Source organism: Polyergus mexicanus, unplaced genomic scaffold, assembly GCF_030449975.1.
Source record: "Polyergus mexicanus isolate NDT 795.1 unplaced genomic scaffold, iyPolMexi1.0 SCAF_2, whole genome shotgun sequence".
Taxonomy (NCBI): domain Eukaryota; kingdom Metazoa; phylum Arthropoda; class Insecta; order Hymenoptera; family Formicidae; genus Polyergus; species Polyergus mexicanus.
In genome coordinates, this window is record NW_027223322.1 from 6,324,870 (window position 1) to 6,448,026 (window position 123,157).

Genomic DNA, 123,157 nt, shown 5'->3' on the forward strand with positions numbered 1-123,157 from the left:
AAATTTCCTGAATTTTCAGGTATTTTTATTCAAAATTCCAGATAAAAAAAATATTTTAAAGATTTTTTGATGCAACTTTTTAAAATAAATTTTTTTATCGTATACATTTTCTAATGTTTTTCGCTCACACGAAAAAAAAAAACACAGAGCTTCTTGTTTCAAGTATTAGATTTGTAAATATACTGAAAAAAATCTGAATTACTTTCGTAAGATAAACATTTTTAATTACCGTATAAAAATTTTCATTTTTTATCACTAAAAATTACAATAAAGAATACATACTGCATATTTAATATTTTGTTAAAACATTGAATATGCAATATAAACAAATATAGATATATATTTATAATATATTTTAAACACATAATTTACTTGACTCGTCGATTGTTTACAATATAAGAGCAAAATTATCAAAAAAAGGATCATTTAAAAAAATTTCTTATATCTCAATAAAATTCTATGAGAGTTCCCTGATTTTTCCAAGTACACAAAAGATCTTGAGAAGTCCAGATTCTCCATGTTTTTTCAGGGAGTAAATACCCTGTTGCAGTAATATGCCATTATTATTAAACGCACTTTTCCTGTATTTATCGGTTCATCAGTTAATAAACAGTCATTTCTGTATACAAACCTAGCTACAGGTATATTGATTTATATACATATGTGCCTATATGTTTAATATGTATACATATATTGTATATATAAATATACATATATATATATATATATATATATATATATATATATATATATATATATACATACACATAAACTCTTTGTACATCTTATTTAAATGTGATAACAAGAATGTAGCGTATATTTTGTTATTTTTCACTATCGCATTACGCATGCTTCTTATACCAAAAGTATATAAATTCGTGTTTCACAATCATACAAATAATAATATATTTTATTAGACCTACGCATACAATGACTGCCTTTTGTGAACACTCCATAAAAAGATATTACACGCAGATAATTTATCTTTTTCTCCCTTCATATATGCATCAAATGATTTATATAATCCTCATTAGGATAGAATAAATAATTTTCATATTCTGCAGAGGAAAATAATCCACATCAATTTGACAAATACTTATAAATCTTACAAAGCAAAGTTTCATAATACACTCTACATTTAGCTGCTCATTAAACAAATCTGATTTTTTCATATTATTTCAAGCATTTAGTATAACTTGTATAATTATACGTTTTCGATTTTTATTATTTTGTTTGAAGATTTTAACATATGTGTTAATATAGAATATTCTAAGAAATTTCGATATACAATTTACTAATTGTTGCAGGCAAGACCAATGGACATCAATTATCTGGATTCTCCATTTATAATATTACAGAACACACATAGATATGAATGATTCTAGTTACGAAATATTATTACACTTATAATTCATATTGCAATACACAATGCTTCGCGATCAACATTAATAAAATCGTAATAAAATCGGATATAGATTGTGTAAAATTCAAATTTGTATATACATGATAATATCTCTACGATATAACGCTCCGTCATAAGAAAAATTTATTAAAAAAAAAAAAAAAAAAAAAAAAAAAAAAAAAAAAAAAAAAAAGTGAAAATTTCGTTATATTTCAAGGTGCAATGAACGGAACGTTTAAATTAATATCAAGGCGAAATATATTATTGTAATTTGCGTAATATATCAATGATTATTACATAACTATATATCAATTCCAATCATTGATCAAAAAGAGCTCTTAAGATGATCACTTGATTATTTTATAAATATTTGACAGTTATGTATAGTAATTTTTCAATTGTTATCTAGTTCAGCTATTCGATTGCCGCAATGCAATTAATATATATATCTAATGTATGTACATATCTCACTGAGAAACTATGTGCATTTGGTATATTTATCATCGTAATCGTAATACTTGTTTGTTAGCGATGACGTTAGCCGGCTTTAAGAGCGATCGAATTTTATATTATATTTAGGCAAATTGCGACACAATTATTCGAGTATTATTCATCGAACGCATTTAATGCTTCTTGTAATTTGTCGACTATTTTTTGATAGAAGGTGATTTGTTCCCTGAGATGTGTCTTTACAGCTTTATTTATATGTACCTCGCGTTCCGTTTGAAAATGCGTTTCCTCGGCGATCAGTGCGCGGGCTATCACGTCAGTTCGATGGGAAAGCTCACGTAATTGCTGTGGTTCCATCTTGTGCTCGCTAACCAGTCGATCGCAATCCTTTCGCTTTTGCACGGCGCTCTATAAAAGAATAAGACATCAATAATTAATCTATTCAAATTAAACTTTAATTGTACTGTGACATCGCGAGATACCTTATGAATGCTGATGACGTCTGGAAAATTGCTAATAATACCGCGATAGATATGAAACTTGTCAGCCAATGGCTCCCAATCGAACTTGGGCTGGTCGTCGTATAGCTTTCCGATATCATTATAAGCGTCGCCGGTAGCCTTTAACGCGCTCGTCAGTTTTCCGCGACCGTTATCGTCCGCCTCCAGAGCATGGCCGAGCGACGTGAACGATTGGCCAATCTTCTGGAATTCTCTTTTGTACAGTGTTTGATGTTTTCTCGCTTGATCGACTGCCATTGCCATAAAGTTCTTCACTATTGGATCCAGTGCGCTGATAAATTTACCGAAGGCATCCATCTGAATCTCCATCTTTATGATATCCAGCGGCGTATCCGGGCACTGGATGGCGTTGAAGTAATTAACGCCTAGCAGCTCGTCCTTCTCTGCCTGTCGTTTCCCCGCCTTCCATCGCTTTTCGTCCGTGCATGTGATAAAATGCTCCCAAACACGACTACGCGACAAGACGGGATGCCGACAGACGTAATCGACAAACTCTTGCAGCTGAGTACGTCGATGCTCGATAAACGCATTTTCATAGCGCCCAGATATCTGTTTGTCGGGGAGAGGTGGAATCGGAATGAAGCAATATTTTTCCTCTAAACGCTCGTGCAGCCAATCAAAGTGCTTGTATCTTCTCGAGACTTGTATATTGTTAAACTACAATTCGGATAAATGTTAATATTAGAGAGAAAAAGTTTTAAAATCCTAAAAGCAAGAAAGAAGACGCAACAATTTCTTTTACCGTAGGAGTTAGCTGGTAGACGATGAAACTCTTGAGACCCTTCAGCTTGGATTCCTTTTTGGGCGATGTGACAACACAATTGTAAGATTCCCCGGTTGGCACCCACGTACATCGACCAACTTCGTCCTCCTCTATAAAAATCTTTTCGCTCTCAGGCACGGTTACTATTCTAGTGCCCATCAAAAAGCTATCTTCTCCCGACTTGATCAATGTAGAAAACTTGTTATTTTTCTTTGGTACATTGGGTATAGGCCTGTCTGGTATCACAGAGTGTATAGTATGCATGGATACTTGATCGCCATATTCATTGGCATTATTCTGCTGTGGCAGTTGTATAATTTGCGGTGTTTGCTGCTGTTGCTGAGTAGATGGAACATAAGCCTGTGTTTGTCCAACTTCGGAATCATCATCCCAATCATCATCCCAATAATCCCCAGAGCTTTGTTGGGAAGATGTCATAGCATCTGTGTATGTAATTCATATTTAAACCAATATCAACACAATAATATATAATTTTCCAAAAATAAGTAACTTATCTCTATTACTCACTCATTCTTTTTCAGAGACATATTGTATATAATTGTACCATATTAACAAATGGTTAATAAAAATAACACATAATAAATATATTTAATTTTCATAAATAAAAATATTACGTACTGGAAGGAATTGCAGGCTGTTCGACCGTTTGAACATACGCCGCTGGAAACAAGCCTGATTGCCCACTCTGATTAAATCCCTCGCACCAACCATCTCCCACATTGTCTCGTATGACAGTTAGGATCTCACCAGCAGTGATAGACAATTCCGCCGTTCCTGACTCGCCCATGAAGTCATATAGCGCTCTCACCTGGAAAAGGAAAGGTGAAACCAAAGGAAATAGAAGAATATAAAATCAAATATTAAATCAAACGAATTTTCGCTCGAAACAATGGGAATAGAATTATTGCATTTGCTAATAGAATGAGTCATATAATCGAGTTGATCGAACTCGAAACAACGCGACTTTCATACACCGGATGCTGATTTACGAATTGGCTGAATTTACCTGATGGCCCTCCATCGCGTACGATTCACGATTTTTAGTGTAACGCGCGGAATTGAGTTTTTCTGCTAAGAAAATTCAAAAGCCGCCAAATTGCGCCCCGTCACATTCCTACTCTCGCCTTGCTGCCGTCATGAGCCATCTGACATTTGCGCGCTTTACTGCACTTCCAAGGGTTGCTTGCTGCTTGCGTACTCCTAATCCCGTGAGTGGCGAACTGGAGCAGACTGTACACCGAGAACTCGTTTCTTCCAATTGCACCTTTTATATATTCTACTTTGTAAATTATCTCTATTTCCTCTTTTCTCTCCCACCAAAACCAACGTATATATTTACAGATCCGATCGTATCAGCTGCATTCTCGTTAGTCTCGTTTCGCCTCTTCTCATCACAAAGCACGAATATACATACATCTATCTCATTTCGAACAGATGTTTCGTTTCAAGTACAGAAAGTGTAACGAGGTACAGCTAAAAGATACGGATCTCGACGTTGCTTTTTCCACCGCTATCACGAATTCAACTTTTTCGTTGACGGGATATGCGAGACTAACCGCGGCTGGTAAACAGATCGCAGCTGAATAAACATGATGACGATTGCACAATTGACGATGACGATGTCACTGATCGAGCAAATTTTTGCGAGAGATATTTGCACGACGACTTTCCGTCTTTCGTCCCGAATTCGAGAACCGGCTGATCTGCGTGCGGATCCACCTCTTCTCTGCCGCCAACGCGAGCTCAAAACTTTTCAAAACTCTTGATCGATACTATACACGGCGATCGGCGATACTGCCGTGGGTAATAAAAAATACAAGAAGTCTAACGAAGGAACATTTTGCAAATACTGAAATTCTCTAGCAGGTAGCCAATCCTTTCGTCGGGTCAATGCGATATCACCCTAAAGCTAACACCGAAACTTCCCTAAATTGCGTGATCTTCAAATTAAACGCGGGTTACATAACCTATTATGTTTCAAACAACAAGACATGGTATCGTGATCACAATATTTAAATTCGTACAACCAATTGTTGTATTTGAAAGTTTTATTAAAAAAATTTAACATGAATTCTCAACAAATAGTTCAACTTCCCCATCGACTCAGGGCAGCTTTTACGTCGAGATTTAATGAAATCGGCAATAAAATTAGAAACTATGAAATGCCCGAAAAAGTTAAAGGCACTTTTCTTGAACGCTGGGGTAAATAAGAATATTGAATGAAATGTTATATTGTGTTCATGTAACACGACAGTTTTTTCATTTTGCAGCAAAATACTGGCACAGTTTGTATATAGATTATAAGGATGTTGCAATCGATGTAATTAAAGATTGCAGAGAGCGTCCTGTACGTGCCACAATATATACCACATGTATGTATCATTCTTTCTGTGTATTTCTCGAATTTATAATTGATATAACTTTAAGATATAACATGTATAATTAAAAATAATTTGCTCATAAAAAATAATTATATAATATAGTTTTAGGAGGCTGTTTTTATTTTAGTCGACTCAATCCAGATGAAACTATGTTCAGAGAACAATTACTACAAAATAGTATGAAATTAATACTAGTGGGAGAACCTATACGCAATCCTGTTTCAGTCCAGCATATAAAATGGTTGGAGAAATGTTATAATGAAGGACTCATCAGGAGATTAAACTTGGGTATCTTGTCTCTGATCTGGATAGATAATTATGACAAAGATTGTTCGTTTTACAAGGCTGTCTGTCCTTATCTAAAACCACGATTTGTAACCTTTCATGAAAGGATAGCGGACGTAGGCTTTTTAGGCAAATGGTGGTTATTAGAAAGAAAAATGAAAGATTATGATATAAATGAGGCCGAATTTAGTATTATACAAATTGCAAACAATGTAGACACTACTTCAGCAACATAATAAATTTTAGGAGACTTTTTTGTCTTATTTATATGAAAAAAAAAAATATATATATATATTGCAAAATATTTGCCAACCAAGTATTTATATATATCCATAAATTAATTATTAGGATGCAGTCTATTTAAAAATCTAGTTCAAAAAGCAGATGTACTCCATTTTATAAAACATATTTTATAAAAATTTCATGTTTTAATGCAATTAATTTTCTTAGCTCTTGCACATTAAGTAAATTATATTTTATTCTATAAAATATATTTAATAAAATTATTAATATATTCTGTAAAATTAATAAAATATTTTTATATACAAAGCTTATATTCAAAATATGTTAATTCGGAAACTTAGAAAATAATTCTTGAAAAAACTAACTAAATCTATCAGTCTCTATTTCAATTAAAATCTGGAATTCTCAAGGAATTTTTTTGAGACTCAGGAAATTAAAAAAAATTCTCTTTAATTTTGTCCTTATGTTATAAGCGATCCATTGATGAACCAAATTGTGAATTATTTGTTTAAAAATATATTATAAATATATATCTCTGTTTATATATATATCCAACATCTTAACAAAATATTGAATATGCAGCATATATTTTGCTTCCTTATAGAGGAAGCTTTGTTTTTGTGACAAAATTTTTTTCGATTTTTTAATGCCAATGTGTTCAGAATGTTCGAAAAATCATATTCCTAAAAAATGTATATATGTATGTATGTATGCGTGTATGTGTGTCCATATGTACGCAATTTGTTGTGCAACCGCTAACTTTCACAATTTTTGAGTTATCTATAGTTAAATTTTTTTACATGGATATAATATTATTAAAAGATGATTGGTATTGAATTTGGTGAGAATAGGTTCATTTTTTATAAAATTTTGTATTTTTTAAGAAATGTCTATAGACGTAACTTTCGCAAATTTTGAAATATCGGATTAATTTTTTTACATAAATATTTATCAATGTTTATCAATGTTTCTCGTATTATCTTTTTTTTTATAATAAAGTTACTTAAGTGTTTCTTAAATAAGTTTTTATATATCTGAAAATGAATTTGGTGAGAATAGGTTCATTTTTTATAAAATTTTGTATTTTTTAAGAAATGTCTATAGACGTAACTTTCGCAAATTTTGAAATATCGGATTAATTTTTTTACATAAATATTTATCAATGTTTATCAATGTTTCTCGTATTATCTTTTTTTTTATAATAAAGTTACTTAAGTGTTTCTTAAATAAGTTTTTATATATCTGAAAATGTATAATCAATAACGTAAATGTATAATCTATAACGGTATAAAAATAAAAAAAGTATGTAAAAAATAGTATATTGCTCCTCTATCTTTCTATTTTGCTCAGAAAGCTTCTTTTATAAGGAAGCACAAATTAAAAAATTCGCTTAAAGGAGCTTAAACTTTGTGAGATAAAATGATGAGGAAGCAATGTGCAAGTTTCTAATTTGCACAATTTTTTATTTTAATTTTTAGTGATGAAAGAAAATTTTTATCTGCAAGTTATAAATGCTTATCTTATAAAAGTAATTCAGTTTTTTTCAGTACATTTACAAATCTAATACTTGAACCTTAAGAGGTTTTGTGTTTTTCTTTTATAGAATGAAAAACATTAGAAAATGTATACAATAAAAAAACTTATTTTAGGAAATTGCGCCCAAAAATCTTTAATCTCTCTATTTTTTTTATCGGGAATTTCGAACAAAAATACTTGAAGGATAAGAAAGTTTTTAAGAAATTTTTTTACAATTTGAGTAGACACTGCATATATATCTGCATATATTCTATAAAAAATATATATATACATATAAGATCTCTCATTCTTCATTTATATGTAATCTATTATTATACAATTTTTGGATAGAACTTCCATCTCTCTTCCTATGAAACGGTTTATGAATCTAAAAAAATTAATTTTTTATTAATGTTATTTGCTATACACAATATTAATACGAAATATGTTGCATTGATATACAATCCAATTACCAATTTGTGCGTAAACGACAGCCGTACGGCATGGAATGTAGACCATCATTTTGTGTTGATATGCAGAAAACGGTTCCGGTATTGTAAAATGTTGTACGTTTGTATCTACACGACGTTGCCCTCCAAATTGTTCATCGTCGCTGCATAAAACGACTTTGTACGTTCCTGGATTTTTTATACCGACTGGATAATCAGCGAACGATTTGATTGGATGAAAATTGAAGACAAACACTAGATCAGCTCGGTCAAATACAATCACTTTGTCATCTTCATGCTTCCAGCTTACGTATCCCTATAAAATTAATATTCTTAGTTTTCATAAGGACTAAACTTCTAACTAAATTTCTTTTAATCCTTCAGTATTTAATTTACACAAATAATGTAATGTAATGTAGTTTATGTTATGTAAAGCACAAAGCTGCTTACAGGATGAGCATGCAGCCATCCGTATTTCTCTTCTAGCGTGTTGACTGCGCGATCCCAATTATTCATATATTTGTACTTTAGTAAGTCATTATCCACTAAATTCCATTGACGCCTAGCATAATGATAACTATCTGCATTTCCGATCCTTGGAAAGTCTAGCCATTCGGGATGGCCAAACTCGTTGCCTGTAAAAGACACATTTATAGAGTATTTCTGTGAATGTATATTTTGACAATATAATCGTGAGCATGCACACACACACGCATACATAAGATTAACTAAATTATTACTTACCCATAAAGTTTAGATAAGCTTCGCCACCCAAACCATGTGTAATCAGCGTGATTAGATTATGGAGGGCAATGCCGCGAAAGATAATGTCGCTATGGTCACTAAGTGTACTCATGTGCGTATACATCTCCTTGTCCATGAGCCAGAACGCAATCGTCTTATCACCCACGAGGGCCTGATCATGAGACTCGGAATAAGCGACCGCCTTCTCCATCCATCTTCGATTGGACAATGTCCAACAAATCTCACCGATCTTCCAATCTTCATCTTTGATTTCTTTCAATAGCTTGATCCATTTATCGGGAATAGCCATGGCCAATCGATAGTCGAATCCTATTCCACCTTCGGCGATTGGTCTTGAATATTTTATCATTTGATTATAATATTATATTACATATTTTTATTTGTTTAACTTATGTAAATTGATATACGTTTCATACCTGCACATGCCCGGCATTCCACTAACATCTTCAGCTATCGTAACAATCTCGGGATATATTTCGTGCAACATATGGTTAGCAAGCATCAAGTAGACTATACCCTCCACATCAACATTCAGGTTGTAATATTCATCATAATGACCACTGAAACCTTGTCCTAAGCCTCTTGAATGATACAGCATTGATGAAACGCCATCAAATCTATCAAATATTCAAACATTTTAATAAAAAATTATGACAGAAATGTTATAAATTTTTTACAATATTATATAGATTTGTTCTCATAGATAATAAATACCTGAATCCATCAAAACCATATTCCTCAATGTACCAACGTAAATTGGACAGTAGAAATCGAACTACTTCATATTCTGCATAATTGAACAATCTGCTGTCCCATAAAGAATGCTCGCCGCGAGAGCCGGAATGGAAGAAACACGCGTCCGTACCATCAAACATGTTCAGTCCATCTAAAGTGTTCTTAGAAGCATGTGAATGTACCACATCTAGCAAAACATAGAGACCATGTTGATGCGCCACATCTAACAATTCTTTCAATTCTTCTGGAGTTCCATAGCGAGATGAAGCAGCATAGAAGGAAGTTACCTAAATTAATTTTAACAAGACATGTTATACAGAGAGAGCTGATGTTTGCAGATATTTTTATATAATTATTTAGAAATTTATTTTGTGTATACAAATATATGCAACCTGATATCCAAAACTAGCATAATAAGCATGCTCCATTATTGCCATTAATTGTATCGCGTTGTAATTTTGCTTTTTGATTCTTGGTATCACATTTTTAGCAAACTCCAAGTAAGTGCCAACCCGTCCCTCCTCTGTAGCAATTCCAACATGACATTCATAAATCCTTAAACTTTCCGGCTTGTTTGGTTTAGGATGTTTAAACTTGTATACCTGAAAAATAAATAATAAATACAAATATCCTTATTACATACCAAATATAGACATATTTATAACTGTAATTATATCTATATACATGTTCTGGACGCCATATACGTTGTTTAAATGTGGTTCCTTCTGATTTATTTGGTGGCTGTGTTACATAACTCGCCCAAGGGCTCAGCCTTTCAAGTAACTCATTATTATGATTTTTTATGATAATTTTTACTTCAGACAGATGCTTCAAAGGACAACTGCCATCTGTATTTGGAGGTAAATGCAGCTCCCATTTTCCATGTTCTAATCTTTTGTATGGTGTAGCAGTCTTATTCCAATTATCTATATAAAAGAGGGTTATATTAATTAAATCATAATCTTTTAATATAATGTATAAAATATATAAAAAATAATTAATAAATAATTAAATATATGATTGTATGCAAATATGGTTTTTTCTTACTGAAATCTCCGGTTAGAAATACTTCCTGTGCACCAGGTGCCCATTCTTTTGCAACGACACTATTATCATCTTGAATATGAATACCAAAGTTTTTGTACGCAGTTGTAAATTGCTTCAAGTCTCCATCTCCCGCCTCTAATTTTTCAACATAATCCTTAAACACGGCATATCTAAAGATAGGAAAATATTACTAAGAACAATCACGGATGTTTACATAAATTGCTTTAAAAATAAATACCTCCGGCGAATGTCGTTCTCATATAACTTTAAATAGGGATCTCTTTCCAACAGTTTGTTTATTTCTGGAACCTCGACTTGCGAGGGATCCATGCTAGACCATTTTCCACCCATATTTCTGTCAAACAACCTCTAAACACCGATTAACGAAATCGACTGCGTAAATGAAGCGAGAACCGGCTTAAATTTGAATGACATATCAAGGTGATCCCTTCCATGACTGTGATCCCCTCTCTGTCATGGATGACGCGCGACGAAATTCTTGATATAGGAAAAGGCGAAATGGATCCAAATAAGAAGCACACACGTGTTGAATGTGACAAGTTTAATGCTACCTAACTTGATAACTTGATCTAAACTTTGACTTTTGCTTTATCATGTTATTCCCTCGTTGTGGGGCTCGGTGCGTAAGAGAGTTTACAAACAAACAAGAAACATATATGCATAGGTAACTGTTCCGATATTCACTGTCAGTTGCTGTCAGTACTAAAAATCTATAGTTTATATCATCACGTGCATTATAGATTTTCAGTACTGTCAGTGGATAAGAATATCGGAACTTCGGAATCAGAACGCAACTGGAGGAAATTACGTAATATTGCGTTCTCTGAAACTCTCTCTCTCTCTCTCTCTCTCTCTTTATATCAAAGAGTAGAAATAAATGTCAATCGTTATCTCTCTCAAAGATTGATTAACGTATTACAAAATAATTACGGGCGTACAAGATTTTTTTCACTATATCGAAAGGAAGATTATTTCCCGAATTTAAAGAATTAATAGAAAATGATTACAGAGGGGGATATTGGAGTAATTATGGCAATGCAACATATGAATACTGGCTCTATAATGCACTTATTATATATTTAATATCTAATAGATAAATTCTTCTTGTCAATAGCGAATATTTCAACATATGCAATTTCACAATTTAAACATTTAACGCGATTGTTAGAATAGAGCGGGAAATATAGTAAAGTAAAATAGGAGAATTGAAGAGAGAAAATCGGCAAGGAAATTTTATTAGAGATATAGAGAGGACAACATTGCAATTGTATTATGTAAAAATAATAATACCAATGACTTGTATAAAGGCTCACATTGTAAGTACAATGTATAATTTACGTAATATTTATATGTTGATAAATGCAAAAGTTACAGGAGCCTAAAGCGATATATAAATATCGCAAAATACATAATAACATATACTTAAATTAAATTATCGCATTTTTTTTTTGTGGATTATGTACTAGTACACAAACGTATTGACCTTTATATAATCAGAGAAAGAGAGGTCCTTTTGAAATAGAGTGTGTATGTATATGTTAATGAAAATATGTGGAGAATGTATATGTGTAACTATAATTAAATTTATTATTGAATAATATATTTTTACTTATTGATTATTTTGACTGTTGTTCACAAAGTATATGAAAATAAATAAATACGTTTTTTAAAGTAGTAATATGATATTAGAAACTTGGAGACAATAAGTGAAGTTCAGACACTGAACATCTTGCAGCTTTGGTCCATTCTTATCTTAACTAAGCTTTAAAAATTCGTTTAAAGAATGTGTATATATAGATATATACTCTTAATTAATTTTTAAATAAAATAGACATATACATTTGCGATATGAATAATGGGGATTGCATTCCTTGTTATTTTCCTTTTTTCGTTGTCTTTTATATATAATATTTTCCTTAACGCAAACGTACGAAAATTGACAGAATTATAGGTAGATTTATAATAAAGTATTGAAGCTTTATGAAAAATATTATCAAAAAAGGGAATGAAAAGAAAAAATATATGTATTTTAATTATATAGGAGATTAAATACTATGTTAATGTTAACATCTTGAGCTATGAGATTAAAATTGTATATTGAAGAATTTTATTATACTTGTGAGAGAGTTAGCACCTGGCTAAAATGTCCGGATGAATTCTCTGCCTTGGAAATGGTTCATAAAATAACTCGTCTAGCATGCTGTTTGTTAGTGGGTTTTTGGTCTTGAATTCGTTTTGTTAATATAATTTGCTGTGTTGTTTATAGGAGTATTATTGACCGAAGTGTCAGATACTTCATCACTGCTATTACTGCGAATATCACCCTCCATCTGTAATATTTTTTTCAAAGAAAAAGAAGAAAAGATTAGCATATAAATGTACATTTATTCATCGATATTAAAAAAATGTCTCAATGAACGTGCACGCGACAATTTATATAACTCAACACCACGTACCTGACCAGCATTGAAAGAGTTATACGCGATTTTAAGGATTAAATAAGTCCAAATCAAGTGAAGAAGCAGTAGTAAAATTAATAAAGAGTTAAAGATATAATATGCAGGGAACATCGGTACTATCTTAGGCGCTTCTATAGATGTGCTGTAACACATAATAAGTTTGGGTCACTCTGTAATCTTGAAATGTTGTATTTAAATGAATTAAAAAAAGATATACTGATACATACCTATATATTATCCAAAATGGATACACACCCGTACGTGTCATAATCCACAGAATTGTAAACATGACGAATATACAATCACATACCTTTTGATAATTTGCATACTTGGCCATTTTTGCCGCCTGAAAGCATCAAGAAATAAATTATATTAATTAAAATATACAAAATCCCGCGGGCAATTTTAATCCTTTAAACTCTTACCTCCAAGAGTATATCTCCACAATCATGTACTAACAAGACCAAAGAACCAATCCTTGTTAGGTTTCCGACCCATGAGAAACACATGAGCAAAATTGTTGCTATGTGATGAATGAACATCTGCCAAAAATCTTTTCTCTTCACATCGAAAAATTGAGAGAAGCTTAATGCCCAATAAAATGCCATTGATATCATATAATACCACCATATATCACTAGTAACAGGATGGTAAGGATAATTATAATAACAATGCTTTATATCCCAAAGCCATGGTTTGTCCCATAGAATAACAAGGCCATAAGAAAATGAATATATATAATAGAAACATCTCCAACTAAAACAAAAGAAAAGATTATGTATATTATTTTTTTGGGTGTCATGCAATTTTTGCAAGATGTACAGTATAGACTGTTACTGAAGATAACTGACCTGTTTTCACAAAACTTTGTAAGAGTCGATGGCTTATCTTGAGAACGACGTAATCGTAGCCATCTCTCCACTTGCCTTTCAGACCAATCTAATTGTTTAGCCAAGCCTGAAATCTGGAAATACAATTCTGTGTTACATAATGCTAACATAACATGCAAATAATTTACATACAAATGCATCAGTCATTAATGTTTCAATTTGTATTTTAAAGCTATTAACAAGATAATATTTTATTGATATATTTATAGATATATTTTATTTATGTTATTTATGAAAATAACTTTCTATATCAATTAAAAATTTGATTTTGTTTGTTATAATTGCGTAATTAAATTTTCTTGTAGGATGAATTAGTCTCACTCACTTGCTTATATTTAATTTGCTTATTAAGATATGCCTTTTCTAATATTTCATTGGATACTGCTCGTTTGCTTCTGGTATTTTTTATACCAATTGACTTTCCAAAGGGAGCAAACCAATACCTGTATGAAAAATATAAATTATAAATATAAAAAATTATATAGATTAGCCTTCTTTCAAAATTCCATAAATTTTGCACATTAGATATTTTTCTCATTTATAATATATAATTTTTAATATTGTACATTTATTTGATATATATTCATAACTTTCTAGAAGTAAAACATGAACATATTTAAAGAGATAAAATATAAAGGCTATAAAATCACATGAAGGCACATGAAAGTTTACCTTTCAAGAGTATATCTTATCCCTAGTAGAACAAATGCCATAGGCAGAGGAAATATTAAGTGCTGATAATTAGCATACTTATTGTCTGCATTCGGACTGATATCCTCCCATGTTATATTAGGAGGCAACCAGACATCCGGCGACCAAAAGGTCGCCGAAATATTTCTCAAGATATTCATTCCTTTGTAGCCTAAATCATAAAGCATATATATTAGCATAATTATGATAACGTAAAGAAGAAACATATCTTTTAGTCATTCGCATTTGAGGAAATTGAAGTACGAATGTATAAAAAATGCTATTTTAAATTACATTGGTTGATTTATATCCAACTATAGTGATATAAAAGAAAGAAATTACAGAAGGAGTGAGAGAGAAAGAGAGATTAAGATTAGGATTAATTAATGTCAAAATGTGATGTTCTCTCTCATTTACCAGAAGAACACGATTGAAACACTATCTATTACCCTCGTGTAAATAAATACACCGCGAAGGAAAATTAATCGGATGCAATAAGCAGACACTTACTCGGAGCTGCCGCTTCGACATGTATCGCACGATCTGAAACGCGCCACTGGAGAGACGAGCGATGTGCGACAAGAGAGCGCGCGTGCTCTTATCACGCAGGCTGCGTCGTTTCCGTAAAGGGGGGGGGGGGAGGCGGGGAAAAAAAGAGGAAGAGCCCTGATAAGAATAATCCGAACGGATATCTTTGATCGAAGCCGGTTAAATTTCGTAAGACGCTGGTCAAAGTCTCGTTATCATTACTCTATTGTAGCCACTGCGACTTTATTACACTACACTCTATTATAGTCACCACTACCACCGGGAGCGGTTGTCATACGATCGAGATAACGAACCCATTCGGCCACGTAATAATGCCGTATCGCCGCTTTAATACTGATCGCACCAACGCTGTCAATCTCGGCGCGCCATTATAGAACGCGCGATACCTTTAATTAATTAATGATTACCGCACGAGAGACGAGACTAACCCCCTCGTGCGTGCCAGCGTTTCGACGTCCGGCAAGAGGCGCGCCCGGCAAGGACGAGCACGTCCGATCGCATCCGATCTACGCAACTGCAGTGGGAGTTCTCTCCCTCTCCCTCCCTCCCCCCCCTCTCTCTCTCTCCTTCCTTCTCTCTCTCTCTCTCTCTCTCTCTCCTCCCCCCTCTCTCGCTTGCTCTCTGTCTCGTTCACTCACTCACTCACTCACTCACTCACTCACTCACTCACTCATTCACTCACTCACTCACTCACTCTCTCTCTCTCTCTCTCTCTCTCTCTCTCTCTCTCTCTCTCTCTCTCTCTCTCTCTCTCTCTCTCTCTCTCTCTCTCTCTCTCTCTCTCTCTCTCTCTCTCTCTCTCACTCACTCACTCACTCACTCTCTCTCTCTCTCTCTCTCTCTCTCTCTTTCACTCACTCACTCACTCACTCACTCACTGTATTCTTTTTCTCTCTTTCCCATCGCTCGCTCTGTTTTTTTTTATATATATAGACGTTTCCATGGAATCGGCAACGAAAATGTTCCCCTTCGATACTTTGACCTTATTTGGTAATTCGATATTACTTTAGGCTATATTTACATTAATAAGCAGTTTTATCGCGATGTTTTTATGTGGAGGGGGTTATTACATATTATACAATATATACTAGGTGTCACGCGCGGTTTTTATCGCGCCGAGGATTAAAAAAATGTGGTTAAACGATTGAGTCATGGAAACGGCCGCGAGAGATAGAGATACGGCGAGAATGGCATTGATTTATTAATTTTTCAGCAATTTGATATCCGCAGATATTATTAGTTATCAGTGGCGTATGTTGAGTGAGTTTGACGATAATTTTATACGCGAGATTATCACATTTTTGTCCTTGAAATAAGAATACGATCTCTTTTTTTTCTTCTATCTACTCCGAATGCTAATTACACTTTGGAACGTTGGATCGTTATAAAAGTGTGTTCGTTCAAATGGCTTCTCGTGGTGTAGCGACCAATAGCGACTCACCTTGATGCGACTATTTCAAGATCCTAGTCTGCATAACTCTAGTTGTGCGTGTTTTGCGGTTTCGCACTTAATCCACATATGACGACGTGTCGATGTAGGTATATTTAAAAAATGTATAGTTGAAAAATATATGTTTAATCGGAAGAGGAATCGTATACGAAGGTGAATATTACCGTAAAATTTACTTCTTTCCGTATAAAAATCTTTATTTCCGCGATGGTATATTCGAAATACGATCGATATATATTCTTCTATAAGTCTATAATTAAAATTCACGATGTCGCCGAAAAATATTCTTCTATTGTGTTCGTATACGTCAGATATATCAGGCATCGCTTGCGCGTCGAGTGATTTCTCTTTATTTCTTCCTGTTTTTTGTTTTTTTCTTTCTTTCAGGGGAAGGAGATTACGTTGATATTTAAAAGTCTCATTGCGCGCATCTACGGTTAATCGGATATTGCTTGATTAGACGTTTCGTCACGCGTTGATAAATCCTGGCGTTTCGCCTCTCGTGCGGCCGGAAGAATTCCTGCGTGGCCGCAATGATCTTGTGCGTTTTCCGCTTGATTCCCGGAGTATGCACTAAAAAGGCACCATCGAGCACAACTAGACGATAATTCAGAAGACACATCTCGAACATCTGTATACAAAGTGAATAAGATAGAATTCCAATTATGTAAAGGCCAGAAAATGTCTAATGAGATATACGACATATAATTTATTATCTAAATTATATATATATATATATTATTGATATACAAGGTAAGGAAAAAATATGGAAACCCTGAAAAATTTCGAAAAATATAAGTTTTACAGAAAATTGTTTCCAATAAAAGTTGCGGAGTTTAAAAAGATCTACTTACTGATCTTATCAATTTGGATGGCGTCAAGGTCAGAACAAGGTTACTTTGAATTTTTTAAATGGAAACCCCTCTTTTTTTATTACATATTCTTGTAGCCTTTGTCGAGACCTTTTCAAAACATTATAATAAAGTATTTTTTCATCAAATATTTTTCGAATTATTTTATATCTTAATCTGACATATTTTGATATAAAAAATAAAATATTTAATTTTCGATAATCTTACCGTAATACTTTTGTGTACAGAATAATGAGACAAATCAATTAGTGTAAAATAGAAATTGTTCTTAAGAAAAAGTATGTAATTATTTACAATGTATTTTTTTAACAATTTGTTTTTTTTTTTACACTAATTGATTTCTCTCATTATTCTGTACATAAAAGTAAGTATTACGGTAAGATTATCAAAAACTAAATATTTTACGAGATATTTTATTTTTTATATCAAATTATATCAGATTAAGATATAAAATAATTCAAAGTATTTAATGAAAAAATACTTTATTATAGTGTTTTGAAAAGTTCTCGAGATAAGCTACAAGAATATGCAATGAAAAATGAGGAATTCCATTTAAGAAAACATCGATCACATTGACCTCACCTTGAAAAGATCACTCAAAGTCAAGTCTATATTTTTATCATGTGGCTCCTTTGGAACCCTACAACTTTCGTCTGAAACATTTTTTGATATCTCACTTCATTTTGGAAAAATATGCCCGCGTCACTATAAATGCCCCACCCTGTACATATATATATATATATATATACCTTTCAAATATATCTCCGTCGTAGCGACGGAGCATTCGCTACCAGGCACGCGGCTAAAAGTCGGAGCTGATTTGGCCAGATTTTACTCAATAATAACTCCTTTATTAAGCATTACAGAAAAAAAATAGTACAGGATTTTTCTGTTCAGTTTATTGTGCTCTATCTGTTCACGAGCGTTGTCAAAGATGTTTTGGGACACCTTGTATATATATATAATTATTATATATGTATAATTAATAATAATAATAATAATTTATATATATTGTATTTATTTGTATATAAATTTTATATATAAATTTATGTATTTTTTCAGATATATAATATATAATTATTCGCAAATTTTTTAAATATTTACCGTATCTGGAAGAGAGTCTGTATTTAAATAAGATACCTGGGCCATTTTATCCTGTTTTCCTTCCCAGGACATCTCTTCCGTATAGAGCGGATCCTCGCGCGTGCCGATGAAAACTGGCTCCCACCTGTGATGCGGATATTCCCTTTTGGTGATGATGAGCGGTCGAACCCTGCCTGGATCCGGCCTGATCATCCACCTGGCCAGTCCGGGAAATCGCTGGCAGTGCGGACAGAGGAATCTAGGACGGATCCATCTTGTCGTTATCGGCATCTTATTTGAACGTACATTAGTTTCGACACAGATGCTTCATTTTGAAAAATCTTACTCGAAAATAGGTATATCAGTATTTTTAAATTTAGAATTCCCGATGTTACTTAAATCTCCGTGTAAATCTACCTATGAAAATATACCGCTAAACCGGCTCGGCAGGCAGCGAGGAGTTCGCGCTTCGTCGCTGGCGGCGGTTCGTTGGACTCTATCTCGAAGACGGGTACGACGAAGATCACGCCAACCTTGGGCGACCTTTGATGTACCATGTCCATGAAACCGGAAGCCAGCCGCGCGCTTGGCAGCAGCTCAATGTCCGACACCAGCACGCGGGACGTGTTCGCCGCCGTTCTCGCTACATTCCGGGCGACATTGATCGGATACATCATGCTCATCTTTCGCCTTTCAGTATCAGCCTGTCGCCACTGAAGATCAGAGGCGGCGCAATCGCCTCGAGTACGACTGATCGCGCTCAAAGCGGGCGGTCGACCCGCCGGAAACATCAGGTGGACGGAAACCTGCGATTGTCGGATCCTTTCAATAAGCTGTGAATTCTATACTAAAGAATATATGAAGACAGAACGATAGAGCAAGGAGAAAGCATAAGTAGATAATACTATGTGTCCTAAGAGGGACAGGTGACTGTAAAAAACAAGAGAAAATTGCATCCATAATCGATCGCAATATGTATTATATCTTATCTTTTTATTAACATCGTTACAGCAGTTGCTATGGTAAGTGAACAGCTCGTAATGATTTGGATTTTTACTCGAAATATAGATTTTAAATTTTAGATTATTTTCAAGATATATATATTATTTATTTAAGATATGAATTTGATTCTTATCGAGATTTATATCTTAAATAAGAAATCTCATATTTTGATAAATTAATATATATCTAGTCTAATATTTTATCAGTTTTGGATTTCTTTTGTATTATTTACATTATGTTAAATGTTAGTTTGTTAGTCTGTAAGATTTTTGTGTAGTTTAGCTGTTGCATAAGACCTATAATACAAGCAATTATAGCAGTTCGGCACTTTTCTATAACTTTCATTTATGAATTGCATGCAGAGTTAAATATTCTTAATATAGAATCTTAATTAAAACTGTTGACATTCTATATAGATTAAAACAATTGTGCTAATCGCAAGTGTGCATATTGATATAACGGAATCCGCGTTTATCATGTTTTTATAGTAGACGTATTGATTCCGCTTCATTAACTAATGTATGCCATATGAACGATTCCATGTTGTGTGTCTAGAAAATTATTTCAACCGTAAAAAAAAACTAAACTCTGTCTGCGATATCAAATTATATATCAAATTATATTTACATAAGCAAACTGATGAAATAATTTTCATGAAAAGTAACGAAAGATATATCTATAAAAAATTGCTTGCATGTACGTGATAATATAAAGTAAAGTATCTTTTTTATATAGGATATTCTAGAAGCAGCATTTACGGACTCCCGGATATATCGACAAAAGTATAAAAACTTTGAGGGTCGACAAGTGTTGCATCACAGACGAGGTTCGTGACATAGAAGTTAAGGGAGACCTTGTACATGGCAGGCTCGCACCGACAGGCCCGATCAAGCTGAGCGACAGCGAGGCCGGCGTCGAGGCCTGGTGCGAACACCGCCAGGCTGAGCGGTCCCTCCCATCGTCTGGCTAACTCCACGATCCCGTAAACCTGATCGGCAGTGGCATGTGTAGACAGCGTGACCTGGGGCAACCCATCTGTCGCTTCGATGGCGCCGCGCAATACGAATGGTAGGACTCTGCACACGGAGAAAAAGAATTTCGCCATTACAGCAAAACCATCATCCATCGTTTATTATATTCAACGCGAAAACGAATCAAACTTTTTATTATCTCGTAACAAATTATTCGATATATTTTAAATAAGAATATTAACAATTTTTTTGTTAATACGATAATTGATGAACTTTGCCATACGACAGCATAAATTTGCCGTGCGAGCAAACTCTTTTTTTTCTCCGTGCTCCGTTTTCGATACCATTATATTTTCTAGCAAAATAAAAATATTAACAATCTTTTGTGCGGTTTTGTACCTGTAAGGGCTCTTCTCGCCGATTTCGGGGCTCCAAGTGAGCTTGGACGGTGGATAAGAAAGGACATCCGGTAGACCGTGGTACCACTTGCAAGCACTTCCGTTATGAGGTTGCCGACCTGTCATGTACATGCCTGCCGCATAAGCGGGCGGTCCCGGCGGACCAGAATCTTGCTGCGAATTCGTATGGCCGCCGCTCGGTATCGAAATGCTATCGTCATCATGAAAAACGATTGTCGTTGTCGGCAATCGAAAATCGCGGCCGAACAGCAAACGACCGGCCACCAGGAGAGACAATACGAATGCCGGCCATACTAATAGCCTGCGAGCAAGGCTACGCATCGCTTTCTTGTCTGAAGATAGATTTAGAATTTAATTAATTTCATTTAAATGTAGTTTTTGCATCTAGGAATTTTTACAAAATCAAGAAATTATATGTGTCATGTCAAGAGTATAATATCTAGGACAGTAATCTTGCAAAGAAAACGCTACAATATAATGTATCCTTTTTAGTATCGACTGCTAGATTTTTTTCGCGAACATTATTAGAGAATATATTAATAAAATAAAAAAATAAATCTTGCTTTTTTTTTTTAAATAAAACTATTTCCACAAAAGATAAAAATTATGGCAAAAAATACTTGAATTTTTATTTAATATCATGATAATATTATATTGTATCTAAAATTACATAATATTATATTGATATTTGCATCTATATTGTAAATATATATTTTTAATATTTATGTTTTCTATACATTTTATGTCGCTGAGCTTTGCCTTTGATGCAACATACTGCAATTATAAGTTTATTACAATTGTGGCAACTTCTCTATATTTTTTGCTATCACTTTTTCATTTTGCTTCTTTTTTATGGCACATTATTTTATGCAGATAAATATACTTGACACTCTTACTTTCTTAATATGTTTTATATGATAAAAATATCTATAGGATAAAATGTAAATTATATATTCCGTATTATCTATATTATTTAATCTTCAATTGCTGTTATATTTTTAGCAATGTGGAGAAGTGTTTAGGAATGATTTTAAGACACGATACGTTTGACACATGCAAGTAAAGCTGTTAATTGACAAATCAATAACGAATGATTGTTCGGGTTCTAAACTCACGCACCTCAAGAATTCCTCGATCTCGTCGTCGATCGAGAACAGTAGAAGAATGTTCCATATTATAAGCGCAAACGGCGGATCCTCCGAGGAACATCCGCCGTGTCAAACTGGCACGGGGTGACGTTCACTGAGGGGCGACACCGCGAAATATCGCAGATCGATGTCGCGCAAACGCTGTTGGCAAACCGCGAAGATGCGCAGCCGAGGAGTCATGATTGCGGGCAAAGGAAGAGAAGGCCGCTAATGACATGTAACTTTTAGAATTATCTCCATTAATAATCTGAGATAAATCTTAATGACGAATTTTTTAATTTGATTTTTACATTTTAACAGAGATTTATATAATTTTCTTTCTCTCTCATTTATTGTATCTTTTTAGTTTTTAATATGTGTCTTATATTTTTCGTTTGTCTATAGTCTATATATATATTATAAAATGTCAAAGTATTGTACCTATAAGTCATCGCGTATACAAAATCTACGGAATATTAAAGCACTGCACACGCGAGGACAATGTACGCAAGGAAACAAGGTCATATGATCGATAATTCAATAATGAGCGCGTATCGGAAAAATACATTACTTTGCGTAGAGAGAACGCGGAGAACATAATTTACATATTTTACATATTTATAAACGATGAAAATTGCATATAAGGAGGAAAAACTGTGAGACAAGTATACAATGTGACACAAATATGACACAATTAATGTTAGGAATAACAATATAATGTAAAATATAACAATTAAAGTTACGAATTATTACATTATTAATACCGTTGCTTGTTGCGTATTACAGAAGTCGACTGGAAATCGAGGTATTGCATGACGAAATAAAAAAATTACAGCCATGTGCCCTGATTGACTATAGTCGAATGAGTGCACTACACGTCGGATTCATCGTACGAGCACGTCTAATCGAAAATGGGAAACGTATGCAATTAGTTATAGACAAAATACTATGGATTATTTAAGAGTCGTCGTCATTGATTCTAAGAGCGTATTCTAAATTCTAATTTCAGCGCGATTCACATATACAGAAGAGTATTGTATACATATACCAGTACTCTCTTCCGGTTATGCGGTAGTGAAACGTGCCGAATGCATGAAAATTTCGTTCCACAAAACCAGTAGTTCCTCGACTCCTCGAGGTGTTGAATCGTCGGCGTGTTTGTAATTTTGCTTCTCTCTTTCCCTATCTTTGTTTTTTTTTATTAATAATTTTTGACGAAGTTTTGAAATATTATATTATCAATGCTTGGTCATAAGGTCAGATAAATATATTTATCGAATTATATCTACTTGAGAATGTTTATATTTAGCTGGCAAGTTATAGCTAAGTGAAAGATATGAAGGCACGTGTTGTATACATAATTTATTATCATCATAATTCATATAATGTATATTCAACAGCATACAGTATTATTATTAATAAAACATAAAGCATTGTTTCCATATAGAACTCTCCATCATCGATCGAACTCTTATGTACATGCTCTTACATGAATAAACAACAAAAAAGCCCTGTAAAAAATAGATAAATTAAAATTGCAATCGTGTTGATGGATCGAAATTTATTAGAATCGAAGTCTCTATAGCTATACAATTCCTTGGGAATACTGAAGAAGCGCGTCTAAGGAACGCTTTGCGAGATGAATCGATTCAACAAGCATGCGGAGACATCATCGTTGACCATCAGTTGAGACGAATCTCCTAAGAATCTCCGAAGAAAGAACTAAGAAAATGAGAAAGAAGCATGACGCGTAAAATATAGAAGATTATATAATCGATTGCAGAAGACCATGATTAGATTGTAGAGCGCGGTCACAATCTTGACCTTAACCGATGCATGTGCCACTTTTTCCACGACCACCGGCCGTTGGGAGCGTCGCGACGCCCATCAGTGACGTGCCGGACATAGCGACGTTACCACGCAGTCCGCCATCCGTCGTGGCCGTACCGCGCAAACGACATGCCGAGGACCCGCGGCTCTCTCTCATCTCCCGCACCAGAAAACAGCATCGTCGCCTCTGCAGAAATTTGGTTTATCCGCGGGTCAAGAATGCATCTATTCTCTTCAAGGATGCTGCTGCACGTCGTAGTATCACCGAATTTCGTGTGAAGATGATGGAACACCATGCAAAGGATGACGAGAGGGACGACGACGACGATGTCATCTGCGGCGTCGGTAGATGTTATTCGAACTATTACAAGTCAAATTTTAATTTATATATATGATATAAATAAAACACTGAAAAAATAATATTGAAAAAAAATTTATAATAATGCAAGAAAAGTTGAAGATATATTGCAAACAGGCTTGCAAAATATATTTTTGGATGATCAATAATTAATATCTTATAATGATGCGCGCGCGTTTAAAAAAGGCATTGAAAAAAAGTCTATCACGTAATAGTATTTCATATAGAGGAAACGCGGTATAACATTAATAAGAGGGGGGGACATGTGTAGGGTACCAAGTTTCAAATATACACAATCGATTACTAATGTAACTTTCATCGAGAATCTAAAGACAAATTGAGTTGACATACTCTTTGGCACAATCATTTTTCAATATATCCCGAACTTTTAACTTATAAAAAAAAAAGAACACTCGGAGACAATATGTTTATACACATATACATGAAAGATTGCCTCACATGTGTATATGTACCTTATAAATTTTGTTTCCTTTTTTACCGCATATACATATAAATAATAAATTAAATAATAAATTAAAAATAGATATTACAGATACACCAACTACGATATCCACGGATATCTCGCCTCGCTTGAAAAACGGTATAATACCAACGAATTGGACAAAATCCGTGGCTATTCAGACTATAGAAGGATTACCGCTACGATTGAGAGTATTACCATCTCTCAGAAATATCGAAGAAGATAACGGGAATTCCTCTTCCGATTCATCGAGATTCTGGAACTATTTAAAATTTTTGGGACGATTATCGTTCTCGCAATTTGGTACGTCCAGTTGATTCGAGTTTTATAATTTTAACATGGTAGTTAGCAATTTTTAACATAATTCGTCGCAGGTCTTTTATGGCTACTCGTTATATGGACGGTAGCAGGCGCGGCAGCGTTTTGTGCCGCGGAAGGACCACGTGAACGCGAGCAGGTCGTGTCGCTGAAGAACATGCAGAAAGATCTGGCGATTGGGCTGGCGACAGAGTTGCGACAATTGCGTACAGAACGGGATCAGGACGTGGAACCGTTATGGAGCGACAAAGTTCGTCAGTATGTAGTCAAACACGAGGAACTTCTCCTGGTCGCTGTTAATTCCGGTTACGGCGAAGGCGGCAATAGCGGACAGTTGTGGACATTTCCTGGATGCGTGCTGTTCGCTATATCGCTGATCACTACTCTAGGCATGTTAATTATATATAGAAATTAATTCTTAAATAACTAGCGTGAAAAATTGACTCTATATATAAATATAAGAGTACACGTCTCAATCTTTTTTTATATTCTACAAATTATCTCGTATCTTCTCAATTTATTCCTGCTATGTTCTTGAATTTTACAGGCTTCGGAGCGCCTGTTCCACGAACTAATACAGGTCGCACGATAGGAGTAATTTTCGCCGTTATTGGCATTCCCGCGCATTTTCTTCTTATACTAAATTTTGGCGTGATGGTGGCAGTTCGTCTACAAAGATTCGCATTTACCAGACGAGGTTTGCGACTTAACAACGTGGAATCCAGCTATTCCACGATGCCGATGCCAAAATGGGTCAAAGTTCTACCGTTCGTCTGTTCAGGTAAATAATTATTTCGACTGCATATATTAATTATTGTTACACGAAAATTTGTACAGAAATTACAGAATTTGATAGATCAAAATATAAAAATTATTTGGACAATATTAAGGTAAATATAATAATTAAAATAAAACACCTTTATTTCTATTGTAGTTGCTTACTACATTTTGGGAATACTGTGTTTTGGTATAGCGCGATCAAGGCCGATTGCAGCGAGTGTATTATTTCCGTTGGACTTCACCGCGGCGGGCGGTCTTTCCACCATTGTCGGTCACGTACGGATATTATATGGTCTGTATTTAGAAGGTGCTGTCACTATTGCGGCGATAGTGGTAGCTGTGTTACGAGTATCAGCGACGCAGAGTCTCACAAACATCGGACTGAAATATGGTTTGTTGATCGAAGCTTAAATTCTCATAGAATTTATTTATTAAATAGTCCATGTCATATGTTTTAATGCGTTCGATAATGAACTATCGAGCTATCAGTAATTAAACTACGCGAAAAAAGTATAGAACAATTAATTTTTTACTTCGCAAATGCGTTTCGTCATCAAACATATCGATTCAATTGTCAAAATAATTTTTTGTACAATTTATATCCATATAGATAAAAATTTCTAAATAAGAAAAAGAAACCAAATATGAAAGAATACATGCAGTTTCAAGTATATGCAAAAGGATGTAAATGGTGTTGTAAATGTGTGAATTTCTTATTTTACAAATATACATTGTCACACGATTAAAATGGATAGATTTGTATACTTGTATCTCCATGTACACTTTATTTAAATAAGATTTAACAAATAAAGACAAACTTGTGTGCTATGATATAACTGTACAGCTAGGATATCTAAGCGATATCAGGTTGCCCTCACTTATTCACGCTCGTAAGAATTTTATTCACATCATGCTTTTATTTAACTTGATTAAAAGTGTACACGACTGCAATATATGCCCTCTACGACTCCCATTTGTAATGATAATATTAATATTGTATATAATATTAATATATCCAATAGCATGTATGTAATATTTTTATATTTATTAGCGATGAACAGCATTTTCTAGATCTCTATAGACTTAGATGTTACGCGATTACATCTAAGACATTTTTTGCCGTTGCATTTCAGCAGCATTAGTGTCATTTTTGCTGCCAGCATCCGATGTGTCTTTGGTATGCACGGGCTTATTGTAGTGTTTATCTCCCGGATGTTCGGGCTCAGATGACAAAAACTGTTTTTTCTGATTAGGCATATTTCCCAATGCTATTCGTATAGACTCCACCAAGTGTAGCGGACCTGAGTAACTCTCTTTTGTACCTGTGGATAAACAATAAATTGTAACAATATATTTATATTCTTTCGTGTCAGTATGTTTACTATAGGATGTCCAAGATCTATCACAGAAACTTAGTTGATTGTAATGGGGAGAATTCCATAATAGTGATTTGAAAATCGTGATAAATAATTTTATCATGAAACTTTTGTGCCATAAAATAAGAAAGAATTTACAGCTTAAATATACTTTGGTTAATCTGGGCATAGAATTAGGAAATTGTATTAATAAAAATATCTACAATTTCACTTATAAAAGGAAAAAATATTTTAGATTATCAAAATAGTTTTGATCTATTAATTAAAAAGTATTATGCATTTAAACGATAAATGAATTGCAGAAATAAGTTATGCTCTTTTCAATAATTTACTTTTTACTTACTACTTACTCCTATCCAAATATAGCTTTTTTAATTTTTCCAAGTAGACCATCGTTTTGATTAGTTAGATTGTTTTGGATATCTTGTCTCGCTTGAGTTTGCACCTTTGGACCTGCTGTGCCTAGAAAAAACATTGAAGCTACTAATGAAAGAGACTCAAAGTAATACATGTATTTCATAAATGAATCAATCTTCGTTATTCTAACTTTTATTGTTATTACAAAAATTTTCATGTGAGAGGAGAACTCGTTTGTTTCATTTTGACAAATACCAATGAAATGCATTTTAATGTTTTATTTAATTAATAGTAGCAGGTACAATCGGGGAAAACTCAAGCGACTCGCAAGTATATATATCGTAATCGAGATGAATTATTATAATGTCAGATGTGGTAAGGATGTCAAAGATATATATCACGAATATATTCTAAATGACGATTTAGTTTTTTTTCATTGTTTGTCCTTACCGTCTGTTTTATATGTTATACCATATATATTGCCGGGGGTATCAGTTTCAAGTTCGGCGTACGCTTGTAATAACGCTCGCTGCTTATCAGTCAATTTTTTAGGCACTATGACTTTAATGGTCACGTAATGATCGCCGTAACCAACTCCGGCAACCTTCTTTAACCCTTTGCCACTCAAACGGATTCGCGTATGGGACGATGTGCCTGGCGTTATTTGGATAGTCTGATCCTCGTATACGCCCTCCACTCGTATCGTACCGCCTAATACCGCTTGCGCCAGCGAGATTTCAGCTTCGGTGTGCACATCGGGGCCATCGCGACGAAAATATCGGGACTTCTCCACACGGAATGTCACAAATATCTCTTTGTTGCCGATCGGCATACGAATCGTTTGACCGTCTTCCACTCCGGCGGGAACCGGTACCGTCACTTTCTTACGTTGTACCTATAAAAATACAGCGCGATTAAAACACATGATGGTAAATAAGAAAATGGAATGATTCTTATAATAATGACTGAACAAGAAGTATTCATACCGTTTGTCCTTTCGTGTGACACACTGTGCAAGGGAATTTGATGTGTATTCTTGTGCCTTGACAATATCGACAAGTCGAGCTCATTACAAAAGGGCCAGTGCTTATTGTTTCCATTCCTGTACCATTGCAGTAATGACATTTTGCCGGTTTCGTCCCGAGCTCGCAACGTGAGCCACGACATTTCGGACAAGCGTCTATTACATTTACCTCGATATCTTTATTCACACCTCTGGCAGCTTGGGAAAATGTTAAATTCATTATCACCTGTATAAGAAAAATATTAGATTTATGCTGCATTAATTAGAAAATAACTACAACACAGATATTTGTGTACCTCTTGAGCTGCTCCAAAACCGTACGTTGTCTCTGTAAAATCTTCAAAATCATTAAAGGCTCCACTTTGAAATCCAGCATCGCCAAATATTTTTCTAAACAATTCCTCCGCGTTAACAGATGATCTATACTGCCAGTGTTGATTGTAATTTTTAGTTCCCTGATTACCCATTCCCATCCCCATTTGCTCAGAGGTTGCACCCCATGTATCAAATTCCTTCCTCTTAGTATCATCACTCAATACTTCATAAGCCTCGGAAACCTCCTGGAACTTTTTACTAGCATCCGGATCTCTTTTATTTGTATCAGGATGATATTTTTTAGCTAATTGATAATATGCCTTTTTTATGTCTTTGGCTGAGGCATTCTTAGAGACACCCAGAATCTCATAATAGTTGCGTCTTAACAATCTATTTGTTAAATGTATGGCTCTATGTGACTGCACTATCCTTCCTAGAATATCTAAAATAGAAATTAGAAAAAATAATATTCAATATCATCAAACATCTAAAAATCTTGTCCTAGATTAAATCATAGATTTGAATTGTTCGAATATCTAGAGATATACAGTTCCATTGTAAATCAGCTGATTATGTAGTGACATTTTGAGAGAAGATATCTCAGCTGTCAGATTTTTCTGGAACAGTATCCTCTATTCGTCTATTCTATATAATATATATATATATATAAAGCTCGAAATTATAGGTTATGTTAACGTGTTAGAAAATCGGCGTATGTACCGCATGTATCAAACGATAGCAGAAATAAAGGATATAAGTACAAGCGATTGAAATACTGATGCGAAAAAGTCGTCGGCAAACTGACGAAGATATAAGCCTAACGTAATTCCATCCGACAATGATGTAATCCAAAAATTCGTAATATCGAAGGTATATACTTTACTTTTTTCTGTTTTGTTGCGATTCGGACAGCCGACAGTCGACGCAACGGTCATCAGGTGTCGCCGATATGTGTTGCCTTGCTGTAGAACGTTACATGAGAATTTTTTTAGCTTATTATTACCAATAAAGTTGATAGTTTTCGGAAGGAAAATCACAATCAAGCCTTTGCCGGTCGCCATGTTGCACGAAAAACGCATGGCGTATGGCCTGCAAACAGTAAGGTTACACCATAGACATAGGTTGCGGTCGAGAAGACACTAGAGAAGCTTCGAAACATCGCATTAACCAATTAGAATAAAGAAATCTTTACTCTCTTTGCCCTGATTGGTCAATCAAACGCTTCGACGTTCACAAGAGAGAGACAACTATGATTTTCTTTCTCCCTTCCTTCCGACATGTTCTTCTATCGGGAAACAAAGGCATTCCCCTTCCATTTATATATGTTCTAAGCTTGCGCCCTCTATATATATATTGGGTGGCCCATTTTAATCCATCCAGTCAAATATCTCAAAAACCAAGCCCGGAAGAGAAAAATGTTTTAAACAAAAGTTGTATGGCTTCAAGGGGGCCATAAGATGGTGACAATGATTTGACCTTGGAAAATCATTTGAAGATCATGTGAAGGTCAACTTTAAAATCTTAAATAGAAACCCCCACTTTTTATTTAGTATTCTTGTAGCTGATATCGAGAGCTTTCCAAAACACTATAATAAAGTATTTTTTTATTAAGTACTTTTTGAGTTATTTTATATTTTAATTTGACATATTTTGATATAAAAAATTAAATATCTCGTAAAATATTTAGTTTTTGATAATCTTACCGTAATACTTCTATGTACAGAATAATGAGACAAATCAATCAGTATAAAAAAAAAATTGTTTTTAAGAAAATTATTTACAATGTATTTTTTTAAACAATTATTTGTTTTTTTTGGCACTAATTAATTTGTCTTATTATTCTGTACATAGAAATATTACGGTAAAATTATCGAAAACTGAATATTTTACGAAATATTTTATTTTTTATATCAAAATATGTCAGATTAAAATATAAAATAACTCAAAAAGTACTTAATGAAAAAATACTTTATTACAGTGTTTTGGAAAGCTCTCGATGTCAGCTACAAGAATACTAAATAAAAAATGGATGTTTCCATTTAAGATTTTAAAGTTGACCTTCACATGACCTTCAAATGATTTTCCAAGGTCAAATCATTGTCACCATCTTATGGCCCCCTTGAAGCCACACAATTTTTGTTTGAAACATTTTTCTCTTCCGGGCTTGGTTTTTGAAATATTCGACTGGATGGATTAAAATGGGCCACCCAGTATATATGCGATAACGTACTCTTCAACGGTGAGCACACATTTTTACATAACGCATAATCACAAACATAAGAAAATTGATTGGTCCATTTTCTTATGCATAACGAAACTGACCAATCAATTTCCTTATGCTTATGATTATGCGCTTATGCAAAAGTGTGTGCTCCCCGCATTCCTCTCATATGCTATGCTGTGTTCCGATTCCTCACCCGGGTGCACCCGATATTATAGTATATGTTACGTATACTGTGGGTGCGGTCGGGAAAACACTAGAAATGCTTCGAAGCGTTTGATTGACTAATCAGGACAAAAAGAGTAGAGATTTATTTATTCTGATTGGTTAATGCAATGCTTCGAACCATCTCTAGCGTTTTCTCGGCCGCAGCCATAGGGCTCGTTCCACTTAACGACCACACGCTCACGGTATCATTTCATCTTTGTTGTTCATCGAAAGTTAAACAAAGACAGATAATGCTCGCGAGCGTTGCGGTCGTTAAGTGGAACGCGCCCATAGTTTCCTGTTAGAAATATTTCCCGCGTTGTTTGAAGCTCTTATCTCTAATAGCGTTTTCGAATGAACGGGTTAAAACTCAACCCGGTTCAATTAATTACTATATTTTACTATGAATTCAAACCTTTTATTGGCAGAGACGATACAATCATTAATCGTTTTGAGAGCGATTAAACCTGCTATATTCGAAAACGCTATAAGTAAACTCGAGCTGGCCAGATCAGAGCTCTTAAAACTTAAAATTTTTGGTATATAATTCTAAAGGTTTTTTTTTATATATATAAATGTATCATTTTATATATATATATATATAAAGTATTATATTGATTAATATTAATATTCAAATATGTAGAAGTCCCCATACAGCACAGAACATTGCAGCAACATTTGCAACATTGCCGCAATGTTGCTGCAATGTTGCAATATTGCTGCAATGTTGTTACAACGTTCTGTGCTGTATGGAGTCCTGTGTACATGAATATAATATTTGATGATGCATTTGAATGTAGCTTTGCTATATAAATATATACGATATTGTCAAGTGTAAATAATATACAGTAAAATTTTTTCTATTTATTTATAATAGGAACGAGATGTGAAAGCAAAAATTGTATATAAGAGAAGCCAATTTCTATATTTGAACAATGTGCATTTTATTATTCTACATTTTTATTTTTTTTTTAAATTTGCATAAATTATAATTTGAAGGCAAACGATTTTGCACACGAAGGGAACCGTAAACATTATTATTTCGCTCTCTGTTTCTAGAAATCTACATCGCACATCATAATATATAATATATTATGACTTTCACTTTGTTATGTGTTCACTTTGCCGTTAAAAAATAATTGAAGAAGTAGTAGAGAGAAAATTTTCGCAATGAAGGTGCAAGTTTCTTTTCACGAACACACAAGGATTTAAAATCCTTAAAACAAATAAATAATTTTACAAATTATTAATCTTAATTCTAATAGAGAATAAAGAATCAAATGCGATATATATTTTTCATTAAAAATTAATTATATTTTTAAACAGAAGAAATAATAGAAGAAATAGGATTAAGATAGAAATAATTCATCTATAGAAATAGTTTGCATATGAAATTATCAATGCACACAGTACTTCGAAGAAGAAAAATTTTTCGGATCAAAGAAGAAGTTTCGATTGGCACAGAAATTTGTCAGGGTCATATATTCTCCGGAATAGCTAATTGATTATGCGAAATTTGCATAACAAATAAAATATCGTTAGGTTAGGTTATCGTTACAAATTTCAATCTTTCTTTCACAGCGAGGAAACTTCGGCTTCTGATGTTTTTATCCATATTGAAATTTGCGTAGAAAAATCCTCATGTCACATGGGACATTAAACGTCAATCATCTATAAGGTTTCTTTCTTTTTACGCCATGATATTGCTATTCGTTTGTCACAAGAAGCGATTAAATAACAATATTCAGAATACGTAACGTGTCAATGCCGATGAATGCCTGTCAAAAACTGCTTACTTGCTGCGATCTGGGAGAGATCCCGGGCGAGGAACTACCTCCTCAGGTGAAATATCACGAGCGTAAATGTAAATTAATTTTTTGTTTTCGCAAAACTGACTTTGTTTCTTTTTTTTTTTCCAGCAGCGCGAGGTCATCTTTCTCTGCGCACGACACAGGACACTTCGCACGCGCGTAAGTACGCGAATAACAAAATATCCTTACGGCAACGATCTCGGTCGATTAACGCAAACATCGCCGGGGGCGATATCGAAGTGCCTTAGTTTAACGGGTGATCGCGTTAAAAGAAATTTTTTCTACATATCGGAAACGTGCCATTCGTCTCGCCGGATGTACGATTTTCTCTCGTGACCGAATTACAGGGAGCCTAACTAATTAGAGCGAAGGCTGTGTATCGAAACGAGCGAGCACTGCATTCTCTTGGCGATTCGCAGTCGCCATCCGCTCGCGAGATTTGGAACACTTCGATTTCACCGACGAGAGAAGCTGATGGCTTGGGTGTTTCCTTTAGAAAAGTCTTATTTACTTCTGATATAACGAAAAATACGACGTTATCTTCGCGCGGCTGATTAACATAGGGAAGTGATGAATTGTTCGTTATCGATACGCGAGATCGAGATAGATTGCCACGTGAATTTATCGAATTAGTCGCTTAAGTGTCTCGGTCGATTCGTCAACGATGGGCAACGGGAACTCGAAAGATAATCACCAAAACGGCCATCAAAACGGCAGGATGTAAGTCTTCCCGAGTCGAAACGTTTCTTTTACTTCCGCGATCTCAATTTTTAATTTAACATCATTGACACTTTAAGCTGTTACATCATTTTCTTTTGAAACTATTTAACGTATATTTTTGTCAAAAATTCATTTTTTAAATCTCTAAGTGAGAAACTGTTCGCATTTACTATTTATTTGAAACGAAGTATAAGAGTTTAATTTTGACAGAAATTAAATTTATCGAAATTCTCTAAAATCTATAAACGTAAGAAAATTGAGGTTGAAAACAGGAGCAAAATCGACACGGATTTCTTCTCGTTTGTATCTCTTTTTATTACGTATTCTCTTAAATAAAATTAATATATTATTATCACTGAAAAACAGCGAATAGTCACTGATGATTTCAGTTATAAGTATATACTACAAATCAGTGAAATCTCAATGAAAGAATCAATTATGATAGCGGCCGTTTTAATTAATAATGATTTAAAATACGTCTTATAAGATAAATTTAGCGATATATATTTTATTCAAAAAATATCTGATTTTGATCAAAAATTTTGTTTATTTTTCATCACGTCTTAAGAGTAAAAATATGAAATATATATATAATTCTAGATTTAAATACTAGTTATACGTTTATTCTATACACGTGTGTGTGGAAATTTAAAAAAAGAAAAAAAAAAAATTAGAAAACTTTAGAAACTACATTTTGCAAATATTTATTATTATTACATATTTTTAAGTGAAATTTTGTAATAATCAGTAGGACATAATATGAATGTTTTCATTAAAGGTCAAATATTCGCTGATGTTCGGTGAAATTTTATGGTTACTGCTTTAATCGATGACATTTCTTTTGATCCGATTTAAGGGGGGATCCCTAGACCGTCATGTTTTTACCGACCGAACGCAATTTTTTGAGTTTACCAGTTTTTGTAATGGCTATACAGAATTACAAATGCTTTTATATAAAAAAAAAGACAGCAATGGATTTATTTTCCTGATCATAAATATACGATTTTAACACACGTGTCAATAAAAGAAAGTACAAAGTCCTTTGTAAAAACAAATATTGGCACGTGTTGTAATATGGCATACACAATCTTGATGTAAACAACATCTTGATTATTATTGATTATTGATAAGTTATACAAATAAAACTTTCAGCATAAGAAATGACAAATATTTTTTTAACGCTCTCTCTCTCTCTCTCTCTAAATTACACAATCTTAATCAATAATCAGTTCCAATAACTCAGTAACTAATTTTCGAACGACTTGAAGAGAATTGCGTCATTTAGAATTATGTACACATAATATATTAGCATAATATATTCGGCTGCGATTTGATGGGCTTTCAAGGCCGCAGATCGGATAGTCTGCGTCACGTCATCCGGGATCGTGGACGTGAGTCTGAGATCTCACGTCATCAGCGTCACCTGTGCAACAGCATGAGGTAAAAGCATGGACATAGTATATCTAGAACGAGCGTTTGTCTTTATTTAAGGAGTGAGGGTAAAGATACACGTAGAAAAGGACATATTCTGTTTCGTGCCCCTTGCGTTCTCTCTCGCTCGCACATAGCACAGCGCTCTCTTTCGTCATGCTACGTGCGAGCGAGAGAGAACGCAAGGGGCACGAAACAGAGTATGTCCTTTTCTACGTGAAATACTTGCGTCATTCTCTTTTTCATCGAATTTCGCTCATTTCAAAGGTAATATTTTTTTCGTTAACCGCGAGCCGTACAATTTGACTCATCTGCAAACTTGATATTAGCGTAAATGTTCCGTATTCAAATGTCGCTTAAGTCAGCAAATTATGAATTAATTTTTGCATATGAATTTTATATATGAATGAAGAAAAACTTTTGCTTTTATTATGTAATATATTTTCTTATAAGCAGAATTATTTATATAGCTGTTTTTACGGTGTACACGGGTAAACACTTATTTATTAATTACTTATTAATTTTGGAAATATTATAAGCAATTCATATCAAGGTATATGAGAGAATATATTGCTTTCGTCATTATAAAATATCAAACAGATTTTAATTGATTTATAAATAAATAAATAAATAAATAAATAAATAAATATATAGACTCATATTATATATATATATTTAATATGGATAAATATCTCTTTATATTAATTTATGGGGATCTATAGTAATTTATGATGAATTCGTCATAGATATAATATCATTGAAAACCATTGCTTATTAACTACGCTTATAATTAATATAATTAGTTTCTACACACTCTTTTATTTATCTCATATATTTCGGGAAATTCCATATTTTTTGATTTTCCCAATATTTTCTAATTTTTCCTGTATATTTTTTAATCATTTTATTTTTTCTCAGTTTTCTTATTACATTTTTTATAATTACAAAAATATATACATATACAGGGTGTCCTAGATCACACGTACACCCCTTTTCTTTCGAAAACTAAGCATTTTAGAGAAAAACGTTTTCAACAAAAATTGTATAGTTTTGAGGGGAACATAAGATGGTGTCATTGGTTTGACCTTGGATGGCATCGTTAAGGTCAAGTCAAGGACACCTTTAATTTCTTAAATGAAATCCCCTATTTTTTATTACATATTCTTATAACTTATGTCGAGAGCTTTCCAAAACACTATAATAAAGGATTTTTTCATTAAGCACTTTTTGAATTATTTTGTATTTTAATCTGACATATTTTGATATAAAAAATTAAATATCTTGTAAAATATTTGGTTTTCGATAATCTTACCGTAATACTTTTATGTACAGAATAATGAGACAAATCAATTAGTATAAAAAATAATTGTTTTTAAGAAAATTATTTACAATGTATTTTTTTAAAACAATTATTTGCTTTTTTTTGCACCAATTGATTTGTCCCCTCAAAACCATATAATTTTTGTTCAAAACGGTTTTCTCTAAAATGCTTTTGAAAGAAAAGGGGTGTACGAGTGGTCTAGGACACCCTGTATATTATGTATGTACGCATATGTATGTATGACATAATGTTTCAATAATTCTGCAACTAATTTGAATAGTAATGCACAGTCATGAATTAATTCGATTAAACTTTAAACTTTGATCTAGCTAAGGCGAGAAAACAAAAATGTGATTTGATATATTCTGTTAAACTTTGTTCCAATGTATGATTTTCTACAATTGTAGAAAATTGAGTTTTGCGATTAATTGCATTTTTCATCATTGATTAAATATGACATTCGTCAGTCTCGAAAGATGCACAACACGCGCAATCGCGCGATAAACGCGCGTGCGCCGAATCGTTCCTCATTACAGGCACGTATTTTGTAGGCGCTTAACGCAATCATCACTGTTTATAACATAATCAATCGATAATTAAATAATACCTTTCAGACACGAATCTAAAAATTTTTCAAAATATTATTATAAAAATATAACTTTGCTATTTATATTAAATATAAATTAAATTGTATAATTATGTTATATACAATATTATATATACAGAGTATCCCAAAACACCCTTGACAACGTTCGTGAGCAGGTAAAGCACAGTAAATTGAACAGAAAAGTCTTGTATCATTTTTTTCTATAACGCTCAATAAAAGGAGTTATTATTGAATAAAGTCTGGTCAATCAGCGCCAATCTTTAGCCGGACGCACGTCAGTGAGCCGCCCGTCTGTTAGTGTGCGTCGCCGTAGCAACGTAGCGCTCGCGCACACTACCAGACGCACGGCTAAAGATCGACGCTGATTGGCCAGACTTTACTCAATAATAACTCCTTTATTAAGCGTTATAGAAAAAAATGTTACAAGACTTTTCTGTTCAGTTTACTGCGCTCTACTTGCTCATGAACATTGTCAAGGGTGCTATGGGACACCCTATACATAATGTTATATTATATTAAATGTAATTATGTTTATATTGTAACTAATATGCAATTACGCACATATTTTTATACATATGCACACATACACATATTATTTGCATACACTATTTTCCTTTTTTATTTTTTAACAATAAAAAATGTGTTTTATATATAAATAACATAATTATATTTAATATAATATAACATATTATATATATATTCACAAGATATTTTTTTGTCAGTTAAATAACTAAAAATAACTCATAATATCGAGATAATTATCAGCGTGATTTAAGTAAAAATGCGTAATAATAAAAGAAATAAATAATATGTTAAAAAAAAAGTCGCCACCTTTAGCAGGTACGGCGGCGCTTTTTATTTTCCCCCTACCCTTTGATCACGCCGACGCGCCACGCATCACGTCATTATCGCGTTTTATGTTCTATATCCTACCAACGACGGCACTGCATTACGTTACATGCGTCCGTCCGTACTCTCTCAGAGATATCTGGCATTCGTTCGCAGGATCCAAAGCAGTAGTCGGCCCGACTGCAACAAGAGCAAAACGTCAACCATGTCGAGCGTGGAGCGCGATCAGCTGGGCCAACGAGGAAGCGGCGACTCGCACTGCGCCGGTCTTCTGCGCGGCGTCGACCATATCAGGGACCCGCAGTTAAACAAGGTGTGTTAGATATATTGTAGCATATTAAATGCGTTTGCTACAGTCATCGCGAGATAATTGCTATTCGTGATATTTATTATTCGCATCATTACTATGTACGGGCAACCAAAGGAGTCATTCTAACTGAGGCTTGAATTAATATGGTGCGGAAATCGTTATTGCAAAAGCAAAGAATGTTTTTAGAAGAGAAGCAATGAATGTTTTTAATTTAATAAAAAAAAAGAAACATTTAGCAGGTCCCGGAGAGAAAGAGAAAGAGAAAAAAATTTCTTGATACCTTCATTATCATCGATAAGCGGATATATACTTCTCCATCTCTTGAATAGCAAAACATACGACATCACTGTTCGTATAAAATATTGATTCTTCATTCGTTAATTCATTCTCTCAGCTGATCACGTAAAAGAAAGTTAGAAGAGAAAATTAGATATATTTTTTTATGCTTTTTTAGCTAATATAAAATTAATTTTATACGATATCTCTCAGAGAGAATTCCGGGTCATTTTAAAGCATTAAATACATGGATATTGATGCAATCGTTGCGATATATTGCGAATAAACTGTCAACTGAACATTGCAAATCAAACATGGTAACGATGATACAATAAATAATTTATACCAAACGAATGTTGCGCGAATATTCCGGGTTAAACTTAAAAGGTTGCAACAATTACATATGATGCAAATGTGTGCGTTTCGACAATAAAATGCTACATGACTCTGCAAACTACTTGTGGTAATGTCTGACCACGCTTGCGCAATCTCGGAGCTCAATATATAGTTGAGTGTTCTTCGCAACTTGATACGTTCCTGAAGTTCCTCAACCTTAAGGTTACATTTACATGGCAGCATCGAGCGTTGAACGTCTACGTCTACACAGAAATCATTACGCAGTAATCTGAATAGATAGATTCCAGCTTCTTGCTGCTAACAGCATGATAAATGATATAAATTCGATCGAGATAAAAGAAATTATATGTTCTGATATACATTACTAATATTGAAAATTGATATTTATTTACATTATACACAATAGATATTATTATTAAACAAAATATATATAAAACGCTATCTCCTAGCAGAATATTAGAATCTAATCAAGGATTAAGGGATGTAATTTTCATTTTTTTTTTGTATGTTTATAACATACTGCTCCTTTAAATCATTTTCTATTTTTAATAATAGTTTTTCAAACTATGTCATTTCGTCATTTGTGAATCCCTTTTTGTGTCTTATTTATTTGAATATTTCAACCATCCAAAATCTCTTGCTGCATTTGTATTTTTATTTTATTTTAATTTACACTGCCAGAGAGTAGTAACATTTTATAATATATTTTTGATTAATAATAATAACATACTCACACATATTCATTATGTAATAAAATAAACGAAATAAATATAATTCTGGGCAATATTCTGCGCAGACGCTTAACACTCGATGCTCAACGCTTGACGCTGCCATGTAAAGGCGCCTTTATCTTTTTCTCTTCGTATTATTCAATTTTAAATCGCGGAATCTCATTTAATATTTATTTAGACAAAATCTAAATCTTGAAACTGACAATGAGTTTTTGTCGCTTTCAAATATTTTAGTAAAATTAAAATGGTAGAAACTTTGATCTCTTCGTCAAAACAGATAAATTTATTTATATTTATATTATTCTATTTAGAAGAAATTAATAACTCCAATTTTATAAAAGTATAATATTTTTAATTGTGTGTAGATTTCAAAAATTATGAGAATTATAATTATAATAATATTATAAATGAGAAATTAATATTTTTTTCACGAGACCATTCGCGTATGAAGGAACTTATATGTTATTTGCAAAATTAACTTAATTCTTTTCGCGCAACGAGATCGCGAGTAATGTAAAAGAGTCAAGAAAAATGAAATTTTGGCTGAGCTTAATAATATCTTTAGATCATATGGGCAACATTATTTGCAACATTGTTCATCAGCTACGATCGATCTCATTTCGACACGATCCTTGCGGTAGGTCATGGGGAGAGACTGACTTTATATTCAAGAAATCAAGAATAGGGTGCCGTATATCGATCCATGCGTAGGGTCGCCGTCACGGGAGTCAAGAACCCCGGCAACCGTTTCCACGGTCGGTTGTTTTGTCGCGGAATGCGAAAATCCCGCATGATTAGGGAAAAGTGACAGTGCGCACCGGAGATAAATGGAGACCGATTGGTGGATTCTCGTTCCGGATTGGAATCGCGCCTCGCGCATTCCTGAGCCTCTGCTCGCTCTGGACGGAAGGGTATTTCCGTATTATTACTTGCACCGCGAAACCACGATTTCGTGTTACGCCTTTCTTCTTCTCGAAATCTACGATTTTTTTTCTTTTTTTTTTGCGCGACGATTAATCTTAACTTCCTTTTTTGGACTGACGCATCTTGATGCGCACCAAAGATATATCAATCTTGTATTAATTTTTATAATTTTTTTTGTTTTTATTTATTATTATTTATTGCCTACTGTCGAAAAATGAGAGTTTCAATTTTAATTCTTGCGTAACTGATTCGATCAATGTTGGTTAATTTTAATTGTATAGAACTTGACTCGTATTCTGTCATCTTGTCTATTTTATAATTCCAAATTTGACTAATTACTAAATTTTGATAAAATTAATTACATAGCATATAACAGTAATTATTTTTAATTACTTGTTTTTTTACACTAATTGATTTGTCTCATTATTCTGTACATAAAAGTATTACGGTAAGATTATCGAAATTAAATATTTTACAAGATATTTAATTTTTTATATCAAAATATGTCAGATTAAAATATAAAATAACTCAAAAAGTACTTAATGAAAAAATACTTTATTATAGTATTTTGGAAAGCTCTCGGTGTCAGCTACAAGAATACTAAATAAAAAATGGATGTTTCCATTTAAGATTTTAAAGTTGATCTTCACATGACCTTCAAATGATTTTCCAAGGTCAAATCATTGTCACCATCTTATGGCCCCCTTGAAGCCACACAACTTTTGTTTGAAACATTTTTCTCTTCCGGGCTTGGTTTTTGAGATATTCGACTGGATGGATTAAAATGGGCCACCCAGTATATATATACATATATTTATATATACACATACAGAGTATCTCACAATTTCCATACAAAATTTCAATAGTGTATTCTAGAGATAAAATAGAGTGAAAAATTCTGATACAAAAATTTTGAGGCTGCAATAGTTTTTAAGTTATAAGCGATCAAAGTTTGCCAATGATATCGCGTAGATTTCGCACGCTCATTGTCAGATCCGTAACTACACGGATACTAATCTGTCATCTGTTATTGATTTTACAAATCAGATAATATTGAGTTTTACTCTGCACAGCTGATTTTATTGTTTCTTATGTGTATGAATACTATGTACGGCGGTCAGCTGATATTAACAAACTATAAATGTTGTACGTAAAATATTTAATTTTTTTCTTAAATAACAATTTAAATGATTGATTAATTATTATATTTAAGTAGAGATATAAATTTAATATTTCCACACATTTAAGAAACGAAGTTTATTTTTGTTTTGATCGCGCGGAGAATTTTTGTGAAAATCAATTTATTTTATCAGCAATAACAGATGACACATCACTATACGTGTATAAATGTAGTTATGAGCCTGAGAACGCGAACTCTACGCATTATTATTGGCAAACTTTGATCACTTATAACTCAAAAACTATTGTAGCTTCGATATTTCTGTATTAAGATTTTTTACTTCATTTTGCCTCTAGAATACGCTATTAAAATATTGCATGGAAGTTGCGAGACATCCTGTATATATTACTTAAAAGAAATGCATTTTTGTTTTCCTTTTGATTACATTGTTTACAGTTTTGACAGTTCAAAGATAATGCATATAATGATCTTTTTAAGTTTTTTATATTTTATAGGATTAAGCTATATTGTATATATTTTACTTCAATTGAAACTAAAAAGAATAGCACGAAGATAACCTTCTTTGTGAATAAAATAATAATAAAATCTCAGTAGATCTTCGTTTTAGGATACGTATTAATAGACAAAGAGAAAGAGAGAGAGAGAGAGAGAGAGAGAGAGAGAGAGAGAGAGAGAGAGAGAAAGAGACGAATCCACACACACACACACACCCAATGGAAAAGTACAACGCTCGATCGCGTGCGCTGACCTCTCTCCATCGAATTAGATTAATTCACTCTGGTGTTCGACCAGCGTCGTTTCGAAAAAAAGATTATTTTTCAAAAGGTGACAATTTAAAGAATTAAGATTCAGAGGATTTAATTTCCAGAAGATTTAAAGAATTAAAGGAAATTAAAGAATTAAATGCTTAATTTTTTTTCGCAAAGCTTTTCTAGAGATTTTATTCTTCCAAGGTCGATTTTATGTAATAAGAGAAAAACAAGAACAATGCTACATTTGCGATACGTTATCACACGGCACTTGAAGCTCACCTCATCCGTATGACAATATACATTGTTATCGACAAGATAATAACATAGTATAAATAGATTTGTGGAAAAAAGAATCGCAACATTTTTTTCTGAAACATTTTTGAAACATCGCGCCAAAATCGTCTTTTCCCCATTTTTTATGTATCTAAATAATTCACGCGCATAACATATATATTGTATTTATAGGGTGTATTTATAGGATATTTTGTATCTGTGAACTGGTTGCATTTTAACGATAAAAAATTTTAATTGTGAGAGAAAAGATATACAGGGTGTCCGACAAGTAACTGACCAAACGAAAGGTGGACGTAGATTGGGTCAAACTGAGTCGAAAAGTCCTGAGTCATTTTTTTTTTATAATGCTTAATAAAGGAATTATTATCGAGTAAAGTCTTGGCCAATCAGCGCCAACCTTGAGCCGCGCGCCATGAAGTGTGCCGCACCGCAATACTATCAAGCGCGTGGTTCACCGACATGCGCCCGGCTAAAAGTCGGCGCTGATTGACCAGACTTTACTCAATAATTACTCCTTTATTAAGGATTATAAAAAAAATGGCTCGGGATTTTTCGACTCAGTTTGACCCAATCTACCTCCACCTTTCGTTTGGTCACTTACTTGTCGGACACCCTATATATCTACATCGATTTTAGATGGTTTAAAGTTTAAAGAGTTCGAAAAGGATAGAAAGAGCGCGGAGAATATCTTTATCTCATTGTCAGTATATCTCTCTATTCTCTCTATATGAGATCAATTTTTTTATAACGATATATTTTATTAAAGAAATCTTTTGTCAAAGAAATATCTCATACCTTAAAATTGAAAAATAATCTAACTGAAAGGAAAAAGTTATAAACCAAGTTATCGATGCCAGAGCGAACCGGTTTGATTATCACTCCTTGCACGAATATAATACATAAACGTTGAACTTTTCCGGTAGTTGTAGGTAATGAAATCATTGCCAAGCAATGCGGATCATCAACCACAGTTAGATAAGATGGCTGGATAACGAGTTGCGTTGCGAATTACATTCCTTCACAATATCGATGTTTCACTAATGCCATTACATCATTGTGTGTTTTCTGCAAATTCACATCATTACTCTTATTATGCTTGCAATTACTAGTTTTGTAATTAAGGAGGAGCTGGACGGATCATCTACGTCAAAAATTAATAGATCTAATACATTTCGAGATTCATGAATTTGACACATGCCCTGCATAATGTCAAACTTTTAATTTTGCAGCTGTTATTTGTAATTCTTTTTTTAAAAAATTTATAAACAATTTTATGTAATATAATCCATCATTAGCAATGGAACTGACACAGTCAATGTTTGTACTAGAATCTCTCTACAAGATTGCGTTCGAAACGCGAGCATCTGTTAAATTTTAATGATGAAATAATTGTAACGCGTTGATGACGAACGTTTGATCGCGACCGATAGTTTAAAGATTACTTGGCACAGCTCAACGTTCATTTTAAAAAGCATTGAAGGAGGGGTGACCAGTATCCCTCTAAGATACAATTATATCAGCATATTGATAGTATGTATATACATATATTCAGGGTTGGGAAGTAACGCGTTACTTGTAACGTCGTTACCGTTACAGTTACTTTTTTTCGGTAACTGTAACGGTAATGGCGTTACAAATTTTATTTGTAACGGAAAAAGTAACTTCGTTACATTTTTCGGTAACGAGTAACGAATTTAACAGTTACTTTTTCGTTACTTTTTTCAAATTTTTTGATTTATTTAAGATATTATTCTTGCTATTGTGCGTGATAAAATTTTTATCTTAACCGTAAAGCCGTAAGCAAATCGACCAATTAGCATTCTTATTATGTTGTAAAAATGCTTGAATGTGATTGATCAACTTATGGCTCTTGCAGACCAGTACGATGACGCGACGCGCGTCCAATGAGAGCTTTATCTTTTCGGAAAAGCAGAGCTCTCATTTACTACCAGTTCTAAGTACCTTGCAACGAAAATTAGAAAATCTCAATAAATCTGACCTTATAGATTGCCATTCATTAGTTGAAGCTATTCAGCAAGGTTTAAATAAAAGGTAACTTATTAATTTGATTAATACATATGTTATTTAATTTTAAATAAGGATTTAATTGAAAAATATTATTTTATTTTAAACTATTGATTCAAAAGTATTAATTTCAATAAAACAAACAATGTCGCTTAATTTACTATATTTGATTTTAAATTTCTTACAATATTTGAAACAAAAGAATTAATAATAGCAGCATGTTTACATCCAAAATTTAAGTTAAACTGGTTAACCGGAGAAAAAAGAAAACGTGCTGAAAATTACTTGGAGGATTTATTGGGAATCCGATCAACTGAAAATTCTTCAAAAGCTGGAAAATCTGACGATCGCGATGATTTTTTCATTTTTGAGCAAAAAACGGTGCAAAATGAATCTGAACAAGAAGAATTGCAACGGTTTTTAAAATCAAATAATTGTAATATCGAAATGTTAAACGACTATCCAAAACTTAAAAAACTTTTTATTAAATATAATACAGCTCTACCAAGCAGTGCATCTGTAGAAAGAATGTTTAGCATCGGTGGCTCTGTATTAACACCACAAAGAGGGCATTTAAATGATGATACTATGGAGCAACAAATTTTATTAAAAATTAATAAAGAATTTCGATAAAATTTAATCATTTATTTTGTAATAAACCTTGAATGAAATCTTGCTTACAATTTTTTAAAAGTTTTTCTTATGCAAAATAATTTATTAGTTTGTATTGTAAAAAAGTAACGGAAATTGTAACGACTCGTTACTTTTTAGTGACTGTAACGGTAACGAGTTACTTTTTAAAATTAGTAACGAGTAACGGTAACGAGTTACTTTTTAGAAAAAATAACGGTAACGGTAACGAGTTACTTTTATAAAGTAACTTTCCCAACCCTGCATATATTATGTCCATATAATTCAAACGAAACTAAAAAATATACATATATATATATATATATATATATATATACACATGTTAATCACGATTCAATTATGCACGTATAATTAATTTTCTTCTTTAATTTTGCGAAACTTAATTTATTTTTGTATAATAATATTTATACCAGATTCAATTATATAACTACTGTTACCACAGGTATTATGGAGATTAATATCCTTGCAAGTGAATGTAGATCGTACAAGTCTTGAGGGTATATTCTCTCTCTCTCTCTTTCCTATACACATAGGTACCTAACCATTTTCATTTTCACTAGATTCTGTCGTGACACACGCATGCACATTGACCAATTTAGTTTATAAAAATCGAGATGGAAGGACGATCAGCAGATCACCTTTCATCCACGCTACGATTGCACAATCAACGCAATGTCAGTCTTTTTAATTGCGGTCAAAGTCGAAACTGCCGAGGCAAAGAAATTACAGTTAACGATATCGCGAAACAAATTTGCCTCTCTGGCTTGTATCGTAAAGAGTTCTTAATCTTTCTGATGCACGAGATATATTATGAGGAAAAGAGTTGGCGATAACGACACACATGTATGTCGCGTGTCGGTATTAAACGCTATCTCTCAAAAATATACTCGATACAATGATAGAAACACGAGATCGAACTGAAATATATATTTAACATGTCCATAGATACGAGAGATTCGATTAATTTTTTTCGATTCTTAGAGGCAGGAGATTAATATGAGTTAAAATATGTATGATATTCGCGATGTGAATTTCGATTTAATTTTTCTTTTCCACAACATAAGCGTAATTGCATATACAATTAAACAATTGTTTCGTTATAGGGTATGGCGTTTACCATCGAGGAAAGACAGATGCTTGGTATACACGGTCTTCTACCGGCGGCTGTGAAAACCCAAGACGAACAGCTAGAGCTCTGCCGTCTCAACCTGGAACGCTACACAGATGATCTTTCGAAATATATATATCTCATAGGCCTATTGGTACATATTGGTGAAACGCGACAATTGTATCGGAGATCCTCCTATTATGGGTCTTCCGGTTTCCGGTTTGATCAGGTCCTCTTTCCCGTTCTCTCACGTTGATTCTTACATAGAGTCTTGTTCCTCCTAGGATAGAAACGAGAAACTCTTCTACCGTTTGTTGGCAGACGACGTAGGTAAAATGATGCCGCTGGTGTATACGCCAACTGTAGGTCTGGCGTGTCAGAAGTTCGGTCTGGTCTATCGCAGGCCTCGCGGTCTCTTCGTGAGCATCCACGACCGAGAGCACGTCTACGATGTCCTGAAGAACTGGCCCGAGCACGACATACGAGCTATCGTAGTCACAGACGGGGAACGAATATTGGGACTGGGCGACCTAGGTGCGTACGGCATGGGTATTCCAATCGGGAAGCTGTCATTGTACACCGCATTGGCCGGCATCAAACCTCACCAGTGCCTGCCTATCACCCTGGATGTCGGTACCAATACTCAGGTGCGTGAAAACACGTCGCATTTTCGAATATCAGATGATTTGAGATATTCTCGCCTTGTCCTTCAATGAGCTATATGTGTGTTTGTGATTTTTAATTTAAAAAATTCATATACGTCGACTATCATATTTTCCCTCTCTTTTCTTGCAGTCATTATTGGACGATCCCCTGTATATTGGTCACAGACACAAGCGCGTAACTGGAAAGGACTACGACGACTTCCTGGACGAATTCATGAAGGCTGTCGTGAAGCGATATGGTCCGAACACGTTGATCCAATTCGAGGACTTCGGTAACGTTAACGCGTTCAGACTACTCCGAAAGTATCGCGACGAATATTGCACCTTCAACGATGATATTCAGGGCACTGCCTCCGTCGCCGTCGCCGGATTATTGGCATCGCTCCGCATCACACGAAAGAAACTCTCGGAGAACACGATCGTGTTTCAGGGCGCTGGAGAGGTGCGCCGAGAAACATTTACTTTAAAGCCAATATAAAAAGAAGCAGAGGTGTGATATGCATGAATCATAATCACAAACTATTTATAGGCATCATTAGGTATCGCGGCGTTGTGTGTGATGGCGATGAAGAAGGAAGGAGTGACCGAGGAGGAAGCTAAGAGTAAAATTTGGATGGTGGACTCAAAAGGATTATTGGTGAAAGATCGTCCAAAGGGCGGACTGACGGAACATAAATTGCATTTTGCTCGCGACGATAAACCAATCGATACCTTGCTGGACGTCGTTAAGACAGCCAAACCGTCGGTTATCATTGGCGCAGCCGCTGTCCGGGGTGCCTTCACAACCGAGATATTAAAGGAGATGGCGCAAAATAACGAAACTCCTGTCATCTTCGCTCTGAGCAATCCAACGAGCAAAGCGGAATGCACAGCTGAAGAAGCGTACACTGCTACGGAGGTCAGAAAGTGATATATTCTCTTCCAGCAAATTGTTTTCTAAATTTTTGATATACCATTCTGATTCAATATGGAATATGGTAAAATATACCAAAGACTCTTCATAGATCAAATGATTATAAATCGTGATTAATTATGTCACAAAATCTATTTTCGCCGAGGATAGACTCGTGCAGATTGAATTGTTTGATTCAGGAAAAATAGGGTTGCCGGCGTATTTTACTTACTTACGATCTATACTATTGCAAGTTTTGTGAGACATAATTTGAAAAAAGTAATTTATTTTGCAAGAAAAGAGATAAACACGATTTTTCATTTCCGACATCATAAATTAATAAGATTGCAAAAGGAGAGAAACAGGAGCTTTAAAATATATATGTAAATCTGAGAAGTATGTAATTTTTCATCAATAGGTATTCCTGGATATTTAATCAAGTATCGTTTTAATTATAGGGAAGGTGCATATTTGCGAGTGGTTCGCCTTTCCCACCGGTGACGTACAAGAATAAAACCTTTTATCCCGGTCAGGGTAACAATAGTTATATCTTCCCTGGAATCGCATTAGCCGTGATTTGCGCCGGTATGCGCACCATTCCCGAAGAGACCTTCCTCATTGCTGCGTCGGCTCTCGCCGACTTGGTAACGCAAACGGACTTGGACAGCGGAAATCTTTATCCGCCGTTACAGGACATACAGAAATGTTCGATGAATATAGCATGCGCACTCATGAAATATGCCTATGAGAACTGTTAGTAGAAATATGTTGTACAAACACTGGTATATACGCGTTATATGCAAATGCTTCTTTCTTCTTTTTTAGGCATCGCGACTATCTATCCAGAACCTAAAGATTGCGAGAGCTTCCTTAAGGCGCAGTTGTATGATACGAGCTATAAGTCGTCTATACCACCGATTTACCCGTGGCCTAAGCTATAATTACCTTTGTTAATTAGATCAAGATTTATTTCTTACACACAATTACTTTGGGTCCACGAAAAAAAAGACATTACATAAACGTTCAAGAGGAGACAAATTTTGCTTGTTTCCTTAAAGCCTGTTGATCGGGCTTATTTTATTTCAAACATCGCGTACTAGTAGAATATATAACTAATTTGTAAGAAAAAAAAGAAGAGAAGTTACGCAAAATGTCACGGCGATAAACGGATTCGAAGAAGCAAAGCAACATTATTTAAAGATATAAATATACAAGAAATGTGTAAAAGAATTGATTTGCTGGTTGAACACAAATAAATATCGACGCTGGTTTGAAAGAAATGTATTTATTGCTACTCGGAATAGCGCTCTTTTGCAGAAGTAGATTCCCCGTTTAACACGAGCAGCAGATATATAACATCCTTCATTTCGCAGATATAGTATAACTATGGTCAAACAAAACTTATACGGATGACACGAGTTGTGTAAATCAAATATGACAAAAAAAAAAATGGGAACGGGATGGTTCTCGCGTGCGCAATACACACCAATATTTCTGTAATATTCACAATATACGTTTTTCGATTTAAATTAATCTTCGTGAAATATATAATATTTATAGAATATAAAATACGAAATTTTTTGTTTTATTAGGCCGGAAACTTAAAGATGATTAGAGCATGATAAATCGTTATAAATATGTCGCGAAGAAGAATTCTCTTTTACGCATCAGAAACTTCAAATGGGCTCCATATTCAATACGAAAAAAAAAGAAAAAAAGAAGAATCGTTGAGAGAACATTCTCTAAGATATAATTATGTATTCTTATGTTTTAAGATGTATATAATTCACAACGATGAAATTGGTGATTGTTACTCATACACTCCCTCTCTCTCGCCCGCTCGCTCGCTCGTCCGTTTTCTCTCGATTCTAATCAACTTTACTGTCATTTAAAACTATATCGCTATAGGATACCGTTACTCACGGCTAGAACACATCCGTGGTCGTCAATTTATAATGAATAGTATATTATAAATTGCAGACCCAAAGGTGATCTTTATACTCCAAACTTTGCGTTTTTTTGTCGCATATTAACATGGTAATAAATTTAAGAGACACAAATGTACAGAAGAGCATTTAAAAAATTGCTTAAGATTGAGGGACTCTGTTATGCTACACTGAGCAGACACACTGGCCTATCCGCGCCAGTAACGAGGACCATATGTCGCCATTTCGATGATCAACAATCGCGATAGAAATAGACAGACGTAATCATCAGTGACAAGAAGTAATCTTCGCTGAAGTAATCGTTTGTCGTTGAATGCACTCGAATTAAGTCCAAGTTCCACGGCACTACCGCGCATTACAGTCTTTCCTACGTATAGATTCAAGTTACATTGAGTGCAGGGATCAAAAGTTGTGAGAAAATCCAATGATCGATATCTATACACGCGCACGCCTGCGCGCATACACATATACTTATACACATACGTGCCATCTCTTAGCACGTATTCAATGGTCAAAATTCATTTCACGTCATCGAGTTTCGTTGCTACGAAAGAGACATGTTTTCATGAAAATTAATGATATCAGAACAAAGACGTAGGGCAGTAGTGTCGTTGAAAGCGGAGTGTCTGTCCAGCATGGAGGTCGGTCCCTTTCCTAGCTTCATCGAGAGAGTGAATGTGATCTTTCGTGGGGCTGTTGAGAGTCACCAGCTGCACGTGGATCGGGCAATCTCTGTGACGCCGGCAGAGCATCGAAAAATTGATGCGTCAATGCATCCTTCAGGGTGATGCGCTGCGAGGGTTCGTATTCGAGCATTCTCTGAATGAGATCGAATAACTGACGATGCTCTTCATCGTCGGATAGCATATAACGCTATAACAAAGAAACATAATCATTTTACGATATTATTCAAAGCCTGTATTGAATTACACATGGATGTAATATTTGAATTAATGCGTTATGATTGAAGATTTATTCGATCGCTAATTGGATAAATTTTAATCTATTGTATATTCTCAAAATCTCTTCACATTCCCTTTTATGAAATTTTGATCTTTAATACGCAAATTCAATTTAATGCTTAATTCAAATCCAATAAAAATACTAACGTGCAGCGGTTTGCAGTTATCTCGGACGTATCTACCGGCCGAGCTCTTGTCGTCCCAATCTAGTTTGCCATGATAAAAGTACTTGGTTTTAGTCTTGCGGGCCATACGATGTGGTATCGTGCCAAGTATGCGTTCCATCATTGCTAGGTGTTCGCGATTATCATGCGTCTGGAATAATGTGATGCCCAGATATAACTCGAACAGGATGCAGCCGATAGACCAGACATCGCATGGTTGAGACCAACCTAATTCTATAAAGTACAGAAAGATTGAATTATGTATAATAATATTATATAATGTATATCCAAGATAATAAAAATCTTAAAAGAAAGATACACTTACCTAAAATTACTTCAGGCGCTCTATAATGTCTAGTGCTTACGATTGTACTGTGATGTTCATGATCGAAAGTGGCGCTACCGAAATCGATGAGTCTGATATCGGTTCGTTTCACGCGTCTCGTGTCCCTCCGCTTAAAAAGAAAGATCTTTTTTTGAAACACTTTAGAATGAAAGTTTACTCTAAACGCCGAATTTTCGGTTTTGACCGTCTAATAATAATCTTAATATCCCGTTATCGACAATAACATACCTTTTTATTATTATATGTACTATCGTAATCCGAATCAACGAATAGGATGTTCTCCGGCTTGAGATCCGTGTGCGTGAGTTTGTTGTCGTGCAAAAATTTGACAGCATAACAGAGTTGATAACCCATATGCCTGACGTGCTCCAACGGATACGGCTGATAACAGTTGTCCCTCTGTAACCAAAATAACTTTGTCAAGAATCTCGGATTCGTTCATAAATTTCAGAATCAGTGTTCGTAAATGAATGCTTACCAAAAAATCAAAAACGCTCAGACCCAGCATCTCGAACGCGATACACATGTGCCCGTGGTAATTGAACCAATCGAGCATCTTCACGCACAAGCTAAAAACGATCGATAATTAGTCATCTGCCGATAATTGATCATCTTACTTATAAAATTTAGATTATAAAAAGATATCCTCTCGCTTGCGTAGATTTGGGCAGACAAATTAAAAAGAAAATAGCACTGCGTAACTTTCTGTCGCCAAAAACTACCCAAAGACGAGTGAAAATAGATAAAGATACCAACTGTTGGCCTTCCGGATCCTTGACGGCGATCTTCTCGAGAGCGTTTATCTCCAATTTTGCCGCTTCTCTGTACTTCTCCACGTTCTTAATGATTTTTAGAGCCATCACGTGATCCCTACAATATTTATCGCACAATGATCATGATATCTGAATATATATGTATGTCGTCATCGTTTCAAATCCAGCGTCCCATGAGGATAAAGCGTGGGAATAAAATATTTGCAACGATCTAGGCATCTCGCCCGTAATTTTACATATTCCGCTAAAGAGAGGAGATCTAATTCGCGGCTTGTCGTGAAACGCGCTCGGCCCGTAAAACAAAGTGCAAGGCCATCCTATTATTGCGACCACTCGCGCGTCATTTTGTGTGACAGTGCGGGATAGCTATTTCTGCTCTTGCCGCCGACGACACTCGCGACGAATCGTCGCAACGCGCGTATTTGAAGGATTTTTCCCTCAATGCAAAATGACGAGATGACGCGTAGAAGAAGAGAGACAGAATAAATAGACGGTCAGATAGACATAGAAATCAAACAGAGAGAAAGCTGTGCAGACGCGCGCGAAATAGACTATATCTTACGTACTTGAACTGGCACTTACATTTGCAAGTCCTTAACCTTGACAACTTTTCCAAAAGTACCCTCTCCTAGGGTGGCCAGTACTTTATCTGCAATGCAAAAACAAGGGTAAATGTCCGGCGGATACAGGCCTCGCGCGACTGTCGCGGAGAGTGCTCGTCCGGCGTTGATCGGGCAAGGGGTACCTTCTCGCTCGCCGAAAAGGTACCCTGTGTCCGTCGCTCTTTAGGGGGAAACAAGGCTTTCCCCGCTCCGGGGAAAACCGTCGTAAAAAAAAAAAAAGAAAAAAAAGAGAAAAAAAAAGAGAAGGAAAAGAAACGCGGGTGAGACTCCTCCGCGCGGACGCTCGGCCAATCGGTGCGCTATATTTATTAATCGTGTACGTATCGCGATTTACGGTGATAAACGGAATAATGAATAAACGAAGAGTCGTAGAGTTTTAAACGATCGGAATGCTGCTCGCCTAAAAGATCCCCGTGAACGGGGGTAGATAGCAGCTTGACAGTTTCGACGAACGCGCGGAGACACGGCATTCACTGTCGATCGAGATAGTAAGGGAACTTTTTCCTCTTCTTTCATTTTCATTGTTTATAATGCGTGTTGCACAGATATTGATTAATTAATTAAGGTGGTCTCGCGGAGAGAGAGAGAGAGAGAGAGACCTCGTTTCGGAGCGCGAAAAAGTGAATGCCGGCTGTCGTCGCGCGCACGTGGGTATCGTTAGAGCGAGAAACACGTCATCCCGAAGAGGACGTAGATCGAGGAGATAGCGCAAGCGATTAGTTCTTTTTTCTTTTCTATTTTTAAATTATCTCTGTTCCCTTTCTCCGACTCTCTGTCCCCAAATCATCCTCACGCTTAAAAGAACCGCGAGATATTACAATTCGTCAGCGAAAGGAACGAGAAGGAATCTTTTGCGGCTATTTCCCGATGATCGTCGTCGAGCTGACGAGCTTCCCATCGTGCTATCGAGAGACGTGGTGGTTATATATGCATGTTGCTTATCTTTCTGAAATAAATCGTACGTACAAGTAGGCAGGCAGACAGACAAAAAGAAAGACTATTATTTCTCTTGTTGCTCTTCGCGTGTCCCGCGTTAGCGGAAAAGTGATCGACGGGGTAGAATCTTTTCGATATAGTCAGAGAAAATCGCGCTAACCGTGTCTATACAAACGGTATATATTAATACGCGAGTGAATGTTCTCCATTATACGTAGCATATATCTATATATGCGCGTATATGCATATGTTGAACAGCGAGAACATTGACATAATGTCATCAACGCGTAAACTGTGTTACTTTTGTTATAGTGTTGATATTGTTTCATATAATATATAATGCCTATATAGATTAGGCGGGGAAAAGTGAAAGAGAAAGAAAGTGAAAAGAGAGAGAGAGAGAGAGAGAGAGAGAGAGAGAGAGAGAGAGAGAGAGAGAGAGAGAGAGAGAGAGAGAGAGAGAGAGAGAGAGAGAGAGAGAGAGAGAGAGAGAGAGAGAGAGAGAGAGAGAGAGTAGGGGCAGATACCGTAGATACCGATCGATCGATTATAATCGATCTGAGACTTGCTTAAATCTACTACAATGAGTGTATTTATATAATCACGAACATCTATTTGCCAGGATGTCGCCGGATTGGTATACAAGGTGGCCGTCTTCGTCGTCCTCGACGGAAGGCGCTCGTGGGCTCTATTCAGGCCGGCGGTATCGGTATCGGCGCGTGCCAAGTGAGTGGACCCAATTCGGGAACCCCCGTGTTCGCGTCGGCCCGATTCGGTAAGGTGGTGCGAGACGTGGTCGCGCCGGAAGTGGAGTAGTGTATCCGGGAGCGTTGAGCGATCGTCGATGGTCCGCCGATGGTCGCATCATCCGTCCAATGTCCAGGCAAGGGGGAGGGGGGGAGGGCCGAAGATGTATCCAACCCGATGTGTGTCGTCAATCGATCACATCGCCGTGTTTGTGTCCATCCACCGCCACCACCACCCACCACCGCGGAATCCCGGCGACGAGACCCGGCATAACACGCGGCAGATAAACACACGTGTGTAAGCACGGGACGAACGTACGAGTGTGTCGGTGGGGGTAGAGGAGGGTAGGATAACACCGTTCGCGCAGTCATCGCCCATCGTCATTGTGTGAGAGAGAAAGACAGAGGAGACGCCACCCGAGTCCGAGACCGTGACCGATCATCATCCGTCGTGTGCGCCATCATATCCATTCCGTGTGTTTCCATTCCCGCGTTCCATTCCATTCCATTACAACGGAGATGGTAACCCAACAATCAGAGAGAAAGGGGAGAGGGCAAAATGGTTTGCCAAGTCAGAAAGTTGCGGTTACGAATTTACCATCGGCACAAAGCGCATATAATTATGTATTCTTTTTTTCGTTATTTTTTTTTTTTTTTACGTTTTTCAGTATTTTATTCGTTTTTTTTTTTTGGCATTAGTTTTTCACGGGGTAGTCGGGCTTTCCTATTTTAATTACTTATCCGGGTTTTTTTTTTTTTTTTTAATCTCGCTCACCTATACTCGTTATACTCGTGTTAGACCTGGTATAGCGTGCCTTTTGAAGGAGCCGTCTCAACACACGCTCTACAGGTCAGAGCACTTCGTATGATCACGAATGCACATTCTTAAATATGTAGACAGATTAGAGAAAAGCAGAAGAGGGAATCATGTGCGTTATGTACAATTCGCGATAAAATACACAAATCGAAGGATAAATAAATATGACGAAAAAAGAAAAACGAAAAAAAAAAAAAAAAGAAAAAGGAAAAAGACAAATTTACACGAACGAGACCGGACAGCTTCTTCGAAGTGCTCGTGACACGTTACCTTTCATCTAACACGTTCAGAGATGGTATATTAGCTTTATTAAATTTGTTAATTGCTTGATAGAGAAAGACAGAAACTCCGTCAATCAAGTACTTACGTGCTCGTTCAGGCGAACGGTTGCTCCACGATGATCGATTAAATTTATCTTTAGATTGTTTCTCGATCTTCATGGGGCGCGACCGTTGCCGCAGACCGTTGGCGATCGGCGTTTCGATCCTACCTTATCGAAAGCACAAATACGCGCGAAACGGATCGCTAGTCACTTCTACGTACGGTAGAATAAAACCAAAGATATCCGAAGAAGAGAAGTAGAACCGTGTACTCTCTCGTAGTCTTCGACACGTCATCGATAATCATCAAAGTAAATGGATAATTTGGAATACTGAAATCCAATTTTCCAATTGGTATGAACGCGGGCATCGGTATCAGTCTTGGACATGGGAAACGTTGTCCGATCCATTAAATCATCAGATAAGAGAATTGAATCTTGGCATAAATATTGCGAATATACTTATCTTATTCGTGGAAAGTGATCTCTAAATCGACAGCAAAGAGCCGATTGTATCGCGCTAGGAATCGTATCGTTGATAAGATAGATCGGGCAAGTGTCCCAGAAATTTCGAGGTACTCTCACGGCAAACATTGACGAACGTGCAGTGTTTCTTAGCTCTTTGGAGAGGCATATTGCTATATGGTTAATATACTTTTCAACGCAGACAAGTGAGAGGAAGGAAGAAATTTGTATTTTTGCATATTCATACAGACATAAACACACACACACACACACACACACAAAAGCGCGCGCACATATGGACGAGGGAGGCAAGACAACAGCGGCAACTGACACGCTCTGTTTAAAACGAGACGCCGCTTTCGCGAAAACCTGGGCCACGCGTGGTTCGACAACTTACGATCGCGCCGTGGATCGCATCCACCTCGCTAATCGTGTTCGACGCTACCGTGCTCTTGGACGTGTTGTCCTTCTGATTGTTACAATGATTGCTCCTTCTGTACTTGCTGGCGATAAGGTCCGTCGTACTAGGACGTACGTTCGTCGCTTGTCCGGCGGACGCCAATTGGCTGTAAGTATCCTCCATGGCGGCGTACTTCAGGATCAAACTTTGGATCTCCTTCCGTTTGACCGCTCTGTTCGAGATGGCCGGATCCTCCGCCGTCAACGCGATATTTTTGGCGACGCTCTCATTGTCCGTGTTATTGTTGGCGATTGGCGTTTTGTCCGGATCCACCGCAATTTCCTGGTCGTCCTCGAATGGCTCGATTTTGATCGGTCGAGACAATCTTAGAGACGTCGAGTGAGCTTCCAACTGCTCGCTCTTACCCTTTCGATGCGGTCTAACTTTCCGACTGCGCGTTTCCGCGTGTCCGGACTTATGTCTGCCGTAGTGATGATAAGCTTCTGAGTTTAGCAGGATATGCGTACGATTCATACGGCCATAGGCAGGTGTTTTCTCCCGCCTGGGTTCCCTGCTCTTCGCAGAACTCACGTAGGGATAAGCCTTCTCGCTAAGAAACACGCTGGTGGGACTCTTGATGATGCTACGGCTCATCGAGGATTCCAGGGTCTTGTCGTCGCGTACAAACGGACTGTCATCCCGATGATAATAGCTGTGATCACGCTCCTTTCGCGAATAACTGCGAACGTTCTGCTCCGAATCGTCGGCTGGTCTCTTGCCGGAATACTTGTCCAGAATCGTATTGTACTTGTCCTCCAAACGGGTCCGCGTGCTTCGCAATCGGCCAATGTTGGGCGATCTACCGCGATCGTTGAGCGCAGACGTGCCACGCACTCGCGTGGTCAATTTCTGGAGAAGATTCGTGCAGGAGTCACTCAGCAGCTGGGTCACGCTCGTCGTAGTGGACGAGCGTCCGTAGCGACTTCGCCGCGGGGCCGAGCCCTGTCGGGAGGTCGACATGGTATCGCGCGGTGCGAATATGAACATCTATAACAGCTCCTTTGCGGTCGAATCGATTTCGCGGATTATGAAAATCGATAATCGGATACTCGAAAGATCGTCTCTGACGGATCTCAACGAGGCGAGCTCAGCCCAAACTTTGGCGACTGAGTCGTATGAGAGGAGCGGCTGCGACAGCCGCTCGAGAACACCACCGAGGCTGACGAAACAATTCTCTACACAAGTACATCACTCTACGAGAAGGCGGGAATACGCCGATTCGCGCGAGAGAACGATACGCCGAGGAGGGCGATCAAACTGCGACCACGACAACGGTCAGGGAGACGACGACGACGACGACGACGACGAAGAAAAGGAGAAGGAGACGAAACACTCGCTGCGCCCCGCCAAATACTCTCTCATCGCACTAAAAATACCAGGGAGCAATGGTGAGCCCGCTCTGGCGAGAACGATTCATCCTCCTCTCTCGAGAAGCGAGAGCGATCAGAAAACGGAGCGACGAAGAGAGGCGCGATTAGCGTAACTCGCACGCGCGATCGCAAAGGAAAGAGAGACGGATGAAACAGAAATAGAGAAAGACCAAGCGAGATATACAGGTGGGAAAAAGAAGAAAAGAGGCGAAACAGAAGAGAAGGGATCACTACTGGTAGCATTATATAAATTCTCTCGCACTTATTCGGAACGCGCCAAAGTTTCGATTGAGCCACGACGTTGTTTCCTGATGCACGATGAAGTGGCAGGACTCGTCCGTCCACGAAAAGCATTTTTACAGGAAAACGTGCGCCGCGTTTTCCACGCGGTGGAACGCGTCGCTTGTTCTCGTACCTTGACACACATAGAAATTGCGAAACGCGCTGATGTAGGTCTGCTCGAGATATCGGTCTAATATTGGCCGCATTCAATAGTTGGTATTTTTTTAAATATAGACGCTATATATATTAGAATGCCAGTCTCTTCCGCGAAGAATGATGAGAAATAACATGAAAAATATGTACTTTAGTTATACAAGAGATAAAAATGAGAAACTGAATAATCATCTATATGGATTTATTTAGTCGTTTCAAAGATTTTTTTTTTTTTTTTTTTTTTTTTACAAAATTTCGCTCTCGTTCACTTCGATCACGAACAACGAAAGATGCAACTAAACTTTCAGAGATAATCTAAAAAGATTCTGCGTAGAACTAGTGTCTCCATCAGGTTTGAATTAAAAAAAATTTCTAGATTTTTTTAAAAACAAAATAGCATAAGAGATAAACCTTATATAAAAATCATGTAAGGCCAATAAAAATTAAACCATGTACGATATGAAGATAACTATTAATATCTATCATCAAAAATAGTTAAATAAAAATAAGATTATATAAAATAAGTAAAACATGATCTTAAAAAAATGTAAATTAAAGATAAATAGGATAAGGTATAGTCATCGAGATAAATATCATGAATTTAGAATTTCTAGCTAAAATTAAAAGGGCTTGATCAATAGTTTGGTAGACAAGTTCGTGGACTCTAATACTATTAATAAAACTCGAGTTGTCTCCAAGGTCACGATGTCGAAGATATTACCCTATCATGTATCGCGTAGATTTTGAAGAGTATCGATATAAATACACGCAATTTATTCGCACGGACTGCTCGCCCACATCAGTTTCTCAGAGATCATCTCCAAATTATTTTCTAGCGAAGCGACTCTGATTAATTTGGCTCGAGTTAGAAATCAGACTATTTAAAAATACAGACATGTTATTTAAAAGAGAATAAAGAAGAAAAAAAAATAGGTATTAAATTTTTGTTAAAATACCATAGTACATAAATAATTCTGAGGATGAAGCAAAATTGAATGTCCGTGCGACTGCAAAACGCAAGAGGAATACAAAGCATAGATCGTATCATTATCGCTGCGTTCTTATGTTATGTATTACTCAGTGAATCATATAGTGCCGAACGATGACAAGTTTTCCTCCATTAGGTTGCTCGCGTTGCGATAACGGAAGCAACGATCGACATCGTAACGGAAAGTTACGCGTGTATTTCTTCCGCTCTCTACCCCACTAGAAAATATTAACCAAGGTTAGGCCATACTATCGGGTTAAAAACGGGTTAGGAGGGGTAAATAGGGGGAAAGAGAGAAGAAGAGGGGAGAAGAGAGCCGTCCTGCTCTGGAGCATTAGCTTCGTTCTCCGAGTTTCATCGTCATCCTCGCGAGAACGAGCTATGCCAAATATAAATCGGCAGTCCGAAACGCGTGCGCCACGATCGTCACGCGTAGAGAAGATGAGAATCTGCCGTCAGAGTACGCCGTGTTTAAATGTTAAAGTCCTGGTTGGCTGCGGTTAATCAGTCCGAAGTTCGCATCGTGTCACCGCTGTTGCCTGCATGGCGGATGGCCAACAGAAACGTACGTTCTGTAAATGTTAACCTTTTCACCGAGGAAGATACGAGTCTAATTCACCAAGTTATCCGCGCATCAAACATTCCACATTTATTAAGCTGTTGAAAAGGTATCAATGAAACTATAATCTTTAATGTCGAAATTGATGAAAAATAGTATTTTAATATTTCATAATTGAAAGAGAAAATTTAAAAAATCCTGCCAACTTCATTGCTAATTTCTTTCTTCCTATTCAATTATTTCTTTATTAATAAAAGTACTAGATTTCTAGAGAGATAATGCTAAATCATCTAAATTCAACAGGGAAAGGGATTAGAAGAGAGGTCTGAAGCGATAATAATTGCGATCGTAAAGACACCGAGTATAGACAATGCGCACACACATTCTAGCGAGTAAATAACATCGAAGATCGTGGAGCCATACAAAGGTCTCTAGTATCGATGCTACCTCGGAAGTCGATGTGTCGTTAGTTTCGGGCGTGACGTCAAGTTTCGCGTCAAATTCTCTCGTAGTCTCGATGACATTGCGCTGCAACCATACGTCCCAATCGTGACGCGGCCACCAGGATACGCTTCCGCAAGGCATTAGCAAACTTAATTCCTGATTTGCCACTGTCTGGAAGGACGACGACGACGATGACGCGGCCGATGATAGACTACCATGGTCGGCCAGGCCGCCGCCGTCGCCATCGAGCGCGATCCAACTTCCAGAATCCAGGTTGACGATATGCGCGAGAAGAGAGGGAGAGAGATATGGTCCACCCGGGTACCTCGCGTGATGTTTCACAAGCACATCTTGTGCCAACTGCAACGCGCGTATTTCTAAATTCAGGTTGAACAATTCTGGGTCGCCGGATAGGCTCTTCAATCACAGCGATGATACGGAATCGACACGATTCTACTTCAACATATTCTAGTATTCAACAAAATCAATTTTCCATAGTTCGTTACTCTTGAAGCACTTTTTAGATCCAAAAGAATAGATCCTAGAACTTTCTCTCATTAAGATACAAAGATGTTTTCGATATCAATGACTTCCCATCGAAACGTTGCGTTCAGATTGAAACTCAAAGATGAAACCTTCGCCTTCATCGTGATACTATACTTCTTAGCGAGTCGTCGTCGTCCTCGTGATCGCTTTGAACCGGTTTATCTGCCGGTACAATGTTTCTCGACGACGACGGCGGCGGCGGCGGCGATGATGTTGCGTTGGCCATCTGGCGCAAACTCGCACTAAAACTGAAGCGAAACCGCGTGACGAGTCCGCCTCGAAAATAGTCGCCGGTCAAAAATAGCCGGCGTCAAGTAAGAAAGAAGAATCATCGGCATTCGCTTTGGATATACACGCGGCGTGCCCGTTGCACCGCAAGAATTTCCAGGGACTGTTCTTACTTGGTGGAACGCTAACTCGATGCCGCTAACTCCACTCGCTGCATGTCTTCACATCAGAGGATCTCTGCTATGCATCGAAGCTCGATAAATAGACTATCAAAAATTAATTCGAACGTTCAATATCGTCGAGAAGAGTTGGACTCTCCATTATTAGAAGACAGCTTAAAAACTGATCGATTCAACTCTTCGCAGATTGTTCTCGTTCACGATTCATCATTGTACAATATATTCACGCTCATACATAAACTATTATCATTTACTCGAGGCTTAATAAATAGTATGAGTATTCAAAATACCTAGATGAATCGTCATCATGTCCGCACATGCGTAGAGAATAAGTTTATACTATGAAATTTTACAACAATAACATTCGCAGTGATAAAATCCACTTTGAAGGCTTCATAAAGAGTCTGCATTGATAAACGGTATGAAAATCTGATACACAACGGAAGTTTGAACAAAGCATATATACAAAGTAATGCTTATATTAACTGGAAAAATAAATCCGTCCAACTATTATTAAAGCTTGCCGTGAGAGTTTCCAGATCATTCGAAGAAAATATGTCCTGTGTACGTGCATATAAAAAAATGGTTTCCAAAATCATTTTATATACGTATTTCAAAAAAAAAAAAAAAAAAAAAAAAAAAAAAAAAAAAAAAAAAAATTGCGTGACAAAACTATGGAAAGAATATACTGTATTATAACGCATAATCGCCATTTTTTTTAAAGACATGAATTCAAGATACAAACTTTTCGTATATAATATCTACTAAATGAGACTTTTCCCGATAACGAGTCGTCGATAAGAATACGACAGAGTACAAGAGCGTCTTCTGCTATTGTGTGTTTTCGTAGGGTTATGGGTATGATCGAATCTCGAACTGGTCGTTGTATAACGCGGCGCGCAGTACATTATACAGTGGCAAGAAGAAACGCGTAATATTGATGCCAATATTGTCGTATTGTCCCTCGGACTCACCTGACTCCTGGTGGACGGGGATCGATGACGGTGACGCTCCTGGCTAGCCGACGACGAGCCATGATGACGATGAAGGCGCGTACGTCGGGATGATGTGGGATGTGCTAGGTGGGCACGATCTCGATCACGATCACGATGACCATGTTGCCTACCGCTGCTGGGTGATCGACGATGGCTGCGCTTGTACCGACGTTCCTGGCTGGTGCCACGCTCGTGCTGGCGAGACCTCAACACTCGTTCACCGCTGAAATATACAAATAAAAAAAATTAATATATAAAATACAAGAATAAACGAAATATATGATATATAAAAATATAAGTGAATATCTCAACTTCATTCTGCGTCGCCGAGAGTACGATATTAATACACTATAAGAAACCGAATATATTTTATCGCCTGGAACTCAGCTTCTTTAAGACTAAAACGAACATTGTAATATTTAACAAAAGCTAATTTAAAAATACGTATGTGTGTGTTGAACGATAATGCGTGGTGAATTGAGGTAGAAGTTGAACGTTTGTCACGATCTGGAGCGAGACTAAGCGGGAATCAAGGTTGTTTAGTGTCACATATAACGTGTTTCTATCCGAGTATATAACCGTGCGAGACGACCTAATTAAATTGCTTTCCTCAAATAAACTATCCAGTTCGCTTAATATAATGGGGGAGAGAAAGAGAACATTTCTTTTTAAATGTTACAAGATACTCTCTATTTTTAAATAAAACATTACAATATAAACTATTACAGGCATTCTAGTTGAATAAAAATAAATAGCATATTGAATATTATCATGCAACGGTTTTATCATCAATAGATAGTAATTTATCTCTTCAGTATCTTATATGATGTATCAATTACTTACGCAATATTACTCGCGAAAAAACAAATTGCACATGAATCGCTTCAATTATATAAATATTCATTAGTCCTCTCACGGAACTTAAAAATATACAGAGTATTAGCTCATTAAAGCACGACTAGAAAGCGCACAAAAATTCGTTCGTGATGATTCACAAACGGAACAAAGGCCGCCTAGAGCTCTAATTAAGACAAGCCTTCGACGACGTTAAATTTCAATCGGTTTACCGACCGATTTGAAATCTTATACGGAGAGAGCAATTCGCTTAATCTATCGAATAAGTATGCGTGCACAAGGAGAAGAAACTTTCAATTGTTTCAATCTAAATATATATCGCTAGCAGCTGCTATTATATATCGAAGCACGCAAAAGGAATCGAGAACTTGTCTCGAGTGACACGTCAGACGATCATTGTGTTTCGCACTTCTTTTTTTCTACGCAGTGCATCAACCGTACAATAGGTTCACGGTCTCAAGCGACGAGTCGAATCTCAGTCGCTGAGCTTGCCTCAAGATTTACGCTCGTGAGAATTTTTTCAACGAGCGCTACCGAATGTTAATTTTTCCGAGACGATCGGCAAACATAAATTTCCAATCGGAGACATCATTCTTCAACAATGACGCTACTTTATCTCTCAGTATTTCTTCAATCGATAGAAATCGACGAAGAAACTTCCTCTGGGATAAAGAGCAGTGGAAAACGCGTCGCATCAAAGAATCCGTCCAATTCGTCTCTCTTGAAGCTTGTCCAAATCGAAAATTTCCAAGTCAAAGATACGGGATAACTGAATAGGACACGAAAGAGAGATAGAATAGTATGTCACCCTTAACATTATCACGACTTGGCAAATATCGTCAACGTATGACCCTTGCGCGTATAAAAGGAGTGAAAATACTACCCCTATCGAGCTAGCCCCCCCACCTTGCAAAAATAAAAAAACAAATAGCGTACAATTATGAGCTATTTATGAGCTTTCATATCCCGCAAATTAAAAATTTTGAGCTCGTTGCACTACACAGGAATTTAATATTTATGGTGGGGGGGCTGAGTCGATATCGACTCAGCTCCCCCACCACTTAAAAATAAAAATATTCAATCAATCTTTGCGGCAGAATTAGGAGCTATTTATGAGCTTTTAAGCTAATATAGTTTTAATTTTTGAGCTCATCCCCTTAACCCATAAAATCACCCTACGTCTTCCCGGCACAAGAGAGAACTATACTCAAAATCAAAGAAATTAATTATTTTCCAACTAAATATTGTTTATCGATTTATGAGCTCGTAAAATACACAAATTTCGATTATTGAGCAGCTTGAGCAGTCGATATCGACTCAGCCCCCCCCCCCCACCATAAATATTAAATTCCTGTGTAGTGCAACGAGCTCAAAATTTTTAATTTGCGGGATATGAAAGCTCATAAATAGCTCATAATTGTACGCTATTTGTTTTTTTATTTTTGCAAGGTGGGGGGGCTAGCTCGATAGGGGTGAAAATACTTTCCAAACGAAAACAGTTATACATTTTTCATATATTTACTACAGATGCAGGTCAATAAATTCACGAAGAATGATCTTTTTATCTTTATAAATCGTTACGACAGTGCATTATATCGCGATGCAAAAAAATATTTTATATGATACCTAGGTAAAATTATATCATTTTAGAGAAACATGTTAAAAATAACCGATCGCTCACACATTCATCCAGACACATTCGCTATTTCTTTTGGTAAATTAAATTCAAGAATTAATTCCATTTCGTCCGATAAAAAAAATGTATGTAATAAATAAAGAGTTTTTTATATATTTAAAATAATTAATTATTTATACATGGATATTATTTCGTCTTTGGAAAAAAAAAAAATAGCACAAGTCTGTTTATACTATACCTTCCAGGAATCCAGGAAGCAAAAGCAGCATACAGGATCGGCATTTTTTAATTTTTACCCGTCTCGCGACCTGGATTGCAATTAAAGGAGATTCATGATGCTCGGCTCGGTTTTACTTTATTGATTGCGACTTTTGCGTGATTTTAATTTTTAAAAAGTGATAGAAAAATCATCGATTTTTCAAACAGATATCTTCAATGAATAGTAAAGTTAATTATATTTATTATATGCTTGTACATCGTATTTTAATTTTTCTATTTAGATAACGACATTGTCAACAAAGATGCTTTACTTGTTTTAAGTAGGATCATCGTTATCAGCTTAATAATATTTTATTACTAATACTTCAGAGTATTAATAATTAAAAGTATAGAGAAAGAATATAGTATAAAGTAATATACAGGGTGTCCCCAATCTAAATGGCAAAACTTCAAGAGCGTATAGGGGACCGAAAAACAAAAACAAGAAGTCCTTTAGAGGTTTGCTCGTTTTTTGCTCCATTTTAGAGAAAATCGTAAAAATTCAATCTCTCATCGTCAGTTGCTCTCTTGAGTTCATTGGCACCGAATAAACTTTCTGCTTCAAGGTTCCTTACATATGTAAACATTCGATGTTATCCTTTACGGTGCCAATCGATTCAAGAGAGCGATTAAGAGACCGAATCATAGATGCAGTGCACCAAATATCACTAGAACAATGTCTAGTTGCAATTAATGAGGTCGGTGCTAGATGTAATGCTTGCATTGCTGCAAAAGGGCAACATTTTGAACAATATCTGCGTTAAATAGATGATAACATAAATAAAATGTAAATAAATAAGTAAAAAAATGAAAACTTGTATTGTTTCTTTTTTTGTGATTTTCTCTAAAATGGAGCAAAAACGAGCAAATTAGCTTCTCGGTCCCCTACACGCTCCTGAAGTTTTGCCATTTAAATTAGGGACAGCCTGTATATTAAATCTTCACTTATATGAAGATCATAATGTGTCTTATTTAATACTCTTTTTTAATATAATTAATATTTTTTTTATTTAATATAAATTTTTGTTTAAAATAAAGTGTTTTTATTAATGCATAACCATAAATTATCTAAGAATATTCGCTTTGTCCTACTTATACGTATATCCATATACCACGTATCTTTTTTTGTATCTCATATTTTGTATACAAATTTGATAAATTATCTAATTTGTGCAATTTTGCTTATATTGTGTAATTGTTATATCTTTATATTGTATATAACCATTTTTATATTGATAATAATTTCCCCTTACAGAATCTGTAATATGTTTCGTTTTGCCGTAATGCGATTGGAAAGTTACAGGCATAATTATAATTGCAACGATGGAAATCTATGCGAATATCGACATCGTTAGCAGTTTACGCACAATAGTGCAACCTGTAATTACGGCTTTCAAGCGCATTTCTTAATCTCGGAAAACCTGACTGATGTAAAAAATACTTTCACTACGCACAAAGGACAACAAACTAATCTAATCAAAGAAAACTAACGATTTTCTAAAGAGAAGTTTCTCAGCTGATCGTGAAGAGAAAACACAATTCGAAGGATAGGAGCCACGAAGGTCAACTCGTAACTCTTCTTTCTTTCGCTTGCATTCGATGATGATTTCAATTGATATATCGAGACTCTGCTCGAGACTCAACCTTGACTTCGTCGAAGCTTGCGTGACCCTCAGAACGAGCGCGATCTCATCGGAAGAAATTGTAGCTGATGAATAGCTCGTTTATACTCTTACAATAATGATACATCTTAGCGAGAAGTCACGGGATTATGAAATGTTACAGCGCTACAGAAAGCGATTGTTTAAAATAGAGAACGATTGATCTCGAAGCTTGGATATTAGCCAGTTTAAAAGCACGATCAGATTCTCTCTCCAAAGAATTCCGATGATTCGTCCATCGAGATTTTTTTTTTTCTTATTTTTTTATTGAACTTTTGTATTCGACAGTAGAAGCAATTCTAAATTCTTCTAACTCAAATCTCTATAGTATGTCAACTGCGCTTAGCTTGATTCTAAAATGGCGCCATAAAATAACGGTTTCATGATTATTAAAATACAATCTCTGTTTCACAGAAGAAATGCAATTTCCTCTATAAAGTAGATGCAAGTATTTAGATTACTGGTTAGCCTGAAGGCCATGTTGATTCTCTAACCACGATTTTCATCGATGAGTAAGACAGAGGGGGATCGATTTAAGGAAGGAACTAGGGGAGAGAGATTGGGTGGTGCAAAGGCAAGCAGAGGAAGGTAAAATTAGAGAGGCCAGATACAACAAGAAATATAAGGAATTGGAAACAGGAGATGAAGGACCAAGTTATCTGAGGAAAGATAGTGTAGACGAAGGCAACATAGGAGATATGATAAGGGCATTGTTAAGGGTAAGGTGCGGAAATATGGAAGAGGGGAATAAATATTGGTTGGAGGAAGAGGAGACATTGTGTGTATTTTGCGGCAATGGGAAAGATTGTATGAGTCACTATGTAAAAGAATGCGAACGGATAAAAGATTGGTTTAAAGACTTAGGGAAAAATTGTAAGGAAATAGAAGATAGTATTTGGAGTGATGAGTTAAATAATAAGAAAGGTAGGATACTGCGGAAATTGTGGCTGGAAAAGGAATTAATAATAAAAAATAGAAAAGGAAAGTAGAGATGTAGAGATGTGAAAAGAAAAGGAGATAAGATAAAATAATATGAAATGGAATAAATAAGCTAGTCCTAACTAGTCTTAGAATTGTAAAAGGTATGAATGTGTATGCGTGAGGTATGTGCGGATAAGGAGAATTTGTAAACCAAGTCCACTTCTTGGCTATATGGCTGAAGTTAAATAAATATTATTATTGATTTTCATCGATGAGAAAATCGCGCGCGAGACTCTATCATAATGGACTTTCTTCGAGCAGTTTACCAAGCATGAAGAGACCTTCGTCAATTACCGTTTACCGTTTGCACAAACAGATGCATCAGCGTTCAACCTGCGTTCATTAATTGGCGCAATTAGCATAAGAAAAGCTTCAATCGGAGACACTTTCTTTAAAGAGGGATCTCGAGGCACGAAAAAAACTGAAGAGACCAAACGATTTCGCCGAGAGTTTGGATTTGAATCCAGGACGAGTGCGGTAACGATCCTTATAATTTATTCGCGATTAAACGAAACTCGGCGATTGACACGAGATCTCTTCTCTTTATGCAGCAAGCCATTTAGTGAAATTATACCGGTCTTCGTCTTTGAATGTATACTTGGAAGAAAAGATAGAGTGGAAACAAATCATCTTTTACATTGCCTTCAACCTGAGCTATTCTCGCGACAAATATAATCACAATACACCGTATATTATTACATATCATCATGACGCAATTCTGTACCTGCCAATCTACCATCTAATTTTAAAACTCTCTACAAGTCGGCTACAAAATAAAAGATTCGTTACATCGTCTAACCAAAAACGTCCGAAAGCGCGCGCTCGCCAAATATTACGCTTATTGTTAGCATTGAGATCACAATCGTCCTTGTGTCATTGATCTCCTCGATTCTATATGATCGATGGCGTTTCTTTTTTTTTTTTTTTTTTTAGCAGGAAGCGAATTCACGCGAACAGCGAGTCGCTATTGAATATTACGGCGCGAAAGGAACGATAATTTCGTACGCGTATTGAAGATTTTGCTTCGATACAGCGGTCGTAGTCACTGACCTAAAACATCAGGAAGTAATGCGGGAAGAAACTGCCATTATCTCTCATCATTACGCTATAATTTCACTCATTCATTACACAGCTTTATAGTAGTGTTATTAAAGAAGAGAAAAGTCTAAAGAGCGTTTTAATTAATCGGTTAATTTTTAATTAATTTGTACCGGCATACCTCGTAGTTGAATAAATACTCGCGAGATACATAATGAATGAAGCACGATGCGAATATATGACTCTAATTGGTGCCAATTTTCACGATCGAATTACTGAAAAAAAAAAAGCACATGAAAAGTTGTTATCTTATCTATACAATATGCATACAGCTATTAGCTTCGATTTAACGTTCGTGATGTTCACGTTTTGCACACTTGCATCTTTTTTCTTTTGTAATAACCGATAGACTCGGAAAATTCGAGTTAGAAAAATATATTATTTAAAATATTCTTGTATCTTTTTTTCCGCGACTCTCGCATGATTCATAGATTTGTTATCCGCAATAATAAAATTCGCTCGGACAAAACGCGACGCAACAGATTACGATCCTATAAATGTTTTCATGGTGTGATTCATCGCGGAATACTTTGCGTAATGGTACGTCTGTGATATTTTCGACGAGACTTTTTCTTACGTCAAGCAGAAAATGCTAGCGAAAATTCTAATCTTTCTCGAGGAGAAGAATACAACCAGAAGAACGTCAATTTGAAAAGGCTGCAGATACTGATTCAGTATTTGCGAGTTTAAAAATATCGCTATTAGCGGCATCTCCCGAGATGCGATAACTGCAAATTTTAACATAATTGCTATTAGAAATTTTTACACTCTGAAATGACGCAGGATCTCCTTTAAACTCTCAATGTAGATCACGCGGTTTGATTTCCCAGCAAACGCGATATCGCCGACAACATTCCCATCGGCACTCACGTATATCTTCGCGAACTGTTCTAAATAACGAGGACCGGTCTGCTGGACGGACTGGTTGAAGCTCGAACGTACGGATCACGACTGATAGCCATCAATACCTCATGGAGAAGCTCTATTGCCGGTTAGAACAACGTGGGAACGGGAGAGGGAGAGATCGTTCGCGCGTCTCTGGCCTGGTTGCAGCTACTGGTTCCCTCTCTCGCGCATTCTCCCCCTTTTCCTTGCAACTTTCTTTCTTTGACAATGAGCGACAGGGAGCAAGAGAGGGGTATACGCATTCTATCTAAAAATATAGTCTCAGAAAAAAATCTTATAAGGAAAAATTTTATTTGCATTCAGCATACATTTTTTTTTTTTCAAGTACATTTTAAAGATCCTTTACGAATGTGTTAGTCTTTTATTTTGCCGAAATTTTTTTTTTTTTTTTGTCAGATATTATTGATAAATATTTCTTTATATCTTCATAGAACTTGTCTCAGTGATATAGAATCGCGCGCAATTTAATTATTTTGAAAATAGGATTGTGTAAATTTTTGTCGTGTAACCTCTCTCTTGAGTATTGGAAAAGAATATATTGCATCATATACGCATTGTCGATTATAATGAAAGGGGAATCTCTCTCTCTGTTCGAAGGTCAACGTGGCGACTTACCTATAGGTTCCTTTGCTCTGTGGACTCTCATAATCGATACGTCTGCGTTTATGCTCGTATTGCGGGGAACCCACAGAATGTGACCGTGTTCTCGAATGGCTACGAGAGCGGTGACGCCTCCTACTTCGCGGCATCTGTAACAAACAAGATATTTTTATGTATAACTTGTATAAATATATATTGTACGTTCTATTTTTACCGTATAAAGTGTTTTAAAAATTCAGACTTGTTGGTAAATATTTTTGGCATTCATTTTACCTTAACATTAAGATTTTTGATGGACAATCTAATTGTGCCCGTATTCAATCGATTAATCAGCTTTATCCGGAAGAGTTTCAATCATGTAAATGAATAATAATATTAATCCTTTATCGAATAGACGTGTTCTCATTATTATCCTTTATATGGAATCATTGAAAACGACGTTATTTTACAGAGTTGGGTAGACAGACATTTAAACGTTGGATGAATTCGACAGAATTTTTTCTACCTACTTTACATCGAGGTCCCTCGATGAAGGGAGAGATAGATCAATGCGCACAAACCAGACGAGGATAGGAAGAATATATTTAGCATAAGCAAGATTTTTTAATGCTACTGCTTGTTGCAAAGTTTGTTTTGTATCGCTTCTACAATACTTTTTATATTTTCTTAATGTTTTTTCTACATTCATTTCATTTCAAGTGCAAGAAATATAAAAAACGATGCGAAGAAATCCGTGGAAATGAAAGAATCGATATCTCTCCAATTATAATTAGAGAAATATTTGTACGAATTTAATATCAATTATCCTCTAGTTTATTAAATTGACATTTTCTACCTACGCATGTTGTAAAGATAGAAAAAATATATACAATTTAGAAAAAAGGAACGAGAATCTTTAAACGAAATTAATTAACTCAGACATATAGTGCGATTCAATTGATACGAGATTATACAGGGTGTCCTAGACCACCCGTACACCCCTTTCCTTTCAAAAACTAAACATTTTAGAGAAAAACGTTTTCAACAAAAATTGTATGGTTTTGAGGGGGCCATAAGATGGTGACAATGATTTGACCTTGGAAAATCATTTGAAGGTCATGTGAAGATCAACTTTAAAATCTTAAATGAAACCCCCTATTTTTTATTGCATATTCTTATAGCTTACCTCGAGAGCTTTCCAAAACACTATAATAAAGTATTTTTTCATTAAGTACTTTTTGAGTTATTTTATATTTTAATCTGACATATTTTGATATAAAAAATAAAATATTTCGTAAAATATTCAGTTTTCGATAATTTTACCGTAATACAATATTCTATGTACAGAATAATAAGACAAATTAATTAGTGCCAAAAAAAAAGAAAAAAAAAATTGCTTAAAAAAATACATTGTAAATAATTTTCTTAAAAACAATTATTTTTTATACTAATTGATTTGTCTCATTATTCTGTACATAAAAGTATTACGGTAAGATTATCGAAAACTAAATATTTTACAAGATATTTAATTTTTTATATCAAAATATATCAGATTAAAATACAAAATAACTCAAAAAGTACTTAATGAAAAAATAATTTATTATAGTGTTTTGGAAAGCTCTCGACATAAGTTATAAGAGTATGTGATAAAAAATAGGGGATTCCATTTAAGAAATTAATGGTGCCCTTGACTTGACCTTAACGATGCCATCCAAGGTCAAACTAATGACACCATCTTATGTTCCCCTCAAAATTATACAATTTTTGTTGAAAACATTTTTCTTTAAAATGTTTAGTTTTTGAAAGAAAAGGGGTGTACGTGTGGCCTAGGACACCTTGTATATTTAATGTTGCAGCGCATTAATCATTATCGATTCAGATTTCTTGCTCCGTCAATTTCGCCGCTATTACATTATCGTATAATGTGTCAGTCTTAATCGTTAATAAGCGATTATTTTTTTTATCAGAAATAAAGTAACAATAAAAGAGATATGTACAAAAGCATGCAAAATGTAAAGAGAACTAAAATAGAAAGATTAATAGGATCATATTATATATAAATCTCTAAATGAGATAATCTCTCTTCTTCTTTTTTTTTTTTTACCAAACATTTTGCCATATTTTTCACAGTTGATGGAACAATCACACATTAACATCGTACGTTATCTAAAGATACAGTATGTTATTATTAGAATCTAGAAAGAAATCTAAAAAGGATTAATTAAATACCACACTGTTGACGTGTAACTGACATGAGTCTTCTAACAATGGCTGCGATCGGAATGACGCTAGAAATCCTTCGAAGCGTTTCATCGACCAATCAGGGCAAAGTGAGTAAAGATTTCTTTATTCTAATTGATTAATGCAATGCTTCGAAGCATCTCGTAGTGTCCTCTCGATCGCAGCCTATATATATAAGTTTTATGTGTGTTCATGCGATTGCAGTTTATGAGCATGAGCTGTGTGCGACAAGATGAAGGTTACTCGATAAAGTCGACAAGAGCGCGAGCCTCGGAGTAATGCGAGAGATAACGCGATTTTTGTTCGAATTAATAACGGTATAACGAGACGCGAGATAGTAGACGTAAAACATGGAACAGACAGTATAAGGGGTGTGTATGTAGAGAAGGATCCGCTCCCCCCCCCACCCCACCCCCCCCCGCAAGAGCGAGGAATTTTAACGGAGCCCGCGTACGGGAGCGTGTACTTACTTTAGGAAGGCGAAACAGGCTCACTTGATCCCAAATGAAATCGAAGACGGACGATATCCAGGAGCGTGAGGATGATGCTTGCTGTACGACACTGTTTTTCGACAACGACGTGGACATCGGCTCATAAAATTCTGCAAAACGTGGGCAGTCGCATTCGTGAAAGCGTCATGGACACCACCGTACAGATCGCAGCCCACTCTACGCGCGCGCGCGCGCGATGGGAGGGAGAGAGGGAAGGAGAGAGGGAGGGAGAGAGGGAAGGAGAGAGGGAGGGAGAGAGGGAGGGAAGGGCGAGGGGGCAAGGGACGAAAACGTCTACGCGAGATATGCTCTTTAAAAACGCGAGAACGTGTAACGAGAAAAAAGAAGAGAAAGAGAAAAGGACGGCGTTTCTCTCTAAAACTCTAGGAATACGGTTGCACGTTTGGCGTTGCGTGTCACGCCGTGTCACGTTGATCGAGACGCGCGTTATATTCGCCTATATTCAGACGAGCCCGCCAAAATTGCTCGGGCGGACGCGATCGGAAGTTGGCGCGGAAGAGACGCTCGTGTGTGACGAGACGACGACACGATGCTCGTGGGGGGCGGGGGGGGGGAGGGAGGTTATGCGTGATACCGGGCCGTATGGCGTGAAAATTGGATTAGCATCTTGGCGTGGAATGCGACCTCGTCTTTGGGATCGATGACGGCACGTCGACGTGTTCCGCGAGAAACGACGACGACTACTCGGAGAGGCCGTCGAGGGGAGGCCCCCTCCCCCCGTTTCCCATCGAACGGGATTACTCGAATGAGTCGATCTCCCTTTCGACGGGATTGAGCAAGCGGGGGAAAGCGTGCGAGGAATTGCGAGTGTTAGGGCACAGAGAATTCACCATAAGGGGCCTTTCGGAGCCTCTCTATCGGCGGCCATCTTGGAATTACAGAGAGGTGCAGCAAATAGAGGAAACGAAATGCACAACAACCACGCACAGATCCTAGTCCGGGTATCGCGCGATGGATAGATTTGTTACCCACGTTATGTAATGAACTGATGCGGATTAACAGTGTGGAGTTTACGGACTTACGTCTTTAGAGGCAGAATAGGCTCGCTTGGTCCCCAAAATTGAACCTACGAAAATGCCCGAGAGCGCGACTGTGCGCGACGTACAACAGTGTTGCGACAACGACGTGGTACTTGGGACTTTGGATCAATGCGATTGGCTCGAGGTCTCTTCGGCTTGACTTCGGCGACCCTCGGCAAGCCAGGGACGTGTCTACACGTGGCCCTCTACTGGTCCTTATATACAATATTGCGCATATTGACTAAATTCAATAAATATCAATAATCGTTCATTTATGATAACGCGACACTTGCCACAAATTTCACGCGTGTTACGTAATAAATAATTCACATCGTCAAACTAGTAAAATTAAGACGTATATAATTTCTGAAGAAAATTTGTTTATGAAAAACACGAAATATATTAATAATCAAGTGTATACGTATCTAAATAATATACTAGTATACTTTAAAAATTAAACATAAATATTTAGAATTATTCAAATTAAATATATTAGTATAATATTTACAGTTGTTAAATATATAAATATTATTAATTAGTATAAATCAAGTAAAAATAAATACAAAAAAATAAAAAATGAATTAAGTATATTGGAATACTTAAATATGCTCATTTCGAAATATACTAATAATCTTTAATTCTTTCTCGTAGCTCTCTCTCTCTCTCTCTCTCTCTCTCTATATTCAATATGTTAATCATTATCGTTCATGCGGATGAGTCGCCCCTGGGAATGGCCGATAATGCACGAAGCGAGACGAGTGCACACGAACTCAAGTTGGTACTTCAAAATACTAGGGAAATTTCGATTGATATGGGAATGATGTGTTCGGGAAACGCGCTTTTAGTACTATGAGCGTGTTCTGTCTTTGTTCAACTTTCAGTAAACAACAAAGATAGAACGACGCTTTTAGCGCATAAGCGTGCTTCCCGAACGCAACCGAAATATCATCTACATGTAATAAACTCCACTTATATACTATATTATATTAATATAATGAATTATTTTGATTGATTTTCGATGTTGTTTCATTGAAGAATCGTTGATGATTAATAAATGCGACTTTAATTTTTATACTACTTCTATATATAGGGTGGAACACATTTATATTGAGATACCTAAATATCTAAAAAATAAAGCAAGATAGAAAGAAATGTTTCAGACAAAAGTTGTTCGGTTCTAAGGGGGTCATAAGATGGTGCCATTAGTTTGACCTTGGGTGGAGGCGCTTCGGTGATTTCAATCTTATTTTATTTTCTTTACGCCAATTGATGTCTCTCATTTTTTGTGCTTAAAATATTAAGGTAACATTATTACAAAATAGATAATTTTATGAGATATTTCATAGTTTATGTAAAATTATGTCAAAGTAAAGTAATAAAATAAAGTATAAAATATCTCGTAAACTATTAAACTTTTGGCCATCATACCCCTATAACTTTTCATACAGAATATCGCAAGGAATCGATTTATGTAAAAAAATTGGGGTGTTTCCATTTAAAAAAGCAAGATTGACATTGAAATCTCCGAAATGCCTCCACCCAAGGTCAAACTAATGGCACCATCTTATGACCCCCTTTTAGAACCAAACAATTTTGGTTTGAAACATTTCTTTCTATCTTGATTTATTTTTTAGACAGTTAGGTGTCTTATATATATATATATATATATAAGTATATATGCATAGATATAAGCTATATACTTTAAATTTTTTTTTATAATTATTTGAAAAATTCAGGCATCTATGAAACGCATTCGTGATAAAGCCGTATTTTATTTGATTCAAAAGCTTAAGTTTATAGAATTATATAATTTTATGTGTTGTCTACTGCAGAGATAACGAGTTAGTTACAACGATAAAGTATGATACGCGGCGCGTGATTAGGAGACGAATAAATACTCGAAAGTTTAAAAAGTATTTTACATACATATAGAGACATGTGTACATATACATATTTATAAAAGCATACACATTCCATTCGTTTAATGTAAAACTTTTTAAAATAATTGATTCTTTTGTTCTTTGCGCGAAATCATTTCTATAAAGAATTAATAGTGTCGAGGAAACAATATATGTGTGTTACACTCGACTAAATAACATTTTACATCAATTATAAAAAGATCTGGCGTACCTGTTTCCAAATGCATTTCTTAGCTATCCATGTAATGCCTTCCCTCAACAGATGTTCTATCGTACGCCAAATCATAATAGATATTAGCAGCAGAATTGCAATGAACAGGCGATATTTGTCAAGATCAGCATGTAAATATACGATATTTAGCAAAACACACACGAAAATATGTAAGCCAGACTGATGACTGACAAAGTGACCCACGTAGGTGGCACCACATTGCGAGCGTTGATTGGACGAGAGAATTGTATTGTTATCAATTTCCAGCATGTATTAGCCAGCAACGGTCAGTATAAGGTATCATGAATTACTGTGTAAGATTAGATAGTGAAAAAATATACAGAAAGAACATTCTTCGAGAGTAGACGCATAATGTTAATGGAGCTTTTATAATTGGATTATATTATTGTAATTTCGCGAAAAAAGGGATGTAGATTGTAATTTTTTAATTTATTATTTTATTTTTTAATTAATTGTTTTATTTTTAAAATTTTATTGAAATATGAAATAGTAAAAAATCGTATATCCAAACTTTCTTAAACATTTTCATCGTTTTATCGCGGTTTTTGTAATGCGCGTTGCTTTCAACTAAAAAATTACATATGACTAATATAATAAACATCTATTTTCTCTTAAATAGGGATGAAATAATATAGTTTAGAGAACTGAAAAGGAGAAAAATTGGAGAACAATATTTCGTTTAAGAAAATTATTTTTTATATTCGAGCGCATTTTTCTCACAACGCGTTACTATTTTTACTTTAAAAATTGAGCGAGCCATTTATAATATTATATATTACATTATATGTTTACCTGAGTTACTACGCCAAATGAAATGTATTTTGATCGGTCATGGGAGAAGTAGTTTGTCGTCGTCGTCGTCGTCGCTATCGCACCTTCCGGAATTGTCCATAATTCTCTGCAGGTATGCTGAAACAAGATCAAATCATGTTAAATTCCTGATATTTTGATTGACATCCGTGATTAAAATTTGTTTTGCGGAGAGAATAATATATATATGTATAAAGTCAATCACAAAATTATAACTTGTTCGCTATTATGGCGGTTACCCTACCAAAAAAGAGTAAGTACAAATTTGATTTAAAAATTGGATATTTAGTATTATCTATACATATATAGTTTAATATTCTCTTGATTTTATTAGATTATATTCACGAATAATAGATAGATATCAAGAAAGGACATATTTTCGAAAAAATGCACAAAGTGCGTTTGATGTAAAGATACACAATTCGCTATTTTTATAAAATAAATCCGCGATTATGACAAAATTAATCTTCGCTTGGTTGACAGAACGTCAATAATACGATGCTAGCTCGATCATTTTGCGCACGAAACCACGTGACTTGCACGAGCTTGCGCCAATGGCGAACTCACGAATAAAGGAAAAAGACCGCGACCCAATTGCATGAACAATGTGAACAAATTGAATCCTCGATTAATTCCTCTAGCTATCTCGCTTTTCACGTTACAGGAGAAGCGATAGAAAAGCTCCTTAAAAGTTAACCTGGAATATTTGGAAAAGATGACATAATGACGTCGGAAGTCATTTGTTAGGTATGTAACCGGGAAGGGGTAATATCGAGACTACCTGCATGGCGAGACACAGTCGATCATAATTATCCGAAGCTATCGAGTAGCCGCAGCTCACGCCGCGGACACCCCTCGGGGACAATCTAAAGAGGGAACGCAGCGCGGTACTTGCACACATCTTAATCGCGCGGGTGGCACTCACCAGAAGCAGCCGTTGTAGGTAGTGAACCTTATCGTTCGACGCCTGCGCTGTGACGGTGGAATTCACCCCGAACACAGCATGCGGACGTTTCGACATCGGGTGAAGGTCGACGGATGGCCTGTCGGGGATTTTGGTGTCCATCATACGTTACCCGTCTCAGATCCTAAAACATGACCTTTATATATACAATATTACATGGTTTAAAGTTGATCCGTAATTTTTATATTTTCTATTGGAAATTATTTTAAAAATTTGGAATCAAATCTTGAATTACCTATGTATATCGGAGAATTTCTCATATCCAAGTCGAAAATTTTCTACTTTCGATCTTCAATCTATTTTATTTTATTCTATTTTATTTTTTTCTTATTTTATTATTTATTCTATTAATGGATGAGTGTATTATTGAAGAATAGTCTGTAAATAGTCTGTTGATCTGAGTTATAGCATTGCAAATCAGTGAAATCTCACTGAAAAAATCAGTTCGTAGCACAGTGGCTATTAAAATTAGTGATATTTTAGAAAATGTATCTCATATTATATAATATTATATATGAAATAAATTTATAGCGTTATATTATTATATTATGGTTAAAAAGGATCTGAGTTTTTCTTCTCTTTTTTGTGAATTTATCACATTTTAAGCATTTTAAGAATAAAGAGATACAATATATGTATCTAATTTTGAATTTGAATACTAATTATATGTGTTTTATTATATTATATATGTACGTATGTGTATGTATAGATACTTTTTGCAAAAAATATAATAATTTTAAATAAATAGAAAAAGTCTTCAAAGCTACATCTTGCGAATATTACTGACTTTTTAGTGAGATCTTTTACTAGTACGATCAATGGGATATAAGACGGACAAGCAAAATATAAATGTTCTTGCTAAAGATCTTTGAGATTCTCATTAATCTTCAATATTAACTATGTTACTTTAAACAATTATTTAATCCTTTTTTATATTTCCTCTTTTAAATTTCTAAGAACTGAAAAACTTCTCGTTTACTGTCTACTCGAAGTTCGAAATGGAAGCTCGCTTCCTATATAAATTAAATCCTATCGAAATCCTTCAGAATCCATAAACATGAGAAAATTGAGAGTGGAAGGAAATCGAAAGTGGAAGGAAAATCTTGATTCGGATTTGCAACGCTCGATAAATATCTCGCTTTCCGAGGATCGAAAAATCATTCGAGCTTACAGATTGGAAGACATTTGTGGACCAGAAAGACTGTCCTCGACGGCAGCGGCACTCCGCGAAGCCTCCGAAAGGTCGCCGACGAAAAGAAAGGTCTAGGTCGTGTCCTCGTTCTTCTTTGAAATTTTGAGTGACTGACGTTTGTTAGTACGATGCGAAAACAAGCTACGGTCAATCTATCGCTTTCGCGTTATTTTATTTTAACAGATGCGATTAATTTATCGATATACGTATATATTAAAGACACATTTCATATATATATATATATATATATATATATATATATATACAGGGTGTCTGGCGTCAATCACCGGTCGTGTGCAGGTAGAGCAGATGAAATCGAAAAGAAAAGTCCTTTACCATTTTTTTCTATAACACTTAATAAAGGAGTTATTATTGAGTAAAGTCTGGCCAATCAACGCCGATCTTTACCCGCGCGCTGTGAAGTGTGCAGTGGCGCCACTATCAGGCTCACCGACGTACGCCCGGCTAAGGATCGGCGCTGATTGGCCAGACTTTACTCAATAATAACTCCTTTATTAAGTGTTATAGAAAAAAATGGTAAAGGACTTTTCTTCTCGATTTCATCTGCTCTACCTGTACACGACCGGTGATGCGATTGACGCCGGATACCCTATATATATCTGCATTGTTATACGATATGTTTTTGTATTTCGATCACATACTTCTATATATTATATAGAAGTCTGTGATTCCAATAAAATAGCGCACGATTGTCGTTAATGCGGCTCAACTGCATCAGTACGTAGTCGATGAGAAGCTCTCGAAATAGTATGCATCTTGTATAATGCAGAACGCAAGTGGTGGGGATAGAGAATGGCATTCGATATATCGCGTATTAGTTAAAAAACATCCGACCCGAAATTGTGTCGATGGGTCACGCGTGGAGGAGGATCTTTAGAACATTCAAGGGAGATTTATATTTGTGTGAGAGTTTTATTTATAATTCCAATCCTGTTTAAGATGCAGTTACGTCCATCTTCCAAATTTTTATCAATATTCATTGTTACTGTAAAATGTGACATAAATCGATATTGTGCTATTTTCGGAGCAAAGAGAGAGAAAGTATCTAACTTTTCCGTCACCAAAGTATCTAACTTTTCGATTCGTAATTATATGTATATCGCATATGTTTCGTGATTAAAATCGCGATGCATAATTAATTAATTAGGAATCCCGCGGCACCGCGAGATCGCGCGATGGAGAGCGATTTGCCTTTTAGCTTTGGCCGAGTGATGGGATCGATGCGGTTACCGTGACGACGGGACCGTCAGAGAGGCCGAATCGCGTGCGGATGACGGCTGCTGCCACCGAGCGCGTGTGCGGTTGGCGCTTTGCGTTGGCGCCGCGATGCAGTGACGTGACGACGTCGTCGCCGTTGAGAGCTCTCGGAGCTCGGAGCGCGCAACCTCGGAGGCGATCTCGTATCTTGGTCGCGTACGGGGCATCAGCGTCTCGCCACCGTCACCCACTGGACGGGCGGATAATCCTCTCTTCTTCTTCCGGGGACGTTGTTGGATCCTCGCGCGTTGCACGACGCCGTTTCGGGCCGACGAGCAACCGCGCCATGCGGTGCCGGCCCGGCCGCACCAGGACACCGACACGGACGGGCCGCAGCGTCAGCAGGACGACGACGGGGCGAGCATGCACGGCGGCACCGAGGCCGTCGTGCATCGGGAGGAAACGCCGGCCAAGCTCCTGCTGCTGCGACGATGGAGCGACATGCCGCGTCATCTCCAATTCAATCCGCACATCCACACCGGTTACAGGCCGCTCATGACTATCCGCCAATGCCTCGGTAGCCTCTTCTACATCCACAACGAGACCGTTAACATCCTGACGCACGGTGAGAGAATGGAGCTCGAGTTCTTAAGAATGTTCATTGCGATTAAATGGATTCGTTTATCGTTTTAATTCTGTTCTTTAAGCTTCTTTAATATGTTATGATCTTCTTCTAGGGTAGTCCTTTAAAATCTCTCCAAGATCTCACGCGCGATTGATTATTAGATTATCCGCGTGCCAAAAGCATGGATTCCTAAAAAATCTGATTTTCGAGCCATTAATTGCTCGAAATAATTATAATATAAAGAATCTTATGACATTTGCACGATACTTTTATCTTTCGAACATTTTGAATCAGTTCTAGAATAATATTAATTTAATATTTTGTTTATTGAAAAAGCAGATAGATAAAGATTATTTATTATTTCGAAGTCATTTTATATTTGTAATCAAATTTTTATTTTAAAACTAGAATATATTATCTATGCGTTAAAAATTCGATTACATAAATATATATATATATATATATATATATGAAATTTCTAAAATATCTATTAAAAAAAAAGTTATCAGAGCTTAGGAAAATATATAGAAAAATTATATAAAAATTATATCAAGCAGATGAAATAAAATGTATCGGTCTGCAAATGAATTTGATCGCACGCGCAAGATAATAGCTATTAGTACTCTTTTTCTACTTTCTGTATAAAGTAATAACGTAATGCAACGTTATATCATCCACGAGATTTGCCGTTCTCATAGCTATATTAAGGGAGAAAAGTGGATTGGGTCCCTTAATGGCTTTAAAGTCAAGGTGGAAAAATGAATCAAGGCCAAACTTCCGTGAAAACCTGGCACTCGACGAAGACGCATTGCAGGCTAACGGACGCGATCGATGAGAACGAAACCATATAATATTCCCGCCAAAGCCGATTGATGAATTTCTAACAATACCGCGATATATTAGCCAAATAAAATAGATTTAAAACGATTTTCGCGTGTACATATATCCGATAAAGTTCGAGAAAAAGCGACGTGATTGTCTCATGCGACATTGCATCGTTCATGCATAAAGTAGACCATAATAACGCGGACATGAGGGTGAATTTTCGAAATTTTTGAAATTTCTTCTATAGAGAGAACAGAGAGAAAATTCCTTAATCTGTCTCTTGAAATGCTACGAATTATCCGCCAACATTCTACCATATCTTCCGGGTCTTATACCGGTGTTCTGTGGTTTCTCTAATGGACCAACCTGTATATAAATCTCACGTCTCACGTATCGACCGGCGCACATGTGCGTGAAATAAAATCTTACAAGTAGGTCAGAGCTTCTTACTGTGTATGAGAGGCTAGTTAATATAGACTGTTTAAAAGAAAATTGAAGATTTTCGTGAATGTTCGAATTTTTTTCTTAGAATCTCTTTTTCACTTATTATTATTCGATTTTGCATTATCATTGTGATAGTATTGTCAATCCTGATAATCATTAGTGAGACAGAAAATAATGTTATTTAAAGATTAGAAAGCTTATTCTTATATTGCATAATTTGTTTAATGGAAATTTTCTCTCTTTTTCTCCCTCCCTCTCTCTCTCTCTCTAATATTAATTAAAATCTCTAATATTAATATTAATTTTCAAATAATATGATTATTCTTTGTGAAAAATTTGTAAAAAGCGGATTATCGCAATGTAACACAATATGCAGACGTAGCATATTTTTAAATAATATTAGAAGCTTCGTTTTAAAATATATATGTTATTTAAAAGAACCCATAGTGAGTGAGCGATCGCGTGTGATTTCAGGATTCGCTATCCTTTACATGTTACTGACGGTACCGCATTTACTTCCATGGAACACAAAAGGAACGCTCGTAGGAATTCTGTCCTGGTGCCACTTGATTGGCGCCGTTAGCCCGTGGGTCGGCTCCTTCCTGTACCATCTCTTCATGAATGTCAACTATGACGAAGTCTTCTACAGAACACTGCTAAAAGTCGATATGATCGGCATATGGCTATGCCAGAGTTTCGGTGCGTGATGCATTTGCAGATGAAAGCCTCTCCGAATGAAGACAAAAACGAATGAGAGAACAGATATACGATTAATTCGTAATTTATGTAAGATTTACTTTCCGTATACGAGATTTCGTATCTCGAGTGGATCGGTTTTTCAAACGAAGAGCGCTACTAAATTTCTGCTTAAACGTAGAATGTCTTATTAGATAGCTTAAGTGTAGCGATAGATGCATTTCTATTTTACGCACGATTTATTTCTTCAGGAGCTATACCGATGATGGCAGCCGCAGTTCATTGCCTCGCCGATAACATCTGGTATTGCTGCATTCTTCTTTACTGCACCCTCAGTATTTGGGGACTTTTAAAGGTGATATTTTTTAGCTTACACAGCTAATATTAGTTGACATTTCGTTACAATGACGATTTTAAATGTTCGCATAGGCGATGACTGCGGCATCACCGTGGGAAAGACGTTTATGTTTCGCTCCTCCTTTCCTAATGAGGATGTTGGTTATGACATTGAGGTGTTTCGGCATCGGTGGCGGATCACCCGACGCTCTTATTCATATAATATTACAGGTTCATTTTTTTATATTTTCATTTTTCGGATATAGTCGCGCAAACGAATGCCAATATTAATAATAAGGATTAATTTGCAGGATCTCGTAGCTGTGATAGGTGCATCCATCGGCGCTCTTCGCATTCCAGAGAAGTGGATTCCCGGCAGATTGGATATAGTACTAAATTCCCATAATGTGATGCACGTAATGGTCGTCCTCGCTGTATGCTCTATGCATACCGCCACTTTGAAGGATCTTGCCTGGATATCCGATCCGTCTACGTGCAATAGAGCAAGCTATTCTCCTTCGGATCGCGAAGAACTGTGATTAAAATGAGAAACGCGACGGTTTGCTGCAGTCTGTGATAAACCGAGCCTATAACAACTGGCGATTAGTCGAGCGCTTCGACACTTGGAGACCAGAAAGTGTGCTTAATTCTACATATAATATAATAGATAAATCTATAAATATTAAAGAGAAATATTATATATATATATATATATTATATAATTATAATATATATAATATGTTATATATTATATATATTATATGTATATGACAGAGAGTTTATAATACAGAGTTATTTAATTTATTATGTGATCATCGCAGAACGGCTTGAGTACAATCATGAGTACAAAGTACATACGGTTACTTATATCATATCAAATGTCGTATGATAATTGGAAATTTATCTATATCTAATTTATCTATAGTTTCTCTACTTCGAACAATAGATAAATTAATAAAAGTGATAAACTGGCGAATTTGATGCGAATGAGAGAGAAGTAAGCCTATATTGAATGAATAAGTAATTTATTTTAAAATATCTCTGCTATGGACGATAAATAATTGGAAAGAAATTGTATTGTTAATATATCTTTCAGTTTTTGTGAAGCAGACTCATTTATATCTTAAATGCATACAAAATTTTTGTCAGACAGTGAGAACATATTATATTGCATCAAGACTTCTTCTGAAATTAAATTCAAAATCTCAAAATCAGTTTGCATTGGACGTGTTTTAGATTTCTTTCTACGCCAGCATTTTAGCACAATCTCGTGCATTTAAATGCAATTTTATTGTTATTGAGAGAAATTAAATCATATTTTAACTATACACAAAAATAATAATTATATAAAAATAATAGATATATCTTTATATAGTATATATATATAAAAGGAGGAAAAGAGAGAAAAAATGCAAAGAGATATTAAAACTCGAAGTATTAGAAATGAATTTTACGCAAAATAAATATTTATCAGTCATATTCTCTTACAATTCGCTTATTCTTTACATAGTTGATTCCTTCAGAACAAGAGTCTATTAAAAGAAATTAGAAATTCAATAGTGAATTGTATGTACTTTATCAATACATAGGGGGAGAAAGTATATACTAGCAGTTATATCTGGAAAGCAATATAAACACGTATAATAAAAAATATGTTTGTTGTTATAACGTAATAATTCCAGAGTCTGCATCTCCTTGCGTCCAAATAAGGCAAGATCGAATTTAGCGTAGGTGGTACACGAGAGTTCAGGTTTGAAATATTTGAAAAAAAGAACACTGGATATTATCGTAATTTTTTAAAAATACGTTTACATGAACACACAAATAATCTACCTGACATAATTTAATCGTTAAAGATTAATAAATAAGAGTTGCAAATCAATGCTTCGCACATTATTATAATTTTGCCGCGTGAGAATGTTACCAACACGGATTGTGTCATAATTTTACCTAACGTGTTTAAGTGAGTAAAATGAAGAAATAAAGCATGAAGATCATGAATTATATAGAACTACTATATGAAATACAGTCTCTTACATGCTTCTAAAAAATTATATATGTGCGCATGTGTATTATATATTTATCAAAATTAATCAACACATATAAATATTAAGCAAATTTTAATATAACAGTGCATTAAATCGCAACAATCTTATATAAATGTAACAAATTTTTTCTTTTTTTTTTAATTTTATTTAAATAACGTGGACTAGAGTACATTATCAGACGCAATGCTATCGCGCAACCGGTTGCCTATCTCATAGCGGCCCATAAACAAGGATCACTCTCTGAAATTTATTCTACGAGTCCTGAAATACTGTCCTACATACTGTATTTCGGAGAAATTTTTGAACTCTCGTGCCGAATTGGAACAAGCAACAGATATTTGTGTGGGTTGGTAAAAAAAAGTAAAATAAAATTACAAATTTTCGGATTAGAGATATCTCTATCAAAGTTATCCAACAATATACATCCTTGTTCTAGACGTCCATTTTTTAAATTTAGTTATACGTTATAATATATATATGTTATAGACTTTTTGTGAAATCAGCCTTTTTTATGAAAAAAATTGAATTTGCAAAGAATCTATAATATATATCTAAAAGCAAGTAAAACTTTTCAAAATACAATAGTGAACGTTGGTTGAATTCCAGCATAGTATAATTTATTTTGCATTTGTAACAGAACTGTTCTATAAACATTAGTTAGCTTCTACTTCATTCCAGAAAGATAGAGATGTAAATTTCAATTAATAGACGATTATCATAAAATAACTGATCAAGACATAAACTTAATGAAGCCAAAGTTTTTAGATTTATGACTTTAGAAGATTATCTGGTAGTAAAAGAGCAATATAATAACGCAAAGTACGAACATGTACTTCGTATTTCCAATGTCGAATTAACATACATCTTGTATTTTACACTACAGGTGGATGTATATCGTTATATTTTGATTATGTAAACAAAATATTAATTTTAATAACTTGCAATATTTGTGCCCGAAAGATTTATTATATGTATAATTTTACAAGTTTGTTATACGTGATTTTATTTAATTAACACGCGCTGTCAAACTTAACCATATTAAAAATAAGCAATAATTAGTAAAGTATTAATAGAAAACCTATATAATTGCATTCATGAATATTACATATTTTTTTAGATTCTCAAACATATAACTCATTGTATAATCATATAAATAATTATTATATGCTTAATAATTATATATCAGATATATAAATAATTTTTATTTACACCTCCATATGATTGAGAATACGTTGTTATCGACATAACTAACATATTTAAAAAAGTAGTTGTGATTTACAGGTTGTATAATGTACTAATAGAAATCGTTGTAAAAAATACAACGCGATACAAGACAAATAAAATATCCTCGAAAATATATACTACATATAATTAATTATTCACTAGTATGTGCAAACGAATACATATTTAATTGAAATTAGATTTCTGCATGTTTATACCATTTGCTGCAATTCACTATTTCTTTCCTGCAAGAATATTTTATGGTTGTACTCTTATATATGGTTCGCACAATTTATTTGTTGCCGCTCTCATTATTGCAATGGAGCTTCGCTTTCCTGAGTGTAACTCTTTACTCTGCTGAATTTAAGTGGTGGATATCTGCCGCCGATAGGCGATGCTCTAAATTCTCTTACAGATGGTTCCTTCAAACAAATTTTGGCTTCTTGTCCGTTTTTATATTTCGTGAAAATACTATAACTAATCCACTTTAATTGCGAATTTATTCTTCTGTAATGATTCTGTATCTCGAATTCCTAGAGTGATATGCATATCAAAACATAGTGAAATAATTCTTGTACACATAAATCTTTCAATTTTAGATATATTCAGTCTTTAATACTCACAATATGAAACGTTTGTTCGCCACTATCATGTATTGGCTCTCTTTTTTTTCGTTTATAGGAGAAATTAATTCCTTTAGTCTCTTGCCTTTTCAGCATCAATGTAACATAATTATTATGTAATCTATAATGACCAATCAGAACTGATGTATTGCGCGGTATGCGATTTCGCAAGGAATTTACGCAAATTTGAGCATCATCAGTCGATGTCAACATCAAAACTTTTCCTTCAGGAAAAAATCTAAATGCATTGATGAAGAATGGAATTAAATTATAGTTTAAAGATATAGGAAAAAAGTTTGATTTCTTTGGATTTTTTACTTTGTAATATGGCTGCACGCAAAAAATAGAAGATTTAATAATATTATACTAAGAAGCAGTTATATACCTCAGGTACCGGAAATACTCAACGAGATGCCATGGTCTATAAAAACGATCTTGAAAATTATTTTCTCCATCACGAATATAACTTGTTTTATTAATGTAACATCCGTTGTATCTTAATCTAGGCCGTTGCAAGTACATATCTCTCCATGACTGATATTTCGACTCACAAGTACCGCACTTCACCCCCCATACTCTATCAATAGTGATTCCAAAATTCGATTATATTAACCATCAATATTAATATTTATTGATATTTACCTAACACAGGCCAATCGCCAGATTTCCGCATCTCGCGCAGATATGTAAAATCCACGACATACTCTCGAAAACATTTCTAACGACCGAAAATCTAGATCAGAAGACACAACCCATCGTAGAATGTAAAGCACTATCTCCATTGGCAAAGCAGATATATGTGTTGTCTGAAACATATATTTAGAATCAAATGCAATTATATAACAAAAAGATTAGCCCATATAAAATATCGCATACTTAAAATTATATTATAGATTGAAACAAAATACTTACACTTTGTTCAAATTTTGGAAAACATACACATTGATTGCAATTTACAATTTTAGACAATTTCAAAAATAAGTCAGTTTCTTCTTCATCAGCTCCGTTATAATTTTCGCTGTCATTGCTAGTTGAGAAATCATTGTTTAGTGTATCAAGACTATCATCAGCGTCAAATCTATCTCTTGTTTTCGCTTTAGTTGATTCATACAAACGGACTTCGATATCAGGAACCAGTTGTACCGCACGTTTATAAAACTGGATTGCCTCGTAAAATTTTCTACTTTGTTCATGTTCAATACCTTTAAGAAATAAATTCTTTGCCTAAAATAAACAATGACATACAATGAAAATGTTAAGCTCTTTATTTTCAGACAATAATTCACACACCCTGTTTTCAATAGAAGCTTCGTCGTTTGCGACCTCGATGCTGGGTAGTTTTGGTGAATATGTCCTCGATACATCACGCTTGGGTGATATTGTCAACTCTCGCTGCCACTGTTCCCTGAAAGACGTTAAGGCATCCTCAATGTTTGTTCCATCTTGCAAAGAAGACGCCTCCTCATCGCCTTCATCCATGTCATTGCTAGATTCACTGCAGTGGTTCTGCCAATGCATGAAGCAAGAAATAGTTTAGTGGCTAAAATGTGAGATAGTATTAATTATGTAAATTTAATAAAAATATCGTATGATATGTACGCGCATCATGTGATTGTTTATCACAGTATTAAATTAAAAAAAATATATATATGTATATGTGTGTGTACGTGTGTCTATTAAATACAATAAAAATATAAACGTTCGCTGTTTACCTAACGCCGGTATTTTTCGTAATACATAACTAGTATATAGTATGAAAACATATGAGCAGACTTTAATATCTGTCATTATAATAGATTTGAAAAGATTTACATAGTATTAATAATACTACAAACTCATGAGAGATACTAGAATATTAGATTTTACAGAGCAGAATACATGACAATACACGACAGTGTCTGATGCAACTATAAATAGTGCAAAAATATATGATGTAACACGCATATTGTGGCGACGATACTTAAATCCGACGAGGTTAGGTTGCCACCAAACATTTCAGCATTCAATGACGTGCTTATTTAGCGACGACAGTTACGGCTGATTGCATTTTCACGTACCATTTTTCTCGCCGTTCAATTCCCGTCAATTTATTCCCTTCAGCGCATGTACTCTCGGTCAGAAAAGCGTATGACACAGCGGAAACACAACTTTGCCAATATTACCGCCGCCATGGTTTTAGCCTTTCTGCGCGTTTTTCGCGATAGGCGAAGGTTGTTCGGCAAGCAATAGATCGTTTGACCCTGCTGATGCAATGTAAACACATTGTTTTCTCTCTCTCTCTCTCTCTCTTTCTGTTACGATGGCCTATTATCGTAATTAATTATTACCGAAAAAAGCATTCGGAAGTTTTTATTTCTACGAGTATAATATAAATTATATAAAATAAAAACATAATTTCAGGAGAAATAATGGTAAACCTGCGTAAAAGGGGAACCTCCTCGTATGACCTTGACCTTGACATATGGTCGAGGTCATCGTCTTGAATCACCTTGATCTTGAAATAAGTTACGGTCACGATCCGTTAAAAGTTATTAAAAAATAAGTATTATAGATATAATTTACATCTTTGACACCTTATATATAAAATTGCAAGTATATATATGAACAGCCATAATAATACCGCGCGCACGTACACACACACACACACACGCGCGCGCGCGCGTGCGCGCGGGGGGAGGGTGCAAGGGAGGCCTTTGGCCCCCCCTCCCGCACCTACCCCGCCGGTAGGCAGGGTGGACCTTGCTTTTTTGTTAATAACTTTTTAATTAATAATGACCGACGGCTAAAATCTTTTGTATATTGTTCAATCATGACCTTGATAACATATGTCAAGATCAAGGTCATACGAGGGGAATCCCCTTTTATTTAGGTTTACCTTTCCAATTTTTTCCATCATATATTTTTGTAAATTAAAATTCTCTCTCTCGATTAAAGTAAACTCTATTTGAAATTGATTAAAGAATGTATTAATTTTAATTCTTTCCCAGACAGCACAAGAATTTCGTAACATTGCTGTAACATTGCTAAAGTTATATTGTAAAATAATGTCTTTGCAATATTTCTGCAACATTAAACTACAATATGCAATATTACAATGTTGCAGCAATGTTGTTGCAAGCTTCAGTGCTGTATAGGTTATAAGATTTAACAAGAACTTCTTGATTTGTTATTAGATAACTTGTTAACAATATCTGATTATTGTATGTCAGTAAATTGCGTGTTTAGTATATTTATATTTCTTTTTTTTAATATAATACATATTATATTTGCGCACAATAACAATAAAAAATATTCCGTAAAAGTAATAAAAAAAAATTTGTTTTAGAATAATACAAAATTTTTAATAGTTTATCTTTTTATATCTTTAGACAATGTATACATATATGGAAGTAGATATACATACATAACATACAAGTATATTAATAGTTGAATTAATGCATAAAATATAAATATCAATTGAAATTGTAATAAATAAAATCTTCGTCACTATTGTAAATTGTAACCCATTTTTTGATCCTTTTGGGATATTAATCCAATGATCGTACTATAACATAATAAATACACATAAATTCAGATGCTCATAACAATCATAATTATTAATGCTTATTTTCACAAAATAATGTAAATATGCAGATTTACTTTAACATTTGTCCTTCAAATGTTGACCAAACTACTGTTGCTGGATGTGTCATCTTATATGTTAATAAAGAGTTTAGAGCGCGATGAAGTTCCTGAGTTACGAGAAATTATATTAAAATTTTCTTTTTCTAAGAACATATGTATATCTACATACCTGTATCATTTCCGCAGTTTGTGGTTTACAAGTAATATATGCAGAAAAATTAGGATTACTAATTACACATTTTCCTTTTTCTCGTCCTGAAATATAAGTAAATACTATCAAATATAAATGATTATATAATATATTAATGATTAACATCCAAATAGAGATGGGCATACTTATCGATATATTTGGTCCAGTAAATAATAAAATTGGAACACTTATACAAGTAGTATCATGTAAATATATAAAGGTAGAACGTTGCTTTGTAAAATATGTTAAATATTGACTAGCAAAGTTGGAAGCTTTCCAATTTACACTCAACGGATGCACACGTACTGGTCCATCTTCTGGTGTCCGGACAACAATAGTTTCATATTTAGTAATATTACTAAAAATATAAATATAATTTCTTTGTAGAAATGTCTCTACATTAAGAGCTCAATAAGTTAATATTTTTTGTTGTATATGATTTCAATAAATAGCGGTTATAATTAGAATCAGGGCGTAGTGATGCAGATTCTCAGATTGTTTCAAACAGATCAAGAATTGAAACAAATCTTTACCTTATAATAGCAATGTTAGGATATAATCCCGCATAAACAATGGCTTTTATCAATGCTATGTTATGTGAATTTCTATTAGCGTTTCTATCGTCCGGATTATTGTTACTCAGAAATTTCATCTCGTATAAACACTGTGCAAATTGAGTTTTCATTTCGGAGAGAAGTTTTAATGTGTTGTAAGAGAGAAAGTATTCTTCGCAGAATTTTCCAGCGTTTCCTCTTTGGCGTGCAACTTCGAATCTTCTTAGAGCTTCCGCAAAAGCAATATGATCACTATTCTCTCCCATACTGAGTTCTAACTTTTTTTGACGAGCTTCTTTCTCTTTTCCCAGCGGACAATAGAAAGCATCTTTAAAAGAGAGACTAGCAGCAATAGCAAATATTGGTTTGACGCAAGAGAACAGTGCCGCCCAGAGGATCATTTTTCCTAATAAATGTTTTTTTTTTATTATATATATATACGTATATGTATTACAGTAACAAGAATAACCTTTGTAGCAAAAATAAGAGCAAAAATAAAATTACCTGTTCTAGGATCAAGCGGCAGATGTGCCAAATGATAACCCAAAGAAGTCAAATGCTCTTCTTTGTCTAGAGCGTCAAGTGTTCTAAGTAAATCCAGAGACAGATCGATGGCTTTTAAATCTGGCGGGTCCATGACGCTAGCTAGGAACTCTTTGGCTTTTCCTAATTGCAGGATTTTTATTTTCAAAATCACCTCTTCTAAGCGCGTTCTCAACATCTCTGGCAATGGATATTGATCAAACGCCATTTCTCGAACTTTGTAATACAAGTGATAACATTCCCCACTTTTAACCCTATGAAGAGCACATGTTTAATTTTACAAATATAGAAATTCGATAAAATACGTATTATTTCTGTTTCAGTTTAAAACTAATATATAGAAAATAAAACATATCGCACCTGCCGGCTCTACCGCGTCTTTGTTTGGCAGTAGCTAAAGATACCCATTCAGGTTCTAAAGTCTGAATATTATCTTTTATATCGAATCTTCCGAGCTTTGTTTTCCCACAATCTATTACATACACTACATCTTCTATAGTTATTGATGTCTCAGCAATGGAAGTTGCAATGATTATTTTACGAATATCATCAGGTGATTTTTCAAATATAAGTTTCTGATCAATCGTCGGCAAGCGTGAATGGAGCGGATAGATGATATATTTGTCTATAAGGAGAATTTTTATATTATATACACACATACAAAGTATATATGCGTTACTTTTATATTGTATACGTATACTGTAATCTTCAATTAAAATATTACATTTGATATTATGGTACTGTTTAAAATATATATTAGATAATATCGAACTGTGTGTAAATGGCTAAAAATCAGATAGCGACATAATTAATTATTAAAGTAGAAAAATCTGATTTAATTCAATTCCAAAAATCAGTTAAATCTATAATTTGATTAATTAAGTGTTAAATTAAAGCAGCTTAATCCGTGAATTCAGTATACATCATAATATACATGTAAAACAGATGCTAAATGTATTTAGTGTTAAATTACATAATATAAATACTTACCGGATGGATAATATATAGGATCTAACATCATTTTATTTAATTCTGATATATCCATTATGCCAGGTAGAAAAATAAGAATAGCTCCAGGACCTTTTGTATTACAGATATACCTAACTAACACTTCTATAAGTTTCAATGACAAATTTTCACTATTTGGATTCCGTAATTGATTAAAAACATGTTCTCCATATTTCATCTAATTACATGTAAACCACATTAACATATAAATAATTTTAATTATTATCACAGTTTTAAATAATTTTAATTATTATCATATTTTTGAGAGATATCTATATATACAAAATATATATCCTGTTTTAGATACACACATATGTATATACACAAAAATAGAACAAAATATTATTCATATATTATTTACCTCAGTTCTAAGTTGTTCAATGTAAGGTTGCATTATATTTAAAAATTCGTCTTTCTTATGTTTGTATCTTGTATCCTTTAGACATTTTCTATAATCTGTAGGTTCTTCTTCGGGGAATTTGAATCTATAAATTAAAGAAATATTTAATATTATGTACATTTTAAAAAAAAATTCTCCGATATATATAAGTTTTCAAAAATTAATTAAAAATTTAATAGACAATTATCGCAAACATGTTAGATAACATCAATACCTACTCTGTAAGTGACAAAACATCCTCTAAATAAAATTCTTGAACTGGATAGGTGAATCCTGGTATATGTATCATTGGACATTCGTTATAATATTTTGAAAAACGTTCAGAATTTAATGTTGCACTCATCAAAAGAATTTTTAAATCTGTTCTCTGAAAGAAATATATTTTTGTTAATTTTTATTAAATATTTCTAATATTTGTATATAGTAAATATTCACACGATTCATGCTAGATATATGTGCAGAATCTTTTCATAGTTTGATAATATTCGAATAAATTTATATAGAATAAAATAAAAAATTATCTTGCTCACAAATTATATAATATTAAATAATTTTCAAAAAAGTTACAAGAATTGTGTATATCTAAAATTTTTGAATAAAATAACTATAATGTAGGACACAATAAAATACAGTCCAAGTATAAGTCCATATTAACATTATGTAATAGCGACATGGAAATACTCAAACTTACTTTTGGAATAATTTTTGTTAATAATGTAATAATAAAATCACTTTCCGTGGTACGTTCATGAATTTCATCTAATATCACATGAGAGAAGCTTTTTAATGTTGGATCAGTCCTCATAATTTGCAGTAATATACCAGTTGTGCAAAACAATATACTTCCTTGCTCCCGCATTGGAATTCTATAGATAAAAAAAATCATCATGATTTAGGAATCTTATATTTTTTTTTTTATAAAATATCATATAGTATACGTTGTTGAGTCTCATATAAATATACTTTTCGAGTCGTATCTGATAGCCCACGGATTTCCCAAGCTGTTCCACTCTTTCCGCAGCTACACGTTCAGCAATGGAAATAGCTGAAATCCTTCTAGGCTGCGTGCAAACTACTCGAGTAATACTACCGTTTCCAGCTTCTAACTGATCATCCAATATAAATTGCGCTACCTGTGTGGTTTTGCCACATCCTAAAATTTGTCCAAATAATAGTTGTTCAAAGAATAACCATTATTAACAATTTAATTATTAATCAGAATAGAAAATTTAAACAAGTTTGTAACAAATGTATAATGTCCAAAAATCAAAAGTTCTCAAATTTTTATTTCCACATTGCATTCATTCAAATGCAGATAAAAATTCACAAAAATATTTTATTTTACGTTAGTAAATAACTTTGGCAACTTACCAGTTTCTCCGCTAATGACAACAACTTGATTATCTTTAATCAATTGTAATATTTCTGATTTCTTATGATACGCTGGTAACTTTAATCGAAATTTTAACATATTTAGATAATCATTTTGAACTTGCTTATCTTTATATTCATTTAGTAATATTCTGTCAACATTACTATTCCTCTGCAATTTTGATTTCATACTTGTAGCCTTGGTAAAATTGTGCTCTATATCACCATTTAAAATTTCTAAAAACTTTCTTTTAAATCGGGAATCATGAATATGATGATACTTATCGTCATATTCAAAGCTAGACCTTTCGTCAGAAATTGGACTGCAAAAGGTCTTAGAATTATTTAAAATAGTTTTAATTCTTTGTTCTAGATGAGGTAATAATCTGAAAACTTGAAATTCAGGGGGAAGTCTTCGTGTTTGTGAGTAAGGTCCTCCAGATCCAGATGCAGATAACTGCATTTGTTGTTCTAAAAAGTTTATAAATTATGTTTCAGAAATATTTTATTTTCTTTTAAAAATATCAATATTCTAAAGGAAAAACAATAACAGTTGTTATATAATTAAAACATAATCGGTATTCTCAGCAAAAGTATTTAAAAGTAAAAAGATATAAAAATTAAAAAATTAAATTTAAGGATGTACTGACGCGGGGGAGGCTCAGGATTTATCCCCTCCAATTTCAATAAGCTTGATATATGTATGTTATAGTACTGCCCACTGATTAATTACACAATTACAGGTAAAGCCACTCGATGCAACTCTCAAGCATTTATGAGAAAAATTAGTTTATACTTTCCGCGTTAATTATGTATCGATTCGTAACAATGGATTGTTATCCAGCAATTGTAGTTGCGATCGTAAGGCAACCGACTACTATGGTGGACCATTGCATGTTTGCAGGTTCAAATTTTTTTTTCTTTTGTTTCTTTCTTCTTTTTTTGTTTTAATAATCTGTATTAACATGGATGATTATGCGATATATTTTGAACAAGAAAATTATTATTTAATTTTCTTTTTGAAAATATGTTACACAATCACATTCATGTGAATGCAGATTGTTAAAAAAGATTTAACTTTAAATTATTATTTAATTATGGAAGTATTATGGAATTATTATTATAATAATTATATTATTATATTAATAATAATTATGTAATCCGATGGATGTCCTTTGGACGTCTTTTCTTTGAACATGTATATATTATTAAGGATATATTAAGCTTATTGAAATCGGAGAGGACAGATCCTGAGCCTTGCCGTAAAATTTGTACTATAAACAATATAATATTTTTGGAGATTTAATTAACACAAAATATTCAAAACCTAAAAACTAAAAACCAGAAATTTAAATTCTATAGATAAGCAAATAAAGTATTACAGGATACAATTTCGGATATAATAAAGAGAGTTAGATACTTTGTTAACTAACATAATAATCAGATAAAAAATATCAATCAAAGTTATAATTACTAACAGGAAAATATCTCTTTTATCCAAAATATTATATATATATTTATATATCCACAAAAACCGAGCTTTCTCGCTGTTTATAGTTATACGTATATTATTTCTCCAAAACATGCACTACTAAAAAAAAAAATAGGGAACACTTTTCATACTCTAAAAATTGAGCTGTTTTCAAACCGCTGAAACTCGACGAAGAATCATCGTAGACAAAAAATTAAAAAATTTTGAAGCTTGGAGTTTCAAGCTTAATGCATTATCGGTAGATTCAAAAAAAAATTTTTATCTTCCTTATTCTGTGCTTTAAAAAAGAACTCATTGTTTTGTTTCTTAAAATTATGAATTTTTGACACTCCGCGACGCGATGAAAAGATTTTTCTCGAAAAATTCAACTCAAGTTCCATAAACTACATTTTACCTACAAAATGCTTTTTTAAATTTCCTACAATTTTTTTGACCAAATTACACGATTTTAAAACTAAACCTATATTTTTAGAAATAATGTTAGTACTCGGCGAAAAATCATCGCAGATAAAAAATTGAAAAAGTATCTTGAAGCTTGAAGTTTCAGCTGTAACGCGATATCAATAGTTTAAAAAAATTCTTTTGTTTTCTGATTTTTAGAAAATATAGGTTTAGTTTCAAAATCGTGTAATTCGGTCAAAAAAATCGTAGGAAATTTAAAAAAACATTTTGTAGATAAAATGTTGTAGTTTATGGAACTCGAGTTAAATTTTTCGAGAAAAATCTTTTCATCGCGTCGCGGAGTGTCAAAAATTCTTGATTTTAAGAAACAAAACAATGGGTTCTTTTTTAAAGCACAGAACAAGGAAGATAAAAAATTTTTTTAAACGATAGGGCATTAAAGTTGAAATAACTGAAACTTCAAGTTTCAAAATGCTTTCTTAATTTTTTGTCTAAGATGATTTTTTGAAGTTTCAGCGGTTTGAAAATAGCCCAATTTTTAGAGTATGAAAATGTGTTCTCTATGTTTTTTTGAGTAGTATATATTCATGTACATTAAAAATTAGAAAAAATAGCATATTCGTGTAAAGAAATAAACAAAATGTATAAAAATGATGTTCATTAAAATAACAATTTTACCTTTTCTATTGTGTTGTGCAGAGAAATTTGACATTCCATTAGGAAAAAATCGGTGTGACATTTTTGCGAGTATAAAAAATTTCTCAATTCTAATATGTCCGATCAATCATATTTTTTTCATATATTATCGATTCACATTTGTTCGCTCTATAATAATAATAATTCTAGATAATCCGATGCTATAGAGTTTATAGACAACACACGATATAGTACCAACGAGAAATCTGAGAGCAGCGCTGCTAGATCAAAATGGGAAATGGGAATCCCCACCACGTGCGTGCCGCACGACATATAAAGCGGGGAGCACACACTTTTGCATAAGCGCATAATCATAAGCATAAGGAATTTGATTGGTCAATTTCGTTATGCATAAGAAAATGGACCAATCAATTTTCTTATGCTTGTGGTTATGCGTTTATGTAAAAGTATGTGCTCCCCGCTTAAGCCTATACACACAAATTGGCATAGCTGCATATGCATAGCATAAGACCATCTGGACCAATAAGCATCGAAATAAAATCGCCATATTCACATATTCATAGCATGCTCATTGGTTCAGACGGTCTTATTCTATGCATATGCAGCCAAATTTGTGTATGATAGGCTTTATGCTACACATATATAAGACATAACGGCTACGTCTGTTTAATAAGTTTCGTGGTAAGTGGTGAGAGTTGAATGTTCCCATTTCCCACAATTTGGCAACTCTGCATCCTCAGCAGTGGTCTAGTTTCTATCGAAGCATTAATTTGCGATGTAAAGTCAAATTTAAATCGATGGAAATACAACTAATTGCTCATTTCACTCCTACTTCGATCTATAAGCTTTGTCGGAGTGGCAGCGAATTGATACAAAATTTAGTCGATGGAAAAGATTGAAAGTAGATAGTGCTAACCTTTATTTTTCATTATTTCGTGACCATCAATATATAATCGATATATAGTTTATATGTCGATGTAACAATTACCGTTCGTTCGTATTAATTATCAAAATGGAAAATAAGTGAGAAATTTGGTCAGAGATTATGTTGATTTACATTCATCTGAAATATCAATCGTCCTCGTTTCTATTCTATTTCCAATGGAAATAATACGTTAAATTCAATGCGCACCGAAACAGAATCAGATTGATGACTTCAGTGGAAATTGGAATCTCATTTATCTTATCGGTAAGTAAGCGAGCGAGTTGTATCGTTTTACATGGACGAAAGAAGTTTTGATATCTTATAATATAAAATATCATTTACATTCCACTAGAGATAGAAGCTTACTGAGTTTCAAAAGCTTCTTAATAAGACCTTATTTATTCAGCTTATATAATTCTTATAATTAATATTTTTAAATTAATATTACAAGGTAAATTATTAAATACAAGGTGAAGTATTGTAATGTAAAATAATATTATAAATTAAATTAATATTATAAATTTTTTCTTCAATCTTGCTCTGCCTTATACAAATCTTTTCATCTGATTACCATTAAGCCCGGATCTACAATAGGTGTAGTAAAAACCGCGTGCCATAAGAAATTAATCAATTACAGTCAAATGTGAGAAGAATAATCAATTATTATTGGTAAGTTTTTTACGGCTTAAGACTTATTACATCTATTGTAGATCCGGCCTAAAAATTTGTTAAAGAAAGAAAAGAAAAATGATGTTGATTTTATGACATCATAAAATTCCATAAGACCATCGGTCTCGTCGGCCTTTAATTTAACTTCATTTAATATTTTTTTTTTCTGGTACAATCGTAGACAGTTTTTTTTTATTATGTAAGGAATAATTATTTGAGTAATTTTTATTATACAGGATGTCCGACAAGTAAGTGGCCAAACAAAAGGTGGACGTAGATTGGGTCAAACTGAATCAAAAAGTCCTGAACTATTTTTATTTATAATGCTTAATAAAGGAATTATTATTGAGTAAAGTCTGGCCAATCAGTGCCAACCTTTAGCCGCGCGCATGTCGGTGAGCTGCGTGTCGTGAAATGTGCACCACCGCAACTACCAGGCACGCGGCTCACCGACATATGTCCGGCTAAAGGTCGGCGCTGATTGGCCAGACTTTACTCAATAATAACTCCTTTATTAAGTGTAATAAAAAAAATTAGCAAGTTAACTTATTAGTTCACACCGGCTGAAAGATTAGATATTTGTAGGCAAAATGAGAAGAGTATCGAGTATAGAATATACTCTGAATACTGAGTGTCTGAATACAGCTCATCATCAATGAGAAAATAAGAACAATTGCCCGGCAAACGAAAGATTTGGATTCGATTCCCGATTCAGCGATTTCATCTCGATATACATATTAGGTTATCTATGTCAATTGGCTGTCTGATAGAGAACTTCTAGGACTTTCGAAAGTTTCTTGCAATAGCAGCCAATCAGCACACGTTCAATACAAAGTTTATATCGTAGAAAATATGAAATATTCTCAACTTGTAAAATGAGAAAGAACATAACATAAGAAATACCTGGACGAAACAAATTGCCACGGTGTTGAAGATAAAGGGGAAAGAGAATTGAAAGTTCTAATGTAACGGATATGAACAACCAAGATGCAAAGAGCAGCAATTAATTGCACGGACTTTGGTCTATTGTAATATCTTAGGCCCGGTTCCACAATTTACTTTAACCAGAGTTTAACTCGTTAATGGAAGATTCATATTGTATCCGATGTTCGATGTACGATATTCGATTGGATACATTGGACATCAGACGTAATGCGAATTCTCCATTAATGAGTTAAACTTTGGTTAAAGTAAGTTGTGGAACTGGGCCTTAGCAGCATGAAGGAAGAGTGAGGTGAGTTATCTGCCTAGATTGGAAATGGTCACGAAAAAGTTCCGTATGTAGCCAGGTTTGCCAAATGGAATAACTTGGACCAATTCGTCGCCATCTTGAGTATTCGTACAGATATAGTGTTATGTTTAGTTGTATTAGTGATCAGTAAGTGTGTTGGATGACACACTACTTACTAATTACTACCACAATTAAATGTAACACTATACATATACGAATATTCAAGATGGCGATAAAATGATCTAAATTTCTAAATTATTCCATTTGGCAAACCTGGCCATATAGGGAACATTTTTCGTGACCAACTTTTTTCCTTTCTACACTATCGAGATAACTCTCCTTACTCTTCTTTCATGCTTAGCAGTTAAAATCATGTAAAATATTATACAATCAAGATGGCCACATCAAGATTTCCCCTTACTCCTCAGTCTTTATAACCCGCGCCCGAAAATGTATTTTGTGCTCTATCCAAATATTTCTTACATCCATAGGCGCGTCCATCTTAGAGGCCTCAGATTAAAGGCCATTGCACACAAAATTCCGTAAGGACATAATACGTAAGCGTAAGAAAATTGACCAATTCCAATCGAAGGCTTTCCATCAAAGTGGAAGGGGTACAGAGAGCCAAATTCTTAATTGGGATTGGTCGATTTGCTTACGCTTACATCTTATGTTCTTACGGAATTTTGTGTGTGATGGCGTTTAGGGCCGAAGCACAGACTTTGGCCCTTATAACCATAACTATAAGGAAATTAATTGGTCCATTTCTTTATGCATATGCTTATGGACCAATCAATTCCCTTATACTTATTGTTATGCGCTTATGCAAAAGTCTGTGATCCGGTCCTTAAGGTCTTCACACACAAAATTCCGTAAGGACGTAAGACATAAGCATAAGAAAATGGACCAATCCCAATCGAGTATTTGGCTCTCCGTAACCCTTCCACTTTTACGGAAAGCCCAATACTTGATTGGGATTGGTTAATTTTCTTATGCTTACGTTTTATGTCCTTTTGTGTGTGATGGCCTTAATGCGGCGTCTACAATAGAGATTTTAAGCCATAAGCCTTAAGAAATTGACCAATTACAGTCAAGTATAAGAAGAATACTCGACTGTGATTAGTCAATTTCTTAAGACTTAGGGCTTAAAATCTCTATTGTAGACGCCGCTTTAGCGTCTACTTCTACTTTCACGTCGCACGATATTACTTGACGTTAATCGAGACATTGCAACGATCACATTCCGTGAAATTATCCGCTGCCATCATCCGCTATCAACATGTTTACGAATATTTTCGTTGCACAAAAAAATAACGTGTGATTAATAGTAATTAATATAGTCTTTATTAGTATAGTGAGTAATATAGTATACATAACAAAAGCTTTTTTTGTTTCAAGACGTTCAAATAGATCATAATCCGTGAAATTATCCATTGCGATCATCTTAAAGGCTTCATCCTTTCAATAAACATTTCATTCCTCTCACTTTTTGTGCTTCAACCCCGCAGGGTTGCTCTCCGTCCAGGTATTTTTATCTTTGTTTTGTTTCTAAGCAATCTTAATGATCTTTAATCGACAGCATATATTTCTGCGATACGAAAGTGCAATTCGAAACGCGAATAAATTTTGCAAATTTTATAAACTATTCAATGTTTTTAGAATTTACTTTAAAAAATATCGACGAAAGTCCTCTTAGAAAGAATGCTAAGAATCCATTTTCATTAAAGAGAAAAGATAATAATTTGCTGCAGTTGTGCGACATTATTCTGCGGTATTATTATTGCAGCGGTAGACTAAATAAAGAAAAAAGCGACGTATATAAAATTTATAGCACTAATATACGAATAGTGTGCAATCTTTAATATCATAAAATAACTTCAGAATTATGACGCACGTTAAATATTTTTATAGAATATATTTTAATCGCACAATACAGAATATCATATGATCGAAATGTATCTTTACGCTCATATTTCCATTTCCCCTGGATGAAACCGAGTTGTAGCACAGTACGTTTTACATTCATGAATGACAAAGCGGTACAAAGCAGAGAACAAGTATTTTATCGATGATCGCGTAAAGCATAAACGAGTCAAAAGTTCGGACATTGTGTACTGTAATATTACATTGTTGTCAGCTTCTCCTCTAAACAATCTTCGTTGATTTAATCTAAATCATCACTTTATATATCTAAGAAAAAAAGAGTAGTAATTGTAATTTATTTACGTTATTTATGTATAAAAAACCCATATCTAATCGACATTTATATTTTTCCGAGATCTATATTTTCGAGTTTGTATTTCTCCAATATCGAATATTTTTCTATCTATGCGTCAAAACAAAATCAAACAGTGCGCGTATTCTACTTCAAATCTTTTTTGTGATTTTTATAGTTATTTATGTAATTTTATAATTTAACTATTTAACTATTTAACATATGGTATATATATAGGGGAAAGTAGGGTAAAACCGGGTATTTTTTTGGATTTTCTTTTAAAAAATGTGAGAGCAAAAAAAATTTTGCCAATCGTTAGTAATCTTTGATCAACCTTAAACTATCAGAAAATAAGGCTAGTTGTTGAAAAAAAAATTTTTGGTTACCAAGAATAACAAGATTTTGTGGAGAAGTCAAAATACTCGATTTTATCCTATTGATAGGGTCAAACCGGGTACCCATTTGAAAATATGCAAAACACCGTGTAATTATAAAATCTAGATTTATTTTAATCAAAATATAATATATAAAGATGTATTCTATTGACAAAAATCACAAATAAAGATATCCTCTTGTTCGCGATATTGCTGCAGGACTTCCTTATTTAACTTTTTAACTTTAGCAGTCTCAAAAAGCTTTTTTTTCAGTGGTTTCTTTTTCTGATCGTTAGTTTTTGTTTCCAACTGCTTTTTATAAAGACACGAAGTCAGAATAACAGTTCCTCCTCTTTTCATTATATGAGATGTGTAAATACCCGGTTTTGCCCCAACACAAGTAAAGTAACAAATACGGCGGTTGTATATTCCGGCGTACGAAGTGTCGATCAAAACTAATATGATATACTATCTAATATGTATAGAATGCAACTTACCGAAACAGATGTTCTATATAGAAAAAGTGCAGATGACTCAATTCTTGTCTTGATATCGATCTTTTTTTGACTTGTCAAATTTGGAACTTCTATTAAAAACGTAATATCGTGTGCACAGGAGCATAGTTTGTTTTAAAATAATAATGGCGCTATAGACATGGTATATCTAGACCGAGCGTTTGCCTTTATTTAAGGAGTGGGGGTAAAGATGCGCGTAGAAAAGGACATACTCTGTTTTGTGTCCTTTGCGTACTTTCTCGCTCGCACAGAGCATAGCGCTCTCTTTCGTCATGCTACGTGCGAGTGAGAGAAAACGCAAGGGGCACGAAACAGAGTATATCCTTTTCTACGTGCACCTCGGCTCCCACTCCTCAACACTCGATCTAGATATACTATAGATGGCGCTAATCTACAACTAATAATATAAGTTAGCCATAGATATAGATAGTAGCATTTATTACGAAAAAACAAGGGTACTCAGTTTGATTCGCCTAGATGGAATCAAACTGAGTACCCTTGTTTTTATGTATATATACCTTGTATATATATATATACAGGGTGTCCCATTTTAATCTCCTCAGACAAATATCTCAAAAACCAAGCCCGGAAGAGAAAAATGTTTCAGACAAAAGTTGTTTGGTTTCGAGGGGGCCATAAGATGGTGACAATGATTTGACCTTGGAAAATCATTTGAAGATCATGTGAAGCTCAACTTTAAAATCTTAAATGGAAACCCCCACTTTTTATTTAGTATTCTTGTAGCTGACATCGAGAGCTTTCCAAAACACTATAATAAAGTATTTTTTTATTAAGTACTTTTTGAGTTATTTTATATTTTAATCTGACATATTTTAATATAAAAAATTAAATATCTCGTAAAATATTTAGTTTTTGATAATCTTACCGTAATACTTCTATGTACAGAATAATGAGACAAATCAATTAGTATAAAAAAAAATTGTTTTTAAGAAAATTATTTACAATGTATTTTTTTAAACAATTATTTGTTTTTTTTGGCACTAATTAATTTGTCTCATTATTCTGTACATAAAAGTATTACGGTAAAATTATCGAAAACTGAATATTTTACGAAATATTTTATTTTTTATATCAAAATATGTCAGATTAAAATATAAAATAATTCAAAAAGTACTTAATGCAAAAATACTTTATTATAGTGTTTTGGAAAGCTCTCGAGGTAAGCTATAAGAATATGCAATAAAAAATAGGGGGTTTCATTTAAGATTTTAAAGTTGACCTTCACATGACCTTTAAATGATTTTCCAAGGTTAAACCAATAGTACCATCTTATGGCTCCCTTGAAACCAAACAACTCTTGTCTGAAACATTTTTCTCTTCTGGGCTTGGTTTTTGAAATATTTGCCTGAGGAGATTAAAATGGGACACACTGTATATATATATATATATATATATACATATTAGAGTTGCAACGAATATTAGGCAACTATTTGGTATTCTGCCTATTCGCAACATTTTTACTGTTCGGCTGAATTAGTCTATTATTCGGCCGAATACCGAATAGTTTTAAATGTAAAATTGAAAGGAAAAAGGATGCGTAGTCTTAACATACTCAAGTATCTAATTTATTTATTTATATATCTAATAAAATAAAAATAATTAAATAAAACACGTTTATTGTTACATAACGTATTTATGGGGGGAGGCGCGGTCGGGAGTGCCGAGGCCCATTGTATTGTTTTCGAATAATCTATGTTGAGTTGTCGAATATTTGGTTATTCGGCACATGAGCTTGTCTAATATTTAACCGAATATCGAATACCGAATATTAGGCAACGGTCATTAGGTTATGTGCTAAATAATCGAATATTCGGCGAATATTAGGGATGGTGTTAGCGCCAATTGCTCAATAGACTCTATTGGGCCCAACTCAATTTTTTAAAATGGCAACCCCCATTTTTTATTGCATATTCATATAGCTTACCACGAGAGTTTTTCAAAACATTATAATAAAGTATCTTTTCGTTAAGTATTTTTTCGAGTTATTTTATATCTTAATCTGTCATATTTTATATAAAATATAAAATATCTTGTAAAATATTTAGTTTTCGATAATCTTATCATAATGCTTTTATGTACAGCATAATGAGATGAATCAATTAGAGATGTAAAAAAACAAATAATTGCTTAAAAAAATACATTGTAAATAATTATGTACTTTTTTTTTAAAAACAATTATTTTTTTTATACCAATTGATTTATCTCATTATTCTGTACATAAAAGTATTACAGTGAGATTATTGAAAACTAAATATTTTACGAGATATTTTATTTTTTATATCAAAATATGTCAGATTAAGATATAAAATAACTGGGAAAATACTTGATAAAAAAATACTTTATTATAGTGGTTTAAAAACATCTCAACAAGAGCTACAAGAATATACGATAAAAAATGGGGAGATTTATTTAAGAAAATATCGATCACATTGACCTGGCCTTGAGAAGGTCACTCAATGTCAAGTCCATATTTTCATCATGTGATTTTTCAAACCATGCAACTTTTGTCTGAAATATTTTTCCGTATCTTCCATATTTTTCGAGATATTTACCTGCAGCATTTAAAATGGAATTAAATGGATTACTCTATATGGTATATGTATGTATAAATTTAAAAATCTAAAGAAAATTATATATATACTTGAAAATTGGAGAGTATACATGTCGTAGCCAGATTACATAATCCGCCGTTTTATAAAACATCTAGACATTTTATAAAGTGCGGCCACATTCTCAAATGGTTGAAAATGCAATATTGTACAATCTAGCTAAGAATTTTAATCTTTTCATAAAACACTAACATGCGACCCGCCACATTGTCAAACGCAACGATTTGTATATCGGTTTAGATTCTAGCTGGTTCATTTCAGTCATTTTATGAACTGTCTTTGTAGAACAGCCATTTATAGAAAATTAATAGGTAATTATGTATATTTCTAAAGAAAAAAAAGCTTGTGTAAACGCTTGTATTTATTACTTATTGTATTTATGATAAATGTTTGGATTAACTTACATATCACGGATTATTTTCATTTTTATATATATCGTAAAGAATACATTCCTAAGTAATACACGCTTTGAATTTTGTGACACTCTCTTCTGGTTCCAGAGATATGCGAGATTTTAAAGTATTGTGAAAATAACATTTGAAGAAAATGAGATTTAGCCCCAATCATGAACTTGAACTTGATATAGTTCAATTTTATTATAAAGTAAACGCGTGAACAGAAAACAATCCGTGATGTGTAAATTAATCCAAACATTTACCGTATTTATAAATACTTGTATTTATTACAATTAAGATTTTATAAAAGTAACATAAATAAAATTCTTGGAAATAATGTGTGAAAACAAATAATAGAAAGAAATATAAGCCTGAAAAAAATATAACAAAAAAAACATTTATTATGACTATTTTATCAAATGTAACATAAAGTAAGATTGATAAAAACGCGCCGTTCATAAAATTGAAATGAATCAGCCAGAATCTAAAATGATGTACAAATCGTTGCGTTTGACAATGTGGTGCGTCGTTTGCTAGCGTTATATAAAAAGATTAAAATTCTTAGCCAAATTGTAAAATATCTCATTTTCAACTATGATTTGAGAATGTGGCCGCACTTTATAAAATGTCTAGATGTTTTATAAAAGGAACGATTATGTAATCTGGCTACGACATACATACATATATACATATATATATATATATAAAAATAAAGTTATAAAATTAAAATAAATATATTAAAAAATTAAAATAAATTGTAAATAAAGTTATAAAATTAATATATATATATATATATATATATATATATATATATATATATATGTATATACAATATATTGCAATAACAACTTATTTATTAGAACCAATATCGTAGTCTAGTGTATTACGAGAATGAAAAAATATCACGTGCATCTGAAATAAAATAAAAAATCTGTAAATTTCCATATTCTTAATCTGCAATTTATAGGTGTAATTCAATCCTTTTTCATTAAGAACTTTTTGAATTACGAGTCTTTAGTTGCTCCTCGTAAAATGCGACAAAAATGGGAACGCAGTAATATTCAAAAGAGCCGAAACTAGCACGAAAAAAAAGAAAAATCTGTCCGTATATACATATATATATATATGTACGTATGTTGTGTTAACATCGGTGAGATGTACTTGGCCCCACCTCTCTTTTACGAAACTATCACCTACCTACCTGCGGAGATCATCTTTCCCGAGTAAAAGCCAAGACTCGTACAAGCGTGGGCACAGACAGCATCATGCGCTTGGTGAGTACGAAACCACTCATTCACTGATCAGCTTTTCTGCTCGTTCGCCAACTTTTCTCCAAATTTTTTCTTCTATCTCTTTCTCTTTCTAGTTATTATATTGTGTATCGATCTCTTTTTGTCTCCTTTTCACGATAGTGGATTACGTGCGGTTCAAAGTGACAGTGCGGCTCGAATAATATCGATCAAATGAGTGCAAAGTGATCAGCATTTTAAAAAATCCAACAATGTACAATATCATAAATATGCGTATATAGTGCGAATAAAAAGCATATATATATCTAATATCATAATAATTGATAATCGGGTATCTCTAGCTGGAATGCTGACGGAAGAACTCTGTAATGTGCGGGAAAGCTGTACCATGTGCATTGTTCTTCGCTTTACAAAGAGCGAAGCGTCTGTAATCGCGATAATACAAGTTTGATCAATAATTGTAAGATGATTATTTGACGAAATTACTTGACGATATAGTAATCTCTTTTTCTCACAACTCTAGTATTATCGCGTATCGATATACTCGTGAATTTCTACTTATGTTAGAGGAAACCTGCGATGAGCGTTTGACGGTGGCTACTTTCTTCTTCCATTATAAGGTACGTTTCGCGATTTCCAGATAGATCGTATCGCTCGCGCAGAAAAGGTGCTTCGATGGTTAACGGTTCCCGATGGGCTACTTGATGAATCATTGACCCGACGAAATCTCTCATTCAACCTGTCAATATAATATTTCCGGTAAATACTGGCTTCTCGCTCGGTTCAAAATGCGTACTAAAACGAAAATGTGGGCCGAATAACGTTAACGAGTTACGGGTTCATCATTTATGTGGCGCGCGCGATTTGGAAAATGACACATTCGGGGATTGATATATGAGTGTTACACTATATTTCTAATTGCACAGTTACAGTGTACGATGCAATATTTGATGTATTTGCGTAACTGATAATTATCGCAAATGTTACACAGTGAAATTGTACGCCCATTTATTATTTAATGATATGTTTGATTGATTGATGCACACACATATACATAATTAAATATTACGGCTTGAAAACTTTCTAAAATACCGTTTATCTTACTCTTAAAAGCAAAATTTAGCTATCGTTTAAACGATCGAGTAAAGATTCGCAATAAATGTCAATAAATGTTTACCTTACACGTGATTTTTGAAGCTTACAGCGGCGTCGATACAAAAATAACGAAAGTCTCGAGATATTAATTTAGAAAGAAGAAAGCAAATAAATGTCGCTTTAATTTATAGTCGCTGATTCGGATAAAAGGTAGAGAGACCATTCCTGCTGGTCTCTCCACGATTCGCCTGTCGGAGTCCTCTTTACGCTCGCGGCAATTTACCGTGAAGTGTGCTAAGCTCATTATGAATCGTATTAATGAATCGACGCGCTCTGCTGAAGTTGCTGGACTGTCAGTAGATCAATTTCTATTCTTCGCTCGAATCTCCGAGATGCAACACGCGAGCATCATAAATATGCACTCCTAACGACCCAGTTGTCATGTAGTACGGTCGTGTGTGCCGTTAATTAAGGTCGAAATCAGAGTTTCGCAGACGGATCTAAGCTAGCGAGGATCGATACGCGAATTAATCCGATAACGATCGAGATTGATTGAGCATTGTGGAAAAAACTTTGTATAAAAAAAAAAAAACGATAGAGAAATTTCTCTAATCGAAAGATTATCGTCGTTGTAGTCTAGATGCATACGATATTTGCTCTCTCTTACAAGGTCGATTTAATGTACCAGAAAGAAGATTAAATACTGCACAATGTGCGTTGCAAGAACTAAACTTTTCATTTGAGATTGGCACAGAGCGGGGCGGAGAAAACGATATGTTGCTCTAAAAACGATCTAATCGGAACGAGGATCTGATGGATCTGATGTAAAAAGTATCGTTGAATTCGGGCGACTCATGACGCAAGCGCGTAATGATGTGGCCTCCATTTTCACTTCGAATCATTTTTCGATCAATTCTTCCGACTGTCGTAATAACGGTAAGAAAAGATATCTTCGAGAAACTTTATTCGAAATCCTACGTCTCTTAATGCATGGTCACGTCGACGAGATGTTTCTGGTGGACGATTTCGAGAGAAAGTAATTATTAGGGATCGATGACACGAAAAGATGGGTGTGACGATGGATGTACTCACCGCGAGACGATGAGTTCGATGACCCACGAAAGTAGATGGCATCTTTTTCGAGCGCCGCGGGAAGAAAGTTCTTCTCCTTTTTTTCTTCTCCTTCCTCTTCATTCCAATGGCGATCCATTCCGAGAGATAAAAACCGGACCTGTGCCTGTGGTAAAAAAGAAGCCCCGTATTACACGGGCCAGGTAGTTCTTACGAAACGGTCGCCGACAATGCCAATCTCGTAAGGAGGAAACTTGTGTTCGGATTGAGTACAACCACGTAATACAACAGCAACCGGAGAAGGTTCCCGCCCGTGTGCCTCTTCGCGTTGAAGGAGTTCATTTCGTAACTGATGCATTCCGATCGATCCGCGGCCAGATCGTCCATCCGGTTAGAAAACGCGCGCCGTAACATTTACGACTTCCTTAACAATCGCGAAGAAGAAGCAAGCAGCTTCGCGGTCCGTTGGATCGACGATTTTTCGCGTCGAAAGTGGAAAGCCCCTTGGCATCCTTTCCGAACTTTTCTCTCATCGGCCTCGTAGACCTCTCGTCCGACATCATGTACTCCAACGTCGGAACAATCATTGTTTAATCGGCTCCCACGCTTCGAATTTTTCATGCTTGCCTTCATCGTTCAAGCTTCTACCTCGATGACTTTTCACGTCTGAACCTTTATCGCGGACAGGTTTCGATCACTGTCGACGTGATATGTTAGAGATACTTTTTGACATCGTCTTCCGAGACCAGCGATCGGAATTTCTAGCCACAATATCTAAATAAAGCTACATAAAAGATTTTAAAAGAATTCGAATCAATTGTCGACTTCGATAGATTGAGAAATAATATGTCCGGCCGAAATAAATGATTTTGATCAACGGGGACAGACGGTTCTTCGACGGAGATCCTCGATCTCTCGAAACTTTCACTCTAAACTTGCAATACGATACGGTGTTTTGCATGGTGTATTCGGTTTTAATTGCATTCAAACGCATCAGTTTATCTTTCCTCGCTGAATTTGTGCGTTATTCAACGCCAAGGACTCGTTGTATAATCGAAACGTACTTGGCGACAAAATACACTTGCTGGTGAAGTGCACTTTCACGCGTCTTCCATTTCCGCGTTTCTGTACACGAAATCCGAAATCTACACGATATCACGATACAACTAGTGGAAAGTTCGTCATTTGGGAAAATAAATAACGCGAAATGAGTCTTGTTAATTAATCGCGTAATTTTTCTCCGGAAAGAATAAATTTTTAATTTTTTTAAGTGGTTTCTCTCTTTCTCTCTCTTACTCTATCTATCTATCTCTTATCTTTTATCTAGCTTTAATTATTTTTGCTTTCGATTCCAATTGATCAAACAATTTGTAATTGAAATAAGTAACCTAACACCCATATTTGCTTGTATGTTTTTCATCTCATTCCTAATTTTATTTAATAAGAGCCTTTGGATGATTTTTTTTTTTTTATAGAAATTGGTTGCACTTGGCAGAGAAAACTGATTGTTACTCTCGTTGTCGATTGTACTATTGTTGTCTCCACTGAATATGATTATTAGATGTGAAATCGCTAAGCGATCAAATTTAATGGAAGTATATTCTCGAATCTAACCAATTAGCTTCGAGTAGTACGAGTATTATAGATCCTAACAGTTTTCTACGCTCATTACAATACCTCGCTCATTATTTGTCTAAATTGATCTCGAGATAATGCATATTTTTATATAGGAAACCGTAATGACCGTAATTGAGATAATTTAGCGATAAGCATACTTAAGCCAACGTTTTTCAAATCTTTCATGACTTAAATGCAGGTTTAAACAAACTTTGTATTATATTGGGAATCGATTCCTCTCCGGAATAAAGATTTTCAGAACGATCTCTAACATTAAGTTTCTTTACAAGCAATTTTCAAATGAATCGATTCGATTTAAAAGAGCTTATAATAATTTTGCAATATCGCATTTTAATTATTTATTTTTAACGTAAATTTATTATGCGAGATATAATGTTTAATAATAAGTCATGGTATTAGTTTGTTCATTCGCATCGATATCAGACATAGAAAAATCTCACATTGATTGAAAAATCTGCATTATATTGAAATTAACGTCGAGAGAGAATTGTAGGATATCTCATAATTTATATATTTGTATATATATAAAATTAATATATAAATTTATACGAACGCGTTTGTTTGCCTACTTTCAATCGATCTAAACTCTAAAATCTACTTCAGTCCGTAATTTACGACAAAATTCAAAATGGAGATTTATTTATAATTTCCTACAGCGTATTTTAATATGTACATGTATCTCGAGACGCAGCTTATTACGTGTGTGTCTCGCTTCCTCAAATATTTTTTTCATTACACGGCATGCAAAATTAGAAATAGAATTTTGCGTGTGTCCCGAATTTTTTTTTTACCGCGAATTATCGCTTAAGATCAGGAAGTTTCGCTGTCACTTCGCGTTAACGGCGACGAAAGAAATGCCGTTGGGCGTGTTACTTCGTTCGGCTGATGTTGCGTCAAGTCGATTCATAATCCGGCACACAAAAGGCCGAGCCTGTCGAGCTTGTAACGATGTTTCTTTCATGCTCATCACGCTGGTAAGAGTCGGGTAAAGCAAGTTCACGAGCGGTGCGCATCCTCGACATACTCTGCCGAGTGAAAGTGCCGCCACATCAGCTCTCGCAGTTTCTTCTTCCTCATCTTCTGCTTCCTCTACGTGCCAGCAGCAATATTGTGTTATGCGCAGGCCGGATCAATGTGACGAGTTCTCTCACGCTGTTTCCCCACTCGCGGTCGCGCGGCGTGAACCTGACTCCATGGTCGGTTTCATCTCTCCTTGTTTTCTTTCTCTCTCTTTCTTCGATTAACGCGACAAGTTTCTCAATAATCGTTGTCACATTTTGTCATATATAGATTCTGACCGGTAGCAAGTACCGTAAACTATGACTACTGTACGATATACGATATGTAGGTATATGTGATATCTTATTTAAAGAAATTAATTGGAATTTAAATTAAACAATTTCAATTCTGTTTATATATTATTAAAGCTTTATCTTTCTCATATTTTAATATTAATTTTATGTATTGTATATAATTTTTTTCTTAATACGAGATCTATAAGATCTCTTAGCATCTGTTAATGATTAATTTTACATTTTTTGTAAACTATTATGCTTTTTCAGATAATATAGAAAGCATCTGGAAAATGATTATAATAATAAAGGTTGATAAAAAAAAGTACAAGAAAAGGAATAACAATTTTTCATAGTTTGTTTTACAAGTTTCTCACAAAATTTTGATATAGCCATTTGAAAGCCGGAATTATGTTCAGCGCGAAAAAAAAAACATTACGGAAAATGATTATTCTCTCTTTTTGTTTGGAAAAAAAAAAAAAATTCTTTGTTGAATTGTAATTGGAGCTGGACTGTCTCACAAGGAAACGTATCCAAGTGTTACACTCCGATTTTTTTCAAATTCGACACAAAGAACTACCAAAAATATTTGATCCGTATTTATTCATTTGTGCCCATAAGCAATTTTACGGGTAGTTGTTATCCCTTCAATATTCAACCCTCTACCATTATAAGTACAACAAAAATGCATAAGGAACAAAATTTAATGCAAGATTATTGATGCAATATTAAAGAAAAATGTATGTATGCTGTGTGTGTTAATAACATCCCGGACAGCACAAGGATGTCCTTAGGACGTCCAAAGGGCATCCAGGACATATATGTAGGATATCCTCAGGATATCCCATTGTAATCCTCAGATCTCCTCTGGATGTCCTGAGGAAGAGTAAATGATAGCCGTATATTAACCTCTGGAGAATCCAGGGAGATCCTGTGGAACATCCTATAGATTTTTATAGGATATGTTAGGGATATTTTTCGTATGTTTCAAGGAGCAAATTTTAAAATTTAAATATAAATTAAAATTATGTTTTGTTATTTACTGCCAATATTAAAAATCTATTAAAAATAGTTCACCGTTCTTTAATATTTGAGGCTTTCGTGCTGTACATGAATATCTTACCATAGGTTTGGCTCCCGGGTTTGAGTTGTGTAATATTTTCTAAACAATCCAATATCTGAATTCCCTGTGTTGGGATTGCATCAGAAATTGAACTGATAGAAAATAATTACATTTGTAATTTCCTGTCAGTTGCTCTTTGCAAGCTTTATATAATTCTCATGACCAAATCTCAAATACGAGTTCGCGTGTCGCATAGCGGTAAACAAACGAACTAACGGTTGAATATTATTGTTTATAAAGCTTTTGGAATGTTGCGAACAGTAACATTTCTCATGAAATATTAAATAAATAATAATTTTGGATATATAAAAATGTGCGCATCAAATTCAATTATTAATATTAAACGAAATTAACGTTAACAATTAATTGCACATATATATGTCCTCTGGAAATCCAAAAGACATCCAATGTAATAGACAGGGCAGATATATCCTACAGACATCCAGGGGTTATCCAGTGGATATTTATAGGACATTAATACTTATTATAATACTTAAGATTTCTAAATTATATAAAATAGCCGACACAACTAAAAATAATTATATATGCATATTAAACTTTTATAAATATATTTATAATAATATCTTAAAATATCCTACAAATGTCCTGAACCGTCCTGGACATATTCAGGATGATCCTGAGGATGTTTTGTGCTGTCTGGGATATGTAATGAGCAACTCAAAAATTCTTTATATCTTAAGCCATACTTCAATTAAATAAAGCACTTCAATTTTTTTTCAATCTTGTTGCCGATTTGTTTAAACCGTTTATTGTTTGAATAATTTAAAACACTGTACTTTACAAATTTAATGCCATATTTTAGAATCATTTACCCGAATAACTCTTATAATATATGGTCACTATACTGTATTTTTTCAACTTTTTTGCTGATTTGTTTCAACATTTTATTATTTAAACAAATAATTTTGCAAATCTTACTTTATATTCATAATTAGCGATTCAAAAAACTTTTACATCTTGCATTAAATTTTGTTTCTCATGAATTTCTGTTGCACTTATAATGGTAGAGGGTTAAATATTGAAGGGGTATTGACTACCCGTAAAACTGTTTGTGGGCACAAATGAAAAAATACGGGTCAAATATTTTTGATAGTTCTACATTTGTGCTAAATTTGAAAAAAATCGGAGTGTAACACTTGGATAGGTTACCTTGTCAGTCTGATTATTGTCGTGGGGCAATTAACTTTGACAGATGTTAATTTGTCGCTATGTATTTCATTGCGGGGCTTTCGATTTATTCTAAACATTCGTCGACAGTTTTGTGTCGCGCGCTACATATTTTTAAAAAATTTATGTCTGACAAAACAATCGATCTGATACTCGTCGGTTATGAAATTTTGGCCTCGCAAATTTTTTGTTAATTAAAATTCATTAAGATCTCTATTACAAGCGATATTTTAATAATGTAAGCTAAAATATAATTTCAACTTTAATAACACGCGCGAATGTAATAAACGCGAGAGAAGAGAAAAGAGAGAGAGAGAGAGAGATCTGAGATTTTATATGCAATATATTCTATCGTGCATTAGTAATATCAAACCAACGATTCAACCATTCTGTTAGGCGCGGTGAAACTCTCACGGCGCACTCTCTGCGCTAGAAAATGACGGGTCAAAAGTTCACAACGCAGAAAAAAAACATTTGCAGTATAGTTTAAGATTCGCGATAGCCAAAGATGAAACGGATTTTTTTAACAACCAGTCGGGGGATATTCATACTCGTCTTCCGCCACGCAACTTTTCTTCCCCTAGCGCGCGTGCATATTTATGCGACTCTCGACTTCTGTGAGAGTTTTGTGGCTGATTAATTTGCGAGTCCGCGATTATTATGCAAATAATTACTTAACGCGCGTCGTGTCTATAAATCCATGCGACGCGGTGACACATGTCAAGCGCGACGATTGTGTCGGCCCGGCGAGTTTCGATGGTGAAACCGACCGCGTCAAACCTGCAACAAGGCGAATCAGTTCCAGCCGCATCCGGGCCATTATTATTAAGTGGTAAGACACCTGCGAGTCATAGAGCGCGTTCCTCCCGTTTGTGTACGGCTGAAGATTAATGGAGCGCTGTGGACCAAATGGGAGGAGGACGCCCGTACGAATTTAGAAAGTTGCCGAAGTGTCTAGAGCCCAACTTGCTCGCGAGATACATGCCGTATCTCATTTTTACCGCCGGCGATTTCGCCAAAATTTATAATCGCGAAGGAGGAACTTGGCGAATTTTTACACGAAGTCTCGCGTTCATTCGCTTCAATCGTACCCGAACAAACGAAAGACTTTACGAATGCTCTTACGTTTCCCCATAGGAATACTCTAAGGTCTCGTTCCTGGGAAATTTACAGCGAACCAATTAACCATTAGATGAGATCGACCGAGAGGAAGGGAGCTGAAGACGCTCGGAACAGTTTTATAAGGCAGATGCGCGCGCTAAACGCGGCGATTCTCCCGTTTTATTATGTGCAAATTACAGGGATAGTTTACAAACACGCATCTCTAACGCTTTCCTTTTGCCAGCAAAAGCGTTGGCACTTAAGCGCGGACTCTCGTTGTGCGAAGAATACATAATTCGATGATGTACGCTCGCTCGCATCGTTGACCCCCCCCCCCCTCCACCCCCCTCCCTCCGCCCGGCGTGTCGTTCCGTTGTCTTTTCACTGGGTGTAACTTTCTTTACAAATGTCAAAGGTCCTCACTTAACGCAGCACAGTTGACGCTTTTCTTAATTTTTTTTCCATTTTTTTTTTGTCTACATTCTTGAGAACGCTTAGCATTCTCGCCAGAAATTTTCTTCGATTTTTCTTTCTTCACGGGACTTATGGTTGACAGTACGTCAATAATTTATCTCTCGCGACGCGTATGCGAATGCATCGTACCGGGGCTCTCATCGTAGCGATTTGACGAAGCGGGGTGAAAGTTCAAAGCCTGTAATAGCTTCTGGCGGGTAGCTCGTAACCTTTCCAAGGCGTAGTCGTTTGTGTTGTCTGTGAATGGATTACATTTACGATTTTTGTTGGAATAATTTTCGCACGATGGATCGTGCAAATCCTCACCTAGGATGATATCCAAATACGCTGTTTAAATAAGGAATCATTAAGCAGTGTCATTCACGCTACTCGTCACGAATCAGTATGAAAATGAAAGAAGTGAGACGCAGCTATTAATCGAAGATGGCACTTTTCAAAATCGTCCGTAATTATTCGAGATGATGCGAAGACGGATAGTTTTAGATGTCAAAGTCAAAGATTCGATTTTTGTTTATAGATTAATAGTAAAAAGAAATGATTCGCTATTGATGAAGAAACAATATCGCCCGGATATATTAATGTCTATTTTAATTCCTATAATTTCAGAAAGCGAAAGAATAAAAAAAAAAAAAAATTATCGATTATTTTTAATAAATCATTTTTTTTACCTAGTTTGATAAAAAATTTAATATCGCAAAAATGTAATATTCTTAAAATAAAGCAAAAATATTTTTCTACAAATCAATAATTTTTGAAATTTGACAGAAGTTGAAATCAAACATAACGCGCGAATATTAAAGAGATTAAGGATTTACAAAAGTCTTCAACCTCGATTATATGCGGCGATGTAACAAAGCTTTGATACATCAAAGAGTTTCTCTCTATTTAAATACCAAAGTTTATTCCCAAGAAGCGCGCACACGCTGTGCGCATACGTATAGTAATTAAAGATACACGCTACGTATAGTAATTAAAGATACATGCTTCTAATTGCATTTGGTTTTAAGAGGAACGTAATGGAATCCCTGCCAAATTCTCGCTTTTACCTCTTCTTTTCTCGATCGATACTCGTTTTTTCGTAGTTTGACGAACGATTATGTTTGACAATGCTTTGTCACGTGGAGCAATATTGCCAGTATTATTAAAAAAAATATGTATTTTTGTATTTAATAATAATAACGGAGAAAAATAATATTTAGCCTACACAAAAAACGGTTAATAAATAGCTTAAAACCTATCGAGAGCTTATTGAACCTGCTACACGCTCCTTAACTTTCCGAGAACATGTCTGCACATTTAATTATGCGCGCGCGTGTCTCTTCGGCGATGTCAGTTTATGTGTAATTACATAAAGCATGCAAACTATTGGTCTCGCTCACACGACTCGAAAGCTATAGGTAGACACGTATTTACTGTGTTTTTAGGAGGAGAAAATCGCCTAAGGGGCTCTCTTCTACTCATAACGGGACTAACAGGAGATAGACCGAACGGACAAACTTTAGCTTTCGATCTCTCTCGAATCAATACAGTAAAACCCAATCATATATACATGTCTATTCTTATCGTAGATAATCTTATACTTTCGACGGTTCATTTTTTCCTAGGCAACTTTATCCTCCTCGATAATTCGAATTTTTGGGCACAAACTTTGCTATAACAATTTCGCTTTATTTTGCAGCAAAGAATATTGAGTGCGTTCAGGAGATAACCGTTGCACAACTGTTGAGCATCGTCTTGTCAACATTGGACGTTGATTTGTTGGTTCTAGAAGCGAGAACCAATCACATTCGATTGCAGTTGTGCAACCATTGTGTCTCCTGAATACAGTCATTGTTTTCTAATCATATCAATCATTGTAACATAATTTATATAACGCAATATTGTTTTAATATATATTTGTTATAACTTTGCAGATAGCCGTAACAATTCTGCTAGCAGTAGTCTGCTTAAATCTAGTTAGGTCTCAGAAATCTGAGATCTCAGACAAGAGCCTCGATATTCCACCCGCTCCAGTAAAACTCGACAAGAATTTGCGACAAGCATTGCTGAAGGCGTTGACGGAACTGGAAGCCGAGTCCGCGGAGCAGCGAAAGGACGATGACGAGAAATCGCTTATCACGACCATCGAAAAGAGCTTCGACGACGTGGTCAAGAAGAATCTAAATACAAATATCGGCGTGATACCGAAAGCCTCTTTTTCGTTCAACGGTTTCCCGGGAGATGAGGAAATTCCCAACGAGGAGAAGCTGCAGAATTCAAGTTTTCTTGAGTCGAAGAAATACGTTACTCCAAATCCGTCGGCGATGGTCATAGAAAAGGCTAGTCATGATGATGCTAGAAGTTTCCACGTGCATAATGTGATTGTACCGGACAAGAATCCGGACAAGAATCCATCAACTTACTTGCCGCGAAGCGAGTCCAAGATAGATTTGTTGGAAACGAGAAGTCTGAAGAACTCCGCGAGCTCATCCTCGGTCAACAGAGTCGAAAGTGTGACGCTGAAGCCGATCACGCAATTGTCCGGAAGCTTAACCCAAAGCGCCAGCAATGGGATTGCGAGCGGTAATGCGCTGGTTCCGCCGAAACCAACTGCATCTAGTCCAACTGTTACGCCCAAAGATAACGTCACCTTGTTGTCCTCCGTCGTTAATAAAGAAAAATCTCCAGCAGAAGAAGTGAAAATCTTTCAGGCGCCTTTGGTGGCAGCCTTCACGGTACAACAGGACGAACTCGGTGTTCCAAAAAGCGTTGTACCGATTTACAGACAATCGGGTGACGGACAAGCTCTGACTCTTCAAGAACAATTGGACTTTAAGCAAAAACTATTGGAGCAGCAGTTGGCAGAACTACAACAGCAGCAGATTCAGCAGACCCAGTTTCTCATTAAACAACGTCAGCTCTACGAGCAGCAGTTAAGACAGAAACAGCAGCAACTGTACTTGCAGGAACAAGCTAGAATCAAACAACTGGAAGAGCAAGCCAAGATTAAGCAACTAGAGGAGCATCGCTTGAAGCAGCTGGAGGAGCAGAGAATTTATCGTTTGCATCAGCACAATCATTTCCCTTTGCAGAAACAGCACATTTTCCAACAGACGAATATATTGCCGCACCAGCCATCTCTGGAGTCTGCTGTTCATTTTCAGCCAAGTGTGTCCTTAGAAGTTCCCAGCGCCGCCGCGCCACCGTTATTCCGTACAAACTATCAGGAGCAGCTGCAATTCCAACAGTTTCGTCAACAATCTCAGCAACCTCAGCAACCTCAACAACCTCAGCAACCTCAGCAACAGCGATTGCACCAGAACTTCGTCTCGTTTTCTACCGACTTTCAACCACCCGTAGCTCCGGCCACCAGATTCAACAGACAGGAGGCTTTCAACGCGATTGGCAATTTCGGTTTCAACCTGCAAACAGACAACAAGCAACCATCACCGTCGAGGAACGCATTTAACTTGATCGCGCCAACGAGGAATCCAAATACGTTTATTTACAATCCTTACACGCAATTCAGGCAAATCCCGACGAGAGGCCAACAGACACCCGCCAAGCAAATTCAGCGTTTGCTCTATCAGTCGGGAGTCGTCGGTGAGTTGGGCAACGTGCAAGGCCCAGGTGCTGAAGATCTCAACATCGTGTCCAAAGTGTTGGCGTTGAATGTCGGTGCGTTACCCAACAAGAATTATCAATTCGCGAGTAATCGCGGTAAATTAGGCAGCGCGTGAAAGTAGACAATCATAATCGATATAAGACTTCGACGAGTCGTGTAAATTACTACAGGACGATATTAGTAAGATGAAATCAAGCTCTCTCTCTCTCTCTATCCTTCTATCCTGTTCTTCTCTTTTGTCCTTTATCATTCCATTTTTATCATATCCTTTCCTTATCGATATTCTCTAATTTCTCAAAGGCTCTCTTTGATTCCGACATAGGCACGCACGCACACGCACGCACACACACACACATATTAAAATACAAATCAGTTATATACATATTATATATATATATATATATATATGCACATACTACAATAAGGAATGCTTATTCATGGCTCGCGAGAGAACGCAGGATGACTTGGTAAGTTCAATAGCATACAAATCATGACGATAGTAACCTTGAATACCAGCATCTCCGAGTGAAATCGAATCGATTGCCCCCTCGGTTACCTCCTGCGAGATTTTACTCTCCTGCGTCGTTTCAACGGCCGATACTCGTGAAACAAACTCACTCCGGGAGGGAATCGGTATATAATAAGGGAACTGCCGTTTCCTTAACAAACGTAATGATATTAATTACAATTGTATTACAATTGTATTTTAAACAAGGAATTGTCATTAATAGCGCGGCCTTCCCGAGTTTGGATTACGCAAGTTCGCATTTAGTTGCAACACAGACACTCTGTACATAGTTGTGCGACTCCATCTTCACTTCCTTGTATCTATTCCTTTTGTGGCAGCGCTTTCCTCTACTCCATTCTTGATAGAATAGCGTTCACGCGATCGGGCACCCGACTTCATCGACAATCGTACAAGAACACGCTCAATAGAAAAAAAAAAAACACGTAATCGTAAAATGTAAATTTAATAATCGTAGAAATAAGTTTATATTTTAACAGGGAAAATTAGTTCTTATATCTTATAAAGGACATATGAAGGAAAGAAGGCAAAGTTTCTCACACCAATGGCGTTATCGCCGTCTATTTGGATTTGATTATGATTTCGTTACCGAACATGTGGCGTAAAACTTAAAACTTGCAAAGTTGTTCAAATCTTTTAAATTTCATCATTAAAAATAACTTCTTATATATCTTTTATGTCAGATTCGTAATAAAATGTGTACATTTAAGAGGATTATTTATACTTTATGATAAAATATATACATTTATCTATCTATTTGACCACTTTTCTAGTTATATTTCTATCGAAAAATGTCAGACCCAAAATTAAGGACCAAAACTCTACTGCTGATTAGTACGTTTTACAATTTGTATCGTAGTCTGTGTATGTATATTGTTCACATTAGCCTTAATACGGAGAACTCCCTCGGAGGATCAGAGGTCTCGCGAAGTCGTGCATCGAATCGCGCATTGGGATTGAAAACTCTTCTTCTACTGTAAATAAACTTTCCCCGGGGCCAGTATCCCTCCACACACAATATCGGCGAAGAAGCCGCCGACGAGACACATCTCTTGCGTGTATATACGTATATGTCCTCAATTTCACAAACGTTTGGCACAGATCCGTGATTTCACCCGCGAGGCGGGCGAATCTCATGGGACATTGGATATCTCTTCTGCTTCATTAAATGTTTGGCTAGATTTGGATAATCGCGAATATTTTTTCTCATTGCATTTGTTAGAGATGTGTTATCGTAATTAATTATTTGTCGGCTTAAATATATTCCCTCTTGTTTGTATGAAGCTTTGTCTCGAAACTAAAATCGATGTTGGTTGCGATGCACTCTTGGCGAGAGCGACTGTGTAAGTGAAAGTTGACAGCGATTCTCGTCCATAAATACGGGTCCTTTACGAGCGCCAGCTGAGAGACTTGCGCGACTGAACGTATATATAACATTTAAATATAAAATAATATTAAAATAAAGTATAAATAAAAAGTATTATATATTACATATATATATACAGGGTGACCCATTTTAACTTAGGCAGCCAAATAACTCGAAAAATAAGCACACTACGAAAAAATGTTTAGAATCAAAATTTTGTCATTTCGAGGGGGACGTACAATGACGTTAAAATGAGCCCCCCCACCCCTTCCCCTGGGCGGTGAGGGGGGGCAAGTTTGAAATCTTAAATGGGAACCCCTATTTTTTATTGCATATTCGGAATCTTTGGCTAAAAACACATACAATTTGTCTGAAACATTTTTCTCGATTCATGATAGATGGCGCTGTAATCGACGAAATTCAATTTCTTCGATTTCTCTTACTGAGAACCCATGCTTACGATTCTGCAATAAATTAACAATAAAAATACCACGTTTTCATTGTTAATACTCGAAATTAGTCTTAAAACAAACTTCTCATTATTTTTTATTACTCATTAATTACTTCTCAAGAAACTGCTTTTAGCGTAACCTGCCCTTTAGGCAACTTGAATGGTGCAAAGTACCGAGACATTTTGGACTTTCCATCTGATGGAGTTCCTCTAAGTATCCCTCCAAAATTTTGTCCATTTAGTGCCAAAGTCACAAGTGTTTATGTATTTTTTTAACATTTGTACTCTGATAAAATTCTGGTAAAATGGCAAATTAGTACTCTGCGTTGATACCACTGCTT

The 123,157-nt window shown here is 35.0% G+C and overlaps 13 protein-coding genes across 30 annotated transcripts; 5 read left to right on the forward strand and 8 right to left on the reverse strand.

The window, feature by feature from the left end:
- Nucleotides 1–1,606: 1,606 nt before the first annotated feature.
- Nucleotides 1,607–4,942, reverse strand: Sh3px1 (sorting nexin 33-like protein SH3PX1). Of its 2 annotated transcripts, XM_070315672.1 has the most exons (6): nucleotides 4,714–4,942; nucleotides 4,164–4,387; nucleotides 3,776–3,965; nucleotides 3,116–3,579; nucleotides 2,335–3,030; nucleotides 1,607–2,260 (listed from the first exon to the last, which is right to left on the reverse strand). In XM_070315672.1, exons 2-6 carry the CDS (start codon nucleotides 4,176–4,178, stop codon nucleotides 2,009–2,011), a joined length of 1,617 nt encoding a protein of 538 aa, XP_070171773.1. In that variant the 5' UTR covers nucleotides 4,179–4,387; nucleotides 4,714–4,942; the 3' UTR covers nucleotides 1,607–2,008. The 2 variants fall into 2 exon arrangements, with proteins under 2 accessions (XP_070171773.1, XP_070171772.1); XM_070315671.1 differs by having other exon boundaries at nucleotides 4,164–4,942.
- Nucleotides 4,943–5,143: 201 nt separating this feature from the next.
- On the forward strand, nucleotides 5,144–6,183 carry LOC138944737 (mitochondrial import inner membrane translocase subunit Tim29). Its single transcript, XM_070315676.1, has 3 exons — nucleotides 5,144–5,359; nucleotides 5,428–5,529; nucleotides 5,641–6,183. Exons 1-3 carry the CDS (start codon nucleotides 5,224–5,226, stop codon nucleotides 6,057–6,059), a joined length of 657 nt encoding a protein of 218 aa, XP_070171777.1. The 5' UTR covers nucleotides 5,144–5,223; the 3' UTR covers nucleotides 6,060–6,183.
- A 1,646-nt stretch (nucleotides 6,184–7,829) lies between these two features.
- Agbe (1,4-alpha-glucan-branching enzyme) lies at nucleotides 7,830–11,310 on the reverse strand. The gene is made up of 10 exons (XM_070315673.1): nucleotides 10,816–11,310; nucleotides 10,578–10,747; nucleotides 10,215–10,456; nucleotides 9,923–10,132; nucleotides 9,510–9,817; nucleotides 9,212–9,412; nucleotides 8,775–9,127; nucleotides 8,481–8,665; nucleotides 8,055–8,346; nucleotides 7,830–7,969 (listed from the first exon to the last, which is right to left on the reverse strand). Exons 1-10 carry the CDS (start codon nucleotides 10,926–10,928, stop codon nucleotides 7,962–7,964), a joined length of 2,082 nt encoding a protein of 693 aa, XP_070171774.1. The 5' UTR covers nucleotides 10,929–11,310; the 3' UTR covers nucleotides 7,830–7,961.
- A 493-nt stretch (nucleotides 11,311–11,803) lies between these two features.
- Schlank (ceramide synthase schlank) lies at nucleotides 11,804–15,704 on the reverse strand. Its single transcript, XM_070315674.1, has 8 exons — nucleotides 15,148–15,704; nucleotides 14,620–14,809; nucleotides 14,273–14,390; nucleotides 13,909–14,021; nucleotides 13,483–13,813; nucleotides 13,285–13,403; nucleotides 13,055–13,199; nucleotides 11,804–12,928 (listed from the first exon to the last, which is right to left on the reverse strand). The coding sequence occupies exons 2-8, from the start codon at nucleotides 14,796–14,798 to the stop codon at nucleotides 12,806–12,808; spliced, it is 1,128 nt and encodes a 375-aa protein (XP_070171775.1). The 5' UTR covers nucleotides 14,799–14,809; nucleotides 15,148–15,704; the 3' UTR covers nucleotides 11,804–12,805.
- Nucleotides 15,705–16,822: 1,118 nt separating this feature from the next.
- LOC138944742 (beta-1,4-glucuronyltransferase 1) lies at nucleotides 16,823–22,307 on the reverse strand. 5 transcript variants are annotated; one of them, XM_070315692.1, is made up of 6 exons: nucleotides 22,103–22,286; nucleotides 20,964–21,315; nucleotides 20,447–20,669; nucleotides 19,009–19,397; nucleotides 18,649–18,850; nucleotides 16,823–17,267 (listed from the first exon to the last, which is right to left on the reverse strand). In XM_070315692.1, exons 2-6 carry the CDS (start codon nucleotides 21,302–21,304, stop codon nucleotides 17,055–17,057), a joined length of 1,368 nt encoding a protein of 455 aa, XP_070171793.1. In that variant the 5' UTR covers nucleotides 21,305–21,315; nucleotides 22,103–22,286; the 3' UTR covers nucleotides 16,823–17,054. The 5 variants fall into 5 exon arrangements, with proteins under 5 accessions (XP_070171793.1, XP_070171794.1, XP_070171796.1 ...); XM_070315695.1 differs by having other exon boundaries at nucleotides 17,180–17,267; nucleotides 19,023–19,397; nucleotides 22,103–22,302; XM_070315694.1 differs by lacking the exon at nucleotides 16,823–17,267 and adding an exon at nucleotides 17,989–18,456 and having other exon boundaries at nucleotides 22,103–22,306.
- Nucleotides 21,821–27,234, forward strand: LOC138944741 (uncharacterized). Of its 4 annotated transcripts, XM_070315689.1 has the most exons (8): nucleotides 21,829–22,348; nucleotides 22,516–22,809; nucleotides 22,897–23,030; nucleotides 23,120–24,285; nucleotides 24,843–25,082; nucleotides 25,154–25,486; nucleotides 25,645–25,878; nucleotides 26,032–27,234. In XM_070315689.1, exons 4-8 carry the CDS (start codon nucleotides 23,943–23,945, stop codon nucleotides 26,286–26,288), a joined length of 1,407 nt encoding a protein of 468 aa, XP_070171790.1. In that variant the 5' UTR covers nucleotides 21,829–22,348; nucleotides 22,516–22,809; nucleotides 22,897–23,030; nucleotides 23,120–23,942; the 3' UTR covers nucleotides 26,289–27,234. The 4 variants fall into 4 exon arrangements, with proteins under 4 accessions (XP_070171792.1, XP_070171791.1, XP_070171790.1 ...); XM_070315691.1 differs by lacking the exon at nucleotides 22,516–22,809 and having other exon boundaries at nucleotides 21,821–22,348; nucleotides 26,071–27,234; XM_070315690.1 differs by lacking the exon at nucleotides 22,516–22,809 and having other exon boundaries at nucleotides 21,822–22,348; nucleotides 24,852–25,082.
- On the reverse strand, nucleotides 25,989–33,262 carry LOC138944740 (protein tumorous imaginal discs, mitochondrial). 3 transcript variants are annotated; one of them, XM_070315687.1, is made up of 7 exons: nucleotides 33,174–33,262; nucleotides 29,833–30,038; nucleotides 28,931–29,391; nucleotides 28,597–28,860; nucleotides 28,061–28,505; nucleotides 27,597–27,715; nucleotides 27,108–27,199 (listed from the first exon to the last, which is right to left on the reverse strand). In XM_070315687.1, the coding sequence occupies exons 2-6, from the start codon at nucleotides 30,026–30,028 to the stop codon at nucleotides 27,606–27,608; spliced, it is 1,476 nt and encodes a 491-aa protein (XP_070171788.1). In that variant the 5' UTR covers nucleotides 30,029–30,038; nucleotides 33,174–33,262; the 3' UTR covers nucleotides 27,108–27,199; nucleotides 27,597–27,605. The 3 variants fall into 3 exon arrangements, with proteins under 3 accessions (XP_070171786.1, XP_070171788.1, XP_070171787.1); XM_070315686.1 differs by having other exon boundaries at nucleotides 27,604–27,715; nucleotides 33,174–33,261; XM_070315685.1 differs by lacking the exon at nucleotides 27,597–27,715 and having other exon boundaries at nucleotides 25,989–27,199; nucleotides 33,174–33,261.
- Nucleotides 33,263–33,636: 374 nt separating this feature from the next.
- On the forward strand, nucleotides 33,637–49,870 carry Men (Malic enzyme). 3 transcript variants are annotated; one of them, XM_070315682.1, is made up of 8 exons: nucleotides 33,637–33,908; nucleotides 38,273–38,429; nucleotides 46,681–46,839; nucleotides 46,970–47,332; nucleotides 47,481–47,792; nucleotides 47,880–48,248; nucleotides 48,701–48,995; nucleotides 49,068–49,866. In XM_070315682.1, exons 1-8 carry the CDS (start codon nucleotides 33,853–33,855, stop codon nucleotides 49,181–49,183), a joined length of 1,827 nt encoding a protein of 608 aa, XP_070171783.1. In that variant the 5' UTR covers nucleotides 33,637–33,852; the 3' UTR covers nucleotides 49,184–49,866. The 3 variants fall into 3 exon arrangements, with proteins under 3 accessions (XP_070171783.1, XP_070171782.1, XP_070171784.1); XM_070315681.1 differs by lacking the exon at nucleotides 33,637–33,908 and adding an exon at nucleotides 35,231–35,348 and having other exon boundaries at nucleotides 49,068–49,870; XM_070315683.1 differs by lacking the exon at nucleotides 33,637–33,908 and adding an exon at nucleotides 35,561–35,606 and having other exon boundaries at nucleotides 49,068–49,864.
- Doa (Darkener of apricot) lies at nucleotides 49,508–78,072 on the reverse strand. Of its 4 annotated transcripts, XM_070315679.1 has the most exons (13): nucleotides 78,032–78,072; nucleotides 77,818–77,947; nucleotides 77,233–77,349; nucleotides 70,554–70,687; nucleotides 62,523–62,766; nucleotides 54,602–54,680; nucleotides 53,016–53,082; nucleotides 52,417–52,530; nucleotides 52,139–52,229; nucleotides 51,889–52,059; nucleotides 51,640–51,784; nucleotides 51,298–51,548; nucleotides 49,508–51,061 (listed from the first exon to the last, which is right to left on the reverse strand). In XM_070315679.1, exons 1-13 carry the CDS (start codon nucleotides 78,055–78,057, stop codon nucleotides 50,849–50,851), a joined length of 1,782 nt encoding a protein of 593 aa, XP_070171780.1. In that variant the 5' UTR covers nucleotides 78,058–78,072; the 3' UTR covers nucleotides 49,508–50,848. The 4 variants fall into 4 exon arrangements, with proteins under 4 accessions (XP_070171780.1, XP_070171781.1, XP_070171778.1 ...); XM_070315680.1 differs by lacking the exons at nucleotides 77,233–77,349; nucleotides 77,818–77,947; nucleotides 78,032–78,072 and adding an exon at nucleotides 76,420–76,704; XM_070315677.1 differs by lacking the exons at nucleotides 62,523–62,766; nucleotides 70,554–70,687; nucleotides 77,233–77,349; nucleotides 77,818–77,947; nucleotides 78,032–78,072 and adding an exon at nucleotides 56,737–60,592.
- Nucleotides 78,073–80,743: 2,671 nt separating this feature from the next.
- On the forward strand, nucleotides 80,744–86,945 carry LOC138944745 (progestin and adipoQ receptor family member 4). The gene is made up of 5 exons (XM_070315701.1): nucleotides 80,744–81,249; nucleotides 82,993–83,217; nucleotides 83,466–83,569; nucleotides 83,644–83,781; nucleotides 83,862–86,945. The coding sequence occupies exons 1-5, from the start codon at nucleotides 81,048–81,050 to the stop codon at nucleotides 84,087–84,089; spliced, it is 897 nt and encodes a 298-aa protein (XP_070171802.1). The 5' UTR covers nucleotides 80,744–81,047; the 3' UTR covers nucleotides 84,090–86,945.
- On the reverse strand, nucleotides 86,594–89,642 carry LOC138944744 (F-box only protein 9). Of its 3 annotated transcripts, none has more exons than XM_070315700.1 (7): nucleotides 89,500–89,642; nucleotides 88,733–88,982; nucleotides 88,355–88,666; nucleotides 88,085–88,248; nucleotides 87,828–88,019; nucleotides 87,443–87,563; nucleotides 86,594–87,352 (listed from the first exon to the last, which is right to left on the reverse strand). In XM_070315700.1, the coding sequence occupies exons 2-7, from the start codon at nucleotides 88,958–88,960 to the stop codon at nucleotides 87,131–87,133; spliced, it is 1,239 nt and encodes a 412-aa protein (XP_070171801.1). In that variant the 5' UTR covers nucleotides 88,961–88,982; nucleotides 89,500–89,642; the 3' UTR covers nucleotides 86,594–87,130. The 3 variants fall into 3 exon arrangements, with proteins under 3 accessions (XP_070171801.1, XP_070171798.1, XP_070171799.1); XM_070315697.1 differs by having other exon boundaries at nucleotides 87,443–87,680; XM_070315698.1 differs by having other exon boundaries at nucleotides 86,595–87,352; nucleotides 87,443–87,680; nucleotides 88,733–88,948.
- Nucleotides 89,643–90,920: 1,278 nt separating this feature from the next.
- On the reverse strand, nucleotides 90,921–97,757 carry LOC138941910 (ATP-dependent DNA/RNA helicase DHX36-like). Its single transcript, XM_070311867.1, has 14 exons — nucleotides 97,705–97,757; nucleotides 95,133–95,603; nucleotides 94,725–94,914; nucleotides 94,453–94,627; nucleotides 93,980–94,128; nucleotides 93,723–93,846; nucleotides 93,344–93,539; nucleotides 92,714–92,978; nucleotides 92,315–92,607; nucleotides 91,790–92,216; nucleotides 91,403–91,614; nucleotides 91,236–91,321; nucleotides 91,082–91,173; nucleotides 90,921–90,986 (listed from the first exon to the last, which is right to left on the reverse strand). The coding sequence occupies exons 1-14, from the start codon at nucleotides 97,736–97,738 to the stop codon at nucleotides 90,929–90,931; spliced, it is 2,772 nt and encodes a 923-aa protein (XP_070167968.1). The 5' UTR covers nucleotides 97,739–97,757; the 3' UTR covers nucleotides 90,921–90,928.
- Nucleotides 97,758–107,799: 10,042 nt separating this feature from the next.
- On the forward strand, nucleotides 107,800–121,594 carry LOC138941918 (alpha-protein kinase 1). Its single transcript, XM_070311874.1, has 2 exons — nucleotides 107,800–107,911; nucleotides 118,783–121,594. The coding sequence occupies exons 1-2, from the start codon at nucleotides 107,903–107,905 to the stop codon at nucleotides 120,586–120,588; spliced, it is 1,815 nt and encodes a 604-aa protein (XP_070167975.1). The 5' UTR covers nucleotides 107,800–107,902; the 3' UTR covers nucleotides 120,589–121,594.
- The last annotated feature ends 1,563 nt before the right edge of the window (nucleotides 121,595–123,157 follow it).

Excerpts from the sequence above, each read along its gene's own strand:
- LOC138941910 (XM_070311867.1), bottom strand. The coding sequence starts at position 97,738 with ATGTCAAATTTCTCTGCACAACACAATAGAAAAG. Across the intron at positions 92,979-93,343 it reads TCCTATATATTATCCATCCG|ACAAATATATCATCTATCCG; the intron begins GTAAGTATTTAT and ends TTCTCCTTATAG. Across the intron at positions 91,322-91,402 it reads TGGACCAAATATATCGATAA|GACGAGAAAAAGGAAAATGT; the intron begins GTATGCCCATCT and ends CTTATATTTCAG.
- Sh3px1 (XM_070315672.1), bottom strand. Across the intron at positions 3,031-3,115 it reads TCTACCAGCTAACTCCTACG|TTTAACAATATACAAGTCTC; the intron begins GTAAAAGAAATT and ends TCCGAATTGTAG. Across the intron at positions 2,261-2,334 it reads ACGTCATCAGCATTCATAAG|AGCGCCGTGCAAAAGCGAAA; the intron begins GTATCTCGCGAT and ends ATTCTTTTATAG.
- LOC138944741 (XM_070315689.1), top strand. The coding sequence starts at position 23,943 with ATGCATGTGCCACTTTTTCCACGACCACCGGCCGTTGGGAGCGTCGCG. Across the intron at positions 24,286-24,842 it reads CGATGTCATCTGCGGCGTCG|ATATTACAGATACACCAACT; the intron begins GTAGATGTTATT and ends AATTAAAAATAG. Across the intron at positions 25,879-26,031 it reads TCTACCGTTCGTCTGTTCAG|TTGCTTACTACATTTTGGGA; the intron begins GTAAATAATTAT and ends TTTCTATTGTAG.
- LOC138944744 (XM_070315697.1), bottom strand. The coding sequence starts at position 88,960 with ATGCATTGGCAGAACCACTGCAGTGAATCTAGCAATGACATGGATGAA. Across the intron at positions 88,249-88,354 it reads TTCCAAAATTTGAACAAAGT|ACAACACATATATCTGCTTT; the intron begins GTAAGTATTTTG and ends TATATGTTTCAG. Across the intron at positions 87,353-87,442 it reads GCGAACAAACGTTTCATATT|GAATTCGAGATACAGAATCA; the intron begins GTGAGTATTAAA and ends ATATCACTCTAG.
- Doa (XM_070315677.1), bottom strand. The coding sequence starts at position 57,786 with ATGTTCATATTCGCACCGCGCGATACCATGTCGACCTCCCGACAGGGC. Across the intron at positions 52,230-52,416 it reads AAGGATCCGGAAGGCCAACA|CTTGTGCGTGAAGATGCTCG; the intron begins GTTGGTATCTTT and ends GATCGTTTTTAG. Across the intron at positions 52,060-52,138 it reads TGAGCGTTTTTGATTTTTTG|AGGGACAACTGTTATCAGCC; the intron begins GTAAGCATTCAT and ends TTTTGGTTACAG.
- Men (XM_070315681.1), top strand. The coding sequence starts at position 35,242 with ATGGGCTTTCAAGGCCGCAGATCGGATAGTCTGCGTCACGTCATCCGG. Across the intron at positions 48,249-48,700 it reads AAGCGTACACTGCTACGGAG|GGAAGGTGCATATTTGCGAG; the intron begins GTCAGAAAGTGA and ends TTTTAATTATAG. Across the intron at positions 48,996-49,067 it reads GAAATATGCCTATGAGAACT|GCATCGCGACTATCTATCCA; the intron begins GTTAGTAGAAAT and ends CTTCTTTTTTAG.
- Schlank (XM_070315674.1), bottom strand. The coding sequence starts at position 14,798 with ATGAATATCTTGAGAAATATTTCGGCGACCTTTTGGTCGCCGGATGTC. Across the intron at positions 14,022-14,272 it reads AGCAAATTAAATATAAGCAA|ATTTCAGGCTTGGCTAAACA; the intron begins GTGAGTGAGACT and ends TTGTATTTCCAG. Across the intron at positions 12,929-13,054 it reads ACTCTTTCAATGCTGGTCAG|ATGGAGGGTGATATTCGCAG; the intron begins GTACGTGGTGTT and ends AAAATATTACAG.
- LOC138944740 (XM_070315685.1), bottom strand. The coding sequence starts at position 30,028 with ATGCGTTTTTCGTGCAACATGGCGACCGGCAAAGGCTTGATTGTGATT. Across the intron at positions 28,861-28,930 it reads GTTTTGGAGCAGCTCAAGAG|GTGATAATGAATTTAACATT; the intron begins GTACACAAATAT and ends TTTCTTATACAG. Across the intron at positions 27,200-28,060 it reads TATAACATATAAAACAGACG|GTACAAAAGAGAGTTACTCA; the intron begins GTAAGGACAAAC and ends GTTTATCCACAG.
- LOC138944742 (XM_070315692.1), bottom strand. The coding sequence starts at position 21,304 with ATGCGTAGCCTTGCTCGCAGGCTATTAGTATGGCCGGCATTCGTATTG. Across the intron at positions 18,851-19,008 it reads TTAGCGGTATATTTTCATAG|ATTCCTCTGTCCGCACTGCC; the intron begins GTAGATTTACAC and ends GATCCGTCCTAG. Across the intron at positions 17,268-18,648 it reads AACAGGATAAAATGGCCCAG|ATGTTCGAGATGTGTCTTCT; the intron begins GTATCTTATTTA and ends CTTTGTATACAG.
- LOC138944745 (XM_070315701.1), top strand. The coding sequence starts at position 81,048 with ATGCACGGCGGCACCGAGGCCGTCGTGCATCGGGAGGAAACGCCGGCC. Across the intron at positions 83,218-83,465 it reads ATGGCTATGCCAGAGTTTCG|GAGCTATACCGATGATGGCA; the intron begins GTGCGTGATGCA and ends TTATTTCTTCAG. Across the intron at positions 83,782-83,861 it reads TTATTCATATAATATTACAG|GATCTCGTAGCTGTGATAGG; the intron begins GTTCATTTTTTT and ends ATTAATTTGCAG.
- Agbe (XM_070315673.1), bottom strand. The coding sequence starts at position 10,928 with ATGGGTGGAAAATGGTCTAGCATGGATCCCTCGCAAGTCGAGGTTCCA. Across the intron at positions 10,457-10,577 it reads ATTTCTAACCGGAGATTTCA|ATAATTGGAATAAGACTGCT; the intron begins GTAAGAAAAAAC and ends TCTTTTATATAG. Across the intron at positions 10,133-10,214 it reads GTATATGGCGTCCAGAACAT|GTATACAAGTTTAAACATCC; the intron begins GTATATAGATAT and ends TTTATTTTTCAG.
- LOC138944737 (XM_070315676.1), top strand. The coding sequence starts at position 5,224 with ATGAATTCTCAACAAATAGTTCAACTTCCCCATCGACTCAGGGCAGCT. Across the intron at positions 5,360-5,427 it reads CACTTTTCTTGAACGCTGGG|CAAAATACTGGCACAGTTTG; the intron begins GTAAATAAGAAT and ends TTCATTTTGCAG. Across the intron at positions 5,530-5,640 it reads TGCCACAATATATACCACAT|TTTTAGGAGGCTGTTTTTAT; the intron begins GTATGTATCATT and ends TATATAATATAG.